The 144179-nt window shown below is 41.0% G+C and overlaps 2 protein-coding genes across 3 annotated transcripts; one reads left to right on the top strand and one right to left on the bottom strand.

Moving 5' to 3' along the window:
• Positions 1–39838: 39838 nt before the first annotated feature.
• On the top strand, positions 39839–76996 carry NINJ1 (ninjurin 1). Of its 2 annotated transcripts, XM_083352232.1 has the most exons (4): positions 39839–40126; positions 50494–50725; positions 71475–71630; positions 74376–76996. In XM_083352232.1, the coding sequence occupies exons 1-3, from the start codon at positions 40040–40042 to the stop codon at positions 71624–71626; spliced, it is 471 nt and encodes a 156-aa protein (XP_083208358.1). In that variant the 5' UTR covers positions 39839–40039; the 3' UTR covers positions 71627–71630; positions 74376–76996. The 2 variants fall into 2 exon arrangements, with proteins under 2 accessions (XP_083208358.1, XP_083208357.1); XM_083352231.1 differs by lacking the exon at positions 71475–71630.
• A 10150-nt stretch (positions 76997–87146) lies between these two features.
• On the bottom strand, positions 87147–131910 carry CARD19 (caspase recruitment domain family member 19). The gene is made up of 7 exons (XM_083352230.1): positions 131811–131910; positions 112750–112892; positions 104349–104502; positions 96249–96308; positions 94768–94839; positions 93311–93422; positions 87147–90708 (listed from the first exon to the last, which is right to left on the bottom strand). Exons 1-7 carry the CDS (start codon positions 131824–131826, stop codon positions 90663–90665), a joined length of 603 nt encoding a protein of 200 aa, XP_083208356.1. The 5' UTR covers positions 131827–131910; the 3' UTR covers positions 87147–90662.
• Between the last annotated feature and the right edge of the window lie 12269 nt (positions 131911–144179).

The following is a 144179-nucleotide window of genomic DNA, read 5'->3' as shown; positions in this document are numbered from 1 at the left end:
TTGGTCTTTGCAGAGGCAAATGTATGACAACTTTTAATTTTAAATTTTTAAGGTGTGTGAACTTCATTTCCCAGAATTTCCAGTCAGGACTTAAGTCCACATTGATCTAGTCCCTTGCATACAATTGTATAGACAAGCACTTGACCTCTTTTTTAAACCTTTTTTTTAACTAGTCCTCTGAGAAAGTCAATATTTTTTATTTTTTATTTTAATTCCATTTATATCCCGCCCTTCTCCGAAGACTCAGGGCGGCTTACAAGCTTAGCAGTAGCCTTCATTCTATGTATATGCCTGCTTATTAGGGCTTTCACACACCCCCCAAGCGGCATTATTACAAAGTCATCTTAATTGCCCCCAACAATCTGGGTCCTCATTTTACCTACCTTGGAAGGATGGAAGGCTGAGTCAACCTTGAGCCTGGTGGGACTCGAACCTGCACTAATTGCAGGCAGCTGGTTTTACTTAAGGAGGCATTAGCCCACTGCTCCACCAAGGCTCTTCTATAGACCTATGTTTTTGTAAAAAAGGGACCAGCAGTCTCTGGAGAAGCAGCCATTTCTCTGCTCCATACAATTCCATTTAAAATGGAAAAAAAATAGCTGGAGTGTCATCAGCCATGCCTAAAATGAATGCATTGCAGGTTTTGGGCTGCTTTATTGACAAGAGATTTCTAGTAGCTGAAGATTTTATAAGTTTTATAAACTTGGGGTGGGGCAAGGATCCATTTTGCTTGCACCAGTGCCAATATGCCTTCCTCATGGGTTGTTGCCAAAACTGCCATACCATGTAGCACTTATTACTCTGGGATATGGTGGAACTGAGGCAAAATGCACAAAAGTTTTACCTGTTTCTCCATAATGGTCCAAGTGACAGGCCATAAGTACAGTTAGATGCTCCTCACAACCAACCCCTCTCCCATGGCTTGGATTGTCCCTTGGACTATTTCTGATCACAAACTGAGGAGTTTAGATTTTGGAAGAGGTCTAAAAATAGCTTGGCTGACATGTGAGTGAGGCAGAGGAGGCACACAGGATGAAATAGGAGGAAGCGTTCCTGATGAGATGGTCTCCTAATTGACCCTGCACTTATGGAAGAGTGCTAGACATGTGAACAGACATAGCCTGAGTGAGGAGGAGTGACTGCCATGGAGCTGTACCAAACTAAGCAACCTGTCAAGCAACTTGAAAATTGGCTAAAGCCTCCATCAGTCCCTGTCTTCACACGTGGCAAGAAGAGCATCACTCACAAGCCTTCATACCAAGGCAGAATAGAACATTCCTACTGAGGCAGCACCAATTATGCCAGTACACTAGCATTTGGCATTCACCTTTGTAGTCAAACGTGTTAGAAACTGGTACAGTTTCTAAGTGCAAGAGCCCTACAATTTTCTTCGAGTAATTCTGCAGAACCATGGAAAAACAATGTAAATTAACCTACCAATTATTTTCTCTTCTTCTGTCTCATTAGACTTATTTATTCCTTTCTTTTTCACTGATTTGAAAGTGGCTGATCTCTCTCCCTGTAATATCACAGCTTCTTCCCCAATCGTGTGTTCTAATCTTCTACCCTTTCTTTTGAGCTTAAGTAGTTAATCCTCATGTATTCAACATGGTGCTTAGATGAGAATATGTGATATATATCAGTACATTTACTGGATTACATGAGAAACATACTTCACCTTTTGGGCTACCATCATTTCCCAGTACTTCTAGATATGACTGATTTCTTTTAATCATTTAATTGTCCTGCTTCGTTCATGAAATGATTATGGGAGATTCAGATGTTACTAACTCTCATCTCTAATTTTCCTGTTTTCCCCACATTCTTTTTTCTTACCCCCATCCCAATCTGTCAGGAAAGCAGCTGAATTATCCAACTTCCATTTTTATTTTTATTTTAGCTATTTTTTTAAAAAAAATCTTCCCTTTTTATATTATAATTCTGTTGAATTTTCAGTACAGTTTCAAACACAATTACTAAATGTGCTACCATAAAATATTAATTTCCATATCATAATCTGAAATCTTAACTGAAAAACAGAATGCTGCCTAGAGAAGGGGGTCTTCAAACTTGTCCCTTTTATGACTTGTGGACTTCAGAGGAATTCTGGGAGTTGAAGTCCACAAGTCATAAAAGGGACAAGTTTGAAGACCCCAGGCCTAGAGTCTCCACTGGTGATGTAGAACATGTACATGAAAGTAAATGATGCTAGATCAACTCTGATCCTAATCTGGGATATACGTATAGGGATTTTTTTAAAAAAAATAAGACTTCAGGCAAATCAAATTAATCTTTATTCAGCCACAGATCAGCAAATTCAACATCTTTTTCTTTGAAGGAGTAGGTTGGAACCAATTCTGTAAGGTGAGATACCATTTGTATGAATCAGGGTCTTCTAGAAATAGGGGTGACATTGATCTATACACCTTGTTCCCATGATGCCATTTGTCTTTTAAGGCACTTCAGCAGCTAATCCAATTAATTTGTGACTCAGCTGCTGCTCCAGGGAAGCACTGCGAAGGTAGTATTGTAATGTTTCCACTGCAGCTGTGTAGCAATCAGGTTTCCATAGAGCTGAGTCATTGCATCTCATCTTCTGACTCTTCAGCCCTCTTTGCCAAAGTCCAGTTGCCATTGTGCCTTGTGACTCCTTCTTCTCAAATCTTCGTTTAGGCTCAGGGACAATTCTGCTACTCCCTCTGCACAGGGCAGTTATTCTTGCTTTTACCTTGCTACAGAAAGGATTGCAGGTAGGAATGAAGGCAAATGGAGGAGAGACTAGCTTGCTGCTGATTTCTGTATTCAGCAATTGACAAGTCTAAGAAAACACTGATTGATGGAGAGAAATCTATCTATGACAAGGTCTGTAGTAGTGAAGACACTCAGGGGACATCACAAATCTAGAAATTTTAGAGGACAAAGCTCTGAGAAAAATATTCTAACTGTTCTTGGCATGCTCTCCCATATTAAAACTTGCCACTTCATACCAAATCTTTAACTCTCTTAAGAAGCCTAGTCCACCTTCAGCCAGGTTGTCCATTAAATTTATTGTTTTATCTTCAGGTTCTTTGCCCTCCTGATTTGTTCCAATCCTAATTTTCAGTATTGTATTTCATAGAAAGAACATTTGCAAAAGTTTTCAGAAAAGAAAAACACTTGGTAGAATGCATTTGGGTCCCTCGCTTCAGCTCACAATTGTTCTTCTTGTTATGTTTCCTAGCTTTGCTTCTTTCAATCATTTAATCACACTGGACTCTCTTTATCAGTTGTTTTTATAGAGATGAAATGATCACAAAGTGCAGCCAGCTCACATTTATGAAATGTGAAAAAACTGTGCTGTGAGTTGCATAATAGTTAACAAGTACTTTGATCCTATTTTTAAAGGAGATGTATTTAACAACCGCCACATAAAAGTAGGGCTACTAACTGACTGTGGGGCAAACTTCATTGTTTCTGAAGTTCAAGCTCAATCTCTTTACAATGCACTTTTTTTTTTCCTTCTGGTGTCTTTCCTGCAAGTGCATGGTCTATTTTTTTTCATCAGCTGAGTGTTCCATTGATTGAAACAGGAAATGACGAATTAGGTTGTTGCTGAAGCCTGATATTGTGGGCTGAGAGAGAGTGACTAGCCCACAGTCCTAGCAGCTTTCATGCCTAAGGCATGATTAGAATTCCTGATTTCTAGCCTGCTGTCTTAAACATCGGCCCATCCTGGATCTCAATTTACAATGCACATATGCACAGAGCAATATGTACTGTTATGTCAAACAAGCTACCCTGTTGCATCACTTAAGAATACAAATCCTTTCAAAGGCAATTTCCAGATAAACCAAAATTATCCAACAATTTTAAGAAACCAGAGTATAATAATTACAAAATCAGCAGACCTGGATGTGGGAAACACTGGGCTGTCTTGGCACATCACTATGATTAGATTTATATCTAATCTATATTTATATCTTCAGTAGCTCAAGATGTCATATATTCAGTGCCATACTTTCCTCCAATTTTTCTCCTACCAATCCTGTGTGGTAAGTAAATTTCCTGTTTGAAGGTGATCTGGATTTCCCAGTTTTTTTTCCTGATGCTTCCAACTATTACACCACACTCCATAATACAAACATGCAATCTACTGCAACAAATAAGTGAAGTAATCTCTAATCATACCATATCTACCAATGTTGGATACTGAGCACACATATTCAAAGTTAGCTGAAACATTTGCAGTTTAAAAGAAATGCATAAATGCCCAATTGCCACAAAGTAATCAGTGCCTCCTTAATTTATGAAACTGGTTTTATGACCATAGAAAACTATAGAAAACATTCTGGATTTTGTATCTCAGGAGTTCAAAGTAAAAAGTGCATTGGGAAAAGTATAGATGCCTTCAATCTATTCCTAATTTCAGTCTTAGGGCAGGTATCTAATTTTTTGTTCTAGTTAGTCACTTAACAAAACATGCAGAAGTTGCATGGAATGCTACAAATATATATTCTGACTAGCTCATCTCATTCCTTTTTCTGAGTTTGGAATTTCACTGCCTATCTTCTGAGTTTTGGAAGTCAGGACTTCTCAATCCTTGCCCAGGATGATGATGGATCTAATGTTAGGAGCCTACCTTTGAACTGATCAATCTGATCAATCTTGGGAAACTACAAGACTTGAGCCTGTGTTCTTAGGACAATTGGTTTAGTAAATTTATATCATTCTGGATTACATTTCTGAACCAGGGTGGATGTACCATTGGCAAAACAAGATGGATTCCTTATACATCAAGTGTTGTGGAAATAGGCAGGGCCAGAGAGCCTGTCTATACTCCCTGAGTTAGCATGATGTCCTCAAACAGTGAAAGATGATGATTATTGCTGGGGTCCATGTTAGATGCAATTGCCAGGTTGGTCAACTTCTTTAAGACAGAATGGGAAACAAAATCCTTGGACTTCTTAACTGAAAATTATAAAAGTACAGAGTGATAAGTAATATCTGTAGTCTTAGAATTTATTCTATTATTGTTCTATTGATTCATTTCAGAAAAGCTAAAACCTGACCTTTATTTAATTATTATTTCCTTTTTTTTTGGAATCCTGGCTGTCAAAGCTCTAACAACTGCTGATAAAAGACAGTGTGGTGTTATAACCAGTATGTGAGATTAAAACTGGGAATGATCCAGGATCCTCCAGCTAAAGCTTTCGGATTTCTCAATAATTCTCAGCCTTACTTTGTCATGAGGACTTGGGGACTTATGTATGTCACTTTTACCTCTTTAAAAAAAAGTTGTGGATAATTGCTGAGAATCTTCTGCAAATGTACCAAATCAATACCACCTTTGTCTGGGTTTTATTATTATGGATTTTGCATGGTCTTTTCTACCTTTTGTCCAACTGGCATATGAACTCTGTTTTGGCTCATGATAGAATAGAGATCCGGGTGCATAGAAAAGAAGCAACTTTTCCTCTTTCTTCTCTTTGTTGACTTAATTCCTTTATATATCTATGGCCAAACCTTCTCTGTTCATTCTTTCTGGTTTATTCAGGAAAACAATAACTTGTCAGCAGCAAAGTGACACAACTGGGAATGGTGTGTGCCAAAGCATTCTTGGCTTATGAAACCAGCAGGCTAAGTATGTAGGGCTCCTCAGGTTCAGAGCATCAGAATAAAAGGAGAATCCACTTTATGAATACAGATCAATCCTGTTTAAGCTAAAGTCATCTAAGCAAGGATTGCCTCGAAGAACTTCCAATTGTGTTAAGGCCTTCAGGGTGGTAGGTAATGAACCAATTCATCTGGCTTACGTGAATCCTTTTGTTCTGCCAGCAGAATGCTTCCTTTTTTAAGGGTGTGTGAAAAATGTTTGACAATGCAGGTGAGGCAGATTGCAAACACCTTTGGGTTACATTTCTCATACACGATGTGGGATGGGTAGATTTTTGCCATTTGGTGGGAGGTGAATATATATGAACATTTATGCCTTTTTGGAAGCGATGTGACCAAACTCTTGATTTCTAAATACTGTAGACCAGACATGTCAAACACAAGGCCCGGGGGCCAGATCCGGCCCGCGAAGTGGTTTCATGTGGCCCGTGAAGCCATCCTGGAAACAGTGAGGGAATGGCCCAAACTGCATTGGCCCTGGCCCAGAGACCCTCCTTCTGCAAGAGACCCTCAGATCTGTCCCACTCCTGCCCAGGCACCCATAGGCACCCTTGATGCGAACAATGTAGAGTTTGCCATGCCCACCCAGTAGGCCATACGCACTCTAGCCATGCCCATCCAGTAGGCCACGCCCACCCTGGCCATACCCACCCGGCCCCCTGAGGGCAACCGCAATGCTGATGCGGCCCTCAATGAAATTTAGTTTGACACCCCTGCTGTAGACTAACATGACCTCTCTACACAACCACATAGGCTACTAAATAGACTCAATTTATTGTCCATTTGTTAGCCTAGAGAGGTCATGGGCAGGCAGGAATATTTCCTGATCTATCTGGAGAAGCTGAAGATTGAACATGGGACTTTCTATATGAAATAAATATGCTTATTTTATTTATTTGTTTGTTTTCTACAGCCACCCATCTCAGCAAACAACTCTAGGCAGCTCACAATTCAAAATTTATATTAAAACCTTAAAAACATTTTAAAACCTTAAAAACAGTAAAAACATGAAAAGGTCTAGTTTGAAATACATACAAAGCAAGATATCTGGCCTGGTTAACAATCTAGCCAACAGCAGCTTAGCAACTGTTCTGTGGCCTTACCATTGAGAATGCGCTCTATCTCATCTAATTGAGAGGTAAAAAAATAAATCTCTGAAACTACCTTTGTTAGTCATATTTAAACACAGAGAGAAGGGAAAGGAAAGACGGGAGAGGGAGAAAGGGAGAGGAAAAGAGGGGAGAGGGGGAGAGAGAGACAGAAAGAGAGAGAGAGAGACAAAGTTTTGTTATTTGGGTCACTATTTCTCAACATTGGCAATTTTAAAATGTGTGGACTTCAGCTCTCAGAATTTCCCAGCCAGCAAGGGAAAATGCAAGGCTCTGGGGAATTCTGAGACTTGAACTCAATGCATCTTAAATTTGAGAAAGACTGATTTGGTGTTACTATTGAAAATGTTCTTTCAATTTCCTTCTAACAGAAGATAAAATTTTGCTCTATAGTCAGACGTAGTAATACATTTATGAGCTTCTACCACCCTATGCATACAGATGAAGCAATTGTGGGAACTGTTCAGAAACATCTGCAGCCAAAGAGGCAAATAGTGATCATGGAAAGTACCCTAATCTAACAGCTAGGTCTGTGTTGCATCAGAGACTTCCAGGAAGTAGCAGAGAATTTAACCTACCCTTTGCCAAACTGGTGCTCGTCCAATGTACTGCAAATCGGATTCCCAATCAGCAAGGCCAAAATACATGCTTGCCAGGAATTCTGGGCATTAAATTCCCCACATCTGGGGTAGTGGGATAAAGAAGACCAACTTAGTCATTTAACTTGGCTGTTCTACCTAGGACAAAACAAGGGATACCTTTTCCTGAAGAAGTCATAAGATGGTTGGTTCAGTTTTATTATTGTCATTGTTCTGGATGACCCTGGATCCTGAGCTAGCTAGAATTGGAAAATGAATCCAGTTGGATGGGAGAAAAGTAAGTTCCCCAAGTCTTCAGTTTTTCATGGAAAAAGAATGATCTAAGAACCTTCTTTCGGATGCCTGTTTCACCTGCTCATGAAGTAGTAGGCTGCAGAGAAAGTGCATTAGAAGCTATCAATCAACGAATAGACAGGAGATGGAGAAAAGGTTGGGATATAGTGTTTATTTGTATTACATTAGGAACTTTTAAGAAAAAAGTTTTCCACCATCCCGCCTGTTGTCATTAAAATCAAATTTCAATTCAGCCTTCCCGTATTGGTTAAATGTATATAAGTAGTCCTCGGTTTACAACAGTTCATTTATATTGACCCTTCAAAATTACAATGGCAATGAAAAAAAATTGATTTATGACCACTTTTCACACTTTTCACAACCACTGCAACATCCCCATGGTCACATGATTAAAATTCAGATCCTTGGCAACTGACTCATATTTATGACATTTGCACCATCCCAGGGGGGGTGTCACATGATCCCCTTTTGCGACCTTCAGGAAGCTGGATTTACTTAACAACCACGTTACTAATTTAACAGCTTCAGTGATCCACTTAACAGTGATTCCCTGCGGCAAGAAAGGTTGTAAAATTGGGCAAAAATCACTTATCCCCTGCTCACTTAGCAACAGAGATTTTGGGTTCAAGGGTGGTTGTACGTTGAGGGCTATGTGTACAGCATCTATCAGCTCTAGCTAGCATGAGCACTGACTAAAGGTAGTGGAAATTGCTGCTCACCACAGTAGTCTCATTTAGTTCATCCTATTTTGCTGTGGCATTGTATTATATATAGAAAGAATCAGTCCAGCACCTTTTCTATCTGTATCCAGTACCTATATCTGCACAGAGGTTCAGGGTAAAGTCCTTAGAAGGATCTTCTTGTGATGATAAAATTGAGTAAAATTACAATTCAAGTTGTTGGTAGTTGCTGACAAATGTAGTCTCAGAAATGTTTCTGGATCCTCTGAGAATGTTTCTGAGATCCAGTGAAATAAAAAGGAGATTGTAAGCATTAAAAAAATGGTTCAGAAGAGGCTAGGCAATGTTTCTTGTGGATATTGGAGCTTTGGGTAGATTTCCATTCATAAAAATAGAAAGATGTCACTTATTCAATGAGAGCATCATTTCTGAACATTCTGAGTATAAATGTCCATTTGACTGTATTTAATATGGATAAATAATATGGATAAATAAAAAGACATAAAGACTTATTCTTGGTTTTTTTCTACTTTATATTATTTTTTTCTATGACTTTATATTATTTACTTTCCTGCAGTGAAAAAAATGCTTTTAAGTACCGGTATTTGTTCTTCCACCGATACTAAACTTTATAGTTAGCTGGGGAGATGGCAGATACCTTTCCCCCTCCATTTCCTCTTCTTAAATTGCTTTAAAAGAGCTATTTTGTATGACACATAAGCAGCATATGTCATACCAAAATACAATATTTTTTTAAAAAAATAACAAATGTTTGTTTGCATTTACCATGGAATGAAAAATTGTATTGCAGGAAGATGAGCAAAAGTGGTTAAAATTAGTGTAACTAACAGTAACAGTTCATAGCTCTGGAGTCTAAATTTGCTTAGTTATTTTGCTTTGTTGAAATAGTCTAGAAAAGTGAATTGCCAAAAGAAGGTGAAAATCCAGCAGTTCCAAAGGCTTCATGATAAGTGGTTTAAAGGAATCTTCCATCTGTGAATTAAAATAATTGTTTTCTAGATGCCCACAGGCTAAATTATGAAGGGCAGAAACATATGTCGTATAGTGTAAACTGGAGGTGTTTTATATTCTGCTTTTTGTTTGCTGAACATCCTCTTGCTCATAAAATTCAAATTCTGTTTTACCCTCATGTAAATTAATTGAATGTTGCAGCAAAAGCTGAAAAGTACTTTGAGTTTTTCCCAATGCAAGCACACTTCTAAAAATGATAAGCTTGTGGCTAAAACAAACACTGCACTGTGTGGATATGTTACCTAAGTTATAAAAATTGAGGGTGACAGTGTTTTCAGTTTTCATTCACGCTTTAAAAAATCCAGGAAATTGCAATATAAGCTCAAAAATCTTTGCCCAGCATTGATCATTATTTATGAGAGCTTTGCAAAACCTAAGAATTATTGTTAATTTTATTCTAGACTTTTATCCAGAACCAAGCCAGGCTTATAATTTTTTAGCACTATCATTCTGTAAGCCTTTTGGTAATGTCTCTTTGATAATACCTGTCCTGTCTTCTAGTAGGGAAAGAAATTTATACTTTAGGGTTATTCCTGTTCTTTGTTTTTTTATTGCAAGGAAAATGTATCCCAATTATAACTATCTATATGGAATGAAATGTTACAAATACTGGAAATATTTGTTTCCTGTGTTTGTAACATTCATTCTAGGTATACTAACAAAAACACTCACATATTGGTGTAACAGAACTATTCACTTTATATAATGCCTTAACCTAGAAATATTTTCCAACCATGAATTTCATAGCTGCCAAGTCAACATATAGTTAATCAAAATCCAAGAAAGAGATATCTTTGACAATGCAACTAATCTAAATCCTACTATAGGATAGAGCAGGGGTCAGCAACCTGAAACAGTGAAAGAGCCACTCAGAACCGGTTCCCTCACAAAAGTATAAACTGGGAGCCGCAAAAAATGTGTGCGCATGCACGTACATGCGCACATGCACAGAACAGGGTTTGACTGAAGAGTGGAGCCAAGGCGAGATATGCACCTACCCTGCATATTTGAATTGATTGGTTGAACTTTTTTAGTCCCACTTTTTTTTGGGGGGGGACTGCACATGGCAGAGGACTGGGAGCCGCAGGAGACGGCTGAAAGAGCCGCATGCGGCTCCAGAGCCGCGGGTTGCAGACCTGTGGGATAGAGTCATCTTCAGAGACAGGAAATAATAGCATGATCTAGTGCAGACATGTCAAACACAAGGCCCAGGGGCCGGATCCAGCCCGTGAAGTGGTTTCATGTGGCCCGTGAAGCCATCCTGGAAACAGTGAGGGAACGGCCCCCACTGCCTTGGCCCTGGCCCAGAGACCCTCCTTCTGCCAGAGACCCTCAGATCTGTCCCACTCCTGCCCAGGCCCCCATAGGCACCCTTGATGCCAACAATGTAGAGCTGGCCACGCCCACCCAGTAGGCCATATGCACTCTAGCCACGCCCACCCAGTAGGCCACGCCCATCCAGGCCACACCCACCTGGCCCCTTGAGGGCAACTGCAATGCTTATCCGGCCCTCAATGAAATTGAGTTTGACACCCCTGATCTAGTGGGTGCTTCTACATTCTTATTAAATCTATTATCCTCACATAGCATTTCCTGCTTGGTTGTGTGGGTTTCAAGAAATAAAAGGCTATCTTTTTTTTTCTTTTGATGGAAACTATAGTTTTCATCAGTTAATATTTTTAACTCTCTTTTTATTTCTCTTAATTCATTCTCAATATTGTCGATCCAATTTAGCATGTGTACATTATTTTCTACAGAATAGAATACATTGTTTTCATTTCCTTCTTGTACTGCATTGGATTAAAGCTAGCTGACACTGATTCTGAATAGATCCCCCCCCCCCGCCCCCAAGCTTATTTGTGCAACTAAATATTCTTTGTTGATTAGGAAAAGAAAACTTTCTCTTTAAAAACAAGCAAAAATGCAGGTTGGTAAAAGCCAACTATGCATGCCAACCTTCTCGGGACTTTTCCAAATGTGTTGAGTGGAAATGCTTTCCACCCATCTTCTGAATCATCAGAAAATAATTCAGGTGAAATTGTGGTGCCTATTGCTGATCCTTATTCTTCTAATGGCTCTGTTTGAAGTCACTGCAGTCATCTGATTTTCATCCAAGATAATAGAAGAAAAGCCAGGCAGATTTTTGTCCATTTTGAGACTGTCCTTGAATGGCATATGAATACAGGGAAAACAGGACACCTTAGGGTTCCTCGTGTATAGTAGGGTGGAAGAATCTGAATGCAATATTACGGGGATAGGGCAGAAGACAAGAGGTTGCCAGGTCAGGTTGATTCCATGCTTAGCTGTCAGTGGGGAAAAGTCGTAAAATTTAGGACTTTTCACAGAACTGAGTGGGGCAGCCAGAGTTCTTCAACCAGCTTTTTTAAAGATAGCAGTAGCACTTATATGTATATACCACTCCACGGTGCTTTACAGTGCTTTAGAACTCTCTTACAGAGCCAGCATATGGCCCCCAACAATCTGGGTCCTCATACAATTTATAACTGAACAGAAGAGATTACATTTACTGTATCCAAGAAGGCAACAAGCCTTCGGCTGTTCAGAAGCCTTACTTAAGACATCAGGCTAGAGATTGGGAGACTGTGAGTTCTAGTCCAATCTTAGGCACAAAGCAAGCTGGGTGTCTTTGGGCCAGGCACTCACTCTCAGCTCTAGGAAGGACGCAGTGGCAAACCACTTCTACAAACTTTGCCAAGAAAACTGCAGAGACTAGTCCAGGCAGTCACCAGGGTCAAAATTTACCTAAAGGTATAAACACACACTCATGCACACCACAGAGACGGGGTGGTGGTCACTATTAATGGTTTTTTGAGGAAACCTGTGGCCAGAGTGGAAGCAATGTATGCCACTGAAGTTGGATTTGGGGTGGGGTGGGGTGGGGGTTTGTTTGTTTTAAAAAAATGAGTTAAGTCTACTCTAGGCTTGCAATATAATTTTTATATGGCAAAATAGTGCATTTAGATTAAGACAGTAATAAAGATGATTTATGAACTGCTGACTTCTGGATACAGTATCCTCAAAATGAGTGGTTATTTGGTTTATGTTTATATTTATTTGTAATGGTTATATGATTCAACATTTGCATAATGTTGACTTTGAACTTTTTTCTTCCTCCCTCCCTCCTTCCCTCCCTTCCTTTTTAAAGAATTATATAAAGTATCAGATATACTTCTTTTTTTATCTGTATATAAAAGTTAGCCTATATTATTTCTAATGGCTTCAGCAGTCTGAATCTTAGATAGTAAAACTTACCTTTTCTGACTGAAAATTTTGACCTTGGTTTGGTACAATGATTTTTTTCAGAATTAATATAAAAACTGTTAATGATTATTGTTAAAATACAAACAAACCTGTAATATGCTGCTTAGTGTACAGAAAGGTAGAACTCCTTTTAAGGAATATAGTAGCCTATTTCTAAAGAACTATGGAGTTATTCTTTTGAAAGTGTATCTTTTTCTTTAATTTGTTTATTATTCACATTAAAACAGGAACTGCAATTGTAAGAAACATTGGGGATATGTTTTCCTCATCTTACAAGGTATATCTACATGTATGAGCAAACACATAAAGGCAGATGCATATTTTATTAATATATATGTACTAGCACAGCATTATTCATTCTAGACACTGAGCTTGTCAGTCAGAAGGTCAGCAATTTGGCGGGTCGAATCCCGAGTGCCGCATAACAGAGTGAGCGCCTGTTACTCCTCCCAGCTTCTGCCAACCTAGCAGTTCGAAAGCACGTAAAAATGCAAGTAGAAAAATAGGGACCACTATGGTGGGAAGGTAACAGCGTTCCGTATGCCTTTGGCGTCTAGTCATGCCAGCCACATGACCACGGAGACGTCCTCGGACAAGCGCTGGATCTTCGGCTTTGAAACGGAGATGAGCACCGGCCCCTAGAGTTGGAAACGACTAGCATGCATGTGCGGGGGAACCTTTACCTTTACCTTTTAAAGAATAAACAATTCCAGAAGAAGCTACCAAGAATGATTGGCTTGTTAGCAGGTGAAAGATTAAATTAATGGAGCACTAAATTAGTGGAGCACTAAAACAATGAGAAGCAGACACCAGTTATAGACAGCTAGATTATATCAACAAGCAAAATCCTATTGGGATAAAAGATTAGATTTACCTCTCCTCTTTCTCTTGAATACTATTGTTAAACAGATCTAAAAACTAATGTAGAGTGAGCCTTAGAACCTGTATGAAGTAATCTTATGCAGGTGGACCCTATAATAAATCTCACTCTATGGGTCTCATGATCATTTTAAGAAGATCAGAGAAAAGGTTATAACTTAAATAAAAATAATAAAAATATTCACGGAAGCGGTTTGATTCTGGGAAATAAAGTTGTTAAAAAATGTTTAAAAATTATACCAAAAACTTTAAAAATAGAATTATAGAATGACAGAAACATTTGCAGTGAGAGATTGAAGATAATGTAATCAGAAACTGAATCTCCTAGAAAGGATTATATGACTGACATTCTGACCAGCTGGTAAATAGAAAGGCATCAGTCACGGATGAAGTGTCCATTGATCTGTTTAAAGCTGTAGGAGGAGTGGAATGTAACCTGACAATAACAAATAGAGAACAAGACTGTGTATGAATCAATATGCATGTGTGTATACAGACCCACAGAGAGAGATGCACTTAAATACATGTACTCAAAAAAAGAGATCCAAGAAATAGGACAAAGGACTGAAGCCAGTAACTTTTTTACACAAGCAGAATTTGGCTCATGATCTTACAAGGAGGAGGAGGGAGGGAGGAGGAGGGGAGGAGGAGAAAACTATCCATGGGTCAAGAAACACTGAAACAAAAGGCGGGCTTCAGAAGGTTGCAGGACACAAGGTCAAACAGTCAACATGAATAGAAAATGGAGAGAACAAAAGAGTTTTGACTTCAGCAAGGCTTTCGACTGTAAAAATCAGCCAGAGTATGAAACAGAGTATGGGTAATCATTTTGCCAGAATACTTGTCTTCCTTACAAGAAAGTTTTTACAATGAATACAAATCTGGGGGGTGGGGGGGGAAGTGATTCATAACAGTCCATAACCGTTGAGACTTTGAAGATTCAAACAAGAGGACGAGGGACAAAGATTGGCAAGACAGAAGGCAGTTGAAGAAAGGGGAGATAATGGATATAAGTGGATGGATGGACCAAAGAGTTATTGAAATGTCCCTAGAAGATCTATGAGGTATTAATACCATGAAGATAGTGAGCACTGATTCATATAGATACTGGGAACCAGTATACCTACTAGACAGTACTTAATAATAATAATAATAATAATAATAATAATAATAATAATAATAATAATAATAATAATAATAATAATAATAATAATAATAATTTTATTTGTATACCGCCCTTCTCCCGAAGGACTCAGGGCGGTGAACAGGGCAAACATATAAAAATACAAAGATACAAAAGTTAAAAAAGAATTAAATGAAATGCCCAAGCTAAAACAATAAGTAAATATATTTAAAACAACAATAAAATCCCAACCCATCCCCCATCAGGCCAGGCTGGCTTGTTCGAACAAATAAGTCTTCAGATCGCGTCGGAAGGAGCGAAGGTCGGGCGCCCAACCGGATGATGGAAGAGAGGCCAGTCCCTCAGAGAGAATAAGAATTGGATAACCATGTTCTGGTAAAATTTTTAAAAACCTGGCTCTGCTGACCCCATTGCCATCACTGTGCCACCAACTGCAGAAAACCTGATCAGCCTGCTGGGTGTACTACAGTGGCTCAGCTCTGCTCTCAATCTGCTTGCAAAATTCCAGAGAATTTAACAAATGGCTCTTGTGACCCACTCTGAGCCAGCTTCAGCACGCCACTCTATTTAACTGAGTCTCTTGTTAAAAAAAATGAAAGCCAAAAGGGAACAGTAGGAAAGGCACTGAGATTTTAGAAAAATGAAAATTAAAAATCAATACGGGGGAAAAACGTGTAGGAAGATGAAAGCAAGCTTCAGACTTTTCAGAAGAATGAAGCTCATTTCTACTATAAACTGGGTTTTCTAGTAACATAATTAGATTTTAGAGAAACATCAGCCTTCTTCGCTCATGCCTTAGTCGAAAGAGCATTGCATGTAGGAAAGGGTTTCTAGAATTTATGGAAAGTTTACACATAAAAAGATTTACACTCATATAATCTCCTTGGCAGATCTCTGTGTCAAATTGCCAGGGCAATATTTTCATGTGACCTTGGACCTATTACCAATATAACCATGCAGCCCCATTCTATGAATGATGGCTTTTCACATACATAATGTTGGAAAACTGGGGCTGCTGAGTTTGAGATCTATACTCTTAGTATTAATAACTAGAAAAGAACAGAATATTCGTACTGCCATTGCAACAGAAGTAACAGATCTTAAAACAATTCTTTATATGTTGAATAACAACTTCCTCCTCCCTTTAAAACATAAACACACATTCCAGATAGCTCCCCTGTTGATGCTATAAAAATAATACCATATACTTTCTAAGACCAAATCAGTTCTCAGAGTGTTATTGCTTATGCAAGCCAGAATAGCAGCACAACAGGAGGGTTATAGAGATCCCAGGGAACCTGAGACTTGCAAAAGTACAAAGAATCATTTTCAAAACACTCAAGAGGAAAGGAAAATCCCCAAAGAGCCTCCGAGAAATAAATGCCAATAATGTCCAGCAAATATTTGACTGACCAGGGAAAAATGTGAAACTTAAGATGGTAAGAAACAGAATGGAAAGGCTGGGATCTGAACATTAACATATGCTAATATGCTAATTCAGTGTACTGAGTGCATTAATATTAACACATTTACAAAATCCCCCCCCCTCTTCTCACATCTGCTATCCTTTAATTCTTGCTTTATTTTAAAATATACAGACAGAGTAAAATGGAAGAATCAAACAGCATGCAAAGAATTGCAGCTTATGCCACCACATTGCCAAACAGGAGGCATATTCAGGCAATGCCAGTTACACATTTTCCATTCTTTGACTCTCTGGATTCTTCCAGATGAAAACTTCTTTGAGCATTGTCAATCAAAGGACCCCAGCATTCCCTCTTTCCTTCCTTGAAGGGATTTTTTTGAGGTTATAAAAAGGCGGCCTGGGAAAAGTGTATAAGGATAATAGGCTGAAGAAACAAATATCTGCCTTTCTCTTTCCACCCCCTCCCTTCCTCAAAGCACCATCTCAAAGCACCATCTGTTCAACTTCAAGCTGAATGACATCTCATCCCCAGATTCTCCTGAATGTCCCTTTCCAAACAAGGCTGGAAACAAGGATTGCAGGACCAGCCAGCCAGCCAGTATTGGCTCCGTTTTTTTCTCCCTTTCCCAACATATCTGTCAGCGGACCCCCCCACATTAGATTCCCTTCATGTTCTGCAGACATCCTAACATGGAACACAATGCCAAGGTAAAAAGAGAAGAAGAGAGAGAAAAAAGATACAAAGTGCTATTTTATTATTACATGGTAGTTTTTATAGCTGCTATATTATATTCTTACTTATGTCAATTTGTTTTTCCTGCTTCTTGTTGTTAGCTGCGAAGTTGTGTCCAACCCATCGCGACCCCATGGACAACGTTCCTCCAGGCCTTCCTGTCCTCTACCATCTTCTGGAGTCCATTTAAGCTCACGCCTACTGCTTCAGTGACTCCATCCAGCCACCTCATTCTCTGTCGTCCCCTTCTTCTACAGTATTGCCCTCAATCTTTCCAGCATTATGCTCCTCTCCAGTGAGTCCTTCCTTCTCATTAGGTGGCCAAAGTATTCCTGCTAAGTTTTCCTGCTATTTGCATATTACTGGTTTTATTTCTTATGTGGGTCTCTGAATTTTTGTGCAAGTTGTTGCAGAAATGAAAGCGGAGAAGTGAGATGTAAATATTTTAAAGATCAGCACTTTCATTTGCTCACTATCAATATTAGTGGAAAACAAAGACAAATGCAAGAGGAAAGACATTTGCAAGGCAAGAGAAGGGAAAAGAGTAACTTAGGTGGCTTTTTATATGTTGGGTAACAACTGTAGTGCTGCATGTTCCAATCCCTTGGCATTTAATTTTTAATTTAATTTTCCTTAATCACCAGTTTCCTTCTTCAAACGATTATTTGAGTTATATATCTGGCAATTATATGAATTAATTATCCGATTTAAACTCATAAAAATAATATTTTTACCATTTTTACTTGCTTTCAATTTTTTAAGTTTATTTTAGACTGTTAGTTATATAAAAAAATTATGCAAAAAAAGAGATATCCTTTCCCAAGGATTCCTTCTCTTCTTTTCCCTCCAAGCACCCATTATGTTCATAAAATCCAGTTTTGGCTCTCCTGCACTGACCCAGAAGGAGATAAAAAATGCTGATATTTTCTTTCACTGAAGCCACCCTCTCTTCATCAGACCAGTAATATCAGAGTATATCAGATATGCCCTCCATCAAAGCTTTTCTTTGTGCTCATTGTTACTACAATCCATTTTAAGTCAGTGCACAATAGACTCTGTGGCAGGACTCTCTCTGAATGGTGCCGCTTGTTTCTTCTTTTCCTCCCTCAAAGCAGGGTGTCCGGTCTGTTTGGGAAGCAGATCCTATTCTGCAGCAGCTGCACTATCCCAAAAATAATATTTCTGGGTGTGCAATTCAACAGTAAGTTTGCCTGAAGCAAAGGAGAGGAGCATATTGTAACTCTGTACGTTTGGGATTATGACTTTGGAAGCTCTTAAACACAAGAAGCATTGAAATAAGCTACATCTGAACAAAAGTATCTCCTGGGTCCCAACCATATTAGCATATTTTCATTAGACCACATCTATATGGATTGTATGGACATCACCAGACGGTCAACACAGAAATCAGATTGACTATATGCTCTGCAGCCAAAGATGGAAAAGCTCTATACAGTCAGTAAAAACAAGACCAGGAGCTGACTGTGGCTCAGACCATGAGCTTCTCATTGCAAAGTTTAGGCTTAAACTGAAGAAAGTAGGGAAAAGCACTAGGCCACTCAGGTATGAATAAAATCATATCCCTGTTGAATATACAGTAGAGGTGACAAATAGATTTAAGGAATTAGATCTGATAGACAGAGTGCCTGAAGAACTATGGACAGAGGTTCGCAACATTGTACAACAGGTAGCAACCAAAACCATCCCAAAGAAAAAGAAATGCAAGAAAGCAAAATGGCTGTCTGAGGAAGCTTTGCAAATAGCTGAGGAAAGGAGGGAAGCGAAAGGCAAGGGAGAAAAAGAAAGATACGCCCAATTGAATGCAGAATTCCAGAGAATAGCTAGAAGAGATAAGAATGCCTTCTTGTTCTGAACCAGCCTGCTACTGGCCTTGCAATAAGGCAAACCCCTGTTCAAACAGTAGAGACTGGAGAGCATCTGAGGCTGAAAAGCGTCTGCCAAGATTTATTACTCAAACAACAGAACAAGAAACAAAAACACTGGAACTTGAATCCTCAAACGGAAGGGTTGCTTTCAGCAACCAGCCCTTCCCCAAACACTCCTTTTATTTAGAGTTCAGGGCATGGTCTCCCTGTGCCTCCTCCCGAGGAGTCCCACAGCCTTTCTCTGCTTGGTCCTGCTCGACTGCCTCCTGCGTCGGGCGTCCTTGAACAGGGCCAGCTGTGGGTCATCATCCTCCGCACTATCGGGCTCACGCAGCTGAGAAGAGGGCCCCGGCTGGGGGCTCTGCGAAGCCTCCAAGCCGTCATCAGCCAGTTCGTCTTCCACACCCTCCTCCTCCCCCTCATCTGAGTCATCCGAGACATCTGAGCCGGCTGCCGGACCCACAGGCTGGCCCTGAGTCACAACACTATCCCGCACCGCAGGGCCCTTCCCCCGGGGCTGCCGATCCGGATGCGGTCGGGATGGGAATTGTTCGTGAAAAGCAGTCACCAACGCAGGGGCATGAACGGCGGTCGCGTCTTCCCATGTGAAGTCCTCCGGCCCGTACCCTTTCCACTCGATCAGGTACTGGAAGCGACCTTTCAACCAACGGGAATCCCTGATGCTGGCGACCTCGTACTCGGGGGTGCTGCCTCCATCACGAGGTCCTGATGGGGGAGGTTCCGCTTGGCGAAGTGGACAAGCCGGTTGTTCGGGGACCAACAAGGACCGATGGAAGACGGGGTGCACGCGCAGGGAACGTGGCAGAGTTAAACGATAGGCGACCGGATTGATGACAGCCTCGACTGGGAACGGTCCAAGGTAACGGTGGTCCAGCTTCCTCGCCGGCCGTGTGGATGGTAGGTTCCTGGTGGACAGCCAGACCCGATCCCCCACCGATAGTGGAGGCGTATCCCTTCTCGACCGATCGGCGAACCTCTTGTAGTCGGCCTTGGCCTTCTCCAGCTGTCGTCGCACCAACCGATGGATCGTCTGTAACTCCGCCATGAAGTCGTTCGCTGCCGGCTCCGGTGAGTCCACGGGAGAAAGGGGGAAAAACCGGGGGTGATAACCCACATTGGCCAAGAACGGTGTCATCTGCGTGGAGGTGTGCTGCGAGTTGTTAAAGGCAAACTCGGCTATGGCCAAATAGTCCACCCAATTGTCCTGCTGCAGGTTAACATAGCAGTGCAGATACTGCTCTAAGATACCGATGACCTTCTCGGTACCCCCGTCAGTTTGAGGATGATGCGCGGACGAGAGGCAAACCTTAATGTCCAACGCACGCATCAACTCCTGCCAGAAGCGGGCTGTAAACTGGGCCCCCCTATCGGAGACGACTCTATCAGGGAGGCCGTGCAGCCGAAACACCTGTTGGATGAACATGCGACTAGTGGCGCGAGCTGACGGTAAGCCGCGACAGGGAATGAAGTGCGCCATCTTGGTCAGCATGTCCACCACCACAAACACTGTCGTGAAGCCGGAGGATGGGGGTAGATCCGTCAAAAAGTCCATGGACACAGCCCCCCAGGGTCTCTTGGGTGTTGGCAAGGGCTGCAGTAAACCAGGCGGGGCCCCTGTCGCTGACTTGGCCTGCCTGCATGGGATGCAGGAGGTGACATAAGACTGGACGTCGTGTCGGACTCGGGGCCACCAGAAGGTACGGGAGACCAGGTTCAGAGTCTTGAACAGACCAAAATGCCCCGCAGCCGGGTTATCATGTCACTGGCTGAGGACGAGTCCCCTGAGTGGCCCTCCCGGAACATAGAGCCGGTCACGATAATACAAAAGTCCATCCGTGACCGACCAAGGCGAATCTGGCCCCACCTCTTCCTTCCGCTGAGCCACCCACACCTCCTGCTGCTGCGCCTCCCGGATCCGAGCCCGTATATCAACCGGCTCCCGCACCGCAGCAAAAGACTCGACAGGGATCACTGTCCTGGGCAGAAGCTTGTCTTCCACTCGGGTATATTCGGGCTTCCTGGACAGAGCATCCGCTCTCTGATTGTGCCCGCTTGGTATGTACCGCACCCGGAAGTCAAACCTCGCAAAGAAAAGGGACCACCGGATCTGGCGTTGGTTCAAATTCCGAGCGGTCTGCAGGCTTTCCAGATTCTTGTGGTCCGTCCGGACCTCGATTTGATGCCGCGCCCCCTCCAGATGATGCCTCCAAGCCTCGAACGCCGCCTTGATGGCCAGCAGCTCCTTCTCCCAGATGGTATAGTTGCGCTCCGAGGGATTCAATTTCCGAGAGTGATACGCGCAAGGGAAAAGGGTACCGCTGGGCGTCGTTGCCTGGAGTAACACGGCCCCAATGGCAATGTCGGAGGCGTCCGCCTCCACGACAAACGGCCGTTGCGGGTCAGGATGCTTCAAGATGGGCTCCTTCATGAAGGCGTCCTTCAAAGCCTGGAACGCCTGTTGTTCGGGGGTGTTCCACTGGAACCGAGTCTTCTTCTGCAGGAGCCGGGTGAGGGGGGCTGTCAAGGCAGCAAAGCCAGGGATGAATGTTCGATAGTAGTTGGCAAATCCAAGGAGTCGCTGAACATCCTTCACGCGACGCGGGGGTTGCCAACTCTGCAACGACTCAACTTTACTCGGCTCCATGGCGATGCCCTCAGGAGAAATGCGGTGACCCAGGAAATCGATGGTCACCTGGTAGAACTGGCACTTCTCCAACTTGGCAAACAGCCGATGTTCCCGGAGGCGCTGCAGGACCTGACGGAGATGCTGATGATGCACTTCACGCGACGGGGAGTAAATCAGGATGTCGTCCAGGTAGATTACGACAAACTGGTCCAACAGATCCCGAAAGATGTCGTTCATAAAATGCTGAAACACAGCGGGGGCGTTGGTCAGGCCAAACGGCATCACCGTGTACTCGAAATGACCATAGCGAGTACCAAACGCCGTCTTCCACTCATCACCCGGCCGAACCCTGACGAGGTTGTAAGCTCCATGCAGGTCCAGTTTCGTGAAGATCTTAGCCTCCCGGAGTCGGTCCAAGAGCTCGGGGATGAGGGGCAGCGGGTAACGGTTGCGCACCGTGATGGCATTGAGTTTCCGGTAGTCACAGCAAAGCCGTAACTCGCCCGACTTCTTTTTGACGAAGAGCACGGGCGCAGACACTGGCGAGGACGAGGGCCGGATGAAACCGCGAGCCAAATTCTTTGTCAGGAAGTCCCGCAATGCAGCCAACTCGGGCTCCGACATGGAGTACAAACGCCCCACTGGGAGAGGCGCATCAGGGGCTAGATCAATGGAGCAGTCGTAGGGCCTGTGCGGGGGTAATTGGTCCGCCTCTGACTCGCTGAACACATCAGCAAAGTCGGACAGTTCGGGAGGCAAGGAAACCCCTGAGGAATCCTCCACCTGGCCGGCACAGATATGGCGGGTGTGGTCCACGCACTGCAAACTTGGGAAGGTGACCAAGTTCTGAGACCAATAGATCTGTGGATCATGCGCCCGGAGCCACGCCAGTCCCAAGACCACGGGGAAGTGCAGATCCGAAGTGATGTAGAACTGGATGGCCTCCACATGGGAACTGATGGCCATACACACTGGTTGCGTGGCGGCCGTAATAGGCCCGGACAGGAGCACTCGACCATCGATAGTCTCCACTAGCATGGGCGGATCCACCGGACACTGGGGAACAGCCCATTTGGCCACAAAGGCCGAGTCCATAAAGTTAGTGGTAGCCCCAGAGTCAATTAAGGCATGGACCGGAATCCCCTCTGGCTTGCCAGGAAGGATCAGACATGCCTCCAAAATCAAATGCCGTGGAGGTTCACAGGCACCGTCGGAACGGCGTCGCTCGGCGTGGTCGTTGTGGGTCGCCCGATCTATCACACCGTCTAGATCGGGCTCGGGCCGTTTCCCGACAGCAAAGTAGGGGACTTTCTCGGGGCAGGCTTGGTCACTGATGCCCGCTGACGCTTCTTTGGGCAAGAAGCAGCCAAATGTCCAGGGTCCCCACAGTAAAAACACAACCCCCCCGATCGTCGTCTGTCCATTTCCGTCACCGATAGACGGGACCTGGCGGCACCCAGCTCCATTGGCTCCTCCCTCTGGACTGGGGGCTCACGCTCAACAGGGGCGGCAGGGGTCTGTGGGGTGGCACGGCGACTCTTTCGCTGCTGCAGCCGGGCATCGATCCGCAGACAAAGATGGATCAGCCCATTCAGGTCTGAGGGAATGTCCACACGGGCCAGCTCATCCAACATCTCCTCCGACAATCCATCCTGGAAGGCATCCACGAGCGCAGCCTCATTCCAGGCGGAATCCTGGCTAAGCAGCCGGAAATCGCTGATATAGGCCTGTAGGGGGCGCTGACCCTCCCTCAGAGCTTTCAGGCGTCGGGTGGCAGTCTGCGCCTTAATTGGGTCCTCGTACATTAGGCGCATATGGTCACAAAACCCCCCAAAGTTATCCAACAAAGGGCTAGGTTGTGCCAGCAGAGGCGTGCCCCAACGAGCTGCATCCCCCGACAGAAGGCTTAACACGAATCCCACCTTATCCCGGTCAGTGGGGAAATCAGCTGCTCTCACGCTGATAAAAAGCTGGCATTGTCCCAGGAAGGCAGGAAACAGTTCTGGATTGCCAGCAAATTTATCCGGCATTGCTATCTGACATTTCCTCCTGGGTGGGGGTGCAGCATGTACCTGAGCTTGCAGTTGAGCCACCTGAGCTGCCAGCAAAGTGAGTTGCTGGGTGAGCTGAGCATTCTCGGCACGTAGCTGCTCCATCGTAGTAGTAAGGGGTGGGAGGCTGAAAGCAAACTGTTCTGAACCAGCCTGCTACCGGCCTTGCAATAAGGCAAACCCCTGTTCAAACAGTAGAGACTGGAGAGCGTCTGAGGCTGAAAAGCGTCTGCCAAGATTTATTACTCAAACAACAGAACAAGAAACAAAAACACTGGAACTTGAATCCTCAAACGGAAGGGTTGCTTTCAGCAACCAGCCCTTCCCCAAACACTCCTTTTATTTAGAGTTCAGGGCGTGGTCTCCCTGTGCCTCCTCCCGAGGAGTCCCACAGCCTTTCTCTGCTTGGTCCTGCTCGACTGCCTCCTGCGTCGGGCGTCCTTGAACAGGGCCAGCTGTGGGTCATCATCCTCCGCACTATCGGGCTCACGCAGCTGAGAAGAGGGCCCCGGCTGGGGGCTCTGCGAAGCCTCCAAGCCGTCATCAGCCAGTTCGTCTTCCACACCCTCCTCCTCCCCCTCATCTGAGTCATCCGAGACATCTGAGCCGGCTGCCGGACCCACAGGCTGGCCCTGAGTCACAACACTTCTTAAATAAACAGTGCAAAGAAATAGAAGAAAACAATAGAATTAGGGAGGACCAGAGATCTTTTCAAGAAAATTGGAGAGATGAAGGAAACATTTCATGCAAAAATGGGCATGATAAAGGACCAAAATGGCAGGGACCTAACAGAGGCAGAAGAGATTAAGAAGAGGTGACAAAATTACACAGAAGAACTATACAAGAATGAGCTTAATGTCACAATGAGGTGGTCACTGACCTCGAGCCAGACATCCTAGAATGTGAAGTGAAGTGGGCCTTAGAAAAGCTGAGCAACAACAAAGCTAGTGGAGGTGACAGTATTCCAGCTGAGCTATTCAAAATCTTAAAAGACGATGCAGTAAAAGTGCTACACCCAATTTGCCAGCAAATTTGGAAAACTCAACAGTGGCCACAGGATTGAAAAAGATCAGTTTACATTCCAATTCCAAAGAAAGGCAGTGCCAAAGAATGTTCAAACTACCGCACCATTGCACTCATTTCTCATGCTAGTAAAGTTATGCTTAAAATCCTACAAGCTAGACTCCAACAGTATGTGGACCGAGAACTACCAGAAGTACAGGCAGCATTTCGAAGAGGCAGAGGAACTAGAGATCAAATTGCCAACATACGTTGGATCATGGAAAAAGCTAGGGAGTTCCAGAAAAACATCTACTTCTGCTTCATTGACTATGCTAAAGCCTTTGATTGTGTGGATCATAACAAACTGTGGCAAGTTCTTAAAGAGATGGGCATACCAGACCATCTCATTTGTCTCTTGAGAAACCTATATGTGGGCCAAGAAGCAACAGTGAGAACTGGACATGGAACCACTGATTGGTTCAAAATTGGGAAAGGAGTCCGGCAAGGCTGTATACTGTCGCCCTGCCTATTTAACTTATATGCAGAGCACATCATGACAAAGGCAGGGTTAGAGGAATCAAAAGTTGGAGTTAAGATTGCCAGAAGAAATATCAACAACCTAAGATATGCAGATGATACCACTCTAATGGCAGAAAGTGAAGAAGAACTAAAGAGCCTCTTGTTGCGGGTGAAGAAGGAGAGTGTAAAACTTGGGTTGAAACTTAACATTAAGAAAACCAAGATCATGGCATCCGGCCCTCTCAATTCCTGGCAAATAGATGGGAAAGAAATGGAGGTAGTGACAGATTTTATTTTCCTGGGCTCCAAGATCACTGCAGATGGGGACTGTAGCCAAGAAATTAAAAGACGCTTGCTCTTGGGGAGGAAAGCCATGGCAAATCTAGACAGCACACTAAAAAGCAGAGACATCACCCTGTCAACAAAAGTGCATATAGTCGAGGCTATGGTCTTCCCAGTTGCAATGTATGGCAGTGAAAGCTGGACCATAAAAAAGGCTAAGCGCCAAAGAATTGAGGCCTTTGAACTCTTGTGCTGGAGAAGACTCCTGCGAGTCCCTTGGACTGCAAGGCGATCAAACCGGTCAGTCCTAGAGGAGATCAACCCTGACTGCTCTAGAAGGCCAGATCCAGAAGCTAAAACTCAAATACTTTGGCCATCTAATGAGAAGGAAGGACGCACTGGAGAAGAGCCTAATGCTGGGAAAGGTTGAGGGCAAGAGAAGAAGGGGACGACCGAGAATGAGGTGGCTGGATGGAGTCACTGAAGCAGTAGGCATGAGCTTAAATGGACTCCAGAAGATGGTAGAGGACAGGAAGGCCTGGAGAAACATTATCCATAGGGTTGCGATGAGTCGGACACAACTTCGCAGCTAACAACAAATATGGATTGTACCTTGTGTCTTTGTTTTTTCCACTCTTCATGTCTCTTCCATTCTGATTGCCCTTGTTTTCAGCTCTAAAAAAGACCCTGTGGTGTGGATTTCCTCTTGGTGTCTCCGTCCCTTGGAATGAAAGTGAGGTTAAGAGAAGTCAGGGAGATTGCCTAGCAAGAATTCCCCTGGCACAGGGCTCTTCAAACTTGGCCCTTTTATGACTTGTGGACTTCAACTCCCATAATTCCTCAGTCAGCATGCCTGGCTGAGGAATTCTGGGAGTTGAAGTCCACAAGTCATAAAAGGGCCAAATTTGAAGACCTCTGCCCTAGCAGAATACTCACACATTTGGTTTCCATTTCCTAAGTGAAAAACTTTGCATTTGTTTCTATCATGATGATATGTTCAAGCCACTTCTCTAACCTATCCATTTATTTTGCACTTTGTTTTGGTCTTTTAATGTATTTACTGTTCCTCCCAATTTAACAACTTCTGCAATTGGATAAACATCCCTCCACCTCTTTATCTGAGCCACCTAATGAAAGTGTTGAAGAGCACAGGGTCCCAGACCTGTTGGTTCCTTTATTTGATTTATTTCATTCTGTATTCTTTATTTAATTCGATTTAGGCACTGCTCAATTCCAAACCAACTCTTATCTTTGCCAGTAAGGCTATCAATGAGAGCTGTTCTCAAGGAATATCTGGGCAGAAAGAAGAAACTTGAGGAAAAGAGTAACCCATCTGTGATATTGTCCCTCAGGCAAACACGCCTATTGCCTACACTGTACTAATTTTGTCATAATGCAATATTTTTCTATATCTTTCCAATATAACATGGTAATTCTTTACAACCCTGGTTTTATGTTGGCTCTATTATCCTTTGCTTTTTGATGTGCACATATATAAACTGCCTTCTTGTTTTACTTGCACAAGATCCTAGTTCCAATCCTCATGTAGTTCGTAAACAAGATGAGGTCTGTCTCTGAGTCAGGTTTCCACAATTTTAAATCTACTACATGTTTTAAGTCTGCAACTCCCAAAATTCCCTGCCAACACAGTCTGTGCTAAAAAGGCACCTCAGTGAGAATCTGATCTTCTGAAAAGCTAGTGGTACTCATCAGACACCACTGATATATTAGGAATATCGATTAAGGGCCAAAAACAGTGTCCTAAATCAATAATTGTTTTAAATATTAATTAGCCAAATGGTTGTGCTTACTTTGGGAATGCTTGTGGACAATGGACATTACAAGGTTTTTTTGGAAAGGCGAATTCTCTGGAATCTTGTCTGGACAGAATTACCAGGGGAAGATATCCTTGTGGTCCAGCTACCAAGGAGCGAAGATGAGATGGGGCTGTGGTCATCTGGTTGTCTGCTGTAAGAAAAGAAATGGTGGAATTCTTGGTCATTGCTCATAGCCACTGACAAATATGCCCTGCCTGGATTTCCTAACTGCTGTCCATTTTTTATTTGAAGCATGCTTATTCCAGTCTGAAGAGACACTCAGAGTAGCTAACATATCATCAATAAACCAAGATAGACCTGCAACCCAAAACTAACCAATCTAAAATACGTGACATAAAATGGGGGGAAGGGGGATGGGGAAAAGGAGGGGACTACCAACACAGTCACACATTTTTATAATGAAACAGGAAGAAATGGAAATGATCAGGTGCCCAATGATGGAAGTAGTCTCTTGCAGAATGGATGGTCTGGTCCTGATTTCCATTTCACGGCCCAGAAGGCACTAAGCGCATGGATGGGAAGCCTGCGGCGCTCCGGATGCTGATAGATTCAGATTGCCTTTAGTTCCAAGCAGGATGGCCAATGGCAAAAGATCAAACATAATCAAAGAACCACTCTAGTTTAAGAATCATGTGTGGCAGAAGAGATACGTCTACCATTTTTTCTCTTTTGCCAGCAAGGGGGGAAAAAAGAAGGGAGATGGAGGTTGATTTGTGCCACAGACAATCCTGGCTTAAATCATTCCCCAAACCTGTTATTAACCAAAATGAAACATGTAGGGGAACACAACAGAACTACAGTACTTCTAAACTGGCTGCCACCTTCACTGTTCTAGTATTGTGTACCTTACTGGCTTTGACCTAGAAGCTAAGCAGAGTGAGGCCTGTTAGTTGGATGGGGACGGGGGGGGGGGGGGAGGAAATCCAAAGCTATATTGTGTAGAGGACAACCCTGAAGGAAATATGCAGAAACAATTTAAGAAACAAAAAGACATGTTACGCTCAGGAAAAAAGAAAGCATTAGAAAGAATTACAAAGTCACTGGAATATAACAGTGGGTGTAGAGGAGTGAACCCACAGTCAGGCTTGCAAGATTCTGTATCAGAATCTTTATATCAATAAAGTATATTTTGGTCAAACTTGTAAGGTCTGATTTTTAACCTGGCCTACCTCAAGGAGGTGACATCAAGCTTAAAAGCCCCCTACTCTGTATTGAGAGAGGGAGAGAATCAGAGATCGCAACTGGCCCTCAGGGGTCTGCATTGTCTGCAGAATACCTTGCTGCAGCATTATTACAATACCAAATGGATCAATCAAAATGGATTGATTATATTCAGAATAAATATGGGACTAAAAAGTTTCATCTAGCATTTGAATAAGTATTGATGTGATATTTATATTGCTTGTAGTTATTTTATAAGAGTTAAAGTGTGATAGATTTAATAGCTTATTGTTTAAGGTAGATTAGATTGTTTGTATTTTTATACCTTGTATTTAGCTCTGGGAAGTCGGGGAGGGGGGAGGGGGAAGGGAGGGAGGTGTTGGGGAGGGTTGGGGAGAGGGGAGGGGGTTGGGAGGGGTTTTGTTTTGTTAAAAAAATGTATTGTAAAACTTTTCAATAAAAAAGGAGTACTATGAAATACCACCACCAAGTGGATTTACAATTAACTAATCAGCAGAATGCCAGGATGGAGCCAACACTGTATTCAGTCAGCAGTGGTAAAGCATCCAGCAATTCAGCTGGCATTTCTACACTCTCATGGGACTCTGCCAGAAAAGTCTGAAGAAAGGAAATTTCTGGCTATTACAACTTAGTGGCATTTGTTTATGGAGAATCAACCAGTGGCATTTCTTACATATTGCACCAAGGTGACTTTCGTGCTAAGTTTACTGAAAGAAGTGGCAGCCAAGTGGGCTGCACTGAAAGCAATGACTAAGTACTGGACGATTTCCAGAATTTCAAGCAAAGATTTAAAACATCCTTCAAGGATCTAACTAGGAGAGCAACAGCTGATTGAGAAGTTCCCTCAAGGTCATCATAAGAGTATCTGATTTGGCTCTGACTGACCAATTTCGAGAAGGACTTGCTGATGAACTGAGAGTTGAATTGGCGAGACAAGGCACCTAGATAATTTAGAAGACATGTTCTAATGGCGTTTGGTAATAGATGGCTGATTGGAAGAGTTAAATCACAGAATAGCCAGAAAAAGGGGGGGGAGGTGTTACATATTCTGTGCAGGAAAACTGAGGGGGGGGGGAATAGAAGAAGAAGGCAGTGGCCAATTTTCATAGTCTTGCCAAATAAGCTACATGGATATGACCATGATGTTCCTTGTAGTTAAGTTCAACTCAAGGGAATTTTAATCTTTACAGCATTATATACAAGCAGGAAAAGCTGCCGTCCGCAGCATAAACAATTGCATAAACATCACTCATAATCAGTGAAAATGCTCTGAATGTCTTAGTGGAACAAAACAGCAATATTTGGGGGTGTGTGTGAAGCAAATAAACAGGCTGAAAGATGATCTGGCTATCACTGGTCAGGAGCAATGCTGTAGCATTGGCCTCTCCTTGCACTCACCCAAAGCTGGAAGGAAGTCTCATGATATATTCAATTGTTCAAGAGCTATTATAGCTATATTACAAACATTCAGATAACCACTAAACGTCAACCAAGTGATCCAGAAAACCCTAATCAAGTTATGACAGCCCTGTTTATTAATCTAATTTAATGAGTCTACTGTGTTGTTGTTAGCTGTGAAGTTGTGTCCGACTCAGTGCGACCCTATGGACAATGTTCCTCCAGGCCTTCCTGTCCTCTACCAGAGTCTACTGTATCTCCACCTATTATTTTAATTGCATATTGTGACTGCTAGAGGGCGCTGTGTTCTTTATTAAAGCAACAAAAGAAAAAAACTTTTAGAAAAGAGTACTGTACTATTTAAAAGTAATATGTGTTGTATATTGAATTAGAACGAGAAATGTGCACACTCTACAGGTAGGCAGTTCATAAATTATGCAGGCTCTCCCATGAAACACCAGATTAATACTGAATCTACCTGGAGGGAGAACTGCTATACTGTAATTATCAAATGCAAATGAAATGTAGCCATATCTTATCCAAGTAGCAAAAGTCTGGATAATCACTAACGCTTTGCTGCCCTCCAGTGGGCATCTGGATTTTTACAGCTCAGAGTACAATCCTGAAGTAATGAGAAAGTTTTCACATTCCAAAGGCTTCTGCTTCAGACAGGCAATTATTAAGAAAAACTACAGGACAAGAGGAAAATATTGTGTATAATTAGAGAGCAATCTCTAACAAAATGCCATATTTAATAACACTAAATTGCAGTGGAATTAACACTATGCTGAAAAAGGATCTGATGCTGCCATCAAGAATTGCTGCTGAGGGGTTATAGCAGGGGTCTTCAAACTTGGCCCTTTTATGACTTGTGGACTTCAACTCCCAGAATTCCTCAGCCAGGCAGGCAGGCTGGCTGAGGAATTCTGGGAGTTGAAGTCCACAAGTCATAAAAGGGCCCCCTGTGTTATAGGGTATGACAAGTGGTCTCTTAATCAGCAGAAGGGAAAATACCAGTGAAGTTGCTGCAGTCATTCCACCAATGTAGGCCTATCAGCTCAAGAGACAAAATCAGGCAAGTGGAACATAATGGATGGAACAAGGCAGAAGCAGCTTAGGGAGAGTCCTATATGGTACTTCTGTATCTTGACCTGCCAGCCGATGCTGTAAGGAGAAATTTCCTGATAGTTAGAAAAATTAATCAGTGGAATGGCCTCCATTGTGGGTGCTCCAACACTGGTGATTTTAAAAAAAACCCACCAATTGGACAACTATGTGTCTGAAATGGTATAAGATTTGCTGCTTGAGCAAGGGGTTGGACTAGATACAGGGGTCTTCAAATTTGGCCCTTTTATGACTTGTGGACTTCAACTGCCAGAATTCCTCAGCCTGGCTGAAGAATTCTGGGAGTTGAAGCCCACAAGTCATAAAAGGGCCAAGTTTGAAGGACTATATCTCCAAGATTCATGAGGTACTTTTCATCCTATCTCTTCCCAGGAGTCCTTCAGTAGGATCCATGATCAAAGAACCCAAGCTTTCTTAGTAGGATCATCTATGTAATTTACTTACCTATTTATTCTTCTTAAAACACCACCCTCACCAGGAAGACTTAAGAAAACACAACTTGTCTTCCCATTTCCTTTATTTTCCCATGGTTTTCATAGCATCTGAAAATCCAATCACAGTCTCTTCTAACTTTTCTGTTCATTCCCACATGAATCAGGAGCAAGAAAAATTATCAGGAGGTTTGACAAGTCCCAGCAGCCTGTCCCTCGTATCCTGGATATCAGTGCCTAAATGCAGCCCATGGTGTCATATCATGCTGGGTTCCCATCAGCAGGAAGAAAAACAAGTGTTTTTTACGTGAGTTTAAAATTCTTGCTTTCCTATGCCAAGCTAAAATAATTGGAGAGGATAAAGCATATGACCACAGGAAGTTAAGAGAAGCACCCAGATAATCAAGCTTATTGAAATTCCAAGATGCTCTGAAAGTGCCAGCTGTATGAAATGTTACGGGTCCCAGAGTTCATTTGAATAGATGAATTAGGCTTTTGGTCTCCAAAGAACCACCAATTTTATCTTCAGAGCCAAGGAAGGATATCTAAAAGGCTTTTGTCACCTCTCTATTATTAATATCCAATTTCAAAAGGGAGCAGCAACGAAGGAGATAAGGTAACTTTCATTCCCTGACTGGAGTCCTCTACAAATAGCTATGTTTTTTACCAGGATACTAGAAGCAAATCTTCCCAACTAGTACCCTCCACGTGAATTAGACAAACTACTTTTCCTAGCCAGCATGAGAACTTTAGAAGAGTTACACATTACTGCCACTAAGTTGAAATAGTCATCAATCATATGCAACTTGAATGCACCTAACTATGATAGCTGAAGCCCCACATCTTCCCAGGATCAGCTTTGAGCTTCAAGTTGTTAGAACTTCAAGGGAGCCATTTTCCCACTTTGCTAATTAAAAGATGAATTAAAAACCTATATTGTATTACACTTGATTTAGATGAAAAGTGCGAAAGCCCTTTCCCAACATATGTACAATATTAAGCACCAGAAACTACTGTTTCAGGCTTAGCAGATCTGTTCACTTCTCAGTTATGATACAGATTTTGTTTTAAAACTCATGTCATGAGTTCTTTTGTACTGTATTCTTCATAGGAATATAAGAAAGGAACCTATAAAACTCCTATTTTTAAGATTCCCAAGAAGAGATGATTTAAGTCAGACTTCACCAACCTTTCTCAGTTGGCGGACCAGAGGGAAAGGGAGGGGGAAGCATTTTACAGGTGCACACATATGCACGCATGTGCATGGGGCCGCGAGCACACCCGTGATGCAAACGGGGTGGGTCTAGCACTTGTGTGACACTTGCTAGCACTGTACCATTCTTGTGTGACACAGTGCTCCATTTCCGCATGTGGTGGTGCCCATTTTTGCACCCCAAGGTGCGGTGTCCTGTTTTTGCACCCCGTGGCCATGGCACCAGCGTAGGTGGAGGGGTGTGCACACACGTGCATGCACTGGCCAGCCTGTCCCATAGCTCAGTGGCCAGCAGGCCTTGGCCCACTACTGGGCCATGGCCCACAGGTTGGGGACCCCTGATTTAAGTTATTACTGTCTTGCAGCTGCGTGTTCTGATTTAATTAAACAATTTCAGTTCAATTTCACAAAAGCTCAAAAGCAACAGACTACATCAGGTTAATTTTATTTATTTTAATTGTTGTTGTTCTGGTATTTGGCCAGAAAATATAATAAGATTCATTCATTCATAAAATCATTCATTCATGGAAAAGAATTACAGTACCTGATTTATACATATACAGAATAAGTCCAGGTGGAGGCCCAGCATAATAACTCCATCAAATAGCTAAAGGCATTTTCCCACAAGCCCATTAGAGCTGCTTGTACAGCAGTATTTCTCATGGACTGCTAAAAGAATAACATTGGAAAATATTGGGAAGTCCTATTAAGCTATGTAGGAAAGTAACAGCATTCCATGAGCCTCACATATAAATCATGCTGGCCACATGACCATGGAAGCATCTTTGCACAATGCTGGCTCCCTTGGCTAAGAAAACGGTATGAGCAGCGCCCCCTGGAGTTGGACATGTCTGAGCAGAGGAAATCTTTGCCATTTACCTTTGAGCTTGTCGATCAGAAGGTCGGCAGTTTGGCGGGTCAAATCCCGAGTGCCGCGTAACAGAGTGAGCGCCTGTTACTCATCCCAGCTTCTGCCAACCTAGCAGTTCAAAAGCACGTAAAAATGCAAGTAGAAAAATAGGGACCACCACGGTGGGAAGGTAACAGCGTTCCATGCGCCTTTGGTGTCTAGTCATGCCGGCCACATGACCACGGAGACGTCCTCGGACAAGCGCTGGCTCTTTGGCTTTGAAACGGAGATGAGCACCGGCCCCTAGAGTTGGAAACGACTAGCACGCATGTGCGGGGGAACCTTTACCTTTACCTTTACACAATGTAAGGATTTATTTACCATTTCAGTAGAGACTGAAGCAGGGTCTGGCCAGCTGACCATTCCCAAAGGTGGGAGATGGCCATTGAGGCCATGAGTGGCTTTGGTTTGGCCAACTGATTTGCAGTGAGCAGAAGTCAAGCCCTGCAGGTTTGCCAAACTTGGGAACAAGAACCACTTGAATTTCTGAGGCAGTCTTTATTGCTGGTAGGGTCACAAAATAATTTAGCAGCCTCTGACCAATGAATGGACTCCAGAAGATGGTAGAGGAAAGGAAGGCCTGGAGGAACGTTGTCCATAGGGTCACGATGAGTTGGACACGACTTCGCAGCTAACAACGACCAATCAATGTGAGAGGCTGAGGTAAATCATCTTCTGGACGTCCTTACTCATCACAAGTAAAGTTTGAAAATCTCTGCTCTAGTCATTCAGTTATCACAATACAAAATCTGATTTATACATATATGTAATAAATAAATAATAAATAAATATATGTAATATAGCAATAAAGGACAGCCTTGTATTGCTTCAGTGATGATTGAGTGTCCCAAAGGTGCTTTTTCAAAAGGCAACTGGACATTGTTTTTCCTTTGCCAGAACTGAAGAAGCTTCTTGAATAAGAAGTGTAATGTCTGCAAAGGGGGAAAAAACACAAGTTCAGTTGCCTTTTGGAAAAGCACCATGACCTGGATGACTGAGGATCTCCACAGACATGATTATTGAGTGGTTACAAAAGGAAGCAAAACATAAAGATTTTTTAAAATGCAAGCTCTGCATTCATTGTATCTTTGTTTCTGCATCTGTGGATTGTGTAATGTCCTCAACTGAAAAGTATCTTCAGAAAAAAGCAACTTGTATAAGCAGCTTTAACAAAGCAGGCTCCAAATCTTTGTGGAAACTGTTCAACTCCTTTTTGCATGTTAAAATGGTAAAAACTAGTACAGTATAATCCTATAGATGTTAGTCAGAAAAAAAAGCTCCATTTAAATTAAATATTATTTATTTTCAAGTAAATAGAGAGACAGTTTGGTGAGTGATTAAGACAAGGCAAGGCAAGGCAAGGATTTCAAGTAAATAATGCAATTTTGGTTATTACAGCACAAACTTTCAGCAAGTATTTGTTTCAAAGATATGAAAAATATAGGGAAAAGAGACATTAACCACAATCTGAATTTTTGTTATATGTTATGCAAATTATTTAAGCTGTCCTTAACATCAGGATACATTTGTAGAATTTCAAAGCTTCCTAAGGAAGAAATGGCAGATGGAAGATAGATCCACAAAAAGCCAAGCTAATGACTCTAATGGAATGAAGACCAGCAAATACACAGGTTTTTTTTATTCCTTTGATTCTCCTTTATTGGTCTTTGATTCCCCTCTGGACAAAGAGAAGATTTAAGATTGCCCACAAGCACTCCAGGTCTCTGGCAGGTTTCAATCCTGGGAGATGAGGGAATAGCCATCTTGTTCAAACTGTACTTGGTGCTTTTGAAAGGACATTACATACTTCCTTTTCTAAACACTTTCAGAAATTGTTTTTAACTATTGTTCAGTTATTAGAGCAATAAGGTTGATAGCATCAAGTGAGGGTTTTTTAACTTTTCTGTCTTTTTTCTTTAGTTTGTATTTGCTTTTGCTGTTGGAATTGTAATTCTTAATAAAATTATTATAGAAAAAGATATGGATGTGGAATTTCAACTGTTCTTAACTCCCCTTTCTGACTTTCCTCCTCTGCATCTTAAGCTATGTGGATTAGTATCTCTCCAGACTACATTATGCATTTATAAAATAATAAAGTTCTTGAATATCAAGAACCAAAACAGGCCATAGCCAATTAACTGACTGACAGTCCTAAATAGGATATTAACTTTTTTGCCACAGGATTCTATTAGCATTCTGTGTTAAACACTGTTTAATTAAGGAAATCAAAGTTCACGTGTTAAAATTGGGTTTGGGGAGAAATTAAAACCTTTGTACCAGGCTATTTTTATGGTTCTCTGGTACAAGATACTTATGACAGAATGCCACAAGTCACACTGAATATTCTATCACACCTTGCCTGTCCAACTGAAACATTTTTTAGCCCTTATAGCCAGGACTTGTCTTTTTAGCAAAGGGAAAAAAATGTATCAAAGTTGCTTTGGAGTTTTCTATTCAAAGCCCCAAAATAGAGATCAAGCTTGTGCCAGTACTGAAACAGGGTGGTTGTGGAACTGAGCAGCATTGCACATAGCAATGCTCTCAGTGAGAAATTACCTTCTTAAACCAGTGAAGATAAATCTCTCTATATAACGAAAGAGTTTATTGGGAGAGAGGAAATGGATGGGGAACAAGAGCAAGCAATCGACAGAGATCTTTTAAACAAAATCAATACAGTCAGCCTAGCTAAGCTAGTTATTTATTACCTCTGAAAAAGTTGTTGAATTTCAGCACTTGCTCAGGATTATTTACAAAGATAGTTGAAGAGTCTCCTCCTCCCCCCTCCTTTTCCCTCCCCCTCCTTCTCCTTCTTTACTAATTCTGCCTTTGTACAAATAGGTTTCCATGGAAGAGGCTTTTTTAGAAAATCAAAGCTGGATTCAAGCTATTCAGCATAGGGTCAATTTACCAACTGTTTTATGAAGAACAATTATACCACATTTAATTTAAGACTAATATGGTCACCAGCTAATACCATAAGCCTGCATGGATCACAAAACAACAGTATGGAAATCAGTGTCTGCAACAACATGACTGAAAATGTTATTTTGTAATAATTGTGCTCTCAGCTTGAACAAACCGAACAATAGTTCTTGAAAAATGTTTAGTTCCTAGCTCATTACAATTGCTCTAATTATCTCAATAGCACTTTTACTATATTTTATTGATCCAGCTAATTGTTTGGGGGAAAAAACATTATCACACAAATACAACTACTCTTATATACCATTACAAGAAAACAGATTAAAAAACCAAAGAATTATACTTACTAAAAATGAAAAGAGGTGAATATGTTTTCTATTGGATAGAATTGTATATTCCTAATTTAAACCTTAAATCATGAAAATCTTTTAAGGTGAGGTCATATCTTATACTGACCCAGTAAATCAGACATGTCAAACTTGTGACGTCATGTGACGTTGTGCCAAATATTGGGACAATTTTGCCATTACCGGCAATGGGGTGGGCATGGCTTCCGCATGATGCATCCAGCCCACAGGCCGGCAGTTTGACACCCCTGCAATAAATGATGGTTGAGCTAGAAATTGTGAGCACTGCAATGATACAAATTGATTAAATCTTTAAAGATAAGAAAAACATGTATTTGAATGTTAAATATGATTTCTAAAATGTAATGAACATAAGGATGCTTAAATTGTACAATTAACACTAAGTATGCCATTAATAAACTTTTACAAAATGCATTGAATTATTTTATAATATGAGAAAGGTTTCTAACTTTGAGCTTAATACTTAATACTAAACTCTCTTCTGCATTATTTGTTATTTATAAATGTTAAAAGAGAAAAAACAAAACAGGAAAAATGAAAAATGAAAAAGATACTGCTTGGAAAGAGTAAGTAAATATTTAATTTCTATTTTCCTCCTTTATACTCCAACTGATTTACAGTGTTTATAAATATTTAGACCTCTGTTTAGACATTTAGAAAAAAAAGGAAGGGCAAGGATGATGGGGTAGATTGTAATTCTTTCATGGCCTGCCCCCAGAAACCTCTATTTCTCAAGCAAGCAAAGGATTGCAATGTTATATTATACTAGCCTGAAGTTGCTTTGTATTCTGGAATGCATTGCAGTATTAATATTTAGATAAAAGGGGACAGGGGCAAAACTTAGTATCAAAGAATAAGTGGGCATTTTGCAGCATTTTAAACTTTTCTCTTTATGTTATAAACCCTTCTGAATTCATCTGGCAGTGTTGCCTTCAAACTCAGGCACCCAAGTTTGGTGTGGAGCTAGTAAAAACTTGATTCCTGAATTTGTGAGAGACTTTTACCCTTGCAAAGAGGCTTCTTTGCATACCTGAAACTATGAACCATCAAGTAATTCAGCCAAATCAAAAAGCATTTATTAAGGATGATCAAGTCTTTTTATAGAGAACAAAAACAAATGATACATACCAAGGACCCCTCAAATTATGCACACATTTGGTATAGATGATACGTCAGAAAGCAAGTGATCAAACAATAAAAGACACTGATTACACCTGAGACCTGAATAATAGAAAACGTTGATTCTAGATAACATTCCACAAGTGGCAAATTTATGGGTTACATTAGTTTCCCAGCTGGGTTTGTATCTTCTTTAAAATTTGCAAGTATATTGAAGGACTTTCAGAATACACTCTCTATTGTGTACAGTAGTTGCTGAGAAAGCAAGGTCTCACATGCCAAACAAGTGGCCTTCACTAAGAGAAAAACATGCACTCTTAAATTTAAACAAGAGGCTAAGACTGCCATGTTAAAAGTGCCAATAATGAAGCCTAAAAATCTAAGCAATAGTGAAAGAAAGTGTTTTTCTCATTGCATGGAGAAATTGGATCCCAGCGACTAACATAAGTTTTTCTGAAATTCAAGTAAGTAGACTTAAAATGTGCAGGTAGAAGTTCAAAGGAACCTCTTGTTAACTCTGAGGGTTATCTCTCGTGAAAAAATGATCACTGCAGATGGAGACTGTAGCCAACAAATTAAAAGACGCTTGCTCCTGGGGAGGAAAGCCATGGCAAATCTAGACAGCACACTAAAAAGCAGAGACATCACCCTGTCAACAAAAGTGTGTATAGTCAAGGCTATGGTCTTCCCAGTTGCAATGTATGGCAGAGAAAGCTGGACCATAAGAAAGGCTGAGCGCCAAAGAATTGAAGCCTTTGAACTATGGTGCTGGAGAAGACTCCTGCGAGTCCCTTGGACTGCAAGGCGATCAAACCGGTCAGTCCTAGAGGAGATCAACCCTGACTGCTCTTTAGAAGGCCAGATCCTGAAGCTCAAACTCAAATACTTTGGCCATCTAATGAGAAGGAAGGACTCACTGGAGAAGAGCCTAATGCTGGGAAAGATTGAGGGCAATAAAAGAAGGGGACAACAGAGAATGAGGTGGCTGGATGGAGTCACTGAAGCAGTAGGTGTGAGCTTAAATGGACTCCAGAAGATGGTAGAGGACAGGAAGGCCTGGAGGAATGTTGTCCATAGGGTCGCGATGGGTCGGACACGACTTCGCAACTAACAACAACAACAAACATTGCAATACGGAGAGTATATTATTATTTTATTATGCGAGAATAAATCACACCTTCATAGGAGTGAAGCAGGCAGGTGTGGGGTGCATTACAAGGGTTGGCCACACAACAAACATGATCAGGAGCATTGTGGAAGATCCAAGAGAAACCAGTTCTCAGACATTGTTACTCTCATTTTTCTTGACTAATTTGTTTCTACACAAAGAGCAGAAAGAAGGGAGCAAAACAAGATGGTTTTCTATGCCATCAGCTCTAGATTTTTTTTTCTTTCCTATCATACATGACTGAAGAGCTCTAGTTAAAAAAATGAGAGTGAATGCAATTTTGAGTGACCAAAAGGCAGAAAAAAGTATGAATCGATTCCCAGAGTCACTGATGGACTGTGTAGGAATTTGACAAATGAAATAAATAAATTCTCTGATTCCCCACCACCTCCCACAGTAATTCTGCAATAAAAGTTACTGTAAAAATTATACCTTGGCACCCAAAAAGGTACCAATAGATGAGAAGAAGCAGAATGCAATAGCTGAGTCGACATGCCCAATTTCGCCATCCAGAAGGCTACAGGTTAATTCGTAAATTCCCATCTTGTGCATTTAGTGCCCCTCAGCCCTAGGGAAAGAAAAATTAAAGAAAAAAAATCCTAACGATGCACAATATTTACTCTGGTCCCTTGAGGACAGTAGGAAGAGAAAAACCCCAGAGCTTACTGAAAGATGTAAAAATAGAGATTGGGAGAGCAGCAAAGGAAGGCAGTCTCCGTCTGCTGTATTTCCCATAGGGCTCAAGGCATCACTTGGTTGGCAAGGAGTGTTGGAACTCTTGACGTGGCCCAATTCCCACTTTCCTTGCGAGGAACAGAGGGGGAGTGCACCCGCCACAATCTCTCCCCGCCAGAGGTCACTCGTCCGGACAAATTCCTCAAGCAAGCTGGGCACAGCAACGCCTCAGTATCCGCCGCCGCGCCGAGCGCTTCCCTCGGCCTCTTGGCGCGGCCGAGTCCAGAGGGGAAACCCAGCGCTCGCCCTTCTCTCTTCCCTTCCTCTCTTTCTTTCCCAAGCGAGGTCGAGGGCGGCCCCCGAGAACCGCGTAACCGCTAAAGCACAAGACCTCCTAACACGCGTCTCCGCTCCCCTGCGCGCCTCCTCCTGTCTCATTTTGCACCCCGGTCACAGCAGCCACCGCAGCCACCATGGACCCGACCCCCGATAGCCACGAGATGAACGGGCTGACCACGCCAATGGGGAACGGCAACGCCGACGCGACGCCTCCAGACGAGGTAAGAGGCGCTTTCTCTCTTTCTCTCTCGGCGGGCAGGCCAAGAGGAGAACAACTGCCCCGACCGGCCGCTGCTTCTGGGCTGGAAGCTGGGCTAAGGCGTCCCCGGGGGCATGGGACTCGTCAGCCGGCGGCGCGGAGACCTGTGTATCCCAAGGGCCTGGTTTCCCTGGCAGAGACAATCTTGGGCAGAGATCTCCAGTTGGCGGGAACGCTTCCGAAGGGACGAGGGGCCGTTTTGCCCGCTTCTTCCCGGCGCGGAGATTTCCCGTAAATCGCGTCTCGCTTTGGAATTCCTCCAAAGGCGAAGTTGGATCTTCAATCTAGACCAGGGGTAGGCAACCTCGGCTCTTTTATGACTCATGGACTTCAACTCCCAGAATTCCTGAGCCAGCTATGCTGGCTCAGGAATTCTGGGAGTTGAAGTCCATGAGTCATAAAAGAGCCGAGGTTGCCTACCCCTGATCTAGACAGCGAGGGCGAGAGGCTGCTTGTTTTCCCTAGCACTGATGCCACTGGGCAGTGTGGTGGAAAGGGAGAGGGGGATTAAAAAAAAAAGCGATGGGAGACAGCAGATTTGGGAAGACTTCTCACCAATTTACTGGAAGAGACAAACAAGTGGACGGATGACGCTATATGGCATGCGAGGGAGAAGGAACGCGATTGGAGCATAACAAATACACAGCCGCAGGCTAGGGAGAAAATGGACTAAGTAAGGCTGTGTACTAGCTGGAATCTGATTGGCCCCAAGTGATTTTTCCAGGAATCTCTTGAAACTGGATTCTGTCAGAAGGCTTGGGGATCTCATGGAAATGGGGAGCCGGTGAAATGACTGTAATGCATGTAAGACTTCAAATGCGCTCTCCCATGGTTTTGTTTATTTTTGTTTTTTATTTGTTTTCAGGCTTTGTGCTGCCTAGAATCACATGTTGTGAACTGGATATATATATATATATATTTGACAAAGAAATGATAAATCTTCCTCCTCCCATTCTGCAATTTGAGAAAAAGTGACTACACTGTCAACAGAATTTTGTTCTGAGGTGTATAAATGTGTCCTAAAATGTAGATAATTTTGTTTTCATTTGCTTTATTTTGGAAGCAAATAATTTTATGTATACCTTGACTGACTTCAGGCAAAGTATTTTTCATTACACAGGAATTTGTTATGCAAGAAAGGGCCACAATCACTCATGCTTCTGTGTTTTTTCAACTTTAACAAAATCATCTGCCTCCCAAATTAAGGGATTACACAGGATCATAAAAAAGAGAGTTTATCTGCCTTCTGTGAAACTGCTTTAGAACTCCTTCAGCAGTTTCATAGAAATCACATGGTTGAATTGAAGTGGATATCCTTTATGCTGGGAATTACCCTGGCTCCATCCTGTCATCTGTGAAAATGGGTGGGAGAAATAACAGCACTACGTATCACGTCTATAAAAATTCCCCTAGCTAGTCAGTCTCTGGGAACAATATCAACTTTCTATGTCTTATCACATCAGTACAGCAAAAGGAAATTAGGGAGACAAAGATACAAACTTAGTGTGAGTGAAATCCTTTAAACTTGCCACCAAGACAGGTTTTTCTCTCATTTGCTTTCCAGTTTGGAGATGGAAAGGAATTCCATCCAAGTTTCAATAGGAAAGGTCTCTGGGAAGAAGATGTGCACTTCTCAGCGTAATTCTTTCAGAAACATCAAGAATGTATATGGGCTGGTGAATTAATTTCCACACATGTGGCAATGTCTCTGAGTAGGTACAGAATGACATCCAGTTACTACAGAGAAACTGGCAACAGTTTCCCTCGAGTTTTGAGATAATTCCCACCATCCCTCCTGTATGGTTGTGGTGTTTGGGTATAATAAATTCTAGCAGGGCCTTTTCTGGATTCTAAATCATTACTATATTACTCCATTAAAAGGATGGCCTTCAGAAGGCATGTTTCCAGATAGATTTTTCTTTTTTTTCAGAAATAACATGAATCCCTTATTAAGGGGAGATCAGAAATTATTTGCCATTAGCTCTGGGTGCTTCATAGACATTGTACTTTAAGAGGACAGCTGTGTGGTGCTGGTGGGGAAACATTGTGGTAAAACATCAAGACAAGTCTAGTATACTACTTTTTCCCATTAACTAATTTTAATAAAATGCATTAGCTGAAAAAGGTGCTACCATATTCCTTCTGACTTTTTTGCTTTTAAATGAGGAGGGAAATTACTGACTGATGACAATCTCTAATTCTCAACTGGTTCTCTCTTGATTACTGGGATTTGCAAGGTGGAGGCTGTGGGTGCCATGTTATCCACAACACCCCAATTTACAATCCATCTCTCTCTCTCTCTCTCTCTCTCTCTCTCTCTCTCACACACACACACACACACACACACACACACACACACACAGAGAGAGAGAGAGAGAGAGAGAGAGAGAGAGAGAGAGAGAGAGAGAGAGAGATATTAAATTTTTTAAAAAGCCTAAATCTCACGTGATCTTAGTATACTTGCTTGAAATCTAATGTGATATGCATGGAGAAAGCCAAAAGGCCATGGGATCTTGGAATGAGCATGCTGAAATCTTGTGAGATTTGATTATCTTATAAGTTTTAAGCTTTAATTTCTGTGGTTTCCATGCTATCTTCGTTCTTCATCGAGAAGTTTGTTTATTTCAGTTTAGATCCATGCCTCATATTTGCACATTAAATAATTTCCATTTTCAAATGGACGTAATCTGGAAGCAGAGGTAGCCCTCAATTTACAACAATAATGGAGCCAGTATTGGTCATTAAGCGAACATGGGGGTCATTAAAGATGGTTTCTCTTTATTTACGATTTACTTAGTGACCATTTGAAATTAAAATGGCACTGAAAAAAATGACTTACCACCAATTCTTACATTTATAACCATTGTAGCATCGCCACGGTCACATGATCAAAATTCAGGGGTGCTTGGCAACAGGCATGTACTTATAACAGTTGCAGCATCCTCCAGTTATGTGACCAACATTTGCTATCTTCCCAGCTGGTTTTTGACAAGCAAAGTCAATGGAGAAAGCCAGATTTCCTTAATGATCCCCTCATTTGTTTAACAATTGCAGTGATTTGCTTAACAACTGTGGCAAAAAAGGTAAAAAAATCAGACATAACGCACATAACAATCACCTTGCTTGCAGCAGAAATTCTGGTACCAATTGTAATCATAAGTTGAGGACTACCTGTAAGTTGACATGCTCATGAAATCATCAAGAGTCAAGTTTGACATGATAAGACTTTACTAAAATATCAGTCGTATTGAATATTGTAGAGACATTGAAAATACATGTTTGTCTTATAGCATGTCAGAATTTAAATAGTTTCACAACAAGACTATAATTCAGGTATATCTGAAACCAAATGGATGTTATCTTGCAAGAAAAAAAAGATATTTGGATTGGATCATAGTTACAAGAATTCTACAAAAGGGTCTTCGTGTCCATCATCTCTGAAGCAAATTCCAATTTCAGAAAAAATATTACTTATTTCTTAGATTCAATCATTCACTCCATTTAGCTTGTGTCACTCACAAAATATCAAGCTCAAGCTGAGATGTTATAGGTTATATTTCTCCAAACACCTTATCTACATCCTCACAGGTTAAATTTATTGCCCCTTTGGTATTGAATAGGAAATAATTTCTCAGAGGTTGTCAACAGATAGGATGTGCCAGATGTGTCTGAGCATTTGACAGAACTGTGACATCTGTAAAAAGTTTGTTTATGTACTGCTTTTTTAAATAACTGGCTGCTTCTTAATTGGGTGATTTTGATTCTCAGTGAATTATGCCAGCCAGAAGAGAAATTAGAAAATGCACATGTCATAGCATTATTAATCCTATGAATCAGACTCTTGTTTACTTTCTCCACTTACCCAGCTGTTTCATGTTCAGGCAGAAGTGATATTGTGATAATTGGCAAGCCACAACAAGATTCTACAGAATTTTTGTAATGTCTCCCAAGAGAATTTAATGATTGGAACTGAGGTCTCCTAATATCTGAAACAACATTTTTGAATTACCATTCCAACAAGGTGGCTTCTCTTTTTAAAACTGAATTGCTTATATGTTGCATCATCTCCTTGCCTTGGGAGTTCTTTTGATCGCATGAACAAATGGCAAAGACAGAAAAGGGAAAACGGTCTCCCTCTCATCTGATCTATTGTCAAACTAGTTAAATTAGTTCCATTAAGACTGATGTATCAGTATTCTTTAATAAGAAAAAACCTTGCACCTAGGTATATTTTTTTCTGTTTTTGAAGAGGGTCCAGCTGTGTTGCCAGTTAATTAAGCAATATATGTAAATATGCCAAAGAGCACATTGTCTAACAAGGGCTCCCATTGAATTCAAATTCCAAATTTATAAATAGTCCAATTCTCATACTACATGCATTCAGTTTAAATGCCTTTGGGCTGGTCTATTTTGCAGCTTTATGTTTTATTTCAGGAAGCTGCGAAGGCCAAACTTGGGACTGGGGATTACCAGCCTTCTAGTAAAAGGAGGACATGTCCTCCTTCTGGTTCTCATGTCCTTTGTCTGGCAGGCTTAGTCTTAAAATCAAATGTTGTCCAGCTGTCTGAGTAGGTTTTCTTCAGGAAAGTTAACAAGCTCTGATACGTGACCTTAATCAGTTCATTAGTAGGAGCCAGCCTGCTTGTCCCGCTGCCTGAAGGTGACAGGATCTTAAGCAGTTACAAACTGAAAGCTTTTGCCTCTTACCTGGTCTGGTAGATTCCTATGATTGAAAAGCCAGCCTTTCTAATGTTGGAGAATGTAAATTCATATATATGTAGGCCTAAGTAAATTTTTTCAGTTTTTCACTATAATTTAATATTATGAAAGTTAAATAGTTAGTGTGTGCTCTTTTCTCTCCCCATTTATTCTCCTTTCCAATTGTTGATGTTTTCCTTTGCCTGTTCAGACAGCTGATAATCCTATCCAAAGAGTATCTCCACTGTAATAGCTTTAACAGCTGGAAACAGTCTCAGTGAGATGGATTCTTCATGGAATATGTACTGTCATATAATTGTGGAACTGTCCTGTTTCAGGATGAAATGACTTAGTTCAGGCATGAAAATTGTCTCTGCCATGTGGAAAAAATCATACAAAAGTGATGCTTCATCTGTGGTGGAATGAATAATCCATCTTCTGAGGGCTACTTTCAACTTCCTTTTTGTGATGAAGGAGTTGTGTAGACAAATTGCAGATTTGGCATTTTGTACTAGAAGAGCTTGGATGTCCTCATGTCTTATAAAGCAAATTCTGCAGAGAGGAAAACATTAAAAGGCATTTCTTTTGCAGAGTAGAATTTGATTAAACATTTTAATGGGTTTTATGTAAATGAAAATGTCTGCCTCACATTTAACTATGGTATTGATAGTACTAATTCCTAGCAAGAACCTGTTCTGTACCAGCCTACTTCCAGCCCTGCAGAAAAGGCAGGGACAACCCCTTTACAAAACGGCAAGAGGCTGGAACTAAGCCTGCCAAATTTATTGACATAAAACAGAGCAAACACAGCAAAACAGAAACACGAACCATGAAACAGGAGCTATTCAAGCGGTTGCCTTCAGCAAACCAGCCCTCCCACACATTCCCCTTTTAAACAGTTCAAGGCGTGGCTTCTCTCTGCCTCCTTCCGAGGTGCCCCATTGCCTTCCTCTGTTTACTCCTGATTGACTGCCTCCTGCGTCGGGCGTCCTTGAACAGGGCCAGCTGTGGGTCATCTTCATCCCGCTGTCAGGCTCACAGAGCTGGGTCTGCGTTGTAACCAGATGGGAGGGGCCTGGCTGAGGGCTCTGCGAAGCCTCAGGGCTATCCTCTGCAGGCTCTCCAACACCCCCCTCCTCCTCCTCTGAATCGTCATACCCAACTGCCGAACTCACAGGCTGACCCTGAATCACAACAGAACCCTTAATTGCTACCATAGCATGTTAAAATATCTAAATGAAAAGTAGATATGAATGGACTTAAATTCTGAGAAGCAGTTCATTGTGGTAATTAGACAATTGAGATTTCCCATGACATAAAATGACATTAAGGCACTTAAAGATGTTTTCATTTAATTTGTCTTTTTTGAGGTAAGAATAAAGGAAGTAACATATAAAATATATACGCCTAAATTCTACAACATTGTTTACAATGGATGCTTTGCCTTAAACCAAAGGCCACATTGAAAATAAGCATAAAAAACATTTCACAGATCATAGTAAGCCAGAAATGATGGAGTCAAAAAATGTGATCCTTTGGGAGGAAAGTTGGTAGTGGTAACTTGTGTCTTGCAGGTACTTAAAACTCCAATTTCATCCACCCATCCACCCTATTTTCAGTGTTGCCCTCAGACTAGAGTCTTCAAGGCAATGTAACATACTGTAGTACTATAGTGGTATGAATCCAAAGAGATTGCTTGGTGGCTTAGTGCAGGGGTCCTCAACCCCCAGTCAGTGGACCAGTACCGGGCTGCGGCATGCCAACAACTGGTCTGCACAAACAAGCAAAGCCCCATCTGCAACATGCAGGCAGCACACAAAACCACACACCCTCCGGTCCACGGAAAAACCTCTCTCTACGGAACCAGTGCCTGGTGCCCAAAATGTTGTGGACCTCTGGTTTAGTGGAATATATGAATCCTCTTTTGATGCCATTGCTTTGAGTTAAAGCTTCTTTCATAGAAGATCAGTATTTCATTTTGTGGCTCTTATTCAGTGACACCCAGTCATTTTCATCTTAACCAACAAAGTTACTATTCATACAGGCTAGACCTGAGTTGTTGTATAAACACCTGTAGTCTAGGAAAAAAGCATTAAATGATGCTTTTAATATTGAAAGGGCAGTATTTACATTAGCAATAGGCTAAATGATGAAATCTCTCACTGTGGTTTAACACTTAAACTCCACCTAACCTAAAATATTAAATAAACAAATCCTTTCCTCACTGTTGCTCTTTTCTTACACCTACACCTCTTTTCTGAAAAAAAAATATTAGAAGGATTTTTTTCTGAAATGCTGCAGAGTTGTGGAAGTTGGGGAAATACTTACTTATTGTGCATAATTTCAATAATTGCACTCATTGTGTTAAAGTTTGAATGCTAAAATGCTAATTTTCTCAGTTCAACATGATTTTAATTCTGATCTCATTAAAAACATGTTTGATGGAAACAAGCCTGATACCAATTAGAACCATGTCCTCTTACAATGGACTTTATCATAATGAAACTTGTGAAGCTTTAGAAGTAAAATATGGAAAATATGGAAAATAACAATAGGAATACTTTGAAAGGCAATAAAATAGTTATATAAAGCTACTGTTTCAAAAATGTTGCTAGTGAACAAGTGTAACCCCCCCCCAAAGTGAAAGTGAATTTAACAGAATAACAAAATAACAGAGTTGGAAGGGACCTTGGAGGCCTTTGTGTCCAACCCCTTGCTCATTTTAGGATTAAACTGGGAATGTTAAAACAGAATGCCAAATTACAGTGCAGAAAAATGCATTGGAGGAAAAGGGAAAATCCAGTCATGATATATTCTCATCTCGTTGAAAAGATCACCATATTTTTTTTCTTGCTGCTTCGTCAGGTGTGCAGAGCTATGCAAAGATCTGGGTTCAAAAGGCTAAATGTGATTTAGAGTGCAATGGGGGCACACATATTTTCTTTGTAAACTTGTTGAAGCAGATTTGTCCTTTTTTCTGTGCTAGCAAGGTTGTCATGCACAACTGTCAGGATATCCTGGAAAAAATGTATGTTGCATTTAATGTATACCTAAATGACATTTAGCTCTTCAAAGCTGGTTCTCTGCAAAGTCTTACTCAATACAGAATAATAGAGTTGTAAGGGACTTAGAACTCTTCTAGTGCAACCCCCTGCTGATGTCTTAAAAATTAAAAGGGATATCCAAATAACAAACCAAGAGAGTGCCCTGAATAATTTTCCTATGTTGTAGTTATAAAAGAGACTTGTTAAAGCTTTGAAATTTTTGTGAGAAAAGACAAACAAAAAAGAAATCAAAAGAAATCAAATTGTAGGGCATTTGAAGGGACTAAAAAAACAAGATTGTTAAAAGTAAAAAGAAGGAATATAAACTTGGTTTATTTGATCAAGTTTAAAATAGATATGTTGTTATCTCTGGTATGGACTATTGTTGACATCAGGACTGAAATAATGAGGCCTCACGAATAAGAGATGGGTTATGGAAAGAAAATGTCATTTGTTCTATTTTAAAAAAAAGGTGATAAATTACTAGAGTTATTTATACCTATTGTAATGAAAGGGAGTTAGTTCTACATACAGTATATGTTTCTTCTTTACTATATTTTTATTTTTTTCTTTCCTATTTTTCTTTCTAAAGTTGCGTTTTCAAAAGGCAACCGGACTTTGTTTTCCTTGAAGACATTTCACTTCTCATCCAAGAAGCTTCCTCAGTTCAGAAGCTTCTTGGATGAGAAGCAAAACTTCTTCAAAGAAAACAAAGGAAGTCCAGTTGCCTTTTGAAAAGGCATCTTTGGGACAACCATGACCTGGATGAACGCGACTCTCCAGAGATATTTTTCTTTCTACTCTTTCCTTTTCTGCGCTTTCTTTTTTTCTTCTTTTATTTTTTATTGTTGCAATTGAATTTTTTAATAAAATTTACTATTTAAAAGCCAATATTCTAAGCATATGTAGAGTGCAGGTCGCTTTGAAAAGAAAAATGCAAAAAGAAATGAAAATGAAAAAAAAAGAAAAATAGTATAACTTTCTTGAGTGCAGAGAACAGGCTTAACCCATCTTTAGTGAGTGCCAACAGTCCTCTCCCACCCACCACCCACCCCCGGGCCTTCAAGTGCTCTGCGTTGCAAGCTGCACATTTACCTTAATGACCACAACAGGGAGAGCCATGATTGTGGTCATTAAGTGAAGCAATCACGTGGGTGCCTCACTATGACTTATGACTACATTTCTGGGCTCAATTGTGGCTGTAAGTCAAGGACTGTCTGTATCTGCCACCATTTGTTCTGTAGGACAATTGCACGCACTGGTAAGACCATATACACTTGCACATTTTACTCCTAGTCCTATTTGGTGCTGGTATGCTTTACACTTGGAATAATCCTTTATTTTCATAGGTCCTATCCGTTTTAAATAGCAAACAGCATAAACAAGAAGCTTGACAAAAGGATATTACAACATGCCTCTTTCCTCTGTTTGACTGTGTGTGAAAGGAACAGATAATACGGGGATTTTTTTTTCACTCACTAATATTGCTATTGCGCTACATTGCTGACATTTCAATTATTTCTGTACTTTTTATGCCATGTCACTCTCGGGCAGATTTACTATAAATAAACACATGGAACAATTTGTAGCTTACATGGAAAATAAAATATGGAAGGAAGTATCACATGGGAGACAGGTTATTTCAACAAAGCACTACCACAAAAACATTAACTCGGCATCCCGTTTGGTTTTTTTTTTCTCTTTTCAAACGAGACCTGCTGCTATTTAAATATTTGATTTGATGCTCTTGTGTGACTTTTTTTATCTTAGTAAAATGATTAATTTAACAAAGTGAATCTTTAAAAATTCTACAGAAATTGAAGTTAAGGGGGGAAACTGGAAACATGTTTGTCTCCATAGAAAGTGCTTTCTGGCCTGACTTTTTGTGTGTGTTTAGTAGTGTGCTATTGCTTAGTGCTTGATGTTTACTGGCTAAGCCAGAAAAGAAACAGCTGCAATCTAAACTGTTCAAGAGAACGATCAGAAATATATTCTGATTTTATCAAAAAAAAAGTGTTTAGAAAAGAAATATATTTTCCCCCAGTAATGGGACACTTAAAACTTTTATAAAATAGAGAAAAAGAAAAAAAATGCTAAAGCATGTTGAGTTGTTTCCTGTCATTTCGGAATATGGGTCACGATCAGACTCAGTTATATTCCTCGTTTGAATGTCAAATGTTTTTTCTTGTCTCATCTTCCATTTTAATATATTTTTAATTAAATGTTTTAAGGCAGCGGTCCTCCATAGACTGGGAGAGTAGGGGATGGTTGCATGCCTGCAACCTACCTCCTATGCGTGCCCAAATGAAGTTTCATGCACTTGCCTGCCGCTTGCGTGGCCCAGTTCCCAACAGGCTGTTGACCCCTGTTTTAAGATATTGTAATATAACGTGCAGTGGCTGATGCTATGTCTCCTTAATCTGACCTGTCGAAGTCCATTTTGTGCCTTCAGTCCCTGTGGAAAGTTGCTACAATTCCAAACAAACATGTAACTAATTTAACCAAGTTTTTTAATTTCCCACCCCTGTCATGTTTATAATGCTAAATCATTGCTGATAAATGCCTTGGAAATATTTTTGCCTTTCAGGGTCGAGGACATTGGCTACGGACAAATAGACAAATTAACATGAACCATTATGCCAATAAGAAGAGCGCAGCCGAAAGTATGTTGGACATTGCTTTGCTCATGGCCAACGCATCCCAGCTGAAAGCTGTGATGGAGCAAGGACCCTCTTTCGAGTTTTATATGCCACTGATTGTTCTCATCAGCACCTCACTAGTACTCCAGATTGGAGTTGGCGTACTCCTAATATTCCTTGGTATGTATGGTGCCTAAATTGTTGCTTATTTTATGCCACAGCATAACTGCTTATGGTACTGTTTCCATTTTAATAAATACATTTTAAAAAGTATTTGATAGCCAACTCCTCTTTTGTAGCCTCAATTTTTAAGTTATAGTTATTTTTTTTGAGTTTTATATATAGTTATAACCAGTGCTTTTTTTCTAAAAAAAAAAAAGGTGCCAGAACTCAGAGGTGCTGTCACTGGGAGCGATGCCAGTGTCTTGCTATGGCATCGCCGCCCGTCCTTTGCACCCCCGTCCCTGTGGCTCGGAGCCACATGCCACGGGGATTCCCCTCCCCGTAGTTGCCACACCACAGCCCGTGCTGAGCCCCCACCCGGAGCTGCTCCGAACCCCAACCCAGAGTTGTGTTCCTCGTGGCAGTGGTTTCCGGTGCCAAACAGCCTCTTTCCAACCACATCAGAAAAATTTGTAACAAACATTGGAATTCTCAAGGCCATGTTTGGTATTTTCCAGCAATCTGTTACTGGAAGGAAAAAGCAATACCTGCTGCGTTACTGATCCAAGAGAAGCATTTGCAGGTATCCTTAAGGTGCCATAGTTATGGATGAGAAATATTGGTGGCAAAGTTGCCATTTCTGGATGTAATACAATATGTATATACTAGGTTAATTATTTAAAGACTGAAGTGCAACATAACTAGATTCTAAATAATCTATTTTTCAAAACACAGTCCAAACAGTAAAAGTAAAGTCCAAATTAAGAATATTTCATTCTTAAGAATTGTTTAATATAAAGTAGTTTAGTTGTAATAGATAGTTATAGATTCAAAATTGTTTTCAAGAGTGTTCAAAAGATACTATTTTTTTCTAGCATCAGCTAAATTAGACATATTACATTGAGAAAAATGTTTCTCATTTCTTTCCTGTTACCTTTTTTTATTTCATTGCAGAGATGTTAACATAGGAAATAGATTATTTTGTTACCTTCCAAAAGACAGAAGCAGATGAAAAATGTGAGGTTCTTTCCTGTTGGTTTTTTTGAATTAGCTGTTTTAGATTCTAAAAGTTTAGTTCCTAAAGAAGTAACCTTGTAAATAATTTTAATGTCCTCCTCTAGTGCAGGGTAGGCAACCTTGGCTCTTTTATGACTCAAGGACTTCAACTCCCAGAATTCCTGAGCCAGCATGGCTCAGCTTGGAAACCTCTCTCTTCCCCCTCAGCGTGGCTGGCTCAGGATTTCTGGGAGTTGAAGTCCATGAGTCATAAAAAAGAGCCAAGATTACCTACTCCTAAAGCCAATAGAGGGAGCTTTTTTTGGGGGGGGAAAAAAAGGTGCCGGAACACCGTTCTGAGCATTCTATGAGCCCTGGTTATAATTATTTTTAACTATTACATGCGGATGTAACTATGGAGATTATTTATTTATTTATTTAGCATATGGCATGCAATGTCAGGGGAATCTACACATGCTAGGAACAATGCAGTCCTGACAGCTTAGCTTGCTAGTTCATTCCGTTCGACACTTGTGCGCCTATCCTTGGTGCATCGCGGGAGACAGACTACCCTTACACCAATTAGCAGCGCTTGGCTTGCTGGTTCTTCCAGACTCCTCTGCCAGTCACACCTTGCCTTGTGTTGCAATGCCTTGCGTCTGGCCAGGTCCAGTGCTGGCTTCCACTCTCCACACATACGAACACAGCTAGGAGGTGAAGTATAGGGACATACCCACTCGCCTCCCTAATCTAGGGAGGCTTTCATACCTAAGGGAGGACTAGAACTCACCACCTCCTGGTGATTGGTTCAAAGTCACTCAGCTGACTTTCATGCCTAAGGCGGAACTAGGACTCACAATTTCACATTAACAGAATCTGAAAGTATATCTCTCCCCCATGCTTTAGAGTCTAAGAGACTAGGGAGGATCTGAGGCATTTGCCAGTACCCTTTTCCTCCTCAGGGCTCAGCAGCCTCTTATCTATCCTTCCATCTAAGCTGCAGCTCTCCTTCCTATCTCCAATTCCCACATATCATTATAGTGTGGGGGGAAAGGTAGAGCTACTCTTTCTGGGCTGGCAAACTCTGGAGCACAATTCAGTGGATGATGAAATAGACAGATAGCGAGTTGTCCACCATCTGGTAGATGCCCAGAGTTTGGCAGCCCATATACGGAACCATAATGAAAGGAGAAGGTCTGGAAAGGAAATTGGCATGGATCGGGACCACATCTTCCAAGCTGGGGAAGAGACAATCGGTGGTTTTCTCTAGCTCGGTTCAGGAGTTCAATAGAGTCAGCAGTTCTGAGTTGCAAAGATCCAGACAATCACCAGATCAAAGAGTTTGATGACATCTGTCGATTACAAGCAGTTCTTGACTTACAACTGAGATTGTGCCTGGTAATTATGGGTCCTGGGTGTGATAAAGTGAGTCATCTCATGACCGACCCAATTTTATTAATCTTTTTCTGGCAGTTGTTAGGCGAATGCAGTGATAATTTAGCGAATGTGTTGGCTGTTAAATTAATCCATTGTTCACTTTGGGCCCTTTTTCTTCCAGAAACTAGAAGCAAATGTCAGTTTCTGGCAAAAATGTCCTAAATTGTGGTCATGTGAACTGGAATGCTACAAAGGGCCGTAAATGCGGGCCAGTTGCCGAGTCCTCACAATGCAGTTACATGACTGCAGGGGTGGTGGTGATGAGGATGATCATCAGAACTTTGGAATTGGGTCCTAAGTAGTTTTGGGGGGTAACTTCAAATGGTTGCTAAGTGATTGGTCGTAAATCGAGCACTTACTGTGAATTTTTGTAGCTCCAGATAACAGCTACTCTTCAAGGCAAATTTAAGAGTCCTGTTTAGAAGGGGACCACCATTATTTCATGAGATGAGCTCACTGCTTACAAGTAGTCCTTGATGTATGACCGCAATTAAGCCCGAAATTTCCATTGCTAAGCAAGTGAGTTTTGCCCTATTTTACAACCTTTCTTGCCACAGCTGTTAAGTGAATCAGTGCAATTGTTAAATTAATGACACAGTTACTAAATTAATCTGACTTCGCCATTGACTTTGCTTGTCAGAAGGTTGCAACAAGTGATCACATGACCCCGGGACACAGCGACCATTCATAAATATGAGTCAGTTGCCAAGCACCTGAATTTTGATCAGGTGACCATGGGGATGCTGCAACCGTCATTGTGGGGAAATGGTCATTAATCAATTTTTTCAGTGCTATTGTAACTTCGGTCACTAAGCGAACGGTTGTAAGTTGAAGACTGCCTGCATTTCATTTGCTGATTGCCCCGGTTAGGGACTTTATAGTGCAACTGGGATAAATACATGCCAGTTGCCAAGCTTCTGAAATTTGGTCACATGATCACAAGGATGCTGCAATAGTCCTAAGCATGAAAACTGGTCATGTCACTATGCTGTTGGTATCCACAAGTGGTCACTAAATGAATGGTTGTACATTGAGGACTATCTATATACGTTATAGCCTAAAAAAAAGCTTCCTATAAGGACGACTGGACCCAGAGTCTGAGTTTAACCCTGGCTCCAGTTTGTCTTCCAGTGAGACAATTGAAGCAGTCCTACCCCATAATGGAATCCACCAGAGGCATCTATAAAAATCCCATGCTTTGGTCATAATCATTTGTCTAATGAGCTAAACAAGCTGCAATTTAAGATTATCACAGTCTGAAGGGGCCCCTCAAATTTTAACTTTCCCCCCCATTGCTTACAGTTTTGTTATAATTCCCCATATGAAAGTAAATTAAGCCCTCCCATATGGCTCATATGGCGCTCATTAACTGGTTATGCTTATGCATCTTGGTAGCATTCCTGCTCAATGGTGGAAATCCCAATCTTTGTTTGTACATGTGACAAGGTCACTAATACCCACCATGGAAGAATGGATGGCAAACTTGATGGCTTTAATTAAAGAGAAGAATTTATCTATTACTGAATAACAGAGTTGGAAGGGACCTTGGAGGTCTTCTAGTCCAACCCCCCAGCTCAAGCAGGAGACTCTATATCATTTCAGACAAATGGTTGTCTAATCTCTTATTAAAACCCTCCAGTATTGGAGCATTCACAATTTCTGGAGGCAAGTCATTCCACTAATTGTCCTCACTGTCAGGAAATTTCTCCTTAGTTCTAGGTTGGTTCGCTACTTGATCAGTTTCCATCCGTTGCTTCTTGCCCTGCCTTCTGGTGCTTTGGAGAATAGGTTGATCTCCTCTTCCTTGTGGCAGCCCCTTAGATATTGGAAGACTGCTATCATGTCACTCCTAGTCCTTTTCTTTAAACTAGACATACTTAATTCCTGCAACCGTTCTTTATATAATTTAGCCTCTAATCCCATAATCATCTTGGTTGCTTGCCTCTGCACTCTTTCTAGTCTCAACCTCTTTTAAATCTATAGTTTGTTTCCATTTGGAACCACTTCTGTACTTTAGGCTCAAAATTGAAAAAAAAAGTTTTATTTTAGGTTTTGATGGTCAGGATGACTTTATTGTTATAGAAATGACTTGAAAAATTTAGAAATGTAAAGTAAAAGGTTGAGGTCGCAACTTTGTTTTGTGTCCTGCTGTACTAAAAAAAATGAAAATCACTTTTTTCTTTTGCACTATTCTTCCTTTCTCTATAACTTTCCCATGGTTTGTTTTTATTTGTATGTTATCTTATAACAAATGGTAATGTTGAAAGAAAAATAAGGTCCACTTTCAAGCTGGGAGTAAGACACTGGAAATAAAATGGAGGCTAAGATGCTGGAAATAAAATGGAGGCTGTTTAGGAAAGAAGGTTTCTGTTTATTGATTAGCAGAATCAGCAACAGCATGCAGTTCTGGGACAGCTAACAAAATGGTGTTGAGAATAGGTGGGTTTTTATACCTTCTTTGGCTTTGTATTTGAGATGCCTATTCCTGTGCAAGAACATGTCCTTTAATATTCTAAAGGCTGTTGCCAGATTCCTATGGGGTCATGTAGGGGTCATGGCTGGCTCTATAGGCAAAAGGGGAAATATAAACCCTAGTGTTTGTCTGAGGTGATCTTGTCAACTTTTGGCTTGCCTAATTGTGTTGCTTATCTGGAGTCTCTGCTCTTTGCTTATGAACAGAGTGACCCAATCTGGAGTCAAAATCTCCATTTCTAAAGACTTCTGGCTTTTCAGGTTTCCTGTAGCAGGAAGACTGGGGCAGCTTTCTGTCTTTGTTAAGATTTTTTTCCATTTCTCCTTTATCCATATTGCTGGCCTTTATCTATAGACCCCTCACATCCTGGACATAATTATTTCAACTTCTCCCCTCAATGTCTGCCCACTACAGAGCATTGCGTGCCAAAACCACTAGACACAAAAATAGCTTCTTCCCCTGCACCATCACTCTGCGAAACACCTAACTCCCCACCACTGTCTTATGCCTAAAGATATTTACCCATGTAGTAGTCTGTATTGCTATTATCATTCTCATCTTGTTGTCTTTCTTATCTTCGCATCTTCCTCACCTCTCACCTTTCCTACTACCTTCTCCTACTGGTATATTATGATTTATCAATTGATGTTTGTATCTTATGATGTATGATTGTGTATGATCCATGACATCACTTTGTTATTTGTATGTACACTGAGAGCTTATGCACAAATTCCTTGTGTGTCCAATCACACTTGGGCCAATAAAGAATTCTATTCTTTATTATTTGTATAAGTAACCCAAGGCCGAGAACATACATAATACTCCTTCCTCTTGCAATTTTCCCCACAACAACAACTCGGTGAGGTAGGCCCTCTACCATTCTGGACAGCCATTTGTCCAGAATGGTGTAGGCCTAGCCCTAGATGGTCACCCTGGGACTATAGAATTGTAATGTAATCATCAGCTCTATGGGATTGCAGGCTAAAACATAACCTGTTTTTTCAGGGATCATAGATTATTCATTTGCTCTGGGAAATTATACATTTGGTAGAAGATTATAGGTATTTACTTTTGTGTCCAAGAAGAATAGGAAGCTAAGCAATTGCATAGAAACCTAAGAATAACATTTTTATCCCAAAGTATAGACTGAATTATACTTGTCTTCTACCAGGAATATTGTAACAAGTATTTTAGTACACTGGCATTGTCTACATGCATACATAGTTTTCTTTGAGGCATATATTAAATAGTATTGTATTAAGAAATAAAAAGTAGTCATCCAGTGTTGGAAGCAGGCAATAATAAAGATATAGTTTATATGCCAACAGATCGTAATGATATAACTCAAGAACATGTGCAAAATATCTTGCTGAATCGGTCTAAAGCAGGGGTGTCAAACTCAATTTCATTGAGGGCCACATCAGCATTGTGGTTGCCCTCGGGGGGGGGGTATAGCCAGGGTGGGCGCGGCCTACTCGGTGGGCGCATCTGGAGTGCGTATGGCCTACTGGGTGGGCATGGCCAGCTCTACATCATTGGCATCAAGGGTGCCTATGGGGGCCTGGGCAGGAGTGGGACAGTTTTGGGGGTCTCTGGCAGAAGGAGGGTCTCTGGACCAGGGCCAAGGCAGTGGGGGGTCGTTCCCTCACTGTTTCCAGGATGGCTTCAAGGGCCACATGAAACCACTTCGCGGGCCAGATCTGGCCCCCGGGCCTTGTGTTTCACATGTCTGGTCTAAAGGCTTTTCAGATCCAGCAATCTTGTCCCATATGAGCTCATCAGATGCCAATGGGAAACCACAAGAAGAGCATAAAAGTGATTGTCCTCTCCAACTCATACTTTTCCAGATTGGTATAAACTATTGAAGGAAAATCTAGACATCAGTTATTGGAAGTTTTATTTTTTTTCATTAATCCCATGCAAATTTTCATACACACATATTTTCTCTTCTACCGACTTTTTAATCCTAAATTGAAATACCTTAAATGTTATACCCCGGTGGGATCTTCCTCCAGTCTGCTGAAAATTCTAATTGTCCTTTTGTGTAGAATATATTTTTTTAAATGCGACAAACAAAACTATTCAGTTCATTTTACATCAGTTGATTTAGTGACAGTTCAAAGTTACAATGGCACTGAAAAAAAGGATTTATGATATGTTTTCACACTTATGACCTTTGCAGCATCCACATGGTCACATGATCAAAATTCAGACGTTTGGCAATTGTCTTCTATTTTTGATAGTTGCAGTGTCCCGGGCTCACATGATCACCTTTTGTAACCTTATGACAAAAAAGTCATTGGAGAACCCAGATTCACTTAACAACTGTGTTACTGACTTACAAAATTGCAGTGATTCACTTAACTGTGGCAAGAAAGGTCGTAAAATGGGGCAAAACTCACTTAACAAATGTTTCACTTAGCCACAGAAATTTTGGGCTCAGTTATGGTCTTAAGTTGAGGATTACCTGTACATACATTCCAAATATAGTCACAGTATAGATTTACATAAATAGAATGTGATTTTATCTTCAGAATCCCCTTTCTTATGAGAAATGCTCTTTCCTCACATCCTTTTTGTTTATTGTTGCACACTTACTTTTTTATTCCTAGTCTATCATTCATTGTTTAGATTTTATTAATGTATTGTAGTTGGGGTTTTTTAATTCAATATGCATTGAAACTTCCTGATAGCGATAATGCATAATCTAATGCTGGCTCTTCGAGCTCTCGGGCCCAGGCTGAGGAGAAAATTTTAACTGGGGTTTTTAAATGTACAGGGTGAATTTAATATTTTTTAACTGGTTTTTAACTTTTGTATGTTTTGATTTTTAATTCCCTGTAAACCGCCCTGAGTCCTCAGGGAAAGGGCGGTATATAAATATAATAAAATAAATAAATAAATAAAATAAATAATGCATACTGGATTAAAAAAAACTCAACTACAGGAGAAACTTCCTGACAGTGAGGACAATCAACCAGTGGAATAGCTTGTCCCCAGAAATTGTGGGCACTCCATCACTGGAGATTTTTAAAAAGAAGCTAGACAGTCACTTGTCTGAGATGGTATAGCTTCTCCTGCTTGAGCAGGGGGCTGGACTAGAAGACCTCCAAGGTCCCTTCCAGCTTCACTTCTATCCTATCCTATCCTATCCTATCCTTTCCTATCCTATCCTATCCTATCCTATCCTATCCTATCCTATCCTATCCTATCCTATCCTATCCTATCCTATCCTCTCTCTCTCTCTCTCTCTCTCTCTCTCTCTCTCTCTCTCTCTCTCTCTCTCTCTCTCTCTCTCTGTGTGTGTGTGTGTGTGTGTGTGTGTGTGTGTGTGTGTGTATCCAAATTACGCAGTTGTCCTGCATTTGGAAGAGTAGATACCCAGACCAGTGAGGTTTGAGCAATTTCTGCTAATGAAGTACACCATGAATTCATTTTTATTGCTTCAATGAATTGGGACATAACTATTTTTTTTCATACTGACAATGTCCAGATCTTTAATTGTGTGGAATGGTTCACGGTGGATGCAGTCTTAGAGGCAAAAAAAAGTAATATTGTCTACCATTATTTAGTTCCACCTGTGTTCCACCATATTTGCACTAAGTCTTCCAGCATCTATATTCTACCTCTCTCACCACTTTTCATTGCTGTGTCCTTCTCAGAAAACCATTAGCTCTGCTTTAAAGTGATACAGGACCTCTTAGAGAAGGATGGGCGTGTAAAATAATTTTTTAGCCCTCTGTGAAGAATTTGTAGGTCATCTGGAGATAAAATATTTAGGAATCACTTAGAGTTAAGATGTCAGCCAGTCAAATAATTTTGCCTTTGAAGGTTAGCTGGGATAAGTTTGAACATGTGAGTCCTGAGGACTAGTTTGTCCTGTTTAATGAAACTGTTCAGAGAAAGGTAGACCACAGCAGTAATGAATGCTTTCGTAGGAGAAGGGAATCTCCTGGTTCGAAAGAGGCAATGATGTACCTTTCCTTAAGAAGCCATCACTCCACACAGCTGCTTTGGAGAACAGAAGAGCCAATTTTCTACTTTCTCTTTTTGGGAAATGTTCTTAAGTAGATGACATAGCAATAGCAATAGCACTTAGATATATATACTGCTCCATAATGCTTTACAGCACTTTCTGGGCAGTTACAATGTCAGCTGCTGTCCCCAACTATTTGGGTCCTCATTTTACCGATCTCGGAAGGATGAAAGGCTGAGTCAACCTTGAACCCCATCAGGATTGAACTCCAGGATGTGGGCAGCATTTGCCTGCAATACTGAACTTAACCACTGTGCCGCCAGGCTAAAAGGTGAAACTGCTGTTGCAGAGGGCTCTAGATAAAGTAAATGATCAGGAACACTGTAAAAAAGTGATATTATATTGGCCAGTTGCCTAGTAAATAATATATATTATAATATATGTAAGATATTTTTCCTATCTAGTATAGAAAATAATCTTAACATTACATATTTATGATGAAAGAACATCAACATCATATTTGAGTTGATTTAGAACTCTTTACAAGGAATATATGAAACCTCATGATTAGCATGGTTTCTGATTCTCAGTATATCTAGTACCTCATCTCAGTTGTCCTTTCTTCAGCCCTTTTGGTCATTGCTTTTTCAGCATAAATGAACTTCTGTTATTCTGGCTCTGAGTAACTTCAATGCACCTTTGAAAGAATGCTCTCTGGTCTTATTCTTTCAACTTCTTTTTTGCCAAACTTCTCTTTATTTAAATATTTCACTTTCAAAATGAAATGTGACTGTTTTAAAGTTCATAGGTAACTACAGATCAAACAGCGCTGTGATTACCATTTCCAGTTGAACTATACTCACATCTTGTCTAAAATCTTGTGCACCAAATCTGTTTGAATCGATAATTGCCTTCCCATTGATCAGTTCTATTACGGTTTATTCTATATCAGATGTAGAGTACCGTATTTTCTGGCGTATAAGATGACTGGGCATATAAGACGACCCCCCAACTTTTGAGATGATTTTCAAGATTTTTCGTCTTATACGCCAGAAAATCAGCGAGCCCGGGCAGGCACGCCCTCCCCTCTCACTGTGGAGGAAGCAGGGCAGGCTGGCGTCTGGCGGGATCCGGCAGGGCAGTCCTGCGCACGCACGCACACACAAGACTGCCCTGCCGGCTCCCGCCCGACGCTCTTCCCTCTTGAGGCAGCATCACTCCCCGGCTCCTAAGGAGTCCTCGGGGATGCTGCCTCAAGAGCCATGGCAGGCGCCTCACGCTCTTCCCTCTTGAAGCAGCATCGGCGGAGCCGTCCGGCGTCGGGCCGGAGCCGGCAGGGCAGTCCTTCCCTCTTGAGGCAGCATCCCCGAGGACTCCTTAGGAGCCGGGGAGCGATGCTGCCTCAAGAGGGAAGAGCATCGGGCGGGAGCCGGCAGGGCAGTCCTGCGCGTGTGCCTGCCCTGCTTCCTCCACAGTGAGAGGGGAGGGTGTGCCTTCCCGGGCTCGCTGATTTTCCGGCGTATAAACGACTGGGCGTATAAGACTTATTAGTTCCGGTGCCTTCTTTGATGTAGAGGGCATTAAATTCCCTCATTGTCACAAATAACTCCACCTACCGATAGATATGAATGCAGTCTCAGTGGGACATATCCACACCTAGAAATCAAAAGAGAGCTTTTGGAAGTCACGGCTGCTTTAATGCTTATAGGAAAGATGCTTTACCCACACCAGTGTATTCTGTGAAACATGCATTTTGAATACTTTGTGAATATCCAGTGAAAGATATCTGGGGAAGAGAAGGAGTACTATAGGGATGAAACAGTGTGCCCCAACAGGCTCTTGGTGGCAACAGATTCCTGGTGCAAAGGCCGGTTAAGCATGGAAGACTGATACAATTGACATAGTTATCTTTATGCTTTGGTCATACACTGATAGAAAGATCATATGAATGATGTTTGTTGCATTGACTGTGAAGTGGCTTCAGCAATAATGACCCTGAAGAGACAGCTGTGTGGAATCGGACAGACAGCAGTGTGGCGGTGTCGCTCTTTTATACACCACCTGGCGGACCCTAGTCCAATCCGCATGGCGCATTTTTCCCGCTGCGGAAGCTTGGACCAATCAGCAACGCCTGGTTTGACAGCTTGGAGCTGTCAACGTGTTGACGTGCCTGCGTAATACCGGCGGCCGCCTTGACAGCTGAGAGCTGTCAAGCTGCCGTGCATGCGTATTCGCTCTCGGCAGCTTTTGACAGCTGACAGCTGTCAAAAGCTGCCGCATGTGTTCTGTCAGAGGTTTTACCTCACAACCATTACAACTTTAACATAGTATTATAACTTTAACATAGTATAACATTCAACACATAACACCCCTTACCCCTCCCCTGAACTGGAGGGTTAACCTTTATTTTTCGCTAGTTTGTTGTGGGACCACTCGTCATTAAGGTAAACGGGATTTTCTAGTACGACCAGAACGCCGGAGAGGTGTCTCTGTCTTTGGCTCCCCCTCCCCCTGTCCTGGATGAGAAGGTAGATGCATAGGTTCGGCCCCTGGAAGCCTTTGCTTCGTCTCTTGCTGCATAGGCATTGGTGGGGTGATGTATTGGGGAGTGTCCCGTTCACTGGTAGGGTTTGGTAGTCCCAGTTCTTCGCCGTTTCCTTCAGCCGGGTTTTCTGCACTTTGTTTCCTTAGTTGGTCGATATGCCTTCGTATGTGGCAGCCTTTGCCAGTGTCTATAATATAGGATAAGGGTCCCGTTTGTTCAATTACAACCCCCTGAATCCATTTGTTCCCTCCCCCGTAGTTCCTTGCCCAAATGCTCTGCCCGTTCTCCAAGGTTCTTTGAGGGAGGGGTTGTTCTGGTTCTGCTGTCGCTCTATCCATGTGCATTCTGTCTAGCCTGGTTACGAGGCGTCGCCCCCAACAAAGTTCCGCTGGTGACTTCCCTGTGGTCGTGCAGGGGGTGGCGTGTTGGGCCAACAAGAATTGGGCTAACCCTCGGTGCCAGTTACCCCTGATGATCTTCCGAAGTGCGTCCTTGGTAGATTTCACCATAACCTCAGCCAAGCCATTAGATGAAGGATGGAACGGAGCCGAAGTGACATGCCTAATAGAGTTCTCCTTGGTGAAAATCTGGAATTCATGAGAAGTAAATTGGGACCCGTTATCTGAGACCAAGGCATCGGGAAGGCCATGAGTGGCAAAAAGCCCCCTAAGTACCTGCTGTTGTGACTCAGGGCCAGCCTGTGGGTCCGGCAGCCGGCTCAGATGTCTCGGATGACTCAGATGAGGGGGAGGAGGAGGGTGTGGAAGACGAACTGGCTGATGACGGCTTGGAGGCTTCGCAGAGCCCCCAGCCGGGGCCCTCTTCTCAGCTGCGTGAGCCCGATAGTGCGGAGGATGATGACCCACAGCTGGCCCTGTTCAAGGACGCCCGACGCAGGAGGCAGTTGAGCAGGACCAAGCAGAGAAAGGCTGTGGGACTCCTCGGGAGGAGGCACAGGGAGACCACGCCCTGAACTCTAAATAAAAGGAGTGTTTGGGGAAGGGCTGGTTGCTGAAAGCAACCCTTCCGTTTGAGGATTCAAGTTCCAGTGTTTTGTTTCTTGTTCTGTTGTTTGTGTAATAAATCTTGGCAGACGCTTTTCAGCCTCAGACGCTCTCCAGTCTCTACTGTTTGAACAGGGGTTTGCCTTATTGCAAGGCCGGTAGCAGGCTGGTTCAGAACACCTGCACAGTGGCAGCCGTAGTGGTGCTGCTAACGGGAACGGCCTCTAGCCACCTGGAATAGCTGTCTACAGCGATTAGGAATACCTGTCCCTGGAAGGGCCCCGCGAAATCTAAGTGTACTCGGGACCATGGGTTCCTGGTTGTTTCCCATTTATGGACTGGGGCGTGTGGTTGTGCTGGCCCTTCTTGTTGACAAAGGTAGCACCCTGCCACATGTGCTTCGATGTCTTTATCGATGCCAGGCCACCATACGTAGCTCCTGGCTAATGCTTTCATTTTTACCATCCCAGGGTGGCCCTCATGCAATGTGTGCAAAGCTTTGGGTCTGTGTTTGTCTGGGACAACAACTCTGTTGCCCCAAAGTACGCACCCTAGATGGGATGACAGTTCCTGTCTCCTGGTGAAGTATGCCTGGAACTTAGGTCCTGGGCATTTGGCCTGCCACCCGGAGGTAACCCAGTTTAGTACCGTACTAATGGTTCTATCTGTAGCCGAAGCTGTTGCAATGTCCTTTGCGGATAATGGGCATTCCGGTAATTCTAAGATCGCTAGGATGTTACCTGCTGGGGCGGGGTCAGGGTCATTGCAAGGCAGGGGCAGTCTGCTTAATCCGTCGGCATGACCCATTTCCTTCCCAGGCTTATGGACCAATTTGAATGTATAAGCAGATAAAAACGTAGACTTCCTCAAGATTCTAGGAGACAGAATTTGGGGCATCTGCTTATCCCAAGTGAATATTCCCAAAAGGGGTTTGTGGTCCGTGAAGATTGTGAATTGCCGGCCATAAAGGTAGTCGTGAAATTTTTTCACGCCGGCAACGATCACCAAAACCTCCCTGTCAATTTGTGCGTAATTGCGCTCAGCTTTAGAAAGTGTTCTGGAGTAGAATTTAATAGGCTTTTGTATTCCATTTCCCAGTAAGTGACTTAGTACTGCCCCGATTCCGTATGGGGATGCATCGCATGCAATACATAGGGGCAGTTCTTCTCTGAAGAGGGTTACGGTGGAGTTATTGGAGAGGAGGTTTTTGAGGTGCTGGAAACTAGTGTCGTGCCGAGGAGACCAGGTCCAGGGGGTGTTGTGATTCAGGGTCAGCCTGTGGGTTCGGCAGTTGGGTCAGATGACTCAGATGAGGGGGAGGAGGGGGGTGTTGAAGAACTTGCTGATGATGGCTTTGAGGCTCCGCAGAGCCCCCAGCCAGGCCCCTCCTACCTGGTGGAGACCCAGCTGTGTGAGCCTGACAGTGTGGATGAAGATGACCCACAGCTGGCCCTGTTCAAGGACGCCCGACGCAGGAGGCAGTCAAGTAGGAGTAAGCAGAGGAAGGCTGTGGGACTTCTTGGAAGGAGGCAAAGAGAGGCCACGCCCTGAACTCTTTATAAAGGGAATGTTTGGGGGAGGGCTGGTTTGCTGAAAGCAACCGCTCCGATAGTGTTTCAAAGCTCCGGTATCTTGTTTCATGTTTTGTTTGTGTAATAAATTTGGCAGACGTATTCCAGCCTTTTGCTGTCTGTAAAGGGGTTGCCTTTTCTGCAAGGCCGGTAGCAGGCTGGTACAGAACAGGGGGTTCCTTTGTCTAGCAATTTATGCAGGGGTTCCGCGATAGTTGCCTTGTGGGGTAAGAATGTATGGTAAAAGTAAAAGACGTCCTCTCGGCTATACGATCCGGTGCCATCTTTGCTAAGCTGGACTTGGCGCAAGTGTACTTACAGCTCCCAGTCACCCAGGAAACCGCAGATGCGCAGACCATCGTAACCCACCGCGGGGCTTTCAAAGTGAAGCGCCTGCAATTTGGCATCTCAGCAGCCCCGGCATCTTCCAAGAAATAATGGAAAAAACCCTAAAATTCCCGGGGTCTGCCCATACTTTGATGACATACTGATAGCAGGCAAATCGGAAGAGATTTTAGCAGAAAGATTGCAGGCAGTTCTAAGTAGGTTCAGAACAGCCGGCCTCAAACTAAAAAGGGAAAAGTGCTCTATAGGGGGTAACCTCCACCGAATTCCTAGGGTATAGGATTGATGCCCAAGGAATTCACCCCACCGACTCCAAAATTAGTGCTATTAAATCTGCCCCCACTCCAAAAAACAAACAGGAATTGCAAGCCTTTTTGGGGCTTCTGCAACCAGTTCGCAGACATTTTCGATGGCTCTCTAGGAAAATGTACATGGCCCCCAGTCTCCTTAAAATTAAGACCTGAAGTTTTACCAGTCAGGATTAAGGCTAGAAGGGTCCCGTTCGCTCTCAAAAACAAAATTGAGAATGAACTGGACCGGCTGGTAAAACTGGGAGTTCTGGAACCAGTGGAGGGGGGAAATTGGGAAACCCCTATTGTCACCCTGATAATACCTAACGGGGAAATAAGGATTTGTGCCGACTATAAAGCCATCCTGAACTGAGCTTTAAATCCGCATATTTCCCGGAAAGTTTTAAACGAAATGAGGGAGACCGAAGAGCCCGAGTCAACCTCCATTTCGCAGGGAACCCCTTGTGGCCGGACTTCGATTTTAACCTTGGGTCTCAGCATTTGGTGGACCGCCGGTGACCCCCTATCCCTGTTTACGGCCTGTACTAGGGACCCAGGGGGCTTTTTGCTAGTGGCCATTGTAGGTCTCATACCTGAGGATGTTGCCTCAAGTTCATGCAAGTTCTCTCAGTTCCGGCTTTGGCATGCAGCATCGATGTGCCCGGTCCTACCGCACTCATGACACTTGGCGGAAAAGGCAGGTGGCTCTGGGGTGGCTTCCTCCATAGCTGGCACATCTAGGCGGTGTTTCTTTAGGATTGTTGTTCAGGTAGTTGGCGTTTTTGCTGGCGGTTTTGTTGCTAGTTGGTCCCCCTCGACCGTAGCGGCGGCCTTGGAGTTTTTCGAACCTCCGTTGGATGGCATCTACGTTGGTCATGTCCTCGTTTTCCCAGTTGTCGCTGTGGGCTAAGTCGTCCTGGTGGACTGACCCGTGAGGTCCGTTGCCCGGTTGTACGGTGTTTTCGTGGTGGCTGTCTTCATACGCCATGATTTCCATGGTGACCTCAGCCAGACTCAATGAAGGCTTTGTGACTAACTTCCATTGAAGACATTCATCTTTGAGCCCTATGACGATCTGGTCACGGATCCAGTCCTCCAGGTTGGGGAAGCGGCACCTTCAGGCGGCATGACGGACCCCGGCGATGAAGTCGGTTGCTGATTCATCCAGGAGTTGGCACCGCCGCGTGAAGTTTACACGCCAGAATAGTTCGGACCTTGTAGGCATAAAATGCTTACAGAGTCTGTCCGTGAGTTCCGTGTAGGGTACTGAGGTGACAGGTTCAGGGCTGAAAAGTCCGACGGCTACGTCATACACTGCCGGCCCGGTGAGACATAAGAGTGCCGCTGCCTTGTGCCAGTCTTCCATGATTTTGTTGACCACTAGGTAGCCCTCTACTTGCCCCCAGTGCGACTCCCAGCGCTCGGGATAACGGATGTCGAACTCACGGATGTGTCCGAGGTTGGCCATGGTGTCCTGGTCCGGAATACTGCTTCACGAGTGTGCGGTGGAAGTTGTGACTTCTGCCACCCAGTGACTTCAGCGAGTGACTAGCGCTAGGGCCGGTGGAAGAGGTTCTCTTTCCTCGGCTTCGTGACTTCAGCTCTGCAAAGCAGTAAATCCCATCCTCGTCGCCAGTGAAGTGGCTTCAGCAATAATGACCCTGAAGAGACAGCTGGCTTGCAGTAGCAACCTTTATTTAGTGTGGAATCGGACAGACAGCAGTATGGCGGTGTTGCTCTTTTATACATCAGCTGGCGGACCCTAGTCCAATCCGCATGGCGCATTTTTCCCGCTGCGGAAGCTTGGACCAATCAGCAATGCCTGGTTTGACAGCTTGGAGCTGTCAATGTGTTGCTGCGCCTGCTTAATACCGGCGGCCGCCTTGACAGCTGAGAGCTGTCAAGCTGCTGCGCGTGCGTATTTGCTCTCGGCAGCATTTATTTATTTATTTATTTATTTATTTGGTTTATATACCGCCCTATTCCCAAAGGACTCAGGGCGGTTTACAAGGCAAAATTTAAAAACAATCCAATATAAAATTAAAATAAATTAAATTAAGTCTAGCCACAAAAATTAAATCACAATTTAAAAACATTAAACCCCTCAGTCCAGACCAGATAGCTCAAAGAGCCAGGTTTTTAGGTCCCGGCGAAATGAACGAAGGTCGGGGGCAGTCTGGAGTTCCGTTGGCAGTTGATTCCATAGGGCAGGCGCGCCCACAGAGAACACCCTCCCCCTGTGGATCGCCCGTCGGCAATCCTTTACCGGCGGTACCCTGAGGAGGCCCTCCCTGTGGGAGCGCACAGGACGATGGGAAATTGACGCTGGTAGCAGGTGCTCCCTTAGATAATCCGGGCCCATGCAATTTAGGGCTTTATAGGTCATCACCAGCACCTTGAATCTCACCCGGAGGGCAACTGGAAGCCAATGCAGCTCCCGGAGAAGAGGTGTTACATGGGAGTATCGGGAGACTCCCATTACAACTGTCAAAAGCTGCCGCGTGTGTTCTGTCAGAGGTTTTACCTCACAACCATTACAACTTTAACAGTATTATAACTTTAACATAGTGTAACATTCAACACATAACAGACTGTTCTACGGTATCATGTTGAGCGGGCTCCAATATACAGTGGTAGCTTCTTCTTTTGCTTTTTTTCTTGGTTACTTTTGTTTAGAAGACACTGGCTGTAAATTGTAGGGTAAAAAAGAGGAGGAAGGAAGCTGTCAGCTTAACTACCAGAGTGGTTTTTTTCTGCCTCTTTTGTTCCTCCTTCCACAGTGGCTTCCTTTGATCATGTTCCAAGCACATGTTCTTGCAGTTGGGTTATATGTTTTTTCCCCCTATTTTCTTCTGCCTTTTAAATTGTGAGGGCTGGGAACAGTTTGTATCTCTCAGCTTTCCTATTTTACAGGCTGAGAAAAAACAGGAGGAGGACAGGAAAGGATTTTCTTTGCTGTCTTCATGAGATCAAATGAACTTTAACCTGCTTGAAAATGTCAGGACTCCTTGCCCAGATTAATGTTTAAAGAAAGACAAGGAATAGCACAAATGAAAGATTTTCCATTTGAGTTGAGAATGTGTGGAAAGTTTCCTCTTGGATGCACTATAAATCAGGGGCATTTGGGTGTGTCAGAAACATTTAGGATGGCAGCTGCGCCAGTGATATCAAAGATCTGCCCCCTTTTTTATGTGCATTGTGACAGATGTGAAAATAAGGGATAGGATGTTATTAACTTGAATTTTTTTCATTCCCTCAGATGTCCCTGCAGAAAACCCTATATTAATTGGAAGAGCTTTCTTTTTGAAATGAAAGTGGAAATGAATAGTTTAAACGTCACAAAATGAGAGGAATTGCTCTGATAAAAGCTTAACATTTCCCATATATAAGAACAGTTTCAAGTTCTGCATATTTGTAATTCCCTCTTAAATCTTAGAATTCAGCTTTGTTCAAACAGAAACTTGCATTAAAAAAAAAATTCCACATCTCCATTGCTATGGAGAAATCACTACATATCAGCTCTAAAACCGGACGAATTTCTTAATTTGAAAGCCTCTTACTGCACTGGCTGATGTTCCTTTCCAAAAAAAAACTCAGTCTGAGAAAATACCTGAATGTGTTAATCTAACTGCAGTGCAAGCTCCTGGAAAATGCATTGTGTAAGAGTGGCGATTCTCTTATGTTTTTGCTTCTGATTTCATGAAGCTTACTTCCACTTTTTAGTTCTTGTGGTTTCCAACAGGAAGAAGGCGTCATGGCTAGGCTAGGATTCACAGGGCTAGGTATGAACAGAATTCGTCCTTTACCTCAAAGTGGCCCTAGTTGCCATTGTTATTATATAAAATGCACTTTTGACCCTCAGGCATAACAGTGCTGGGACCTCTGTTGCTTAATGGAACAAAGAAAAGAAATTCCCAGCTTGAGATAGAACTAAACTAGTTAATGGGGATTCCCGTCTGTATTTCCTATAAATGTTATTTTTAAAATAAAATACATTTTAATAAATAACCAAATTAAAATGTGGAATATTCATTGAATAGAGGCAGAGATTCTAAACATACTATCATAGCAATAATATTAGCAAGAAAGTACGGCATACTGTAACAGCATAGCAAATAGTCAAAAGAGGGGGAGGGGGAATTAACAAAAACTCTTCAGAAGGAGGGAAACCGAGGCCCTGTCTTGTGAAGAAGCTTTGAAAATCTGCCTAGTCCTGGGATTTGGGATTCACATCTGAAGTGAGGAAGTTACTTGGTGGAGGGAGGGGGTAGGAGAACTCATCATAAGCGCTGGCACCATTTTTTGGATTTGCTCCATGGTAGCACAGTCCCGGGAAAATACAATCAAATAAAGGAGTTGATGATAGTACAGCCTGCCAGATTGCTTCCTTGAGTATCCACAAAGAACTTCATTTCTGAAATCAGAAAATAAGTGGAGGGAGGTTTGGTCCTTTAAAACAAATAAATTCATTTCAGGGTTGTCAGCAGTATATGGCCAAAGAATTCAAGATGTTGGCCTTAAGTATTGCATGTAGACATCCTGGCATCTTTTCTTTATCCTTCTCTGAATAAGTCTGAGCAAGAAGGAGTGAAAAGAAAGTGGAGATGGTGCAATTTCATTGTTGGATTAGAGGGCTGACAAAGGGTTTTCCACTCCTGGATAGGAAAATAATGGTAGACTGAGTAAGTATACATATATATAATATTGTTTTTTTCAATTGTGTAAAGATATCATTCTGATTGATAAATGCAGTTCACAAAATGGTGTTTTTTATGACTACTGAATTCAGTGTTTGTTGTATTTTATTTCAATCAGTAGGTTGATTGAAATATAACTATTACCATGGGATAATGGTATACCATAGTATAACATATACCAGGTATAACTATTACCATGTGGAAATGCACAGGTTTTTTTGAGGTTAAAAAGGATCCTCATACTCAGATTGCTTGGGAACCACTAAACTACAGGAAGTTAAAGGCCAACTTGGAATTCTAAGGAAAAAATGATACATACAAATATGATATAAATTTATAACATAAAAATATAAGATAAATTATAGGAAAGAAATAGGAGAAAAGAAGAACACCGCATCAAGATTTGGACACAGCCTATTTCAGAAAGTTGAACGGGATAATTATGAATATATTTTCACTTACTTTGTGAAATAATCCCTAATGTGGAATTTGTCTAATTCACAGACATATTGAAATTTGGATTCAGTGACCAAGCGGTGACTCTTGAGGTTAGACTACCTTGGTTGCTCCAGTCCCAGCAACTGGGATTAGAGAGAAAGCTTTAGGTTTTCTGTTTGCTCCACTTCATTGCCAGAGGTTCTTCTGACCAGTGTAATAGTGCTTTGTGTCCTATGTCAGCTAGATGTTTAGCTTTGCAGTTGATGACCGTTGTTTTATGAGAAACACCAGCAAAAACATCTTATATTTCTGTTTCAGCCCTGACAAGAAATCTTTGGAAATTTGCAAATGTTTTTTATTATTTTTTTATTCCCTGAAATAGAAAATATTTCTTCTCATTCACTTTCTAAACACAGCCTGTGGTTAATACAGGTAATCCTTAACTTAGTAACCATTTGAAGTTACATCACTGAAAAAAATGACTTAAGCCTTATTATGTAAGTCTTTGTGTCCTATCCCGTCATGGTCATGGTCATGTGATCAAAATTCAGATGCTTGGCAAGTGGCACTTAATTATGATGTGATCACTTTTTGCAACTTTCTGACAAAGTCAGTGGGGAAGCTAGATTCAGTTAACAACTGTGTTACTAACTTAACAACTGCAGTGATTCACTTAACAACTGTGGCAAGAGAGGTCATAAAATGGACCAAAACTCACTTAAAAATTGTCTTGCTTAGCAGTGAAAATTTTGAGCTCAGTTGTGGTTGTTGAGAGCTACCTGTAATGCCTATTATGGGAGTCAGGGAAAAGCAGATAGTTTAGGATTTTTTTTACGCTTCTGAATCATAATCATTTGTGCACATCTCTTTAATTACACAGAAATCTCTTTGGCATGCAATTTTGAAATGTTACTTCCTCAAGCTAACCTTTTCATCTCTAAAAGTAATTGTTCATTAGTGAGAATGTAATCTCTTTCACTGTTCTTTCCTTTTAGTTAAATATGACCTTAATAATCCTGCAAAACACGCCAAACTGGACTTTCTCAATAACCTTGCCACTGGACTGGTGTTTATTATAGTAGTTATCAATATATTTATCACTGCTTTTGGAGTTCAGAAGCCGGCTCCTCCAGACCAGAAGGCATAGGAAGGTAAGCTCCAGTTTAGAATAGAATATCATAAAACATGAGTACTTTTAATCTGAAAACAAATCTACTTCTCCTTCTAGAGAAACATTTTTATAAGTCCATATCATTTCTATGTATTACAGAGTACAAGTTATTATAGGTGGGTTCAGGAGTAATACTATTTTTATTTATTTCATATCTGTGCCCTAGCCACAGCAGAGATTGCTTTATTCTCCTTTGAAACTCCTCCTCAGAAAGATCAGGAAAATTTCCCTTTCATGTTCAATGAAGTCATTTTCCATTTTTAATTAATTATAGTTAATTTAATTGCACATGGTAAAACTGTGGAACAACTGGACCTTCTACAGTTAGTCAGTATTTCAGAAAGTACATCTTCCTGTTTATATTAAAATACACAGAAAATACTTTTTATGTTCCATGTGAACTTAAAAAGGAAACAGGGCCTTCTTGGTTATGGCAGAGTGGTTATAGAAGCTATCCCACCAGGACACTGAGTTTGCACCTACATTGATCTTATTTCAGTTCCACATTTTTGAATCTAGTCTCAGAGGTTATGGGTGCTCTATCACTGGAGGTTTTCAAGAAGAGATTGGACAACCACTTGTCTGCAATGGTCTAGGGCTCCTTCCAACTCTATTATTCTGTCTCTGCTTTTTATCTAGATTTTAAATGAGGTTTTTTTATTGAAGAGTTTTACAATACATTTTACCTTTAACAATCCCTCCCCCCCTCCCTCCACCCAACCCTTCCTAACCCTCCCTATCCCTCCCCCCCTTCCCCCCTCCCCCCTCCCCGACTTCCCAGAGCTAAATACAAGGTATAAAAATGAGAACAATCATAAACACCCATATGTTAACAACAATAAACTATTAAATCTATCGCACTCTAGCTCATATAAAATGACTACAAGCAATACTAATATCACATCAAAACTTAAACAAATGCTAAATGAAACTTTTTAGTCCCATATTTGTTCTGGATGTAATCAATCCACTTCTTCCACTCCATAATGTAACGTTGTTGCAAATGATCTTTCAAATAAGCCGAAATCTTTGCCATTTCCGCCAGGTCAGAAACTTTTAGAGTCCATTCTTCTATAGTCGGCAGTTCCTCCTTCTTCTAATATTGACCTACTAAAAGTCTTGCTGCCGTAATTAAGTTCAACATCAACTTAGTGTCCACAACAGTAGTATCCGTAATTATACCCAATAAAAACAATTGCGGACAAAACTTTATCCTTTGCTTGAATATCTTCTGCATATTCCACCAGATTTTAATCCAAAAAGCTTTAACCTTTTTACAGGTCCACCATATATGAAAATATGTTGCGTCTTCACCACCACATCTCCAACATTTAGGTTGATAATTCGGATACATACTTGCAAGCTTTTTAGGATCTAAATGCCACCTATAAAACATTTTGTAAAAGTTCTCTCTTAAATTTTGAGCTTGCATAAATTTTACGTTCCTCACCCAAATCTTTTCCCAAGTGTCCATTGTAATAACTTCTTGAATATTCTGAGCCCACTTTACCATACAATCTTTAACAAGTTCTGTTTCTGAGTCAATTTCTATCAATGCAAGATATATCCGTTTGATATGTGCTGGACCCTGATTTCTAATTTGCTTTACCAAATTTTCATCAGTCATTGAAAAACCAATTTTCTGATTTTAAATGAGTTTTGATGGATAAGTAGATAGGTTGATAACATTAAGAAGATTTACCGGTATGTAAATAAGCCAGAATCATCTGAAATTGGCTAATTTCCCCAGACCACAACTAAGGCAAACCAGTGTTGTTCAATGGTACAGATAACAACAAATCTCAGTTAACTGAAAATGAATACTGATCGATCTCCACTAGACTGATGTACAAAAAGACGAGAAGGAACTTTATGAATCCAAAGTTTACTTGTGCTACCTTTCTAGCATTATATTGAAAATACAGTCAGATTATAAAATCAGTTGGGAGTAGTAGTTTAGTTAGGCCACCAAGTGCAGCATTGCTTATGAGGTAGAAAAAGGTTTGGATCATGAAAAATAATCAACACCAAATACTCTTATGGATACCTCCATTGCTCTTCATGATTTTTGCTCCCTTATGAATACTGAGGGTATCAGTTCATTTTTACTCAAAGACCCAAACTTAATTGCTCAAAGCCATGCATTTGTATCAAACAGTGATTCTGGGAATTAAGTATGTAAGAGGCAACTACGGGACAGTGTTATCTCTTGTTGTAGATTTATTTATATATTCTATACCAGGGGTGTCAAACTCAATTTCATTGAGGGCCGCATCAGCATTGCGGTTGCCCTCAAGGGGCCGGGTGGGTATGGCCTGGGTGGGCGTGGCCTACTGGGTGGGTGTGGCCAGAGTGCGTATGGCCTACTGGGTGGGCGTGGCCAGCTCTACATCATTCGCATCAAGGGTGCCTATGGGGGCCTGGGCAGGAGTGGGAGAGATCTGAGGGTCTCTGGCAGAAGGAGGGTCTCTGGGCCAGGGCCAAGGCAGTGGGGGCCGTTCCCTCACTGTTTCTTCGCGGGCCACATGAAACCACTTCGTGGGCCGGATCTGGCCCCCGGGCCTTGTGTTTGACATGTCTGTTCTATACCTTCTCTATAGAAATTGGTCAGAGTATTCTGTGATGAAATGGGGAAAAGGAATTAAAGGGGTACTTTAAATGAACATAATCAAGCTGCATAGATCCTTTTAACTGGTTTTTCATTCTTTTTTCTTTTTAATACCAGAGACCAACATTCTGAAGACAGTTTCTGTACTTTGTGCCGGTTTCACTTGGATAAGAAACTCAACAAGCATGTCTTCCCTTTCAGTTGGATTATTTACCAGAAAGGCCATTTTATTTAACTTCTTGGAAGAAAAATTGAATTTAATTTGTAGTGTAAGACGTTGCAACCAAAGATGCTTGCACTGAACTTTCCACATAAACCTAATAGTATTGCTTGAGGAAAAACTGCAGTGTAAATCTCTGAGACTTTCTTATGACTATTGAAGTTCAGTCCATGTGCCTTCAGAGAAATGCTGAACCAAGAAAGAGAGCACTTATATTTTGAAAGCATGGAGTTCACATAGGTACCTATGTACATTTCAACATTAAACAATAATTTTGTCTACAAGACTTTCAAATCCCAATGTAGATTTAAAAAAACCCAAATCGTTCATTATTTATATAATTTTATATGAATAATTATATCTGGTAGGGTGCTATGTATAAGAAGAAAGTGAATGCAATCAGTGTGATGGTAATTTTTTGCGTATGTGTTTGAGTTCCAAACTAAGGGATGATGTAAGGGAACAATCAAACACATGTGTTGTTGTATGTGACAGAACATCAATTTTATTCTAAATTCTCCCTTTCTTCCATATGCTACACCATTCTGGTTCTCTTAAACATCTGCCAAATTTCCATGTTATCCACAAACAGAATACCTACTGGGATAATAGAGTCATTTTACCCTGACACTTGTGAAGAGCAGGGATATAAAAAGTCTCTCATTCCTTTTGTGTTCAGTCATTCTGAATGGTGCTGCACCTTTTCTACTTCTTTTGCTCACAGTGTCGGTGAGAAATATCTCTCTCTGGTCATTTTGCCCAGTCACAATAGATAGTGAGATGGGTGGCATATAAACTTAATGAATAAACACATTTCAAACATGGCTCGTCCATGGTTTATATTTTTTACTTTGGTAATGATTAGTAAGGATCACTGCAAAATCTTGATAGGTCTATCCAGTGCTTTTTTTCTAAAAGAAAAAGGTGCCGGAACTCACACATGTCATACAACCCGCCTTGCCTACCCTACAAGGTTCCATCCAAAAAAGGTGCTGGAACTCCATTCTGGGCATTCAATGACAAAAAAAGCTCTGGGTCTATCTTCTTTATATTAAGGATGGCTTGTCAACACTTGAATAGGGAAATGCCAAGTTTCCCCCCATTTTTCCTGCTTTGTTGAAACAAAATCCATTCTAGAAGGCTCCTCAGAGTGCATACCTCTTCATGGACCTTTCCAACACAATTCAAACGGCATGGAGCATTTTTCTCTGGCCTGAACTGCTAATTTTAGAACTGTTAAGTAGGAATAGAAAAGTCCATCCTATGCACAAGATGAGAATCAAATTTTGATTATATGCAATTTTTCTCATTCTCATCATCTCATTCATTCATGTCAATCTACATAGAAAACAATAATTTTTGAAAAAGAAAGTATCTTTAATGAAATTGAGTCAGGAAATTAATTTTTTTCAGAATATGTTTTGAAATTATATATAATACAATTTTCTCCTTTAAAAAATATAGTGAACATTTTTCCTAATTTATCATTTGTGAGCACAAACTGCACTCTGTTTTTAGTTTCCTACACATCTGATGCTACGTTTTATTTTTTATTTTGATTCATTAAATATATAGATTTTAAATATATATAGTATATAGCACATTAGTATAGATACAGGATAGAAGCCATTTCCTTTATCATTTCAGATGCTGTGTTTTTCTACTAATAAAAATCATAATCATAAGATTCTAAAGAGTAAGATAATTTTTCTAGCAAAGAAAATAGAGAACAAAAAGGACATAATTTTATTTGGAAATCTGTTTTATTTTCAGTGAAAATAATTGGACTTTATTATTAATAAAAAATGGTTGTGGGTTGTTGTTTTTTGTTCAGATGCCAAAATTGATCAGAAGTTTGCAGAATGTTGGTTCACAGCTACTGCCTTTATAAATTGTGTGAACAGGATTGCTTCTTCTGCATAAGAGCCAACTGTAATTCTGTAGGTTCTTTCCAGGAAGGGAATCACGGATTGAATTAAATAGGGCTTGCTTCAGCAAGAACAGATATTTTTCATAGATTATATTTTTAATAAATTATATTAAAGTGCAGTATAATTAAATAATGTTTTTCATAGTTAATTGTGATAAAATCAGAGTTTTTCCTAAACAGGACAATGGTTTAGGCATTACAAGTGAGGAGTGTTCTAAAACAGAATATCAATTAATGTTACAGATTTTTGCAAAATATTTTTTACAGCGTACTATTTTGTTTTCTTGATGTCAGTAATGCGGTAAACTAGGGACAGCTGTGAGGGTGGATAAAGAAAGGAATCCAGGACTAAGCAATCCAAGCCCTGTTATTGAAACATCAATCTAAGCTAGCTGGTCTCAATCTGGTATCCTCTGCATGGTTTGGATTACATGAGACAGTACATGATAGGTATTTTATTAAAAAATGTACTAGAGGCATAGCTTGTCATGATTCTGATTTCCTATTCGCATTAGAATCCTGTACTTAGATTGTTACTGTATTGCATTGTATTAATTTTCTTTTCATTGCTGGTCAATAAACAGTTTTGATAAAGTGCACAGCATTTTTTATTTAGGCACCACTGATTATGATTTATTTGGAGCCTTTAAAACAAAACCTGGTGTGCATGGTAAGGATAACATCAGGTGTGTTAGCTATATTAGTTTTAGTGGCGCATGTCTAGGCACCACTAAAACTGATTCTAATTGGATGGTTCTAGTTTTTTTATTTTTTTTATTTTAATTCCATTTATATCCCGCCCTTCTCCGAAGACTCAGGGCGGCTTACAAGCTTAGCAGTAGCCTTCATTCTATGTATATGCCTGCTTATTAGGGCTTTCACACAAACCCCAAGCGGCATTATTACAAAGTCAGCTTAATTGCCCCCAACAATCTGGGTCCTAGTTGGCTTCCTCCCTAAGGAAAAGGTTTGTAACATAGGAACATACTTATTGGAAAGGCAAGGTTTAAACACATGTACAACAGACTTATGCTTCCATGTTTTATCTTTTAGAGTTACTTTACATGTACCTCTTCATTTCATCATTCCCCAGCAATTCTCTGAGGGTTGTTGTGAAGCAAGACTAGGGGAAGATTATGACACGTTGCAACATTGAGTGGTTGGACTACATGTTTTTCTGTTCATGTTTATTTTGGATTCTATAATGTGGACGCGGTGGCTCAGTGGGTTAGGACGCTGAGCTTGTTGATCAGAATGTCGGCAGTTTGGCAGGTCGAATCCTGAGTGCCGCGTAACAGAGTGAGTGCCTGTTACTCGTCCCAGCTTCTGCCAACCTAGCAGTTCGAAAGCATGTAAAAAATGCAAGTAGAAAAATAGGGACCACTACAGTGGGAAGGTAACAGCGTTCTGTGTGCCTTTGGTGTCTAGTCATGCCGGCCATATGACCACGGAGACGTCTTCAGACAAACGCTGGCTCTTCGGCTTTGAAACGGAGATGAGCACCAGCCCCTAGAGTCGGAAACAACTAGCACTCATGTGCGGGGGAACCTTTACCTTTAATGTGGTTTAGTCAGGCATGATTGGTCCTTCCTTCCTTCCTTCCTTCCTTCCTTCCTTCCTTCCTCCCTCCCTCCCTCCTTCCTTCCTTCCTTCCTTCCTTCCTTCCTCCCTCCCTCCCTCCCTCCCTCCCTCCCTCCCTCCCTCCCTTCCTTCCTTGTACATATATTTTGCCTTTCCTGCAGGAGCTTAAGCTGTGAGATAGATAATGGGGGTGGGGAGAAGAGTCTGGCCCAAAGTTACCCAGTGATCTTTCATGGCTGAGGGTGAATTTGCATCTAGATTTCTCTCTGGTCCTCAAATAACATACAGCACACTATCTCTGTAGCACTTGAATCACATTCACGCACTCCTTTGTGCATTTAGACAGAGGTCCCATTTGCCCAGGTGAACTTCACTCCAAGATAAGATTGTAAGAGAATTGCAATTTGAGGGCCTCTAAGCCTGTAGGGCTGGCAGAGCAAGCCTCTTGTTTTCTTGTACATCCTTTGTTTTTATTTTCCTTACGAGCATTTTAATTACTTGGGTCTTTTAACCTGGGATTGTGTTCACTCCCTTCTCTTTCCCTCTGCCTATCTCACATGTTCAGATTTTCCACTTTGAAGCAAAATTTCCCATTAAGCAACTTTCATTTCCCTTTCCTTGGCCATTTCATGCCAGTAGCACTCACAGTTTGAATAGCAGGAAAGACTTGAAGAGTACAGCATAGCCATTCTGTCTTTGTGCCTTGCAACAGGGTATATAACCTCTGTTCCATTTCCCACAAGTAGATTTCATAATTTTAAAAAATTATGATTTTTTTAGAAGCGTGCATTCTTCTGCTCATTAGGAAGAAGCACACTCAGGATTGTTAACAGCTTTTCAGTAAATTGAAAGTGTCCCACAGTTCAAGTCCCCCTCCATCCCCAGAGAATATAACTGATGTGTGCCTTTCAGGGTTGGGACCAACTGAAGTTTCAAGAACCAGGGGGTCTGCAAGAAGGGTGGTGGTCAAAAACACCCAGAATGATGGTCACAAATAGATGGCAGTTGAATCCCCATGCAAGGTTGTGGGTGCCATCTCTCCCTTTTCAACTCACCTTCCCTCCCCCAGATCTACCTGAAATAGGGAAAGTTATATTTCAAGCAGACTTTAGATGCAACAAGAGTTAAGGGGGGGAAAAAAACTTAGCTGAGTTGTCAGTGCAATCAACCATTGCATCCTGGGAAAATCAGTTGCCAAAGAGCAGATCCTGAATGTGAGTTCTCCCAACCAAAAAGGGCTTTTGCAAAGAGGAGGGGGCCCTCTACATTTTTTTTTCTGTTGTTCCCTTTGGAATGATTTTCTAAGAGTGGCCAAAAGCCAAATAAGAAGGAATAAAAATTCTGGTTGGAATTTGGGGAATCAAGCTAGGAACTACATGAAATACAGATTAGATTAGATTTCATGAACAGTGAACCATACTAGGATGTTGTTCTCTCTGTGTTGCAGAGACCGCATGTATCAAGGAAGCTCATATGGTCATAAGAATCTAATAGGTCCACCCCCCAATCATTCAGGATTTCATAGGACAAAGCCATTGCTCTGACTTTGAAAATAGTTTAGAATCCATTCAAATGCCAGGGTTTTTGTTCCTGGAGCAGCACATGAAAGGATAGACTGAATTTCATGCCATTGCTTTAAATCTCCTACTATCAGGCCTTTACAACTAAATGTCAGACTAGCAAATGTGTTTAGACAATTGCATTTCCTGATACACATTAAATTTTACTCCATGCTGACAGAAGTTTCAGTAGAGAACAAATCATGAATAATAAAATACCCTAAGCTTTTATTAGGCATCTTGGGACCACACTCATTATAATGCTTACTCGGCTCTTTATAAGTGGGTGAATTAAAATGACAACTGCTATCTTTATTAGCCCAAACTCTCAAGTACTGTTTTATAGTGTTAGTCTTCCATGAGCTGGTTTTAACTCCCTGAAGCACATGACCTACTAGAATTTACTGGAAGAAAAACCCATTGTATGGGTAAAGGTATTTAAATTATGCTATTAGCTTGGAACTAAATGCACTCTAAAAATGACTAGGCCAAGAAATCTGATTTTTTTTGACAAAAGCGTTTTTTGCTTAGAAAAGAGCAATAATTAATATCATACCTTTGAACAACTCACTTGCAAATGTCTGCTTTACTATGTTCATGCTCACATCTTAAGCAACATTTTTCATGGGTTATGTTGAAAAAAATATTCTGTGCTTCTGGAAACGAATTAAATGCTATTTGTTGTGGGCTCTGTGCTTCACACATAGGAGTTTTGGGATTAGGAAATGCCCTGTTCCAAATCTTTGGGAGCATAATTAACGACTCCCATCAGTCACAGCTAATCTTGAGATTGAAAATTCTTCAAGGTGCTTCTACATGTCTGGCAGGCTTGCTAATTAGGAGATCTCTATACTATATGCAATTATGCTGCCTGCAATTATTGCAGGTTCGCATCCCACCAGGCTCAAGGTTGACTCAGCCTTCCATCCTTCCGAGGTAGGTAAAATGAGGACCCAGATTGTTGGGGGCAATAAGCTGACTTTGTAATAATGCCGCTTGGGGGGGGGACGAAAGCCCTAATAAGCAGGCATATACATAGAATGAAGGCTATTGCTAAGCACATTTAATTTGTGCTTAGACTGTAAGCCGCCCTGAGTCTTCGGAGAAGGGTGGGATATAAATGGGATTAAAATAAAATAAATTAAATAAATAAATATAAAAAATGTCATGATACTGCCTTTAAAAGAGGGTTTATTGGTAGAAACACACATTTCACCAAAGCCAGAGAGGTTAAGAGCCAAAGTCATTTTTGCTTTATTGCTTTATTCAAAGAATGAATTTTGGCACAGATTCTTCCAAACGAGGGACTGGGCTGGTACCATTGAGAAAGGACCTCAAGAACCTCTGTTTGGTCAGCTAAGCCTGGCTGCCATCTCAACATTTGCATTAATCCATGTGCAGAAGACCAGGGGTGATGTTGGAGGAACAGTTTAGGCTGCTTGTCCCTGCTGTCAGTTTTGTTTTGTAGCAAGAAAAGTCTTCATCATGGCTCCATCCAAGCTGGGGATAAACAACATGGCAACTGCTTTAGGAAGAAGGTTACAGTTTATTGCAGAGGAAGGCCAGACAGACAGATACAGCAGAAAAAGGGCTGATCACATGTAGGGAGTGGGTTTTATACCCCCTCAAGTCTTTTGTTTGGAGTTATTTCCTGTTTCAGGCTTTGTATTTCCTGTGTCACATATTCTGACCTGAATCTGGGTGTGCCTTTCTGGTATTCTTGATGGTTGTGGGTCAATTCTATTATGCGTTTCTATTATGCGTTCCTATTATGCGTTCGTATTATGCGTTTCTAAAGCCACAGGAACCTTGGGGGGAAGTGATCATGCAATATTGGAATTCAACATTATGGAAACACAAGCAATAGAATACAGCCAAACTAGAGTCTTGGACTTTAAAAGAGCTAATTTCAATAAACTTAGAGAGACCTTGGGAAGAATTCCATGGATGAGAATCCTAAAGGGGAAAACAACTCAAGAAGCTTGGGAAATTTTGAAAAGTGAGATAATAAAGGCCCAGTCTAGCACAATACCAACAAAGAAGAAAAATAACAGCTCTCAAAAGAAACCAGCATGGCTGCATAAAGAACTCTCTGATAAACTGAAAGATAAAAAGGACAAGTATAAGAAGTGGAAAGAGGGGCACATAACTAAGGCAGAATATCAGCAAACAGCCCGTGCCTGCAAAGATGAAGTGAGGGAAGCTAAGGCTCAAAATGAACTAAGGCTTGCGACCAAAGTCAAAAATAGCAAAAAAAAAGTTTCTTTCAACATATAAGAAACAAGAAAAAAGTTAAGGAAATGATTGGTCCATTAGTGGAGGAAAGTGGCAAGAAGGTGACAAGCAACGGAGAAAGCAGAACTATTTAACTCGGTTTTTGCATGTCTTTACACAAAGGGAAAAAACAGTCCAACCTACCAAAACCAGTGCCATAAAAAACAGAATAGAAACGCAAGTTAAGATAGGCAAGAAAATGGTAACTGAGCACCTGTCCAGCCTAGACAAGTTCAAATTACCAGGACCAGATGGATTACACCTCAAGGAACTGGCAGACGTGATCTCAGAACCACTGAACTATATTTTTCAAAGATCCTGGAGCACTGGGGAACTACCAGAGGACTGGAAGAGAGCTGATGTAGTTCCCAACTTCAAAAAAGGGAAAAAAATAGATCCAGGAAACTACAGACCTATCAGCCTGACCTCAATACCTGGGAAGATTCTGGAAAAGATAATCAAACAACAAATCAGCGAACACCTTGATGCAAACAAAGTTATCACTAAAAGCCAACATGGGTTTGTCAAAAACAGATCATGCCAGACAAATCTTATTGCATTCTTTGACCAAGTGACAAAACTAGTGGACCAGAGGAATGCTGTAGATATAATTTACTTGGACTTCAGTAAGGCATTTGATAAAGTAGATCACAACCTACTACTTGATAAGATAGAAAAATGTGGGTGAGATAGCATCACCACCAGATGGATTTGTAGCTGGCTGACAGGCCGTACTCAGCGTGTGGTCCTCAATGGAACTGCATCTACATGGAAGGAAGTGTGTAGTGGGGTGCCCCAGGGCTCTGTTCTGGGCCCAGTGCTCTTCAACATCTTCATCAACGATTTGGATGAGGGGATAGATGGGGAACTCATCAAATTTGCAGATGACACCAAGCTGGCAGGAATAGCCAATACTCCAGAAGATAGGCTTAAGATACAGGAGGATCTGGACAGACTCGAACACTGGGCGCTATCCAACAAAATGAAATTCAATTGTAAAAAAGGAAGGTTCTACTTTTAGGCAGGAAAAATCAAATGCACAGGTATAGTAGGTGGTACCTTGCTCGATAGTAGTAACTGTTAGAGAGATCTCGGAGTCCTAGTGGACAATCACTTCAATATGAGCCAGCAGTGTGCTGCAGCTGCCAAAAAAGCCAACACAGTGCTAGGCTGCATTATCAGAGGGATAGAATCAAGATCATGTGAAGTACTAATACCACTTTACAATGCCTTGGTAAGGCCACACCTGGAATACTGCATCCAGTTTTGGTCACCACGATGTAAAAAAGATGTCGAGACTCTAGAAAGAGTACAGAGAAGAGCAACAAAGATGATTGGGGGACTGGAGGGAACGGTTCCTGGAATTGGGTATGTGTAGTTTAATGAAGAGAAAGGTGAGGGGTGACATGATAGCAGTGTTCCAATATCTCAGGGGCTGCCACAAAGAAGAGGGAGCCAACTATTCTCCAAAGCACCTGAAAGCAGGACAAGAAGCAATGGATGGAAACTAGTCAAGAGAGAAGCAACCTAGAACTAAGGAGAAACTTCCTGACAGTTAGAACAACTAACCAGTGGAACAACCTGCCTCCAGAAGTGGTGAATGCTCCAACACTGGAAGTTTTTAAGAAGAGACTGGCCAGCCATTTGCCTGAAATGGTATAGGGTTTCCTGCCTTAGCAGGGGGTTGGACTAGATGACCTCCAAGGTCCCTTCCAACTTATGATTATGATTATGATTATGTCCAAGGGTCATATCCTGCTTTCCTGGGGCTGAGGTATGTAGATTTTAGGCCTTTGTCTTCCTAAGCTTCTAGCTCCCAGCTTCTTGATTGTTTACATTTGTATATCTATAGAACTGGTTTTCTGCTTGAGGGAAGGAGACCTGGGCTATTAAGAAAAGTGGGCATGTTTTTCTGGTTCTTCAATATCTTTTTAGGAAATATATTTTTCTGCCCTTTTAATATTTCCTTCCCTCAGTTTGAAGCAGGAGAAATTTAGCAGTATTACAAAAAAAGAGGAGGGAAATACCTATCCAATCCTTTCTTAGGAACCTCCAGTGATGGAGCACCCACAATTTATGGAGGCAAGATGTTCCACTGATTAATTATTCTCACTATCAGGAAATTTGTCCTTAGTTCTAGGTTGGTTCTCTGCTTGATTAGTTTCCATCCATTGCTTCTTGTCCTGCCCTAAGGTGCTTTGGAGAATAAGTTGACCCTCTCTTCTGATTGACAGCCCCTCAAATATTTGAAGACTGCTTTCAAGTCACCCTAGTCCTTCTCTTTGTTAGTCTAGACATATCTATTCCCACAACTGCTCATCAAGTTTTAGCTCCAGTCCCCAATCATCTAAGTTGCTCCTCTCTGCACTCATTCTAGTCTTAACATCTTTTTTATATCGTGCTGGCCAAAATTGGACAAAATATTCCAAATGTGGTTTTACCAAACCACTATAAAGCAGTACTAACGCTTCACATGACTTTGATACTATCCCTCTGTTTATGCAGCCTAAGACTGCATTTTTGGCAGCTGCAGCAAAATGCTGGCTTATATTTAAGTGGTTGCCCCTTAGGACTCATAGATCCCTATCATAGTTACTGCTGTTGAGCCACATACCACCTATTCTATACTTGTGCATTTGGTTTTTTACTTTTTTACCACTGAATTGCATTCAATCAAGACCTTCAGTTTCTTCATCAGGACCTTTTATCACCTAAGCTTCGGTGCCCCATGATGTTCTTCCTAAATAAAAAGGTAAAGGTTCCCCCGCGCATGCGTACTAGTGGTTTCCAACTCTAGGGGCCGGTGCTCATCTCCGTTTCAAAGCCGAAGAGCCAGCGCTTGTCCGAAGATGTCTCTGTGGTCATGTGGCTGGAATGATTAGATGCCAAAGGCACACGGAACGCTGCTACCGTCCCACCGTAGTGGTCCCTATTTTTCTACTTGCATTTTTTATGTGCTTTCGAACTGCTAGGTTGGCAGAAGCTGGGATGAGTAACAGGCGCTCACTCTGCTACGCGGCACTTGGGATTCGACCCGCCAAACTGCCAATCTTCTGATCGACCAGCTCAGCGTCCTAACCCACTGAGCCACCGCGTCCCTTTCTTCCTAAATACAGAGTCATAAATTTAGGGACTTCTCAGTTGCTGAAAAGTATTGTTTCTGTTCCTAAGGTTCAGATCAAAGACACTTAAGAGTCATCCTTAGCCATAAATTTTTGTGAAGTCATTGTGAACAGTGATGTCAACATACTGTATACTTCATGTTATTGTGCTTATCAGGAAAAAAAATGGAAGAAATGTCTCAAAAGCTCTAGCTGTCTATACCAAAGAAGTCACTGGATTATCTTGCTTCATACATATTTTCTAGAGAATAAGCCACAAACCACAGTGACATGTTCACTTCCTCAAAAAGCCAGCAAGTTCATACAGCATTCCTCCAAAGTCTTTTATATTTTTTGCAAGATATATCTTTTACATTTTTTTATATTTTAAAAAGAAGATAACAGGCAGACCTGCGTTTCCCAATTGGGACTATCCGGCAGTTGTCAATTGTGAAAGTTTCAGGAGAAAACTTCTAAGGAGGCAATTGCAGCTAATATGAAAATAGTACTCCTTTCCACAATGGATGGGCTCTTATTTACCTTTGCAAGAATTAGAGCCCAGATAGTAATTGTCATCTTGCTGTTGTGCTCAGTTGACAATATTAAAGTGAAAGAAATGAAGAGGGCAACATGAGGACTTTGTGTATCCGTGGTAGGTAGATAGGTAGATGATACATAGATGATCTACCAGCAGCAAGATCTGACTGCTGGCCCAGTGATGGATTCTACTGCAAATCAGGGCTGTTTCCAGAGGAGGCAGAGGAGGAGAGGACCTGGAGCTTATGGAGCAAAGGAACTGGATGAGGCTGTCGGCAGGCCCAGAGGAAGAGAGAGAGGCTTTTGGAGGAGTTGGTGGCGGCGGCAGCAGCGTGCTCCAGGGGCAAAAAGAAGCAAGGCCTCTTTAAGGAAAAGGTGGAAGAGTCAGGATCAGAAAAAGGAAAGAAGGCGAGGTTGTCAGAATACAAGCGAATTTGAGGGCTAATCCACATGGAGCCCCATTTCCATCTGTCCTGTTTGCCATCGTTCACTCCCTAGAGACTAAAATAGACAATGTGAAATTTGAGTGGGAGGTGGTGACCCTTTGAGAGCTGTATGCAACAAAATTTCATTTTGATGTATGCCAATTGGTGTACATTCAAAGTGACAATAAAGTTATCATCATCATGATGATAGATAGGTAACAGGGATAGCTAGATAGCTAGATGAAAAGCAATACATAGATGATACAGTACATAGATATTTTCATCAGAACTATATTGAATGCCTCTGAAATTTACTGACTGGTCTTGGCTCTTATTCATTGGACAATATTGAAACATATTGCATGAAGGATTGATCTAACTCAATAGTCAAGATTCTGGCAATTAAACAACCATGTATGTCAGGCCCATGCAAACATATATGAGCTGCCAGTCTTGTGGAACCCATTGGCATCACCTCAGCAAATCCGTCTCCAGTGCTTGGTATATTTTGCCGCCATGACTCTCTGAAAGGACATATTGTGACGACCTTCAGGCCTCACCAACACCACCAGCACCACTTCACTGATGCCCTTCTGCTACTTGCCAAACAGCTGATTGATATTCTTTGTGGCCAGCTATTATTTTTAATTTATCAATGCCCCCCCCTGCTTTATAACCACTGTTCTTGAGATACACTGTAGTCAAACATTATCTGAAGGACAGTGTTCATTGTGGGATTGTATTTGTGTTGCCTTTCCATCTAAAACCTTTTATTTCTAGGTCACTCCCTTGTGGGAGTTGCAGAACAGTTGGCCTCCCAAATAACAGTTCTCTTATTTCAGTTCTCCAATAAAACACAAAAAATGAGCTAATGGCTTTTCTGTTAAAGAAGTGTCACGAGATTATGTTTAATTTGGTTTTAAAATTTTAATTTTATACACACATAATATTTTAATTACATACAACCAGGTACATTAAACACTCATTATAAATAAGAATGTAAGTATTTTATGCATGTTACAGCCTGAGAAAAACTTTCCCCTGAAACTGCATTCATACTGGACATTTATTGAGAAGAACCTTGTATGTACATTTATTTTAACAGGCACATTTCGTTTTTAATTTTTGTTGTTTCTATTTTACTTCATTTGGTCTTTCCCCCTTCCATTTATAGATTGAAAGGAAAATAAATAATAATATAACAAAAACAAAGTTCCCAAGTCCAATGCTGATTGACACCCACTCAATACGTAGAGACTGATACTTATTTATGTGGCTTCCTTGTTATAAAATCCTGGGAATCAGGGCATAAAAAAGTAAAAGGCTGCCTTTAATGCAACATATTCCTATTACCTATTTTAAAACTGAATCTCTCCTGTAACCAACCCATTACGTTTTAACATTTTACCTGATTCACTGAGATGGAGACTCTAAAGGGGAAAAAAAGCAATTTTGCAAATTTCAAAAACTACTACAATATTTATTGGCTGGACTTTGAAAGACTAACATCAGTTTTCCCATTCAAATCCAGAACACCACAGAGCCCTAATAGATATCTATTCTTTTATTGCAAAATCATCCTTGTAGACCAATTGGAAACCTCTTTTCATCTTAGAATTGTCATCTCTTTTAGCATATCTCTCATTAGCATTTGTTAAATCTATAGCAGCAGTTCCCAACATTTGTTTTTTTTAATGCAAATGAATATATTCTCATCAAAGTATTTGAAAACCACACTGGGTCATCAGGTCAGCCCCTGTGAGCAGCAGCTTTTCTTCTCTCCCTCAAAACTGTATCCCTAAACCACATTTAAAGGATAATTTTAAAAAAATGACAAAAACATCTAATGCTGCATGAATTTCACCTGAAATCTGGTAAAAAAATATATGGAACAAACGGGTTTCAAGATACCATGTACATTGTATTTATGTGGACTGAATGGGGGGGGAATTGGAATTAGTCCAAAAACATTTTAAGGCCGACATTGGATTATTTGAATATTTAAGCTAAACATAGAGCAATTTCCACATATATTGCGCAGCTATCTTATTTACTCTTATTTATGAGCAGTATTCAGGCAGTATAGGGAATATGGCTGGCATCATCAGCAGATAAAACTACTACCACATGCCATCTTGTTTTCTTCAACATACCAAGAGGTTTGGTCTGCTAGCATCACGATATCAAGCCACCTGAAAGGTACTGTGTTTTTTTCTTTTTCAAAACAGATGGATCACTTCTAAGAGTCTTCTATGCCTAAGCCAAATTAGACATAACAATGCATGGCACTGAAATAGTGCATTCAAATAAACCTTACTCAATAAGTAAATAGAAGTGGCCAGGATATTAGGGCTATGCAATGGTCCAGTCTGTATTGGAAGAAAAATATTGGAAAGGACAGCAGTACCAAACACAGTTCTTACCTGTGATTCATTAAAGCACAGACACAGCTGTGTTCACAAATCACTGCCAGCTTCCTGCATATTTTGAAGCAGCTCTTTCAAATCAGATCCAATTGATACAACAGTGCTTTCTTCTATTGTCCAAAATGCTTTTTATTGCTTAAACCTTTTTTTTGCCCTTTCTGGGCAGATGAACACACTTTAAATAAAACAGTCTCATGTTTTGGTTTCAGCACCAACCACAATGTTTTACTTTTTAAAATGTTTAAAATACACTTTAACAATGTCAGCTTTTAACTTCCAACTTTTAATTTAAAGCTTCCAACCAGATGCCAGCTTCTTGTTTATTATTTAATTTAAAGAATCTAAAAAAATAATAATCATAAGGTGAAGTATGAGGCTCTAAGGGCATTGTCAGTGGGGGAGTGATGGCTATAGGCATGTGAACTATTCCTGGAAAATAGGGATGAACCCCTCCCAATCTTATTGTTAAATAATAAAATAACAAATTAGATATTTTTCTAATCACCGAAAGAAAAAATTCTGGACCTCTTTGGTCTAATGTTATTGCCTCCTAAGAATTTCTTTAAGGGTAATGGAAAATGTCTGGGCATTTCTTGTTTCACATTGGACCAGCAACATAATGACATTCATTATGCAGCTAAGCAACATCCTCAGCGCTAGTAAATGTGGCATTTGCTTCCTTTGGGGTATTTTAATCAAATTTTTGGAAGCCAGAATAGGAGATTAATGATGCCATTTCAGGGTAGAATACAACCTGAACTTGGCTCTTCCATCATCAAATGTAATATTAGGAATACCTTTGTGGTGCAGATGCTATCAGGATCTCATTAAACATCATCCAAAGAAGAGGAACTATGTATAGAAATAACATGTTAAGTAAACTTTAATGTCATGTGTATATGGACTGCATATAACTGAGCACCAGAATATTCTAGACGGGATTTTTTTTTTTACCAGTAGAGAATATTAGTAGTAGCTCAGGGTTGAAATGAGTGCTCTTTGAGCTTGTTTTCTCGCAAACATTTCATTACCCAAACTAGGTAACATCATCAGTGCTCGACTGTCTGTTGATGTTACCTAGTTTAGATAATCAAATGTCTGAAAGAAAACAGCCAACTCAGAGAACACCAAGGACTCCTCATGGGATGTTTTTCTCTTTACCCTGTGGATAACTGGACTATTACTTTTTTGAATATTGGCTAAAGTGAGAGGATAGGCATGTTATTTTTTTAAAAAAGCTATGTGAATGATGGTCTGTACATTTTAAGGTTTCTTTTTATAGAGTTGGTCATATAACCAGCCTACAAGTTCAAAAATACTTTTATACTCACTGACTCAAGGCCTCTTATGGATTTTTTTGCATAAAAATTGAAAACAACAACAACTTGGACTTATGCAGAAAAGATTATAAAAAGAAGAATATGATGAAGTTAAAATATATTTGTAGTCATAACTGCTATGAAGAATGTTGAAAGCTGCCTCCTTATATCTTTTTTCTTTCTTACATCTTTTGCTTTTCTTTGATTAGTAGCTTTTTCCTTTTTCCCCCTTTGTTCTATTAGTTTGTGTTAGATGTTACCTTCTGGTTTAAAAGTTTTAATAAAGTACATATTAAAAGCTTTTTAAATTTGACTGGACGAATAACTTAAGCTTCAAAATTGAATTTTAGTTTGAGCTTTGATGCTACAAAGGGTTCCATAAATTTTCACGTGTATAATTCATGTGTCAACGCTGCAAGGAACTTGGCTGGAGCCATTTTTGCTTCATTTTCGATTGCCACAGTAATGGGAGGGGGTGAATGAGTGGTTCTAAAGTTAGACTAAACAATAAATTGTCCTGTGGGAACTAAGGTCGTTGCTGCCTGGGTTTTGGCCGGCTGAGCTTTCCGTTAGAAAGCCCGCCAAAGTAGTTTATTGGGGAATGTGATTTATGACATAGCAATGGTGTGGGAAGTCCAACTTTATAACATTGTAACCTTTGGTTTCACTTTTCACTGTACCGATACTTTGTAGCCAATAAATATGTTCTTTAAGGAAACCTCTTGCCTTGGAATTCTGTTTTTACTGGTCTCATCTATCGGAACCATGACGTCATGCTTCTACTACAACCAACTTTGTAACCAAAACAAGCTGTATTTCTTTTCTAAATCAAGCCCGTACTTTAAAATGGCAATTGGCCAGAGATCATTATTCTTTTAAAATTGATGGGGTCCGACTGAGCAGTGCTACAGCATTCTTTCTCCTATTATGCAGAAAATAAGTAGCCGACACATCAGTTTTTAAGAATCCTGCACATGAATGCAAAGTTAGTCATGTGCCTCCTGCAGTGCTCTCTCCCCATCCTGTGGTGACTCAAGGAAATACATTAGGAGGTTTCTTGCCAGGTACAATTTTGTAGCTATGAGGATAGGAAGAAAAGGTTTTTAAGGGCTAAACAACTCACCCAGAACAAGAGGCACATGCAAAACACAACAGGATAACTGATGAAGCTACAGCGCAAGCATCTTCAATCACCACTATAGCATCATTTTATTTTATTTTCTCTTCAGAAAGTGCCTCTAAATTTGTGAATAGTCAAATTCCATGACTAAACCAGTTTCTGTTGTTTTGGCAAAGGAAGCACAATCTATTATTTCAAGTCCAGGAGAGAATAGCATCGGGGTTCCTCTCTTTGACTATGGCTATGCAATGAATGTATGCATTCACTGACATTTTTAATTAAACTGTAGCTTGTGATTGCATTTTGAACCTGCCCAGCTAGATGGCTGACCTCAACATGCTAAAAAGACTAGAACTGGATAGTTCTTTGATGTCACATTAGCAAGAAAGTCCAGGATTGTTACCAGACTGAGAAATTTACAAATTATCCCGGAATAAAACATCAGCAAAAAAATATCTGTCTTGTTGCCAAGAAAAAAAAAAGAGTCCATAAGGATGAATTCAGTTCAACTTTCAGTTCAAAAACAAGCCAACTTTAAGCTGTGACAATAACATGTGGGCAACTGAAAATATGAAACTAAAAGCTTGTGTTTAGATGTGAATCTTTTGCACACTGTTGCTTTTCAACATTGCTGCTGTTGCTTGAAAATCTGCAATGCAGTTCCTGTTCCATTCATTTCCAGTGAATGGTTACTGGAAAGAAGTTTACTGTAAAACAACTTCCTTCTGTGTGCAGACTAGAGTGGAATATACTCCAGCTCCTACCTGCTATTCCTGTTCATTTCAACCCTCTTTTTCACCCTTCTGTTTCTTCTTCAGTTCTCCAAAGAAAGTAGCCTTCATGATCAGGCACGCAAGTGTTTTATACAATTGTGCAGCACCTTTTCCTTCTTTAAAAAAGTGGATCTGGGGAATTTTAAAATACTTAAAAGCAAGCCAGCACCTTCCACTTAATCCCCCATAGAGTTGTTATGTTTTAAACAACAACTTAATCCCTTAAGAATGGCCACTTCTACATTCACCTAAGAAAAAATTCCACTTATTCGGAGTATCAAAGGTGAAAATCAGGGAAAGGCAGGATGTGGCATAAATTTTAAGTGTACAAACCTTCCGAATTCCAATATAAGAAAAAAAAATGATGCACGTACAAATCCAGTGTGCATTCTCACAGCTGAGGAATTCATGGAAATAGGTAGAGGAAGCGCACAGATCATTATCGCCAGTGTAGCAGTCCTGAGTTTTAAAGATATGTAGTCTCCTATATTATACCACACCTTTGAAGCTTCATGTGCTTAAGTCTTTCCAGCTACACAGATTGCCCTTGTTAAGACAAGGCAAAAGGGCAAAAGGGTGATGAAATACTCTAGATCAGGGGTAGGCAACCTCGGCTCTTTTATGACTCATGGACTTCAACTCCCAGAATTCCTGGCTGGCTCAGGAATTCTGGGAGTTGAAGTCCATGAGTCATAAAAGAGCCGAGATTGCCTACCCCTGGTCTAGATGCTCCATGAAATGGCTATACAGAATGTGCACGTAAAATGAGCTTCTGAGAAATGAAATTTTTCATGCAACAGAACCCTTCAGATGTATGAGGCAGTTTACGGTCCTCAAAAGCAGATGACTTTACAAAGTGGGTAGTCATGTTTAGTTGCATAGACTGACTCGGTTATCCTTTTGAAGGCATTAATTAGCTTTGTTAAATTCTTGGCCACAGACTTAAGGTTCTGTCTGGACCATAATACCAAATCTTATACTGTTGGACTAAGAAGCAAATGCTGACAAATGCTTATTTTTGTCTAGGTTATTCATATCAGTGATCGCCCAGAGTCTATTAAACACAAAGAATACAGCATTCTTTTAACATTTAAAAATAATACTATGCACTCCATGTTTCATTAAGGCTTTTGGTTGATTTGCACCTAGCATCTGCTTATAACTGCTTATACATTTTGGGTGTTGTTTCAAACATTATTTCTTGTCTAATAGAATTACATTTGCTATTTACAAAGAGAATCCCCAACAATTGATAACGGATTAGCTCATACACAAAACTTGATGGGTTTTATCATCACCACTCAAGGTTGTCACTCATATGAGGTGGGAATCTTCCACTTGTTCTCAATGAAGCAGAGCATTCAGAACAGCTTTCATACAGAGGTCATTATCCTCTTCATAATGACACACATCAACCATGGACACACAAGGCAGGGCTCCATCATTCAGTACTAGCCTAAGCAGGAACTTTCAGTTAATCTCGAAACAGAAAATGGCAAAATGCAATATATGACTCTCAAGACTTTGCAATGAATTAGGGCATGTTAAAATGCTTAGTTGCATTAAAATATCAAGGTGATAAATATTTTTTAAAAAAAAGCTTGTACAAAAATAAAATATCTGCTCCACAAGTAAAAGGCAAGTACAAGTGATCTTCTGAAAGCCCTTTGAAGCAGCAAAGACTGCTAAAGCAACTGAGTTATAGCTTTGGTATAAAAAAATGTAATTGCTTGCGAAGCATCCATGCTATTGGCATGGAAATTTGATGCTGCCCTGTTTATTCTTACTGTCTTCCTGATGAATCTTCCATGTATAACATACAGATGTTGCTAACATGTCTTCCTATGATAATTGGGGAAAATCCCAGCACCTTCTTGGCTTTTCCCAGGACTCTGGAGTCTAAAATGAAACAATAATATGAATGGAATAATAATATTGATGGAAAGGTAGAAAAAAGTGAATCAGATATGTAAAGCATAATGGATTTTCTTTCAACAAATATTTCACAAAAATATCTTGCTAAAGTTTTACTCAGGGAGAATCAATTATAAATATAGTGACAACTGACTTCTACAGAAGAATATTTAAGCCAATTCTGAATGATGGATTGTTTGATCTAAACAGACAAACCTGTAAATCAAGTTACAACTTTAACATATGTGTTAACATGTTAAAGTGTCTAAAGATATGCAAAACACTCTCATGTGTTCAATAATCTTATCTTTTCAATTATGGACAGAAAAACATTTCTGTTTACCAAAACTGAAAAGAAAGGTAATTCCCAAGAGTGCTAATGTCAATAGAATAGAATAGAATAGAATAGAATAGAATAGAATAGAATAGAATAGAATAGAATAGAATAGAATAGAATAGAATAGAATAGAATAGAACCTTGGAGGTCTTCTAGTCCAGCCCCCTGCTCCAAGCAGGAGAACCTATACCATCTCAGACAGCTGAATGTCTAGCCTCTTCTTGAAAATCTCCAGTGACGATTTCTGGGGGTAAGCTGATTGTCCTCACTATCAGGAAGTTTCTCCTTAATTTCAGGTTGCTTCTCTCTTTGATCAGTTTCCAAACATTGTTTCTCATCCTTCCCTCTGGTGCTTTGGTGAACGACCTGGCCCCCTCTACCTTGTGGCAGCCCCTCAGATAATGGAACACTGCTATCATGTCTCCCCTATTTCTTCTTTTCTTTAGACTAGCCAAGGGTAGGCAACCTTGACTCTTCTATGACTCGTGGACTTAAACTCCCAGAATTCCTGAGCCAGCATAGCTAGCCAAACCCAAGTCCCACAGCCGTTTTTCGTATGTTTTAGTTTCCAGGCCTTTGATCATCTTAGTTGCTCTTCTCTGATTTTTTTTCCAAACTCTCAACATCTTTTTTGTGATATGGTGACCAAAATTGGCTGCAGTATTCCAGGTGTGGTCTTACAATAATATACCAAATTAACAATTGAATTGCAGGCTATCAAAAATAAAACTTTGAATTCTGATGACAAGGGAATGTCAATATAAAATAAGGAAAAGTGAATGAGACAGAGAAATCAACCTATGACAAAAGCAGATAAGAGTTTAAGAAAATGACGGATTTTACTGGGACACGCTTTGTGCTTTAATTGCATGCATTCCCCTCCTTGCTCAGCCCACACCCACCAAGGTTAGAGCTGCGCTAAAATGTGTTTGACAGAAAGCTAACAGAGCCCTCTTTTAAACTGGCTCAAGTCAAATATCAAAGTTTTATTACCTGGATTCCAGCAATACATGAAGAATGCTAACCCTGCAGCAACACTGAAGCAGGCAAGAAAGAACGCAGGACCTAGAAAAGGAAAGAAATAAAAGCAGCGGGTACTTTGCTTTCTCCTTCACACTTCACAATATATTACCATTTTTTTCCTAATGTAATTAGAATTATGGACGTCTTTATTCCTTGTAACTCTTTTTATCATCAGCCTTTTTAAAAAGCTTGCAAAAAGAAAATCTCTTCAGGGATTTAAATTATACGTTAATAAAATAAGTTTGGCTTCCCTGGGCTGTTTAAACTGTAAAATAATACCGTCTAATAGAAACTATGTAGTTATAGATGCCTTTCCTATGGGCTATCCATGTTCACCTTCCCAGGCACAGAGCTGAATAAGATACAGGGGGATATGATAGGACTAATGATAAATATCTCCTCCTACAATCTCCCTGCCAACTGTATGCTTTTCACATCCACACATGTTAGGTGTAAAAATCTGCCAAGGGTTATGTAACCAAACACAATTGGTAAATTGGTTTAAATATGCAAAAATATTTTTTCAGAGCTTCAGAAATTTAGAAGCTTGCATTATTAGAGCTGAAAGCAAATGTACGTGTCCCAGGCTAATCTTGCAGGATCCAATTTGGGTCGGTCACCGGGACGCAGAGGTTTTGACTCACGCTGGAGCCCATCCTCAGGTAAACGTCTTGTCCTAGTGACTAACCCAGATTGAATCCTTGGTTACGGGACCCTAAATCCAGAGATACATTTCTTTTCCCCATCCAATTTGTGCCCACATAGTAAAAGCCATGGATGCTGAGCCTTTTTCAGACTAGATGATATATAGGCCAATTCCTATCTCATTTAATTACAAATGATGACCACTGGTAACCCAAGGCTGATCTCCAGGGGTTCGAATATGGTATTTGTGTATTATTATTATTCTATAAAGGGCAGGGCCTCAGCCATTTGGGAGATGAGTATCACTCATAGTAGCCATTAGGATGAAGTCAACGGGCACAGCCCTAATGGCACAGTATTGAACGTCTTTTTAAAAAGAAAAAAAGAGAGAGAGAGAAACCTGACATACTTTTGACTGGGGGATAGAAAAGGAGCTGGGTGTGTAGTTTTTCACATTATAATAAGCTCCTTAACAAAGTGCTGGATTTGGTACAGCATTAACAACCTCTACCTGCCGAGTTGCTTTCCTGCCTTCTGGCTTCAAAGGAAGAACGGAAGAAAAGAAAAAAGGAGTCAGGAGCCAGGGGGCAGCTAAAGGGAACGTTCCTTTTAAAAATTATATGCGGAGGTATCATAAGAGGAAGTAATGCACATATCTGAACACTCAGGAGCCTGCCAGGAAACCCAGCCAACAGGTAAATTTAAGTTTAAAACAAAGTGTCATTAAAATTAATTGCATCAAGGTAATACTTTCGTTAACCTTATTATTCATATGCAGCCAACAATATTTTACACATGTTATTTACCCCTGTCATTTAGAATATATTTCTCCTTCTCAGGGTTTATCCCTGTGGAATCTGAGGTTTCTAGAAACAAAAGCAATACACCGAGTTAGTGCTATATACATTCCAACAAATTTCGGAAACAAATCATAAAAAAGTGAAAATAATTTCCAAAGTAATATAATCAAGACAACATGGCCCCTAACCCTCGGGTGGACATTATCTTCCATATTTAGCCTATTTCATACTTGTGTTTTGCTGATTTGCTGCTGCATATAAAGAGAAGGTTCTGTCATAAAAGCATTTTGGTATAAATGACATAAGGGACGCGGTGGCTCAGTGGGTTAGACGCTGAGCTTGTCGATCAGAAGGTCAGCAGTTTGGCGGGTCGAATCCCGAGTGCCACGTAACAGAGTGAGCGCCTGTTACTCGTCCCAGCTTCTGCCAACCTAGCAGTTCGTAAGCACGTAAAAATGCAAGTAGAAAAATAGGGACCACTCCAGTGGGAAGGTAACAGCGTTCTGTGTGCCTTTGGCGTCTAGTCATGCCGGCCACATGACCACGGAGACGTCCTTGGACAAATGCTGGCTCTTCGGCTTTGAAACGGAGATGAGCACCAGCCCCTAGAGTTGGAAACGACTAGCACGCATGTGCGGGGGAACCTTTACCTTTTATAAATGACATTAAATGTTTCAATGCTTGACTGGCAATTTCAGGATATTTTTTGTAAAAGCTCCATCCAGAAATTCATACGTTCTACATAAGAAAATGCAGTTTGTAATGTGAAATCAGTTGAATTTAATTTGTGCCATTAAAAAAAAGCAGCATTACCAGTAGATTGCAATTTGATATGCTTTTTCTGTATGTCTGCAATTGTAGCCAGCAAACCATATCTGGTAAAAAGTTCAAATTAAATAAATAGTGATTATATACATGCAAAAGTACACATACTAAACTAAAGGGTCTAGGATTGATGTTGAAAGCATTTTTCCCCTAAACATCCTTCTTCCTCTTTCTTCGCCTGGCTTGAAAAGCCTTGTTCCTATGGAGATTTTTTTTTTAAGTTGTTTCACAGCAAGGCAAACTAACCAATTTTCCTTCTCACTCCAAAAGGATTTAATTGTGGAAGATATTTTCAATTATAGCTATAGCTTCCTGTAGTCACTTATTTCTCTGTGATATTTATATCTCATTCATAACTTTTGGTATTTGTTTGGATTTTTTTTATCCCCAAATGCACGATCAATAACCTATTTTCCAGATGTGTTGTGATTTACTTCTCCCTCTCCGAAACTAATTTCAGGAAGTCCTCGATTTACGACCAGTCATTTTAATGACAGTTCAAAGTTACAATGGACTTGGAAAAAGTTACTTACAACCCATCCTTGAAGTTACGACTGCTGTACCTGGTTGGAGTATCCCATAGTCACATAACATTTTCTGACATTTTTTTGCCATTTTCTAGCACCCATTAGCTAAAATGGGCTCATGTTTATGACCATGTGGTTCTCTCTTAGCAACAATGGTTTGTTTAATTATCATGGTGACTTGCTTAACAACCACTATAAAAACGGTCCTAAATTTGAGTCCAATCACATGGTGCCTTGACTTACAATTGCTACACAACTTAAGACCAAAATTCCAGTACCAATTGTGTCTTAGTCAAGGATTACCTGTAAGACCTCTAGATGTGGTTAGCTTTGAGTCACGATTGTGTTCAATCACTATTAGCAGTAAGTAGAACATACAGTACTTAGCATGTCAAACTTTAACTTAGTTGCCATAAGAAAAAATGAACTATTTTAATCCCACTTTCGAAACCTTCCGCACAGTATGTCTGCCACAGATACTTGCATTCTGGAATATTGAAGCAGTATGATAATAAAAGCCATCTGAGAATTTGGACTAAATCTGGATACTCCATAATATGTAATTTTAACTGCCATGTTGTCACAATGTCTCCTAATATTGGTTTGCATATAGCTGGAACGTGCCCTTGGTGCAATTCTCAGACATTTCTTTAAAAGCCAGCTGTTTTCTATCTGAAAATGCTCTTCATCCCTCACAGACCAAGCTCAGTGCTGTTTCTACCAGGGGGTATTCAAAATCAATGTTTGAACACTAAGAATGGGTCTCAGAAACCAGCACTTACAGGAGGGAAAAGCTCCAGCTGACAGAAGTGGTAGAAAACCTATGCTTCCAGTCTCTTTTCTCATGTACACTGCAAACCCACGGGACTTGTACAATTGACAGCAAGGCCTCAGGGTATCATTATACACAGCTGTAACATGTAATTTGCACTGGAAATCCATGCAAAAAGTCTAGCTCTTTATTATTAAAAAAAGGGAAAAGCTCAAGTCCAAAATCGTAAGACAAAAATAAATGTGGCTGACTGATCCCCTTACTTTGTTCCTGGAACATGTTGAACTAAATCTACAAAAGGAGCTGATTAACTTTTGCGCTTTCACAGAGGCTAAAAAGCAGAGGAGTGGGTTTTTTTTGCCTTCTTAACAACAAAATACGTTTGGAAAGCTTTTGAAAATATAAGCCCTTATATTTGCCACTTTCAGGAATAGGAAAATTGTGAAACAGTTACTAGAGAGGCAATATGCCCCGTTGGTTATAGCCTTTCCACTGCAAGGTACAGTGGAACAATGTTGTATTAAATTAAAAGATTCAAATCACTTAACACCAGACAATCCATATGTCTAATAAAGGCCTTTAAAATGAAGCATGTTCCTAATTCCCATCATTGCTGTGACACAGACAATGGCAATTGGGTATTTTATTGCTATCACTATATAAGCTAATAATGATTTTTCCAAACAATACTACGGTATAATTTTATGCACTGCCTTCCAAGGAGTAAATTGTATTGAGTTCAATGGAACGGGTTACAATTTTTTGTCAGCTCATAGTTTGTTCCACAGCTGTGTTTGCAACTTATTGCCCATAAAACTTAGTTGAGCTCCCTCCCTGCTTCTGTCAGAAGCAGTTGGTGGTCTCAATTCCTTGGGAAAAATACAGGATACAAGTATGATTACTAAACCTGTCCTTCAAGACAGTCAAGTATATTGCAATAGGTCAGAGATGCTCTTTGCTAGTCTATTGCTCAAGCCTCACGTGCTTGCTATAGCCTGGACTATTTAAAGCACAGGTGCCCAAAAGGCTGGGGTACCAGTTCCGTGGAGGGAGGATTTTCCGTGGACCAGAGGGTGCATGGTTTTGTGTGCTACCTGCGGATGGGGCTTTGCTTGTTTGTGCGGATCGGTTGCTGGCATGCTGTGGTACTGGTTCACGGACCAGGGATTGGAGACCCCTGATTTAAAGGAACATAAATCAACCACTCAAATTTTTTATTCCAGGGGTCCCCAATCCCTGGTCCATGGACTGGCACTGAGCCACGGCGTGTCTGAAACCGGTCCATGCAAATAAGCAAAGCCCCATCCACGAGAAGCATGCAGTACATGAAACCACGCCCCCTCCGGTCCATAGAAAAACCTCTCTCAATGGAACTGATCCCTGGTGCTCAAAAGGTTGGGGACCTCTGTTTTATTCTATTACTTCTATAGCAGATATCAAATATTACAGTTCTTGACACTATTTTAACTAGGAGAGCAATACAACATACTAACAACTAAGTCCAGGCAACTAATAGATAAATTATAAAGAAAAGTCAAGGCTGTCTGGGGGAGGCAAGGATGAAACATGCATTGCCTTGCAAACTCTAACCTTTATGTACTTGTATGCCATGTAATCATACAAGTGCAAAAGAGCAGAGTCATGTCGTGTTATGTCACAATGCAAGCTTCATTACTTTGGTATTATTATGGACAGGAGCAGAAAACCACATCGATACATCTGGTTTTCAATGAAGCTTCTCCTGTCCATTGTACAAATAGTTTACTATGAACTGAGAAACCTGACAAATGATGTACAGTGCTAAAAAGTAACCCCATCTTAAAGCTTAACAACAGTCAAACTAAGCAATATTATTCTGATTCCAGACTGTTGGAAGGAAGTCATAGAAATAACATTTGAAATGAACATAATTTGATAATCAAGAAATTTTCCTTCCCTTACAATTCAGAAAAAAGTAATCAGGAACTGCAGTTCTTGACACTGTTTTAGATAAGCTGGTATGCCAGAAACAGTGCAATGCCTGTTTATTACAGCAACCACAAAAGAGAAGCTTGCATACCAAATCAATTGAACTGACATCATAATATTTTAACGCAAATATATTTTCTACATTGAACACCTGCGAATTATTAAGGGGAGTACAGTACATCTATGATTCCTCTTTGCTAACTGCAATATATTTATTTGAACAATTCACTCTTGTAGTTTGCCAACAAAATGAAAGGATAGATTGGATATGTTGGATATTGAATTCTTGCTAATTTCTGAACTTGTTTGCTTAACTGCAAATGTTTCATTATCAGGCTGGGCAACATTATCCAGGCATGGAGAATGGGATTTGCTGTCAATTGTCTGATTATATACAATAGACTGCTCTGCTAGCCCTGGTTGTGATGTGGCTTCTTCATTTATGGTTCCTTGGGCTTGGGTGTTGTTTCTTTGACTGTTTATCTGGTGCTGTTTCTTGCTTATTTTGGTCTTGGCTGCCAGTGAGAATGTGTTTGCTTTTCTGACTTCTGGTTTTATCTTTTAAATGGCATGGAAAACAGGTTTATCTCTACTGTCTGCTGATGGCCAATTTGCCTGATTCCTGGCCAAGCTTCCAAATATTCCTTAGCTGCCGCTGCTGCTCCCCCCCCACGCATGGAGCACTTCACTGCTGCTTCCCCCAGCGGCAAAGATAGAGTTTGGGAGGCAGTGGTAGGGCATAGCCCAGGCGTGGCCCACCATTCAAGAGGCCATTATATCTATATGCTAAGTATGAGAGTCGGTTTGGTGTAATGTTTAAGGCAGTATGTGCCTACACATGACCAGATTGCTGATATGCTGAACAAATCACTTCCTACAGCCCAACACGAGTATCTGCGCAAGAAGTTGTGCCTTATCTGAGTTTCTGCTTTGCTGACAAAAGAATGGGATGTCACTGCGTGTTTTTTTAGTTTTGCCAGCTTCGTTCATTTCTATCTGTACATTTCCCCCTGCTCTCTGCACCTGTGTTATTATCTTATCATGTAACCATAGTGAATCCAGCTATGTCCTGCTATGTTATGGTTTCAGACTGTTTTGTGCGCATGCCTAAAAAAGTTTCTCACAGTTACTTCTTTACTTTTCTCTTCTGCCTGATGAGAGAATGTAGTCAGTTTAGGTCCTTTGTTTTCTCATTAAAGGTTTTACAATAGCCTTTCTTTGATATTCACCATGCAAATGAACCACGGTCCATCCTCCTCTGGTCGGAATGTTAATTGTTCCGCAACAGGGGTCCCAACCCCTGGTCCGTGGACCAGTACCGGGCTGCGGCATGACAGCAACCAGTCCGCAGAAACAACCAAAGCCCCATCTATGGGATGCAGGCAGCACACAAGACCATGCACTTTCTGGTCTGTGGAAAAATCGTTCTCCATGGAACAGGTCCCTGGTGCCCAAAAGGTTGGGGGCCTCTGGGTTAATGTACCAGGCTAGAAATCTGAGACCACAAGTCAGGCCTAAAGCCAACTGGGTGACCTTGGGCTGATCACTCACTCTCAGCCCTAGGAAGGAGGCAAAGGTAAACCAGTTCTAAAATTTTGTCAAAAATCTATAGGAGCTACTCCAGACAGTCCTTAGGCAAAAACAACAGCAGCAGCAACAGCAACAGCAGCTAAATATACGAAAGGAAACTGGACTGGAAGATTAAAATTGGACAAAGAAATATTGACAGCCTACCCTATGCTTATGACAGTACTTGGATAGATGAAAATGAAAATAGTATGTAAATTATCTCAAGGACTTAAAAATCAAAGAACACAGTGAAAAGCTAGAATAAATACAACAAAGGTCAAAGTCATGACAATGGCTACAAAAAACAGCCTCTGACCTGGGAATGAAAGTATTGTATTGTGGTTAGGTTTACCTTCTAAAATCAACTATTGACAGGAAAAGAACCAGCAGCCAAAAAAATGCTGCAGAATAGCACTTGGTAGAAGAGCTACAAAGGCCCTAGAAAGGTAGTCAGTTACCAGAATATGTCTATACCTACAAAGATCAGTGTTGTGTAGGCAATGGTTTCCCCTGTGACGCTCTACGGAAGAAGCAGGACAGGAAGAATATTGATTCTTTTAAACTCTGGCGTTGGCAAAGACTGTTATAGGTAGTCCAGAAAACAAACAAACGAACCCTCCAGAATTCTCATTTGGAAGCTCAAAAGACCAGGCTCAATCATCGTATTCTGGACACAATATGTGAAGTGTCAGCTCCCTTCAGAAGTCCATAATGTTGGGAAAGGTTGAAGGAAAGAGAAAAAAGACAACTAGCAATAAGGTGGATGGATTCAATTACAGTGGCAATGGATATACCACAAGAAGACCTGAAGGACTAAGCTGGGGACAGATCATCCTGGAGAAGGTTGTTGAGAGTCAACATTGTTCTGATGGCATATAAACAAGCATGGCACATAATTAAGCAGAAATGAAAGATTTACAGTCTGGACAAAAATTTGGGTTGCACCCAGAGTTATGGCTTCTTAGTTTTCAGATCCTGCTATAACTCACACTGAAGCTAGGCCTAAGTACATATCTCAAGTTTCCCCTCCTTTAACTAATATTTACCACGTTGAATTTTGCTTTGTGGGCTACACTGAGTTATATGCACATTTTTATGAAATTAACAACTGTGACAATATCAGAACTTGAATTGGTACTGATGTATGATCAGTTCTTGCCAGGATTTGCAATTTTCTTGCCAATTAGAAACGTACATACAAATCTGGTTGAACGTTATCTGTTTCAAAATTCTCCATTGTTTTCATATTTTAACATACTGTATGTGTCATAGAGACCAAAACATGGTGTTGCTTTTTTCACTGTAGAACAACACATGTTTTTGTCCTTAAATAGTATATGCATATTATTTTTTTACAATAGTAATTACTGATTGTTGTAGGATCCTCAAAGCCACTTCCTATAAGATGGGCAGATATACAAATTTTATGAACAAATATATAGTAATGAAATACATTGGCATAGAAAAAAATCACGCAGAAGCAGAACAAGTCCATGCAATTTTGCGGGAAATGGTTTGCCATGTTCTGAGAGAAACTGACTAGTTCTATTTTATCCAGCTGACTTGGTGCCCAACATGAAACTAAAAGTCTTAGTCTTTCAATTTTCTACCCGGTATCTTTAACCACTGTACTAAATTGGTTCTCACCAAAGAACTACAAGCATAACAATGGAAGTGTTTAGTAATGCAGAATCTGTACAGAGATATAAAGTAATTCATAATCAATTTTGGGGTGAATTGCAAAAAAGAAGTTAAATAACTGAAGCAAAGTTTAGGCTTGATCCTGAGTCTTTTCTAGAAAATCTGCAAATATTCTAGATATAGCTTTAGAGCCAAATACACATTTGGCATCATCCCTTCTCTTGATTAAATTAAATCTGAATCCAGTTTCTCTATATGTTAGCCTATGTTACAGCCACACAGCAGAAGCAGTTATTTCAAGTGAGGTAGCTCTTGCACAATAAAGGCCATAATGTTGGAAATTCTCCTAACAGAATGCATACAATTCACTCTGAAAATGACCTTAACCTTCTAGGCCAAGAGACAGCTGTCCAAACACAGATGGTTACCATCTGATCAAAGCACAACTGAGTCCTGCCTGTCTGTAGCCTTTAACATTTTTGCCAGAAGCAATAGCACTTTCCTGTGTTTTTAACAAACAGCTTGAGAACTCAAAATTATGCAGAAATATATATTTAAATATATATTTGGGTATTGCCAATGACAGCTAGTGATTGTAAATAGATATCAAATGTAATCACAAAAATCTCAAATAGGAACTGAGAACAAACTTTTAATTGCCAGAGCACTTGGGCAGCTCTGAGTATTTATACGAAACAGAATAGCACAAGTTTCACTTAAGTTTCTGAACAGACACAAATCGAACACAGGAATTTGGAAGAATTAAAACACAATGCCTGAAGAAAGCTGTAACATCCAACTTACTTAGAGTTTTCCTGCTCGGCAAGTCGTTATAGAGATGCTCAGCATTGATCTGTAAAGCTCGGTAAAATTCTTGACAGGGTTTGTCCCCTTTCTTTTTCAAGTGAGCTATAAGGTTTGATAGCCGACTATGAAGAGGAGCTTTGGGATTCCGAAACTGTCGAGAAAAAGTACTGTTTAGATTGCAAGAACTAGATTTCAGCACCAAAAACTACTGTACAATGTTAAAACAGTTCCCCATCTCATTTCTGCAGCCCATGAAAGAGTACATACAATACCAGATTTGTAGCTTATTCAAACTTACCAGTAGAATAAATGAGTCGACATAACCTGATTGTCAAAATCCATTTATATCACATTTCATAAATGTATAGGTAGAACAATGTGCTTATTCTGGGGATTCTGCCATCTCTCCGAAGGGGGGGGGAGAGGATAGACTTAAGGTGATCTTCAAACAACAGGGAACATTTGAACTGGGGGAGGGAGGGGGAGAGACAGATCTGGATTGCATCTTCATTTACAACTGAAAAAGGAAAGCAATAACCATAAAACCAAGGAGAGTTCCCTTTCCCACGGAAGGGCCTGACACCTAAGCAAATGATGAGAGCCTGACCAAATGGATGAGGGGAGGGGCTGAAATGGGAATGCCTTATATAGGATTGAAATGTAACTTTGTTAGATTCTGTCTTGTATTGCCACAATCGATTCCATCCTAATAAACATTTTCCTTTTGGACTAAACTTGCATCCAAGAGTTCTTATTTCCTAAGATGTGGATTGAGGTGGGTCCTGACACTGATGATGTTGCTTCTCTAACAGGGTAGGAATAAAACATTTTCTATGAGATGAAATATTCATTGCTGAGCAGAAATATTCATCCTTTAAATGCTTAAATAAATAAGGAACTAATATGCTATACATTCAAGATCTCTGCAGTGCTCTTAGGAATGTACAATGGCATAGATAGCCCTTGTTATGCATCATTACAGGAACTGTAGTTTTGTGTATTTGCAACTAATAAATTAGAGATCTTGGCTTTCACATAGCTACAGTTCTGGCCTTGTTTTTTGTTTCTTAACACACATGCAAAATAACAGAGGGATTCTGCTATTTGCTAGTTTGTCTGTGCAATGTAGCTGTATTTGATCATTGGCAATTCTTGCCGTGTTAACCTGGTTGCCAGGTTTCATGTGATTTCGTTGCAAATCCAGAGTAAGAATTCATGAGTAAGCTACATAGATCTTTGTGACTGGGCTTACCCAGTGATATCCATCATGGCTGAGCAAGCAAGAGGAGAGAGAGAAATGGCCATTATGGAAAGGAGAAGCCAACCAATGACTCCGGAACTTGATGACAATTCTCAGACTCAAAAGCTCATTTTTTCAGTTTTGTTATCCATGACATCACAGAATCCCTTTGAATAATATCAGCCACCTGCATAGCATTATTATGGGTGGCGTTTAACATATGGTACAAAATAGTTTTTTTAAAAAAAGACACTTCAAGGCCCTACTGCCTGCTTTAGATAATGAAAAAAGTCTCAGAAATTTAAAGTCTCAGGTATTTAAGACATATGTCTTAAGACAGTTAATCTTCTTTTGTCAACTTCTTTTTATCCTCCACTGCAAATTTTTTACCAAATACCCAGTCACATAATTATACAGATTTCCAAATGAGCATTTTCAGCTATAAGCACTATCTGTGACAGTCTCATTTCAAATATTTTAATTAAAGTGAAGATATTTATGCTAACATACATAAACTTTTACAATAAAGTCCTCAGAATTAAACTGGTATGGCCAACTTTCTTGCCAGATTCTGCCAATTCCACAAAAGTCATTAGGACACTGTAATGATTGAACTGACATCTGATCAGGCATTCACCCTGAATATCTCCTGACCTATTATGAGCAAAATGTTCCAAGTACATTTTTTAAAATTGTCCATTGAACTAGTGGGAGGGAGCGAAATTGGTATAACTGTAATGTGATTTTACTTAAGGGCCGTCATGCCTCTTTCAGAGCCTGAATCTGCTGAGGACAATGAGCTGGAACGGGACCCTATGGAGGTCTAGGGAGAGGGGTCTGTGGCATCAGAGGAATGTGGGGAAGAGCAAGCCGAGGCAGGCCAGAGCCTTTCAGGATTGGGACAGGATGAACAGGAGAGACAAAGCTCAGGCGATGAGCAAGGGCCACCCCCTCTTGATCCTAGACACGGAGAGTGGAGAGGAGGAGGGAACAATGCAAGCAGGCTCAACTACTCGTGAGGAGAGCGCCCCACCCCTCTCCACAAGGTACACCTGGAGAGTGAGACTTAAGGAGACACCGTGGGGAGGAGCATTTATCGGAAACAAACGCTGATTTCTTGGAGTTTTGTGTGCTGTTGCTGATCTCGGAAACCACTCTCTGATCTCTTGTTCAGTGTTGTGATTTCTGCTTGGAAACCCTGAAACTCTGACCATTGGACTGGCTGACAAACTTGATTTGTGTTCAAAGACCTCAGATCGTATTTTGGCTTCTCTTCAGGCAAGCTTGTATTTCCACAGACTCGTTAGATTTTGGATGTATATTTCATTCCTTGTTATCTACATGGCCTTGAGTAAATTTCTCTTCTAATCTAACTGTATGTGAAACTACTTGCAGCCAGAAGCTGCTGAAGGTGTGTGTGTGTTACTTTGTTCTGGGGCTTGCCAGAAACGTGGGGGCATTTGGGGAAAATATGGAGCAATTAAAGGGTGATTTGAATTGCCAGCTGACTGCATTGCCTCTGTGCCATGCCCTAGGTCATCACAAGGGCAGAGGCAGTTCCAGATAATGGTTGGAGTCTGTATTTTCAAAATTGCTAGATTATCTGTTTATTTATGAGTTATATCTTAAGGGGCAAATTCAAATCATCATACCGAACTTGATATAGCCCAACTTAATTATCTATATAAATTGTTGTTGTTGTTAGTTGTGAATTCGTGTCTGACCCATCGCGACCCCATGGACAATGTTCCTCCAGGCCTTCCTGTCCTCTACCATCTTCTGGAGTCCATTTAAGCTCATGCCTACTGCTTCAGTGATTCCATCTAGCCACCTAATTCTCTGTTGTCCCCTTCTTCTCTTGCCCTCAACCTTTCCTGGGATTAGGCTCTTCTCCACTGAGTCCTTCCTTCTCATTAGGGGGCCAAAGTATTTGAGTTTCAATTTGAGGATCTGGCCTTCTAAAGAGCAGTCAGGGTTGATCTCCTCTAGGACTGACCAGTTTAATCGCCTTGCAGTCCAAGGGACTCGCAGGAGTCTTCTCCAGCACCATAGTTCAAAGGCCTCAATTTTTTGGCGCTCAGCCTTTCTTATGGTCCAACTTTCACTGCCATACATTGCAACTGGGAAGACCATAGCCTTGACTATATGCACTTTTGTTGGCAGGGTGATGTCTCTGCTTTTTAGTGTGCTGTCTAGATTTGCCATGGCTTTCCTCCCCAGGAGCAAGCATCTTTTAATTTCTTGGCTGCAGTCCCCGTCCGCAGTGATCTTGGAGCCCAGGAAAATGAAATCTGTCACAACCTCCATTTCTTCCCCATCTATTTGCCAGGAATTGAGAGGGCCGGATGCCATGATCTTGGTTTTCTTAATGTTAAGTTTCAAGCCAACTTTTGCACCCTCCTTCTTCACCTGCAACAAGAGGCTCTTTAGTTCCTCTTCACTTTCTGCCATTAGAGTGGTATCATCTGCATATCTTAGGTTGTTGATATTTCTCACGGCAATTTTAATTACAATTTTTGATTCATCTAGCCCTGCCTTTCTCATAATGTGCTCTGCATATAAGTTAAACAGGCAGGCCAACAGTATCCAGCCTTGCCAGACTCCTTTCCCAATTTTGAACCAATCAGTGGTTCCGTGTCCACTTCCACTGTTGCTTCTTGACCCGCATATAGGTTTCTCAAGAGACAAATAAGATGATCTGGTACTCCCATCTCTTTAAGAACTTGCCACAGTTTGTTGTGATCCACACAATCAAATGTTTTAGCATAGTCAATGAAGCAGAAGTAGATGTTTTTCTGGAACTCTCTAGCTTTCTCCATGATCCAGCGTATGTTGGCAATTTGATCTCTAGTTCCTCTGTCTCTTTGAAATCCTGCCTGTACTTCTGGTAGTTCTTGATCCACATACTGCTGGAGTCTAGCTTGTAGGATTTTAAGCATAACTTTACTAGCATGTGAAATGGTGCGATAGTTTGAACATTCTTTGGCACTGCCTTTCTTTGGAATTGGACTGTAAACTGATCTTTTCCAATCCTGTGGCCACTGTTGAGTTTTCCAAATTTGGTAGCAAATTGAGTGTAGCACTTTTACTGCAACGTCTTTTAAGATTTTGAATAGCTCATCTGGAATACTGTCACCTCCACTAGCTTTGTTGTTGCTCAGCTTTCCTAAGACCCACTTCACTTCACATTCTAGGATGTCTGGCTCGAGGTCAGTGACCACCTCATTGTGGTTATCAGGGACGTTAAGCTCTTTCTTAAGTTCTGTGTAATTTTGCCACCTCTTCTTAATCTCTTCTGCCTCTGTTAGGTCCCTGCCATTTTGGTCCTTTATCATGCCCATTTTAGCATGAAATATTCCCTTCATCTCTCCAATTTTCTTGAAGAGATCTCTGGTCCTCCCTATTCTATTTTCTTCTATTTCTTTGCACTGTTCATTTAAGAAGGCATTCTTATTTCTTCTAGCTATTCTCTGGAATTCTGCAATTAGGTGTATCTTTCTTTTTCTCCCTTGCCCTTTGCTTCCCTCCTTTCCTCAGCTATTTGCAAAGCTGCCCCAGACAGCCATTTTGCTTTCTTGCAATTTTTTTTCTTTGGGATGGTTTTAGTTGCTACCTCTTGTACAATGTTGCAAACCTCCATCCATAATTCTTCAGGCACTCTGTCTATCAGATCTAATTCCTTAAATCTATTTGTCACCTCTATTGTATATTCATCAGGGATATGATTTAGTTCATACCTGAGTGGCCTAGTGCTTTTCCCTGCTTTCTTCAGTTTAAGCCTAAACTTTGCAACGAGAAGCTCATGGTCTGAGCCACAGTCAGCTCCTGGTCTTGTTTTTACTGACTATATAGAGCTTCTCCATCTTTGGCTGCAGAGCACATAGTCAATCTGATTTCTGTGTTGACCGTCTGGTGATGTCCATGTGTAGAGCCGTCTCTTGGGTTGTTGGAAAAGAGTGTTTGCTATGACCATCGTATTCTCTTGACAAAATTCTATCAGCCTGTGCCCTGCTTCATTTTGTACTCCAAGGCCAAACTTGCCTGTTATTTTGGTTATCTTTTGGCTTCCTACTTTAGCATTCCAATTCCCTATGATTAAGGAAATCATTTTTTGGTGTTAGTTCTATAAGGTGTTGTAGGGCTTCATAGAACCGGTCAATTTCATCCTCTTCAGCCACTGGTGGTTGGGGCATAAGACTTGTACTACTGTGATATTGAATGGTTTGCCTTGGATTCGAACTGAGATCATTCTGTCATTTTGGGGATTGTATCCCAGTATTGCTTTTCCTACTCTTTTATTGACTATGAAGGCTACTCCATTTCTTCTGAGGGATTCTTGCCCGCAGTGGTATACCTGATGGTCATCTGAATTAAATTCACCCATTCCTGTCCATTTTAGTTTGCTGATTCCTAAGATGTCGATGTTCAGTCTTGTCATCTCTTGTTTGACCACATCCAGCTTGCCTTGATTCATGAAGCTTACATTCCAGGTTCCTATGGAGAAAAAATCTTTACAGCACCACCAGATACATCCACAGCTGAGCGTCCTTTCAGCTTTGGTTCAGTCGCTTCATTCTTTCTGGCGCTAGTACTAGCCCTCTGCTCTTCCCCAGTAGCATATTGGACGCCTTCCGACCTGAGGGCCTCATCTTCCAGCGTAATATCTTTTTGCCTTTTGGTACTGTCCATGGGGTTTTCATGGCAAAGATACTGGAGTGGGTTGCCATTTCCTTCTCCAGTGGATCACGTTTTGTCAGAACTCTCTGCTATGACCTGTCCATCTTGGGTGGCCCTGCATGGCATAGCTCATAGCTTCACTGAATTACACAAGCCCCTTCGCCTCGACAAGGCAGTAATCCATGAAGGGGTCTGTATAAATGTATAAGCCTATATTCACACTTTGATACTACTGTGAATTGAATTGAAAAACCGTAGCCTATGTATTAATTGGAAGCATTTAGCCCTTGGAAGTGCATCTGCATGTAAATCACTCATTCCTATTTTACACAGTAATGCAATTGTGATGTCCTTTGCTGGAGAACAGGTATGTGTGCAGGTGCAAACAAGAGACAATTACACTAGGAATGCACTAGGGAAGATTTTGTTTCAGATTGGATGTTCTGACTGCAAACAGAGGGCAATCCCACTCAGAGCTCTACATGAATATTAACAAACACATGGATACATCTCCTGCAGCTATAGTATAAAAATCCAAATAGTGTGGGCATATGTTCATACCATTTGGGGGTTTGATGCCACTTAGATAAGTGCTATCTCATTAAAAGAGCTTTACTTGAAGGAGCTTATGCAACATTCTACAACTCAAAAATAATTTCTTATCTTCTACATATGTTTTCCTGATATATCATTGAGTATTACCACTTTTGAACTTGGAGTAAAAATTATAGCAACTCTCACATGTTCTTCTAAAAGAAGTGTGCAGTGTGATACAAATAACCCCTAACCTCTCTTTTACAATTTTATCCAGGGCAGAGAAGGACTAATTTTGTTCAAGTAGCGTAACAAGATTTTGGGGGAATCCTAGATTCCTGGATAAACAAGGCTTCCTGTACCACCTTTGCCTTAGTGGGTCTAATTAGCAGAGGAAGGAAGGAAGGAAGGAAGGAAGGAAGGAAGGAAGGAAGGAAGGAAGGAAGGAAGGAAGGAAGGAAGGAAGGAAGGAAGGGAGATTTAGCAAGTTTTCCAGTCTGTATATATGCAACAAAATACTTATTCTTTGTAACAATGATCAAATATGCTGACTTTCTATTCACAATTAGTCTACCTTGTGTTTTTTCTGGTGGCACCACTCTGGAAACCTCGGTTCAAGAATCCATTTTGTTCCGTTCAAAATGGAAGGACAGTTGGTGAAGATGACAAAACTCGCTCAGATGGCCAAACTGACTTCTCCAGTCAGAGAAAAAACAATTACTTTTTTGCCAACTGAAAAACCCTCATGCATTTGTGTGTGTGTGTGTAAAACAGAAAAAAATAAACTTATGTATGGTTTTGATTATTAGGCAGGGGAGATTACAGAAACAGAGAGTCATTGTATAACTTTAGAGGAATGTACAATTGTACTTATAATGGCTGTAAAGAAAGATCAGAAGTCACTTCTTTGTATCCTTCTTTTTTTTGTTTACTTTTATTTTTCTTTCTCCCTTGCACTTTTAGGTTTCTCACTGATTTTTCTTTTTTTCTTATTTTCTATAGTTTGCATTAGTTTTTGCCTTTTGTTTCTAAAACTTCTAATGCAATTTTAAAAAAAAAGAATTCATTTTGTTCAGGACAAGGCCTTGGGAGCATGCCAGAAAGAAAAATAATACACACAGAGAATCAAAGTTTCATGTACTGAAGTGCCTCATTCACTAAGAAAAGTAGTGTCAGTTTAATCTCTGGGTCCTGATTTTTCTTTACATCAGAAACAAAATAATATTCTAGCTCATCTGCAAAAACATGGGCTGAGCTATTCTCATTCATAGCATTTATGTCCTTTAAATAAAAATGAAAGAAATCCTGCAGCTGTGACTTAAATAGCCTAGCTTCTCTTCTAATAAATTATGCTCTGTGTACTGCACCTTTCACAAACACCACTTATACTTGAATCCATGCTGCAGGTATGAACTAAAAATATCCATTAACAATGTATATATGAGGAATATTACTATCCGTTCTTGGAATTATCTTCATGCTTATTGTCAGACTTATGACTGGTATAAGGAGATGCTAACACTGCAATGCCCTGCACTTCTGTTTACAGACTTGAATGGAATTGAGCTACATAAATAATAAAGAAGGGGAGTTGGATATTTAAGATTCTATGTCGTGGCTTCATTAGTTACATAGGGAACAAGTTCCAGCTTTCGAAATCTCCATCTATAAATTCAATGTCTTCTACATGTATTGTTCAAGTTTTTTAAATCAAATGCTATAAATGTGGCTATGAGAACCACATTCCTACACTGGAAGGTTTTAATTTTGGTCTCTTATTCTTGGACCACTAGAAATTATTGCTTTCTGGGTCTTATCCATTCTCAGTCACATCCAGATATTAGAGCTTTAGAATTCAAAAAAGAATTCAAGAATGCAATTCTAACTGCATAAAATTAGCATAGAAAAATTAACATGTATCTGGAGACACTATTTTCACTTGATTACCTTTTCAGCTTCTTTAATGGTGAGGATTTGGGGATAAACTCGATTTAGCTGAAGAATAATTTTATCAACCAGCTGCTCACTCAGTCTGCCATTGCTGGTTAGAAAAGCTGTGTCCTGTTGCAAACGATCACAATAAGTCTGATCTATAAAACAGAAACAACACACACACAAAAACAGGTGATTTCTCTTAAGCATGGCTGAAATGGAAATGATACATATTTCACAATGACCATGTCCTCACATAGCTAATAAATTTCAGACATACCTTGAAAGTATTTTATATGCTGCCACGAAGCTTTAGTCCTTCTTAGATATATACATTTAAAGGGGCAGGCCTTGGATTGCAATGCTACAGAGGCCATCTTGCCTGGTTTGACCCCTGGAGGCTCCACTTAAGCTACTTATGCCATCAAACTTAAGAATGATGCTTTGCCCGAGTAGGTTGTGTATATGAGCCACTTTAGTGATAGAATTGCTACTCAGTTCAACATAGGATAAGGAATGCTGTGTTATCTGTGTGGTGTTTGCATTACAAACATTATGACCATTATAACTGGGAAGAAGTAGGAAATGAGAAGGCACTTAACAGCACTGGCATTTAAGTTTCTTCTTTTAAATCCATTTTTTGAAAACATATACAGGTTCAGGCTTTGTTGTAGCTTTGTTTCTATATATCTGACATAATTAACAAAAGAGAATTTCTTGCCTATCATCAATTGTCTTGAAAGAAACAAAATTTCCTCATCTTTCCTTAATCAAATCAAATGCATTTCACAAATTAATGTTATCAGCCTACATACCTTAATAAAGGGCTTTTCAACCTTTTCACAGATTGTATTATTTTTAGGACATGACAATATTTGAATACCACCGGTGCTTAGCAAGGTGTCAAAAACTTGATGACTAAAAAAAAAGCAGGGGGGTGGGTGGGTTTGGGTTTTACTGATTAGATTCATTTGTTGTTATAGAAATAGCTAGTTTATACTATTATAGAAAAGTTAAAAAAGTTGAGGTTTGATGTTAAGGCTTCCTTCTACTGCAGCAGAGGAAGTTGGAAGTCAATGCCTTTTCTTTTTCCCATCTCCCCCTCAATTTTCCCCCCACTTCTTGCTCCCCACTGTGTCCTATTATTTGCTTTTGTATTTTTGTATTTTATTCCATCATCTAATAAAATGTTACAAACCGTAAAAATAAAAAAGGAAAAAAGTATTGGTTTTAATTTCTTCGGTGACGGTTCCTTTGCTCTCAGGCCACATGGGGGACCCGCGCAGTGCAGGCTGCCCAGAGCCCTGGGGCGTGGAGGCCAAGCACCCAGCTCAGCCCAGCCTTCTCAAGGGGGCGCCTAGCTGCGCCTACCGTCTCCTCGAGTTTGCTGCTGCTTGGGTCACTCTCCTTGGCCAGGTTGCTCATGGTGTGTGCAGGAGGGCAAAATGTGTGGGTCAGAGGGAGGCCCAATTCCTCTCCTTGTGAGGAGACCCAGCTTTGTAAACCAAAGCATCCTCAGCGATAGGATGGGAGACCACCAGGAAAAGGATGGGGCAAGGGGATGACAAAAGGGCAGCAGGGCTGGTCATGGCCAAGTGCTAAGGCAGGACTTCCCTCAGACCCTCCTTCCCTCTCATTATAATCTCTCTCTCCTTCCTTCCTTCCTTCCTTGCTTCCTTCCTTCCTTCCCTCCCTCCTTCTTTCCTTCCTTCCAATTCCCCCTTTTTTCTTTCTCCTTCCCTCTTCATTTTCCTTTCCTTTTTCTTCCTTCCCTTCTTCCCTTCTTTTTCCTTCCTTGCTCTCTTCTCCTCTTTCCTTCTTTTTCTTTGTCTTTCCTCTTTCCCTTTCTCCTTTCTTGGATGTTCAAATGCAAAAGGGGAAACTTTTCTCGATGTCTCCTTGCCTCGTGATCAAATGCCACTTTTGAAAGTAGTCTGCGGCCACTTAAAAGATTGAGAACAAAGCAGGCTCAGTTTATCAGTTTATCCCGTGCTTGCATTTAGTGGGGGCAAAACTGTCAAAATGGTGGCTGTGATAGTTGATCAGAGCTCCTCCATCTTTTATGTGCAACAACTTTAGTGTTTAGGAACAGAGGTAACTTAATTGCTTTTCTATTAATACATAATCCTTAAAAGGGCTCTCTTGTAGGGACCCTGCTTTGGTCTAAGTCAGACTGGAAAAATAGCAAAGGAAAATATTTTTCCTCACTCTGCTTTGTCCTGTTTTCCCCACTGGAAATGGCTGTTAGCATCACACAAGGAGGGGATACTTTCCTAACAGCTCACAATACAAGAATACCAATGTTAACTTTGATTGATTCTGTCTGTGACAAAACAAAACACAAAATTGCTTTCTCCTTCGAACTGGGGCATTGCCAACCAAGCTGCCTCTCCTCCCTCCCTCCTGTTTTTTTTTAAACTGCCAGATGTTCTGGGCAGAGGTGGCAATAGGCAGGCAGCGGTGGGCAGAGGCTTCACATTTTAACCCCTCCCCCCTGCCATTGCCTCTATATGGCTCTCAGCTCAACTCTCCCAGACCTGCGCACATGTTTGTGTATGTGTATGTGTGTGGTTGTGTATGTATATGTGTGGGTCTCACCGCTTGCAGCCCTGCACCCTCAACAGAGACCTTCTGTGATGGCAGGCTGCAAACTAATGAAAGCTGTTTTTTTGGGAGTACCTGTTTCTTTTTCTCAACATGCTGCCAATCGCATCGCGCCCTGCCCCCCTCAGTTCCTGCCCCCAGCCCCATGGATGGCTGCAAGACGCTCCCATTGCAGCTTTTCTTGTCTCTCCTGTTCTTTTCCTCCCCAATGTCACAGCATGGGGCTGCAAGAGGTGAGACTCCACTCCCGCCATGCACGCACACACACAAATACACACACAAACATGTGCACAGGTCTGAGATTGGTGAGCTGAGAGCCATGCAGAGGCCCTTCAGGCACAGAGGCAATGATGGGGAGGAGGAGTCAAAATGGGAAGCCTCCTGCTCAGAGCCTGGGGCAGCTTAAAAAAATAAACCTGCAAAGTGATCAGAACGCATCTCCCAGGGACGCTGGGCCCCACATGCTCGCCACCACTTCCTATGCATGCGCCCATGGGGTGGAGTGGAAGCAGGGTTGAGGCAGTGAGCAGGCCCGTCACTAGTTCCAGGGCTGCCCTGTGGATCTAAGGCTGAGCGCGTTCTGGCTTTGGTTGTAAATCAGCACCCGGTCGGCCTGGGCTGGCCTCTTCTCTTTCAGCAGGGACAGTCAGCAGAGAGGCCAGGCGCTCGCCGGCTCCTGTGCATGTGTCCAAGGGGTAGGGCAGGAGCAGCCCCTTGCTGGCTCTTTCCTGCCAAAACTTCCTCTTTTAATATCCCTTCCTCTCTCCCCCTTACTTCGGGATTCTGGGATGCTGCCGCCACTTCAGCTTATTCCTCTCCCCTCTGCTACCACTTCTCTAGGATGGTCGTGTACCACCGGCCAGGTGCCAAAGTACCACCACTGGTACGTGTACCACCAGTTGAAAGGCCCTGCCTTAATATATAAGCTGATAAAATCAATTTGTGAAGTACATTTGAGTAGATGGTTTAATGAAAGGGTCCCCAGCCCCCAGTCTGAGACCTGTTGGGGGGGTCCATACAAGTGACAGGCATGTGTGTGAAACCATCCCCTCCCCCCCCGTGTGGCTTAATCTATTCTAGTTACAAGTAGTCCTCAATTTATAACCATTCATTTAGTGACCATTCAAAGATCAACAGCATTGAAAAAGTGACTTATGGCTATTCCTTGCAGTTAAATTCATAGCAGATCCTCAGGGCCATGTGATCTGAAAACCAGCATGCATTTATGATGGTTGCAATGTTCTAAGGTCATAGGATTGCCCTTTCTGATCTTTTCAGCTGGCTTCTGATAAGAAAAGTCAATGGGGGGGAGCCAAATTCGCTTTAAAACCAGATGTTTCTCTTAACAGCTGCAGTGACTGACCATAACAACTATGGTAAAAACAAGGTTGTAAAATCAGACACCACTCACTTAAGAACTGTCATTGTTGCTGACTACTCTAGTCCTAGGTCTATTCTCTCAACATATCACAAACTCTGAAATTACTAGACGTTTAAATCAATTGAATAATTGCCAGGAAGGACATATGTTTTTAAAAGCAATGATTCTTTATCAAACATGTTATCTTAAATAAAGCAAAATAAAAAATTGAATGTTCTGGATGTTTTCCTAGAACTGAAAAAGGCATGAAGCTTACTAGGTTCCATGTATGCAAATATAACATTAGCAGCAAACCCAGGTTTTATGTCTGCAATTATGATGCATTAAAGAATATTTTGCTTTTTATTTATTTACTTTATACTTCCCATTAGTTCAATTAATGAAAGGCAAGAAAATAAACACTACTGTACTCAGACCGTGTAATTGGAAAGTATAGTTTAATATTATACTGTAGTATAGACTATGCTACTGTGCTCAATAGCCTCATTTTGTTTAGTATCAGAAGGTTATCTCTAGTTATGCCAAAATATACACATCTCGCTCACAAACATACAGTATTACATATTTGATTGATATTAACAAACCATAAAATGCATAAATATATTGCTTAAAATGGTTTAAAAGCCATATGCAAAAGATACAACCAACATTTCATCAACCATATTTTCACAAAAAGAAAACAAACCCTACAAAAACCTCATTTTTCTTCAAAGGAAGAAACACTAATTTAACTCTTTTACTGTATTCTTGTAAAATCTCCGATCTCATGAAGTCTACAAAATCTAAGATCTCATAAAGTCTATGAAATCTAAGCTCTCACAAAAATCTAAGAATATTGTAGATAGCAGCAGTCCCCAACTGTTTGGAACCGGGTCACAGAAGCAGCAGGCAAGCGCGTGCATCCCCACTTGCGTGAGCAGGGGGGAACGTATGCATTCCATTTGCGTGAGCAGTGGGTGTGAACCATTCCCTCTCCCCCACCTGCTGGTCCACAAAGGTTGTGGAATTCTGCTATAAAACACCTAAATTACAATAAAACAATTGTATTTAAAACTATTAGTAACAATGAAATAATAATATCTAACATTTAAATGAATTATGACACAGGTCCGCAACCCGCAGCTCCGGAGCTGCATGCGGCTCTTTCAGCCGTCTCCTGCGGCTCCCAGTCCTCTGCCATGTGCAGTCCAAAAAAAAAAAGTGGGACTAAAAAAGTTCAACCAATTAATTCAATATATGCAGGGTAGGTGCATATCTCGCCTTGGCTCCACTCTTCAAACCCTGTTCTGCGCATGCATGCACATGTGCACACATTTTTTGCGGCTTCCAGTTTTTCCTTTTGTGAGGGAACCGGTTCCGAGTGGCTCTTTCACTGTTTCAGGTTGCTGATCCCTGAATTATGATTACTATGAATGTATTGTGCGAGAGTGGCCCATCAGAGGTTGACAGATATTCTGTGCTACGATATAGCGTCTAGAAACTATTACACTCCCAGACATACAACCAAAAGCATGGCTCTGATATGTAGACATTTGTCATAATAAATAAAGGAACAACTAGAGAAGACACATGAAACAAACACTTCTTCAAAGAAATAAAATTCACAAAGGAAGAAGGAAACAACATACTACCACCCACACTAATCAAGTGCTCCCCTACCAAAGTAACAACTCAACCTCCTACAAGAAGAGCTGTGTAAGAACATTATTCATACAAGCACAAATGCATTTCAGTAACTCAAGAGCGCCAGAAAAAGGAAACAGACTGTCTATACATCTTCTTTTAACAAAATGTATACCCACACAACTTTATCAAATAGTGCCTTATCACCCCACTCACTACAGCACAGCCAGGACAAGCTATGAAAACAGTACCATACATAAAAAAAATCTCAGAAACAACATCAGACTATTACAACCACAGTGCATCACTGCAGCACAGCAACAAACTAAAACTCTCCAAAAGATCTTAAGAGAAACAAAAGATGAAAAAACAAGAGTCATCTACAACTTACAGTGTAAGGATTACAATAGCCATTATGTAGGACAGACAGGCAAAAGACTAGTATAGCCCATCTATGAATTAGGAGGCAGAAGACACAATGAAAACTCCTTAATCTCATAACATATGAACCGATTCAACCATAGTTTTAACTGGAAAACTGAGCATCCTAGACCAAGCTAAATAAAAAAAACACCAGGGAATTCCCAGGAACTTGGCATTCAGATAAGTCAATTTATTAATCAGAGGCTTTATCAATCAGCCATCAATAAAATCAGCTATCAGTAGACATGAAGAGATAAACCACATATACTGTATACACCAGGGGTCTTCAAACTCGGCCCTTTTATGACTCATGGACTTCAACTCCCAGAATTCCTCAGCCAGCATGCCTGGCTGAGGAATTCTGGGAGTTGAAGTCCATGAGTCATAAAAGGGCCGAGTTTGAAGACCCCTGGTATACACCATTCAAAGAGACAGTAAAAATGCTAAGGAGGAAACAAATCCTCTCCAGCACCCTATACCCAGATAAGCGGGGAGTAACACTAGATAAAACAAGCACAAAACAATACCCTAATGAAGGAACTACCAGTACCGAGGAGAAACCATACCACTCACCAAAACGGATAAGGCAAACTACTGTATATAAACAAGACGCAAACCCTAAAACCACTAGCACTGATTTGGTAATGAGACATCTGCAGGCAAACAACCATGCTCAGAGAGCCTGGATTCCATTTAACAGAAAATAAACTGGAGAAAAAAACTAATATATTTTCAAGTAAATACAGTGTTATCACTAAGTACCATTTCACTAAGGAATCCAAATGAAAAAATAATTCAGCTATTTTTGTCTGTGGAACAAGAGCAAAGCTAACAAAGGGAAATGCTCCTTATTTTGGCTTTGGCACAGATGATAAACTGAGCCTTTACACAAAACAGGCCATTATGGAATTTAGAATGACCAGGTCATTATGATAACTCTAGGTGTTTAGGGCCTAATCCACTTCCTTCTTTCCTTGTTTCTTTGAAAGAATCAGACAATCCACACAAATGGAGAATTTGATTGCTGCTGGCACCAAAACTCTAAGGTATTATTATATAAGCCCTCATTATTTGAAAGAATGTAGTTACAAAACTGTTAAAACGTAGGCAACTTTTCAGACCCAGATTTGGAGGCAAGAAAGGCTCCTGATTTCTGATTGTTGAGACTTCTGCAGTCTCTGATCCCCACAAGGGAAACAAGCAATAAGAACAAGCTATTTTCTCGCTTTTTGCAAGGCCCTCAGTTTGGCAAAGTTGGAATTGGGCTACTGAATTAAATTGGCACATGCAGTTATCCAGTATGAGCAACTCTTATTTCACAGAAACTAGAAATTTATTAGTAAAGGAAAAGAAAATGGACTTGGGTAGCCAACAAATTTAAATAATAATAAATTTAAATAATAAATAAAACTTTATTCTGCAAAGGGGCAATGTGAATCCATAATACCCTAGAAACTGAAAAATTTCAATTTGATCATAAGATTGTTTAGATTAGATATAAAAAGTGTATGAAAAAAGGATGGCAAATCTGAAAAAAAAATGTATATGGAAACAACCCTGGCTTTTGCCTGCTTTGTGTTATACAAAGGAAAAAGGAAAAAAAGCTATTGCTGATTGCAGTTAATAGAACTAGCAATTAAAGTAAGCAGTTTTTGGGTTGTGCTCCCTGAGGCTGGAGCCTACAGTTTCCTGCAGATATTCCAATAAATAAATAATTTTCAGTAAGACCCACTCTACTTTTTTGTTTTATCATACTACAGACAAAAGTCTAATATTAAGCAATTGAGGGGGAGGGCCTTTTCTGTGGGAGCACCAACCCTATGGAATCAGCTCCCCCCTGAGCTTCGGATAGCCCAAAACCTCCAATCCTTTCGCCGCGGCCTCAAAACACACCTGTTCCACCAAGCTGACCTAGACTGACAGGCATTTTAATTAATTTATATTTAGTATTTTTAATTCATTTTTAAATTCTCTAATTTTTTATTGCATTGATGTTCTCAATCTCATTTTATCTTGATTTATGTACTTATTATATGTTTTATTGTTAGCCGCCCTGAGTCCTTCGGGAGATAGGGCGGGATATAAATCCCATCAATAAATAAATAAATAAATAAATATAACAATTCAGAACTGCTTCTCCAATTTCACTGCCTCTTTCCTCAATGACTTGTTTAAAAAAATCAATCAATCAATCAGAATAGAGTTGGAAGGGGCCTTGGACGTGTTCTAGTCCAACCCCCTGCTCCAGCAGGAGACACTATACCATTTCAGACAAGTCTCTTCTTAAAAACCTCCGGTGATGAAGCACCCATAACTTCTGATGGCAAGCTGTTCCACTGGTTAATTGTCCTCACGCTTAGGAAGTTTCTCCTTAATTCCAGGTTGCTTCTCTGCTTGATTAATTTCCATCCCTTGTTCTTTGTCCTGCCCTCTGGTGCTTTGGAAAATAAGTTGACCCCCTCCTCTTCGTGGCAACCTCTCAAATACTGGAATACTGCTATTAAGTCTCCCCTAGTCCTTCTTTTCTCTAGACAAGCCAAACCCAAATCCTGAAACTGTTTTTTCATGTTTTACTCTCCAGGCCTTTAATCATCTTAGTTGCTCCCTTTTCACTTTTTCCCAAACTTTCAACATCTTTTTTGTAATGTGGTGACCAAAACCGGATGCAATATTCCAAGTGTGGCCTTACTAAGACTTTATAAAACAGTACTAATACTTCATTTGATTTTGATTCTATGCCTCTGTTTATACAACCAAGGACTGTACCGGTAGCAGCTCTTTTGGCTGCTGGCGCACATTGCTGGCTCATATTTAAGTGATCGTTCACTAAGGTCCTTCTCACAGTTACTGTTTGTGAGCCAGGTTTCGCCTAATCTGTACTCGTACCTTTGTTTTTTCCTGCTTAAGTGTAAAACCTTGCTTTTCTCCACATTAAATTTCATGTTGCTGGATAGGAGCCAATGCTCTATCAAAAAAGTCTGCCAAGATCTTTTTAGATCCTGAACTTATCTTCTGCGGTGTTGGCTATTCTTGCCAGCTTAGTTTCATCTGCAAATTTGATAAGTTCCCTTCTATTCCCTCATCTAAGTCAGAGATCTCCAACCTTTCTGGGCTTGTGGCTCGGAGGGAAGGAGAGCAGCTTCCAAATTGGTGCACGCAAATGAGGCAGCATGCACCATCACAGCTCTAGTGGCCCCGTTCGCGCCCATGCGCAAACCGGGCTGTGGGTGCTGGCCAGCCATTTCTATGGCCTGCTGGCCAAGAGACCGCAGCCCATGGGTTGGGGACTCCTGATCTAAGGCATTTATGGAAATATTGAAGAGTACAGGTATGTGTTCTTAGACATAGAACACTCAGTCGCAAAATCAATTCTGATTAAGAAACAGCTTCAGATTTTTAATAATGCTAGACTCCAATAAACTAATCTAAATGTAGCTCTCAAGGGCAGCACTGAGAAGTAAAAAAAATTAAAATGCTAAATGGGCAATTTGTAGACATGTTTAAAAGCAGCCATTCACTTCAGAATAAAATCAAGCCTTCATAAAAGTGTTAAAAACACTATCTGAAATGTCCCTGCATGGGTGACTGAATTGTTATACTTATTTTTGGAACACTGTTAAACCATCTGATGGGAAAGCTATTTGGTGCCGCTTATTATAGATACTTCAGCACAGGACATACATATAATTTTGGCTTTCAAAGGACCACAATAAATGCATCATGTGATTTCCTTCAGTGTCTTCTTACCTAGACCATCTAAAAGGATTATTGTTTGCCATCAATCAAACGACAACGTGCATCTCAGGCACTTACTGTACTACAGCAGCACATCCTGCTTCAACTCTGCTTTAAAAGTCCCGTAGGACTTTCAAGTTCATTCTGCCCTTCCTATGCTTGAAAGCAGCACAAGCATTTCACATCTCATTTTCCCTCCTCGGATCAGTCACAGAATGTAGGTTAGTCCAGAGGTCCCCAACCTTTTGGGCACCAGGGACCGGTTACAGGGAGAGAGGTTTTTCCATGGACCGGAGAGTGCGTGGTTTTGTGTGCTGCCTGCATCCTGTGGATGGGGCTTTCCTTGTTTGTGCAGACCGGTTGCTGGCATGCCGTGGACCAGTACTTGTCCACAGCACAGGGGTTGGGGACCCCTGGCTTAATCCACTGGGTCCAAAGTTATTCAGTGAGTTTGGTTGCAAGCAGATCTGAACCTGTCACCCATGTCCTAAGTGAGCCTGCTACAAAACAGCTCAGAAAGACCCATACAGCTGTGGATTTACAACTGCCTGTGCGTATGTACTACTATAGGTAGTCCTTAACTTATGTCCACAATTGAGCCCAAAATTTCCATTGCTAAGCAAGACAGTTGTGAGTTTTGCCCCATGTTATGACCTTTCTTGCCATGGTTGTTAAGTGAATCACTGAGGTTGTTAAGTTAGTAATATGGTTGTTAAGTGAATCTGACTTTGACTTTGCTTGTCAGTGGGCTGCAAAAGGTAATCACAGGACCCTGGGACACTGTAACTGTCATAAATATGAGCCTGCTGCCAAGCATCTGAATTTTGATCGTGTGACCATAAGGATGCTATAAGGGTTGTGTGCAAATGGTCACTTTTTTCAATGCCACTTTTAACTTTGAACTGCTACTAAACGAATGGTTGTAAGTCAAGAACTACCTGTATTAAAAATGTATAAACTCTCTTCTATTTTAACACTACAGAAGTTATTAGGAGAATTGTACAGCATTTCCAGTTCGATCCTGAACTGGTGTTTCAAAATGCATCGGAGCAGATTTTTCTAAACCTGTTCAATGACAAACAGATGGGTTCTCAAGAGAGATTAAGAGTCAAAAAGAAGACAATTCACACATAGTCAAATGCAGCCAATTTTCCATCACTAGAGTTTTGCCTCTTGATCAGGCGTTCCAGACAGGTGTCTTTTTTTAGTCTAGGAGGTCCTGCAGCCTGAAGATTTTGAAACCCCCTGCATTGCAGACAACTTATTAAAGCAGCCCTTTCTTTTCCTGGGATCACACATTGTAGTTGTTTTACTGAGTCAGAGGCATACTATACGCTCAGTGCCACAGGACAACCAAGCACTGCAACTAAGCTCTTAATTCTTCTTTTACTGTATCATCATTGCCCTAGCTTCTAAAAAAATGGGATTCTGACAAGAGTTAGAAGAAAGAACTTAGCATTTTCTCTGCCTCCTTTCTCTAAAAGGAGTCATATTGCAGTGGTTTCCACATTACAAGGCATAATAACCCACTTCAACCTTCTGGAAGACCATGAAATGTGCTCTATCAAGCATTGAACTAGGATGGGGGCTGAGCCAGGAAATTGACAGCACCAGGTGGGAAGGAATGTTTTATTCTCTGATTATTGGCTATTGATAACTGCCTAGGTTCACTCTATGAGAGGGGTGTCAAACTCGCAATGTCACGTGACGTGTCGTGAAAGTGGTACCAACTTAACCAGCCCACTTCTGTCACTTAACCAAGTTAGCAACCAATTTTGCTGCTTAAGACACAAAACAAAATAAAATAGCATCAACCATTCTACTTACAAATGTCTGCTGGAATTTTACAGGATAAGTGAGACTTGTCTTGATGATAATAAGACAGAGATGGTGCTCAGGTTCAAAGAGATACGCAGATGATCAGAAAAAGAGTAACATCTAGGGAGCAGACAAGAAGGAAGCAAATGCTCTGGAACAGTTTTTCCTCAACCTTAGCAACTTTAAGATGTCTGGACTTCAATTCCCAGCATGCTGGCTGGGGAATTCTGGGAGTCCACCCATCTTAATAATCTTGCCAAGGATGAGAAAGACGGCTCTAAAGATTGAAAAGGCAGGGAGAAAAAGCTGATTCAGCACCTGTGCTTATGAAGAACGCAGAGATTATATATGTTATGCTGGGAGACAAGGAAAAGACGGAAACTCCGCTGAAGATGTTACGTAGCCTGGTACCGAAACCAACCCACAAGCTCGGAGAAGGAACCTCCACCCTCATCCTAAATCCGAGCTACAGATATTCGCCACCATCACAAAGGGAGGAGTGATTCAGTGGCAACTACAAGGAACCCAGAGCAGCCTTTTCAAATGTGCAGGCCTCCAGGATTACAGGGGGTGGGTGGGTGGGGGAGGGAGTTTTGTTGGAATTGTAGCAACCTTGATTTCCAAGTCTCGTAAGGCAGCAACGTCAAGAATCGCCCTTGAAGCAACTCAAGAGCCCTTGAAAAGTTTTGCTGAAACTCCCACGTAGTGGAACATGTGGTGTTTACCTATTAATACTAAAACACCAATGGCTGGGATACATTTGAATCTTCTGCATGTTAAATAGTGTTTGGTATAATAGGGTTAACTATGATTCCTGTAGTAAAAGTTTCTGGGACTTTGCGAAAAGTATAAGGCTGCATGGAAGTAGTGACTCTGCTACCATGTCAGTGACTCATGCGAACACAATGACTCACTTGACAATACAGCCACTTTTAAAAATACTAACTGGATTATTTCATTACTATCCATGTAACGCTTATTGTTACAGTATGCGCGTACAATAACAACACTGCTATTAAATGGATCCAAAGGATAAACTGAATATACAGAGACTGCATGCAAATCGTACAAAACACAACCCTGAAAACTTGGAGCAGACTTGGATCGGCACTTTAATACAATCTTCTTACGCTTACTTCACACTCACTTAAAAACACGCACCGAGCACGACCCGGCATGTGTACAACGCTCCAAAGCACCTCGGAGTAATCCCCAAGGTGCTTTTTCAAAAGGAACTGAAAAACAAAGTCCAGTTGCCTTTGGGGACAACCGCGATTGAGGATCTCCGCAATATACACGCCCCGGAGTAACTTCTACGGAATTCCGCCAACGCTTTCCCGCCAGGAAGCGGTGCGAACTTGGAATCCCGGGCGTGGAACTTGGAAGCGCTCCGCGAAAACCCCCAAAGGCGAGGCCGAGCTTTGGAAGCGGGAAGGGGACGGCGGCCTCACAAGTCGGCTTCCCCGACTCAAGCGGGTCCTGCCCTTCTGCGCCCCCTGCAGCCGAGAGTCGGCGCGGCCGGCCGTCTCTTCCTTCCGCTCGACTCGCTGGGAAAGGAGCTACTGACCTGGCATTATGGCGGCAAGGCGAGCCGGTCTGGCGAGGCAGGAAGCGTCTTTGTCCCGCGGCTGGCGAGCCCTCCCTTAGGCGCTTCCCCGGCGGCGTCTGGCTTTTCCCCCAGAGGCAGGAGGCCCTCCAGCTGCGCGGCTCTGATTACAGGCCGGCCTCTCGTCCCCGCGGTTTTCCTGCAAGCCAGCCAGAAGCTGCGGAGGAGGAAGTGGGCTTGGTAGCCGCCGCCCGGCCGGCAAGAGCGGTGGCGAGAAGTATCTTTCCTCCCCGCCTGCCCTCCGAAGACTTGGCCAGCGGATTGGAAAAGCCGAGTCGAAACTCTCGCATTCCGCCTCGCGGCTGGCTCTGAATCGCCTTGCTGCTGGGATCTTTGGAGAGAGAGAAAGAAGGGGAAATCTGCTCTTTGGCCGGAGCTTGTTTAAGCCTCTGAAGGAGACAAAATATATATAGCAGAATCCATGGAAATGGCAGACGATTGAGATAACCCTCTGTCCTGTAATGAACGGGCAACTGCGGCTGGATTTGGGGGTCAGTCTTCGAGCCTACATTGTAAGAAGTGCCACCTTCCATAAGAAGCCATAGAGAGGGCATCCGGGTCTGAATACAAAACCAGCAGCTCTTAGGCCTGTGTTCAAATGTTACAGTGAATTTGCAAGAACAGAGCAGAAGTGCCCAGAGAATGACCCTTACTATGTTCGTGGAACATAAAAAGCTGCCGTACACTGACCATTCCGCCTTTTGCTGACTTGAGAAGCATCTATCCGAGTTGAGGGTTATGCCAAGGACTGGACTGGGGGGCCCTTGAATCAGAAGACTGGTTGAGTTCAATGGGGCACTAGTGGTTGGAATGATACAGATGTTGCTTTGCATGTGGATGTTGGGAGTTCTTGAGTCTGATCAAACTTGGAACCTCTAATTGCAATTATATGAATTTTTATTTTTTCTCTCTGTCCATTGAATTGTATCTAATTCTTGGACCCTGCCTGGACAAAAGCCCCTGCAGTTTTTTTTAGCAAGGCTTTTCAGAAATGGTTTGCCATTGCTTCCTTTGTAGGGCTGAGAGAAAGTGACTGGCCTAGGGTCACCTACATCGTGCCCAAGGCAAGACTAAACCTCACCATCTCAGTTTCTAGCCTGATGACTTACGCACTGCACTAAACTGGCTTTCACGAATTGTTACTTACTGAAACTGAGACAGTGAGGTTTACCTTGGGCATGATGATCCTAGGCCACTCACTTTCTCTAAGCCCTATGAAGAAGACAATGGCAAACCACTTCTAAAAAGCCTTGCCAAAAAAACCTGCAGGGTCTTCTCCAGGCAGGGTCCAAGAATTGAATAGATGGAGGGGGAAAAAAGAATTCACACAATTGCAATTAGAGGTTCTAAGTTTGATTCCGTTTGAATAGGGCTAATGCTGAATTAACATTAACATTCCATTACTGTTGTTGCTTTAATTTTGACCAAGATGTAAAGAAACAAAACAATGGTAAAGGAATCAGTTGAGATGAGCACTCTTAGTAAAGGACTCCTGGTCTTCTCTTCACGTGAGGTGATGATAATGCCTGAAATGGAAGATTTGTGGGCAGATTACACCATTGTTTAATTAAATGTTTCTAAATGTCAGGGTAATTAATAGCTAAACAGCTTATGTAATGATGTAATGGAATATAAGGTGGATGATGCAATGATAGGAATGACTCAGCAGGGTCTGTGTCCCTTTAAGAGCCTGAGTATAAAAGGGAAGGCTTTTGCTGGAGTGTCTCTCATCTGTTTCCTGCTGTAACTGCTGTGTGTTGGAGTTTGCTGTATTACCACATGTATGTATATTGTTTCTGGTGTATGATATTGTAGATAGTGTAAGACAAGCCACCATTTAATATAGACCACTGTTTACTGTATTTACTCCTGTGTTATCTCAGCCCAATAAGACTGTGCATGCTCTGACACTAAACCATAAGGAGGGGGTGGGGAATAGAATTATACACTGCAGTTAATAGCAGAGAATACAAGTCAATATTCTGGAGTTGAGCAGGCATTTAAAATCAAACAGAATACAAAAGTATGAATTCTTGTGGAAAATTTAAAGTCTTTGAATAAAATATATTAATACAAGTATCCTGCATGCCTTGTTTGTATATGTGTGGGGGAGCATTCTGCAATCCAAAAACTCCTTATGATGATGTGGTCACCTCTCTCATTTCCTTTATGAGAGATACTGGAAAAGGGCCTCTGAAGGCAACTGTGGCCTCAAGCTGTTCAAGTAAATATTGAAAAATATAAGGATTTTAATTTGGACAAGTTCTTCTCTGTGAGATATTTAAAACTGATTTATAATAACTTTCTCCCAGCTTATTCATTTCCTTTTTCCTGCAAACTTTCCAATTCACCAATCATCATAAAACCTTTGTCTGAAGATACAATGAAGATTACAGTGGGTCAGATTTGTGTTTGCAAATCTGGCCCATTCATCCAAATTGAATATGTATAGATTGTTTTCTAATATGAAATACTGTAATGTTTTCTTCTTGCCAAGGCAATCCCATAGAATTCAGTGGAAATCTTTTAAAATAAAATCAATCCTTTTGCACAGTTTGAATTGAATATTGCACAAATGGAACTGCGAGCGAGAGCACCCCATTGCTCGCACAAGTTGAACTGGGCGCTTGCACGACCCGGTTCCAAATGGGCCATGGGAAGGAGTTGGGAATCCCTGCTCTAGAAGAAATTCCAAGTTCCAGAATTTCCAATCAATGTGTAACTAGGTAACAATTTGTTCTTCACATTTTAAATCAGCTTACATTAGCTGATTGTATAAACTGCCAAATTTAGAACTGTGGACATGGGAATGTACAATTGGAAATAAAGGCAAGATATTCATAGCTGGCTGACTGGCCGTACTCAGCGTGTGGTCCTCAATGGAACTGCATCTACCTGGAGGGAAGTGTGTAGTGGGGTGCCCCAGGGCTCTGTTCTGGGCCCAGTGCTCTTCAACATCATCAGCGATTTGGATGAGGGGATAGATGGGGAACTCATCAGACTTGCAGACGACACTAAGCTGGCAGGAATAGCCAACAGTCCAGAAGATAGGCTTAAAATACAGGAGGATCTGGACAGACTTGAACACTGGGCACTATCTAACAAAATGAAATTCAATGGTGAAAAAGTAAGGTTCTGCATTTAGGCAAGAAAAACCAAATGTATAGGTATAGTACAGGTGGTACCTTGTTCAAAAGTAGTAACTGTGAGAGGGATCTTGGACTCCTAGTGGACAATCACTTAAATATGAGCCAGCAGTGTGCTGCAGCTGCCAAAAAAGCCAACACAGTGCTAGGCTGCATGAACAGAAGGATAGAATCAAGATCAGGTGAAGTATTAAAACCACTTTACAATGTCTTGGTAAGGCCACACTTGGAATAAGGCATCCAGATTTGGTCTCCACGATGTAAAAAAGATGTTGAGATACTAGAAAGGATACAGAGAAAAGCAACAAAGATGATTGGGTGACTGGAGGCTAAATCATATAAGGAATGGTTGCTGGAATTGGTTATGTGTAGTTTAATGAAGAGAAGGGAGAGGGGGTGACATGATAGCAATGTTCCAATATCTCAGGAGCTGCCACAAAGAAGAGGGAGTCAAGCTATTCTCCAAAGTGCCTGAAGGCAGGACAAGAAGCAACGGATGGAAACTAATCAAGGAGAGAAGAAACCTAGAACTAAGGAGAAATTTCCTGACAGTTAGAACAATTAACCAGTGGAACAACCTACCTCCAGAAGTGGTGAATGCTCCAACACTGGAAGTTTTTAAGAAGAGACTGAACAGCCATTTGTCTGAAATGGTATAAGGTTTCCTGCCTGAGCAGGGGGTTGGACTAGATGACCTCCAAGGTGCCTTCCAACTTCTTCTTCTTCTTCTTCTTCTTCTTCTTCTTCTTCTTCTTCTTCTTCTTCTTCTTCTTATTATTATTATTATTATTATTATTATTATTATTATTATTATTATTATTATTACTACTACTACTACTACTACTACTACTACTATATGATCCAGCCAAAGTTCTGAGAAGAAATGGCTCTCTGGTTCAGTAACCCTCTAATCAACATGTTAGGACCTTGTGAAATATGTACACTCAGTTCTTAATCTCACTGATATGCAAGCAAAAATATGGAGAAGTATGATTCATCTGGGGAGTGGTTAATACACCTGATGCTACAGGCAAATATCCCAGTCACTAGGAAGTACTGCAAATTATTGAAGAGCTACCATGGAGCTCTTAATTTGCCAACTAATCACAGGATTCCAAGTTCTAGAAACATATAATAAGGTTGGTCATTTGGAGTCACAGTTGTGACTTAATTGGAAACCTTTTTCTATAACCTTGGTTGTAAAATCCACTTCCGATATTAATAATAATAATAATAATAATAATAATAATAATAATAATAATAATAATAATAATAATAATAATAATAATTTTATTTGTATACCGCCCTTCTCCCGAAGGACTCAGGGCGTTGAACAGGGCAAACATATAAAAATGCAAGAATACAAACATTAAAAGAGATTAAACAAGGTGCCCAGAAACTAACAACAATGAATTAAAATACATTAAAACAATATTAAAATCCAAACCCATCACCCATCAGGCCAGGCCGGCTTGTTCGAACAAGTAGGTCTTCAGATCGCGTAGGAAGGAGCGAAGGTCGGGCGCCATCCGGAGCTCAACTGGCAGACGGTTCCACAATTCCTGTGCGCTCCCACAGAGAAGAACCTCCCCTGGGGGCCACCAGACGACATTCTCTGACCGGTGGCACCCTGAGGAGGCCCTCTCTGTGGGAGCGCACAGGAATTGTGGAACCGTCTGCCAGTTGAGCTCCGGATGGCACCCGACCTTCGCTCCTTCCTACGCGATCTGAAGACCTACTTGTTCGAACAAGCCGGCCTGGCCTGATGGGTGATGGGTTTGGATTTTAATATTGTTTTAATGTATTTTAATTCATTATTGTTAGTTTCTGGGCACCTTGTTTAATCTCTTTTAATGTTTGTATTCTTGCATTTTTATATGTTTGCCCTGTTCACCGCCCTGAGTCCTTCGGGAGAAGGGCGGTATACAAATAAAATTATTATTATTATTATTATTATTAATATCAGAAGTGGATTTTACAACCAAGGTTATAGAAAAAGGTTTCCAATTGTTGCCTATATATGGCATGCTGTTCTTGAAAAGCCCTCAGACTTAACCTTCACTAATATTAGTGCCAGTGTTGGTGGAAACAAGCCAAGGTCCCTCCTTGAACTCCTGGTTTAAGTTCTAAACTTGGGAGGAATATGCATCATTCAAAAGGATCCTTGGAGCTCCTTCTCTCCATATCCCTATCCTTTACAAATCACAATCACACTTCTGAAGATACACCTATTTTTGATTAGCAGATCTAAAACCTAACAATCAAGCATATTGTCTCAGTATATGTACTGTAATTGGCTCTATGATAAACTGCTACATTGACATGTCCAGAAATAATATCAGAAATATTTCCTACAGAAGAATAAATTCAAATAAGATTATTTGCAGTTGCTAGTGCTGAAAAACTATACAGCTTTTCCCCCTGAATATTCTTGCATACAATAGATTTTACACGGTTAAAAGTTATAAATAGAAAGACTGAAATATCCCAGCAAAAAAATAAGCAGAATAGATCCACACACACACACACACACACACACACACACACACACACACACACACACACACAAAGGAAGTTGAGATTAAGCAGGCGCTCCCTTTTCTCCCTAAAACTGTCCACATCTTCTCTTATCCCTTAAGCAAAGCTTCCGTTGTCTTTAAAAAACAAGAATGCAATTCTCTCAGCCGCCCGCTTGGAAAAGACATCCCGGGTGGGGGGGGAGGGGAATCTTGTCACTTACATTTTCTGAAGATCATTGTCCATGGATTTGACAATTTTTCCAGCTATGATTGAAGCCCATTAAATCTGGCAAACTGAAAAATTGTCTCCTTCAGTTGCTGCCAGGAACGGAAGTTTAATGACGAATTTATGGAAAAGCGAAAGTAAAACCCGAGTGCCACCTTACTAAACCTTTGTCCACCAGGGGTCTTTTTTCGCCCTTGGAAAAATATGTTGCTCTGGGAAGGCAAGGTGAGTGTGACCCACTGATATTTCTTTGCCCCCGGTTTTCATTCATTACGGCTTATGCAGGTTTAAAAAAATCCTAAGTGTAGTTATTTTTATTGAAAGTTATCCAGCCTGACTGTGTACTCTTTTTGTTCCATCATCATAGAATAACTGCTTAAAATGAGGTCAGCTGAAGGGTTACTGGCATGCTGTTGACAAAACAATGATACACGCACAGCAAACCTTTTCTTTTCTGGAATAATGTTTTAAGAGATACTAATATATATATATATATATATATATATATATATATATATATATATATATATATATATATATATATATATATATATATATATACATATACATGGATTACTGCCTTGTCGTGGCGAAGGGGCTTGCGTAATTCAATGAAGCTATGAGCTATGCCGTGCAGGGCCACCCAAGACGGACAGGTCATAGCAGAGAGTTCTGACAAAACGTGATCCACTGGAGAAGGAAATGGCAAACCACTCCAGCATCTTTGCCATGAAAACCCTATGGACAGTACCAAAAGGCAAAACGATATGACGCTGGAAGATGAGCCCCTCAGGTCGGAAGGTGTCCAATATGCTACTGGGGAAGAGCAGAGGGCTAGTACTAGTAGCGCCAGAAAGAATGAAGCGACTGGGCCAAAGCCGAAAGGACGCTCAGCTGTGGATATGTCTGGTGGTGAAAGGAAAGTCCGATGCTGTAAAGATTCTTTCTCCATAGGAACCTGGAATGTAAGATCCATGAATCAAGGAAAGCTGGACGTGGTCAAACAAGAGATGACAAGACTAGACATCGACATCTTAGGTATCAGCGAACTAAAATGGACAGGAATGGGTGAATTTAATTCAGATGACCATCAGATATACTACTGCGGGCAAGAATCCCTCAGAAGAAATGGAGTAGCCTTCATAGTCAATAAAAAAGTAGGAAAAGCAATACTGGGATACAACCCCCAAAATGACAGAATGATCTCAGTTCGAATCCAAAGCAAACCATTCAATATCACAGTAGTCCAAGTCTATGCCAAAACCACCAGTGCTGAAGAGGATGAAATTGACTGGTTCTATGAAGCCCTACAGCACCTTATAGAACTAACACCCAAAAATGATGTCCTTATCATCATGGGAGATTGGAATGCTAAAGTAGGAAGCCAAAAGATAACTGGAATAACAGGCAAGTTTGGCCTTGGAGTACAAAATGAAGCAGGGCACAGGCTGATAGAATTTTGTCAAGAGAATACGATGGTCATAGCAAACACTCTTTTCCAACAACCCAAGAGACGGCTTTACACATGGACATCACCAGATGGTCAACACAGAAATCAGATTGACTATATGCTCTGCAGCCAAAGATGGAGAAGCTCTATACAGTCAGTAAAAACAAGACCAGGAGCTGACTGTGGCTCAGACCATGAGCTTCTTGTTGCAAAGTTTAGGCTTAAATTAAAGAAAGTAGGGAAAAGCGCTAGGCCAGTCAGGTACGAATTAAATCATATCCCTGTTGAATATACAGTAGAGGTGACAAATAGATTTAAAGAATTAGATCTGATAGACAGAGTGCCTGAAGAACTATGGACAGAGGTTCTCAACATTGTACAACAGGTAGCAACCAAAACCATCCCAAAGAAAAAGAAATGCAAGAAAGCAAAATGGCTGTCTGAGGAAGCTTTGCAAATAGCTGAGGAAAGGAGGGAAGCGAAAGGCAAGGGAGAAAAAGAAAGATATGCCCAATTAAATGCAGAATTCCAAAGAATAGCTAGAAGAGATAAGAATGCCTTCTTAAATGAACAATTGAAAGAAATAGAAGAAAACAATAGAATAGGGAGGACCAGAGATCTTTTCAAGAAAATTGGAGAGATAAAGGGAACGTTTCATGCAAAAATGGGCATGATAAAGGACCAAAATGGCAGGGACCTAACAGAGGCAGAAGAGATTAAGAAGAGGTGGCAAAATTACACAGAAGAACTATACAAGAATGAGCTTAACGTCCCTGATAATCACAATGAGGTGGTCACTGACCTCGAGCCAGACATCCTAGAATGTGAAGTGAAGTGGGCCTTAGAAAAGCTGAGCAACAACAAAGCTAGTGGAGGTGACAGTATTCCTGCTGAGCTATTCAAAATCTTAAAAGACAGCGCAGTAAAAGTGCTACACTCAATTTGCCAGCAAATTTGGAAAACTCAACAGTGGCCACAGGACTGGAAAAGATCAGTTTACATTCCAATTCCAAAGAAAGGCAGTGCCAAAGAATGTTCAAACTATCGAACCATTGCACTCATTTCTCATGCTAGTAAAGTTATGCTTAAAATTCTACAAGCTAGACTCCAGCAGTATGTGGATCGAGAACTACCAGAAGTACAGGCAGGATTTCGAAGAGGCAGAGGAACTAGAGATCAAATTGCTAACATACGCTGGATCATGGAGAAAGCTAGAGAGTTCCAGAAAAACATCTACTTCTGCTTCATTGACTATGCTAAAGCCTTTGATTGTGTGGATCATAACAAACTGTGGCAAGTCCTTAAAGAGATGGGCATACCAGACCATCTTATTTGTCTCTTGAGAAACCTATATGCGGGCCAAGAAGCAACAGTGAGAACTGGACACGGAACCACTGATTAGTTCAAAATTGGGAAAGGAGTCCGGCAAGGCTGTATACTGTCGCCTTGCCTATTTAACTTATATGCAGAGCACATCATGAGAAAGGCAGGGCTAGATGAATCAAAAATTGGAATTAAGATTGCCGGAAGAAACATCAACAACCTAAGATATGCAGATGATACCACTCTAATGGCAGAAAGTGAAGAGGAACTAAAGAGCCTCTTGTTGCGAGTGAAGAAGGAGAGTGCAAAACTTGGGTTGAAACTAAACATTAAGAAAACCAAGATCATGGCATCCGGCCCTCTCAATTCCTGGCAAATAGATGGGGAAGAAATGGAGGTAGTGACAGATTTTATTTTCCTGGGCTCCAAGATCACTGCAGATGGGGACTGTAGCCAAGAAATTAAAAGACGTTTGCTCCTGGGGAGGAAAGCCATGGCAAATCTAGACAGCACACTAAAAAGCAGAGACATCACCCTGTCGACAAAAGTGCGTATAGTCAAGGCTATGGTCTTCCCAGTTGCAATGTATGGCAGTGAAAGCTGGACCATACGAAAGGCTGAGCGCCAAAGAATTGATGCCTTTGAACTATGGTGCTGGAGAAGACTCCTGCGAGTCCCTTGGACTGCAAGGCGATCAAACCGGTCAGTCCTAGAGGAGATCTACCCTGACTGCTCTTTAGAAGGCCAGATCCTGAAGCTAAAACTCAAATACTTTGGCCACCTAATGAGAAGGAAGGACTCATTGGAGAAGAGCCTAATGCTGGGAAAGGCTGAGGGCAAGAGAAGAAGGGGACGACAGAGAACGAGGTGGCTGGATGGAGTCACTGAAGCAGTAGGCGTGAGCTTAAATGGACTCCAGAAGATGGTAGAGGACAGGAAGGCCTGGAGGAACATTGTCCATAGGGTCGCGATGGGTCGGACACGACTTCGCAACTAACAACAACAAATATATATAAAGTAATCTCTCTACGGTACAATCCTTTCCATTAGAGGGAGATCTGCAATGTTTAATTATCCAGTTATATTACCCAGTTAAAATCACTTAATCAACTAAAAAGGAAGTTGCAGTTAATAATTGAATAGCAATACTTGTTTTGAAAAATCTAAATTACTAAGGTACAAAAAAATGGAACACGCCCACTTTGATATACCTAGGTATCATTTCAAAATAAACAGTATCTTTCTGTTTTCATTTGCATAGAAATTTAACTACAATAATAACCAACTAAAATTGTATGATTTGTAGGTAGATCATGCTACAAACCTGCTAAAAGCCAGTAAATGAAAGTTAGATGTGGAGGAATCTACTGCTTCATGAGTAAAATGATTCTTAGATCCTGGAAGTACTCTGGAAAATTGGGTACCTGTAAACAACCCATGAACAGACTCAAACATAGGACTGATTAATGCCCCCCTTCAGATTCCTGGAATTTAAAGATGATTCCTCCAAAGTATCTCTGGGCAGGTATTCTATTGGTAAGGTAAGTAAGGTACAGGAAGTAAGAACAACTTTCACTTATCTGGGAAGAGGACCTATTAAACCCACCTGATTTTCCAGGTCAAAAGACAGGAGGCACCACTGAAGACATACTAGTGTTTCAATTGAAGGTGGAAGCAGGTGCCGGAACTCTCATCTTGGCGGGCGCAGGAGTCAGGGTGTAGGGTGGGGGGTGCTGCTGCAGTCACAGGTGCGAAGGGTGTTGGCGGCTGGCTTCCCTCCCTGGGGCCGGAGCCAGCGCGGCTGGTGCTATGGGAGCAGCAGAGCCCACTCTATATGGCGGGGCTGCGCAATATGGGCAGTGGAGGCGGTGCGGGCCAGGCGATGTTTTAATCTTATGATTTTAAAAATATATTTTTTCTATTGTAAGTTTCCCCAAACCTCGCCATGTGGATAGCATACAAATATTATATAATTTGTCAATAAAGGTAGAACATATGTTAAATATACATCAAATGATAATATGCTTCCCTACAAAGTCAATTCTTGCTCAATCACAGACCAAGGAGTTAACTCGGAAAGGCAAGAGGAAAATCTAGAAGAGGTCTGTGCAGCTCTTCAACATCTTCATCAACGATTTGGATGAGGGGATAGATGGGGAACTCATCAAATTTGCAGACAACACCAAGCTGGCAGGAATAGCCAATACTCCAGAAGATAAGCTTAAGATACAGGAGGATCTGGACAGACTCGAACACTGGGCACTATCTAACAAAATGAAATTCAATTGTGAAAAAGTAAGGTTCTACATTTAGGCAGGAAAAATCAAATGCACAGGTATAGTATAGGTGGTACCTTGCTCAATAGTAGTAACTGTGAGAGAGATCTCAGAGTCCTAGTGGACAATCACTTAAATATGAGCCAGCAGTGTTCTGCAGCTGCCAAAAAAGCCAACACAGTGCTAGGCTGCATTAGCAGAGGGATAGAATCAAGATCACGTGAAGTACTAATACCACTTTACAATGCCTTGGTAAGGCCACACCTGGAATATTGCATCCAGTTTCGGTCACCACGATGTAAAAAAGATGTCGAGACTCTAGAAAGAGTACAGAGAAGAGCAACAAAGATGAGTGGGGGACTGCAGGCTAAAACATATAGGGAACGGTTGCTGGAATTGGGTATGTGTAGTTTAATGAAGAGAAGGGTGAGGAGTGACATGATAGCAGTGTTCCAATATCTCAGGGGCTGCCACAAAGAAGAGGGAGTCAAGTTATTCTCCAAAGCACCCAAAGGCAGGACAAGAAACAATCTAATCAAGGAGAGAAGCAACCTAGAACTAAGGAGAAACTTCCTGACAGTTAGAACAATTTATCAGTGGAACAACCTGCCTCCAGAAGTGGTGAATGCTCCAACACTGGAAGTTTTTAAGAAGAGACTGGCCAGCCATTTGTCTGAAATGGTATAGGGTTTCCTGCCTGAGCAGGGGGTTGGACCAGATGACCTCCAAGGTCCCTTGCAACTTATTATTATTATTATTATTATTATTATTATTATTATTATTATTATTATTATTATTATTATTATTATTATTATTATTATTCTGTAGAAAGGAAAGGCCCACAGTGATAAATTAAAAATCTTTGTGGTCTGCAAAGGAATGCTGGTGGGCTAATCAATGATTTGATGACTAGAGGAGCATGTACAGTGTTGGAGCTTGTGGTCATGGTAAGCCATGGAGGCACTAGGCAACATGACTTTCAGGGCAGTGGTGGTGATTTTATTACTTTTTTTAAAAAAAGTCTGTGCTCTGTCCAAGGTTGCTTGGTAGGCTACATGTACAGGCCTGGTCTAGAATTTATTTTGGAGCATTCAACTATCTAGAGCAGGCATGTCAAACTCATTTGGTTTGAGGCAACTTTTTATAAAAGAATTGCCATTTGTTTTAATAAAATAATTTAAATCAATTTTTCACTTGATTTCAAATTAAATGAGTGAGATTTTTTTTTAGTACAATTGCCAAATGCAATAAACTGGTTTTAGGTATATGTTACTGGAAGGAAAAAGCAATCCCTGTTGTGTTACTCATCCCAGAGAAACATTTGGATGTATGCAGGTATCCTTAGGGTGCCAAAGTTATGGATGAGAAATATTGGTTGCAAAGTTGGCATTTCTGGATGTAATACAGATATTTTGGACTTATTTTTGTTTCTTTGCATGTTTGATATTTTTAAAAAGGCATATGCTACTGACTACGCTTATGCACATATGTAACATGATCACTGCTTGTCCAAAATTTTACTATACAGATAATACCCCCAGAAATTATTTTAGCCTTTTTGATAAATGTTGTTATTCATGTTAAGCTCACCAGGGAAAACATCATATATTGTTATGTATATACTAGGTTAATTATTTAAAGACTGAAGTGCAACATAACTAGATTCTAAATAATCTATTTTTCAAAACACACAACAGTCCAAACAGTAAAAGTAAAGTCCAAATTAAGAATATTTCATTCTTAAGAATTGTTTAGATTCAAAATAGTTTTCAAGAGTGTACAAAAGATACTATTTTTTTTCTAGAATCAGCTAAATTAGAAATATTACATTGAGAAAAATGTTTCTCAATTCTTTCCTGTTACCTTTGATTTCATTGCAGAGATGTTAACATAAGAAATAGATTATTTTGTTATCTAATTTTACCTTCCAAAAGATAGAAGCAGATGAAAAATGTGAGGTTCTTTCCTGTTGGCTTTTCTGAATTAGCTGTTTTAGATTCTAAACGTTTAGTTCCTAAAGAAGTAATCCTGTAAATAATTTTAATGTCCTCCTCTAGTGCAGGCTCTTGTATGACTCATGGACTTCAACTCCCAGAATTCCTGAGCCAGCATGGCTCAGCTTGGAAACCTCTCCCTTTCCCCTCAGCATGGCTGGCTCAGGATTTCTGGGAGTTGAAGTCCATGAGTCATAAAAAAGAGCCAAGATTGCTAGCCCTGCAATAGGCTTAGGAAAACCGATAAGGGAGCTGGGTTGTTTGTTTTTATTTTTTTGTTTTTGCAAAAAAAAAAAAAAAGGTTCCGGAACGCCGTTCTGAGCATTCTATGAGAAAAAAAGCCCTGACTACCGTATTCAATTACCTATGTTGCTATGACTAGCCTAGAAGGAAAATACTGAGTTAGTGCCATTTGGGAACTCAGCTTGCTTTCTTCAGAGTGTGGGAATAATTGACAGTGCCATTCCAAACTTTAGGAACTCAGCTTGCTATCTACAGAGTGTGAGATTACATGACAGTCTTAAGACTTGTAGGTTTTTGTGCTATGTTCAATGAATTCTTATTAGTGACATTGGGAGTATTGACCATCAGTTTGCAATAAACATCCCCTTCAGAGTTTTACTAAGTAATGTGTTGTTTAGTTTCGGTCCTAAAATTGTCTAGGTGAGCTTGATAAAAACAGGAGGCTCCTAATAATACTGTTACTTGTAATCATTTCCTGTCTCTCTCATGATATTGTTAGGTCCCGCGAACAAGATACATTCTTTAAAACAAGTTGAGTAGAAGCTGGGGCAGTGGAAGTATTGAAAGTGCACAGAACATTATCGACTATTGTTAGGTAAAGGTAAAGGTTCCCCCGCACATGTGCGCTAGTCGTTTCCAACTCTAGGGGCCGGTGCTCATCTCCGTTTCAAAGCCGAAGAGCCAGCGCTTGTCCGAGGATGTCTCCGTGGTTTGACTAGACGCCAAAGGTGCATGGAATGCTGTTACCTTCCCACCATAGTGGTCCCTATTTTTCTACTTGCATTTTTACGTGCTTTAGAACTGCTAGGTTGGCAGAAGCTGGGACGAGTAACAGGCGCTCACTCTGCTATGCGGCACTCGGAATTCGACCCGCCAAACTGCCGACCTTCTGATCGACAAGCTCAGCGTCCTAACCCACTGAGCCACCACGTCCCTATTGACTATTGTTATCGCTATATAATTAAAGGAAGAACTGGAAGAACCATATGGCTAGAACTGCATGCTATTTTGCACATTAAATAAATCTACAAGACAGCCTGCTCCAATTCATTAACTGACAAAAATGGGAAGACTATAATTCTCTAAATGTGTTAGTTTATACGTTTGCTGGGTTTACTCATCTTCTTTCATTTTTCTCATGAATTTTTTAAATGATACATAATTTCTTACATGAGCAATAATTAAAGCTCCAGGGATATCATTATCATAAATAAAAGATTCTTACAGGAGAAACAGAAGATGATCATCCCCAAATTCTGAGTGCAATTTCTTTATAAAGCACCTTGTAGTTTGCAGGACCAAATTGCTTAAACAAATCCTAGTGTTTTAATAACATTCCTCTTGTAAACCTACTTCTTTCCCAAGGCTTTGTATTTTTGTGTTGTTTCTGTTTATTGTTGGTGTTATTTCTATTTTGGATTTTTTTTAAAAAAAGGTTTAAGAGGAATATGCTGTGTTACTTGTTTTTGTGCATTTCTGTCTCTAATGGAGATAAGAGACTATTCTCTATCTGAAAGTGCTCTTTTCTGTTGATTGCTCTTTTCAGGACCACACGCTGAACAACAAAACCCATTGTGAAGCCCCAGCCGCCACTTCCTAAAGCCTTATCTGTCTTCACTCTATTGCTAGTGTGCTACTTTTTACATGCTGGCCTCTTTCTGTTTTCTCCGCTGTGTATAAAAGATGCAGAGGGGAGTAGCTAGGCAACAAAGAGTTTCAGATTTTCTCAAGAACACAGAAATCCTATTGTTTTGTAATCTCTCTTCATTTTTATCATCCCTTGTCAACAATATGTTTGTTGTAATGGTTAAGATACCAGGCTAGAAACTAGGAGACCATGGACTCTAGTCCCACCTTAGGTAGTAAGCCATCTGGAAGACTTTGAGCCAGTCACTTTCTCTCAGCCTTAGGAAGAAAGTAAGAGCAAACTGCTTTTGAAATCTTGCTAAGAAAACTACAGGGACATGTCCAGGCAGTCATTAGGAATTGATCCTGACTCGGAGGCACAACATTCGCAAGATGGTTATAACAATTGCAACACTTTCTTTAGTGCAGAAAACTGATGTGTTTAAGTTCAGTAAAACTTTTTTTAAAAAAAGTTACTAGTTATGACTTCTTTACTTCCTCTTTTGCCCTTTCAGGTGTCAATGGAGAAACAAAGTTCTGGCTCTTGCTCTTCTGGTAGCCTCAACCATTGTTATTTAATGCTGCTGTAGTGTGTCTTTGATATTGTCTCTCCATCTTCTTCTGGGTCCGCTTTGTGATATTTAACCTCCTCTTGTTTTTTGTATATGGATTGTTCGATATAGAATCCCACAATGTCCTCTCCAGATGAGCAAACCACTTTTATTTGCTGTTTTGGTGTGTAGATTAGGATTAGTTCTGTGCCAATTGGAATAGAATAGAATAACAGAATTGGAAGGAACCTTGGAGGTCATCTAGTCCAACCCCCTGCTCAGGCAGGAAACCCTATGCCATTTCAGACAAATGGCTATCCAGTCTCTTCTTAAAAACTTCCAGTGTTGGAGCATTCACCACTTCTGGAGGCAGGTTGTTCCACTGGTTAATTGTTCTAACTGTCAGGAAGTTTCTCCTTAGTTCTAGGTTGCTTCTCTCCTTGACTAGTTTCCATCCGTTGCTTCTTATCCTGCCTTCAGGTGCTTTGGAGAATAGCCTGGCTCCCTCTTCTTTGTGGCAGCCCCTGAGATATTGGAACACTGCTATCATGTCCCCCCCTCATCCTTCTCTTCATTAAACTAGACATACCCAATTCCAGCAACCGTTCCTTATATTATTATTATTATTTATTACATTTATATACCGCCCTTTCCCGAAGGACTCAGGGCAGTTTACAGGGTAATTCAAAAACAGAGATACGTTTTATATGTTTTAGTCTCCAGTCCCCTAATCATCTTTGTTGCTCTTCTCTTATGGTTCTTTCTCTTATGGTCTCACTTCTGATTTTATTCCTTCTGGTCACTCCAGCAGCTTTCCTCAAACATCTCATTTCCGAATGGTGGCTAACTTTTGTTTATGTTGTGTTGTAAATGTCCATGTTCGGCACTGGTAACATAGGGTGGAGATGAGTATGCCTTTTTTGAGATGCTTCTTTGTGCTGATTGGTACAGCCTTATGTTGTAGGAGTAGAGCAAGCTTTCCCAATTCTTGGCTTGCCTTATTGCATCATATGTGAATCTCTTTGTCCATTATATGTCTTTGTTGAAAATGGTTCCAAGATATTTGAACTTTGATACTTGTTTTATGCTTGTACCTTCTATTACTACATTTAGGGTATGGTTTTTTCTTATGATTAGGCTGCCAGAATATTTGCAAAATAATATGTAAATTAACACAAGCTACAAAAAAGTTGCTGAGGCTATAGAAAGAGTACAGAGGAAAGCAACAAAAATGATAAGGGGGTCTGGAGGCTAAATCATACTATAAATGGTTAAGAGAAGTGGGTACATTTAGCCTAATGAAAAGAAGGCTCAGGAGAGACATGATAGCAGTGTCCTAATACTTGAAGAGCTGTCACATGGAGGAGGGCATTGATTTATTTTCCATATCACCTGGAGGGCAGGAATAGAAGCAATGGGTGGAAGCTCCTCAGAGGGAGATTCAACCTGGAAATAAGGAGTTTTCTGACAGTGAGAACAATCAATGCAATAGTTTTCCTTCAGAGTTATGGGTGCTCCATCACGAGGTTTTCAAGAAAAAAAATTGGACAATCATTTGTCTGGATGGTATTAAGAATTCTAGCCTTGGGTAGGGAATGGACTATGATTTTTTTTTCATTTTTTTTTCATTTGGTCCTTAGACTCTCATCAAACTAATCCAATCTCTTGAAGAATCTTAGGGTTCCATGGAACAGTCTAAAAACCCTGAGACTTTGGACAACACCTGTAATAGAACCTTTTCTCCAGGGCTTTCATGAGGATGAGTTAGCATTAGGATTAGTGAAAGTCATTTTCATGTAGCGGTCAAGGTGCTGGCTTAGAAACTAGAAGACTGTGAGTTAGTCCCACATGAAGCTGGCTGGGTGATTTTAAGCAAGTCACTCTCTCTCAGCCCACACCATCTCGCAGGGTTGCTGTTGTGGGGAAAATAGGAGGAGGGAAGAGTATTAGGTGTTTTCACCACCTTGAGTTACTTATAAAGTAATAGAAACAGGATAAAAATTTTAATAAATAAATAGTGAAAGCCCACCCCCACCCCACCGGATTGTGTGGATTTTCTTTTCCTTTCCTCTTTTTTTTGGGGGGGGTCATCCTTGCCATATTTTATTCTTTGTATTGTCCATTATTGCATTTTTTTTTATTTTTGTTTTTATTGGTGAACTATCCAGACTGGTTAGAATTCATTATCACTGAATACTTTTAAGAATCAAAGGGTGGTATCTTAGGATTGTTATTCTCTGGCAATCTTCATTTTTATACCTGTAAGAACAGGTATAAGTGACAGGTTTTATTTTCCTGGGCTCCAAGATCACTGCAGATGGGGACTCTAGCCAAGAAATTAAAAGACGCTTGCTCCTTGGGAGGAAAGCACTGGCAAATCTAGACAGCACACTAAAAAGCAGAGACATCACCCTGCCAACAAAAGTGCGTATAGTCAAGGCTATGGTCTTCCCAGTTGCAATGTATGGCAGTGAAAGCTGGACCATAAGAAAGGCTGAGTGCCAAAGAATTGAAGCCTTTGAACTATGGTGCTGGAGAAGACTCCTGCGAGTCCCTTGGACTGCAAGGCGATCAAACCGGTCAGTCCTAGAGGAGATCAACCCTGACTGCTCTTTAGAAGGCCAGATCCTGAAGCTGAAACTCAAATACTTTGGCCACCTAATGAGAAGGAAGGAGTCACTGGAGAAGAGCCTAATGCTGGGAAAGATTGAGGGCAATAGAAGAAGGGGACGACAGAGAATGAGGTGGCTGGATGGAGTCACTGAAGCAGTAGGTGTGAGCTTAAATGGACTCCAGAAGATGGTAGAGGACAGGAAGGCGTGGAGGAACATTATCCATGGGGTTGCAATGGATCAAACATGACTTTGCAGCTAACAACAACAAAGAACAAACCAGCCCCTC

The sequence above is a fragment of the Vipera ursinii genome (assembly GCF_947247035.1).
Source record: "Vipera ursinii genome assembly, chromosome: 2".
Taxonomy (NCBI): Eukaryota; Metazoa; Chordata; class Lepidosauria; order Squamata; family Viperidae; genus Vipera; species Vipera ursinii.
This window is presented reverse-complemented; position numbering and strand designations above follow the sequence as displayed.

Coding starts and splice junctions, on each gene's coding strand:
- NINJ1 (XM_083352231.1), top strand. CDS start 40,040: ATGGACCCGACCCCCGATAGCCACGAGATGAACGGGCTGACCACGCCA. Junction 40,127..50,493: donor ACGCGACGCCTCCAGACGAG/GTAAGAGGCGCT, acceptor TTTGCCTTTCAG/GGTCGAGGACATTGGCTACG. Junction 50,726..74,375: donor CGTACTCCTAATATTCCTTG/GTATGTATGGTG, acceptor TTTTAATACCAG/AGACCAACATTCTGAAGACA.
- CARD19 (XM_083352230.1), bottom strand. Junction 104,503..112,749: donor CCATTAAAGAAGCTGAAAAG/GTAATCAAGTGA, acceptor TTTTCTCGACAG/TTTCGGAATCCCAAAGCTCC. Junction 94,840..96,248: donor ATATATTCTAAATGACAGGG/GTAAATAACATG, acceptor TTCCTTTTCTAG/GTCCTGCGTTCTTTCTTGCC.